General features: G+C 44.1%; 2 protein-coding genes across 5 annotated transcripts; one reads left to right on the top strand and one right to left on the bottom strand.

Moving 5' to 3' along the window:
* Positions 1 to 8,389: 8,389 nt before the first annotated feature.
* Positions 8,390 to 34,757, top strand: MMD (monocyte to macrophage differentiation associated). 3 transcript variants are annotated; one of them, XM_053375149.1, is made up of 7 exons: positions 8,390 to 8,484; positions 22,423 to 22,504; positions 25,701 to 25,861; positions 26,825 to 26,899; positions 27,949 to 28,050; positions 29,276 to 29,345; positions 31,914 to 34,757. In XM_053375149.1, exons 1-7 carry the CDS (start codon positions 8,405 to 8,407, stop codon positions 32,112 to 32,114), a joined length of 771 nt encoding a protein of 256 aa, XP_053231124.1. In that variant the 5' UTR covers positions 8,390 to 8,404; the 3' UTR covers positions 32,115 to 34,757. The 3 variants fall into 3 exon arrangements, with proteins under 3 accessions (XP_053231124.1, XP_053231125.1, XP_053231126.1); XM_053375150.1 differs by lacking the exon at positions 8,390 to 8,484 and adding an exon at positions 14,175 to 14,523; XM_053375151.1 differs by lacking the exon at positions 8,390 to 8,484 and adding an exon at positions 23,104 to 23,240 and having other exon boundaries at positions 22,444 to 22,504.
* Positions 34,758 to 65,368: 30,611 nt separating this feature from the next.
* HLF (HLF transcription factor, PAR bZIP family member) lies at positions 65,369 to 131,525 on the bottom strand. Of its 2 annotated transcripts, none has more exons than XM_053375144.1 (4): positions 130,948 to 131,525; positions 126,459 to 126,794; positions 70,124 to 70,344; positions 65,369 to 65,961 (listed from the first exon to the last, which is right to left on the bottom strand). In XM_053375144.1, the coding sequence occupies exons 1-4, from the start codon at positions 131,051 to 131,053 to the stop codon at positions 65,743 to 65,745; spliced, it is 882 nt and encodes a 293-aa protein (XP_053231119.1). In that variant the 5' UTR covers positions 131,054 to 131,525; the 3' UTR covers positions 65,369 to 65,742. The 2 variants fall into 2 exon arrangements, with proteins under 2 accessions (XP_053231119.1, XP_053231121.1); XM_053375146.1 differs by having other exon boundaries at positions 65,369 to 65,958; positions 130,948 to 131,521.
* Positions 131,526 to 144,179: the final 12,654 nt, after the last annotated feature.

Raw genomic sequence — 144,179 nt, 5'->3', positions numbered from 1 at the left:
AGGTAAGAGAATCACATTTATAAATGTCCCATACATTAAACACACGCACCCCTCTGCAAGTAGAAAACCGTCACAGCAAGAAATGGTTTCTCCTGAAGAGGCGAATTCTGCATCATCTTGAGGTTTTATTGATCCATGCACTGTATTAACTTATTCATTGCCTCAATTATCCTTCATGTGTAGAACACAGAATCATAGAATCACAGAACTGTAGAGTTGGAAGGAGAGTTCACAACCTCCAGAGGGAGACGGTTCTACCGACGAACAGCTCTTACTGTCAGAAGGTTTTTCCTGATGTTTACTCAGACTCTCTCTTCTTCGAGCTTGAAGCCACTGGTTCGAGTCCTACCTTCCAGAGCAGGAGAAAACAAGGTCCTAAACATCTGAAGGAGAACAGGCTGGGGGTGGCTGACTTAGCAATTGCTTGGGGTTCCAACAGGTTAAGGCTTTCAGTCATCCCAGTGAGAATTCTCAACACTACAGTTTGCCACACAAGCCCAAAACACGTGTTTAAACTAGATCTATGTGAAGTAGCAGAAAAGACTTTTTACATACACGATGACAGCCACACAGATGCTATTAGCCTAGAGATGGAAAGAAGAGTCCACCATCACCCAAGGGAGACCATTCCACTATCAAACAGCTCTTACTGTCAGAAAGTTCTTCCTGATGTTTGGTCAGACTCTCCTTTCTTGTAACTTGAAGCCATTGGTTTGAGTCCTATCCTCCAGACCAGTACTACATAATAACACTGTAATAATGAAGCAGACAGAGTGGCTTACCTAATATCATCTAGTAAGTTTACAGCAGATATTCAAAGAGGAACTTCCTGGTTCCTAAGTGCTATAATGCATATATCAGTGTACTGTGTACATGAAATCAGTGCTAGGATCAGTATTTTGTCAGTATGTACTTGGTAAAAATGTTGTTGCCTTCATCTGGCTTACAAAGGGTCAGGGTGCCAGACAGTTTTTTAAGAATATGGAGGAAGCTGAGTTTCTTGGTTTGCTTAAGCATCTCAGGTGGTAATAACAGTATCATTGCGCACAGAGCAGCTTGCGTTGATGTTGCTCAAGAGATAGGAGAGTACTTTAGGCAAGAGGCAGCCAGCAAGGGGTGAAGGACAATAATCTGGTGGCCCTGGAAGACTTGGTGTCCTGTCTCAGTGATATTGCCCAAACTGGGGAAAGGTAGTGGATCTTGGGAATCTTTGTATCAGCTGGTGGAATCTGGTTGGTCTTCAAGGGTTACCTGATTTCCTAGGCCAGGAAGATTGTGGGCTGTTATCTGAATGCCCCAACTGGAACTGCCTGCACTTACTTCTCTAATCTGATCGGCCACCTGGTCACACCAGGAGCCACTGTCTCATTTGCAGGGCATGGTCAGAGATGGATTAGACCCATGTCAGAATCCCCTCTCAGCCATGAAGTTCACAGAGTGACCTTGGACCAATCACTACCACATGGGAGGTGGGGGTCAGAAATCCAAGTATACTGTCCTGAACCCTTGGAGGAAGGGGGAGATATGGAATTTTTATTATTTATATCTCACTTTTCTCTTTAAAAACTGATGGATTACAAATAAAATAAAAGGTAGACAGTTAAAAACAGCAGTCAGATTAAAAGCATATAACAACAGAATCACGAACATAAATCGAACACTAAAAGCATACTGAATTATTATTATTAATATTATTATTATTAATATTAATATTATTAGCAGCAGCAGCACTATCCTTATGGCCTTTTCATATTTCTCTTCACCCAAGGCTTTTAAATAACTTGTCCTCCCAGTTCTTAAATCTGTGTTTTAACTTTGGGGTTGCAATGAGTTTTGTTTTCTTATATTTATGTTGCTTTTGAGTTTATAGGTTTATGTTTTATTTTGAATTTACATGTTTTTATATTGAAGCTGCCTAGAAAACTTTACTATGAAGCAACATACAAATGTTACTAATAAAGTACATCGTAATGAATTCTTCAACCACTGTGTGAGCCCAGCTTGGCAACTGAAATGACAGGAGTACATACTAATGAATCAAATGCTGGATCAATCATTTGTCACACCCTTTCATAATGCTTTGAGCTGTTTATTTGCCTCTCTTCATTTCTAAAAGATCTGCACTAACACGGATCCATTCTTTCATCACCTTTATTGGGTTAAAACAACAACACTCTGAACTTTTTTTAAAAGCGCAAAACCATACTAGAGTTTGAGATTTCCTGGGGACACACAAAGAGCAGCAGATTAATGCTGTGCTCAGCCAGCAGCTGCATCAAACCTGCAAGAACTGCTTTTCTTCTTTTTTTTCTTCAGAGGAAAAGGAAAACTGGGACAGAGAATGGCAATAGAAGATAAGACACAGAACCAGGAGGAGCCAAGGTCGGGTGGCCCACCTTGCAATTTTTGTTGGCAGCAGTGATTGCAGCCCACTGAGGACATGAGAGAGCCATGGTGGCCAAGGGTTCCTTCCTGCATGGCCAGCTGACTCCATCACTGGCCTCAGCCAGTCGCAGGGGTCAATGAGATTTCCCACCAAAATCTAAATTTGAATTGGCCAATCACAGCCTTTCTGAGAGACAGGGCTCTGGGGATGGACCTGGTGAAGCTCGTCTTTGCCCAGGTCTGGCTCCACAGCAAAGAGCGCAGTCAGCACGATTTAGTCATTAGGCAGCACTAGATTTGGTTGTATCTGGGTAGAGTCCGTAGTTTCCTGCTCCTCTTTTCTTGCCCAAGAGAGATAATAATATTACTGTCCTTTAAGTCTTCCACGACACAGAACTCAGGTTGCATTTGCTTATATTTGCTAGTGTATAACTCATGAAAGCACACTAAAGTCTTTCGAAAAGGAACTGGAAAAGTAAGCCAATGTGATTTAAGACAACTGCAGACATTAGCCAAAAGAACGAAGCGTATGAAACATAAAGGAGCAAGAGAGACACATAAACGTTTAGGAAATGACTCACCTTATCCTGATTTGTCATTGAACAGTGACTTTAATGTTGATATGTTTTACAATCGACCGGCAAAATGTTCAACCAATGCTGGGAATGTGTTTGGAAATGTGGCCATAAAGAAGGGGTGGTAAGGGGTGGGCAAGTATCAACCCAACTCCATCTTTCCATTCCTTTGTTCCTGTTTCTTCCATCGCTTCAGATTCTCACATCTGCCATTTCCTCATCTGCGCTCGTTCCTCAACTATCTCCTTGCCCTCTTCCCTTCCATTTCTCTTCTGCTGCAGAGCATTCTTGCGGTCCGATGAATGAAACGTTCAGCAACGTTTTTAAATCTTGGAGGACATGCCCCAGCTTCTCTAGATCTTAGGCCATTTACCCATCAGCAGCTTCAACCACAGTGAAGCCATCTCCCCCTGCTGTGCTTCAAGTTGCATTCGCATGCTGTTGTGCACACCAAAGTTGGGGGGTGTCTTTCTTCATCCAAAGCAGCTCCCACCGCTCAACTCCTGTTCATGAAGCTTACACATGCACAGGGACAGTGGCTGCCTTAAATGTACATGTCTTGGCTTAACTGTGAGGGCAATGTGGCTTATCTTTTCAAATTGGATGGAACCTGGTTTGAGGGAAAATATATTAAACAGGGAGGGACGTGGGTGGTGCTGTGGGTTAAACCACAGAGCCTAGGACTTGCCGATCAGAAGGTCAGTGGTTCGAATCCCCGCGACGGGGTGAGCTCCCGTCGCTTGGTCCCTGCTCCTGCCAACCTAGCAGTTCGAAAGCACCTCAAAGTGCAAGTAGATAAATAGGTACCGCTCTGGCGGGAAGGTAAACAGCGTTTCCGTGCGCTGTTCTGGTTCGCCAGAAGCGGCTTAGTCATGCTGGCCACATGACCTGGAAGCTCCCTCGGCCAGTAAAGCGAGATGAGCGTCGCAACCCCAGAGTCGGCCATGACTGGACCTAATGGTCAGGGGTCCCTTTACCTTTACCTATATTAAACAGCAGTGTTTCTCAAGAAACTACAGGATAGATGTGGATTGTGTGCATGGCTGGGGAAACTCAGCCAGATGGGCAGGGTTATTATTATTATTATTCAAATGGCAGCAGTGGGAGCGCACTGGAGCCAGAGTAAATGATCATGTGTACACAGCCTTAGGTAGCACCCATGGTGGTGGTTGTTCACATGTGTATGTTCAAATGTATTGTTGACTCTTTGCTTCTACTCCTGCTAAGCCTGGCAATCATTGCCCCTTGCCTTAGCACAAAGTGAATTGGTTGCTAGGCATGCAAATGGGTCAGAGATGAGGGTCAGGATTAGAACACTAGTTTCTGATTTCACAAAGGCACTGACATACATTCCAGCTGTCTATAATTTACCATGTCCAGGTGCCACTCAATAGGGAATGGTTCTGTTCCTAATTAATCACTGTGCTTAAGGTGTCCTCATTTTACCTTTGGGGCAGATCTAGCGAGCGGGAGCTGCCTTTTCTTCTTTTAAAAAAGGTATACACACAAATGCACTATTTTGTTATTTATTACATTTATAACCTCCCATGAGTTTAAGGTGATGTACTTGGTTCTCCTCGCCCACTAGATTTCCCAGTATTGAGGCTTCTGCTTCAACTTGCAAGAGGTTAAATCTCTAGAAAATCTCAAGTTTCTAGATGAAGTTTGATATGGATGCCTCTCTAGATAGTAAGTTCCATGTAATTGAGTTGCGCGGGGGGAGGGGGGGGAGGTTGAAAATAAAACAGGATAAAATAAAAAGTTTGTGGTCAGTTTATTAACAGAACATAACCTGCCAAAACAAACAAACAGCCTTCAACAAGACGGAACAGGGTGGGTGTGAGAAAACTGATGCCAGGCAGAGATTTTTGATGTGAGACAGGCTTCACCAACCTGGTGCCCTTCAGTTGTTTTGGATTGCTGGTTGGGGCTGATGGAAGTTGCAGTCTAGATCATCTAGAAGGCACCAGGTTGGTGTAATGCTGGTGTAAAACAACCATGTCCCTTTTTTCAGCTGTGAAATGATGGGTGGTAGGCACTAATGTCTTCCAAGAGAAAGCTATGCTATCCCCATGTTCCCAGTACTGATGGGGAATGAGGGGGCTCTCTCCAAAGTGAAAGGCTGTTTTCCCCATCACTCTCAGCTTTCAGATTGTACCTCTCCCACCTGAACTGGCAAAGCACGAAAGGAGGAATTGGTAGTTATATAAGATTTGGTCCTAGGATTAAAATTTGAGATACTGTGCATTGCACAAGACTACACAGTGAGCTTCAAGCCTGAGCAGGGATTCAATAATGATGTTGTTGTTGTTGTTGTTGATGATGATGATGATGATAATAATAATAATAATAATAATAATAATAATAATAATAATAATAATAATTTATTACTTATACCTCGCCCATCTGTCTGGGTTTCCCCAGCCACTCTGGGCGGCTTCCAACAAGAGATTAAAAACACATTAAAACATCAGTCATTAAAAACTTCCCTAAACAAGGCTGCCTTCAGATGTCTTCTAAACATCAGATAGTTGTTTATTTCTTTGACATCTGATGGGAGGGCATTCCACAGGGCAGGCGCCACTACTGAGAAGGCCCTCTGCCTGGTACCCTGTAACTTTGCTTCTCACAGTGAGGGAACCGCCAGAAGGCCCTCAGTGCTGGACCTCAGTGTCCAGGCAGAATGATGGGGGTGGAGACGCTTCTTCAGGTATACTGGCCCGAGGCCGTTTAGGGCTTTAAAGGTAAGCACCAACACATTGAATTGTGCTTGGAAATGTACTGGGAGCCAATGTAGGTCTTTCAAGACCGGTGTTATGTGGTCTCAGCAGCTGCTCCCAGTCACCAGTCTAGCTGCCGCATTCTGGATTAGTTGTAGTTTCTGGGTCACCTTCAAAGGTAGCCCCATGTAGAGCACATTGCAGTAGTCCAAGCGGGAGATAACTAGAGCATGCACCACTCTGGCGAGACAGTCCATGGGCAGGTAAGGTCTCAGCCTGCGTACCAGATGGAGCTGGTAGACAGCTGCCCTGGACACAGAATTGACCTGCACCTCCTTGGACAGCTGTGAGTCCAAAATGACTCCCAGGCTGAGCACCTGGTCCTTTGAGTTGAGTTCCCATATTCCTGGTCCCAGTTGAGCTAATGAAGGATGTCATTCTGTCTCACCAAAGCCTCTGCTGCAGCCTGGTGGAATAGCTGCTAACAAAACACAGTTTCAGAAGAGGTGGAGTCAAAATGGCAGATGGTCCCAGCTGAGTAGGTGAATTATTATATTTAGCTAAATAGTTCAAATGAGTCCAGAATACCACCCTGCATGACATTCTGGACCTGAAGCCCCCAAGGAAAACCTGGCCAGCTGCCAGCACAGCATCTCAACTGGCTGGTACTGCAATAGTTGCCTCAGAAACAGGGATGGTAGAGGGTGTGAGCAGCTGAATCGCTGTTGACAAGAACCTTTGCTCCATTGCCAACGCAGCAAAACCCAACAAGACTTAGGGATCTTGCTGGTATGGTTTAGGGGGTTGACAGGATGCAAGATTTGCAGCACTGCAAACAGACATTGAAAGTTGGGTTGTTGGAGGTTCAGCTTCCCACAGCTCCTTTGACTAGATGGGAGAGGATACATGGGGAACAGGAGCTGACCAGATAGCTTAAAACAAATCACTCCAAAGATTAATGAAAAGACAAGTATTTCAATTAGTTTTGGGTCAGGCCCCAGGATAGATTACTCAATGTCAGTGCCAAACCTTGGGAATTAATCATGAAATGTAAAGCATGTCCCGAAATTGTGACAAGCATTTAAACAATAAATAAACCTGACACATTTTAAAGCTTGATCGTTGAAGACAAGCCAAGTCTCTGATACATCTTGTCTTTCCCAGAAACAAATTGGTAATATTACATTAGTCAATGAATTCTGCAATGTCATTGAAATTCAAGGCTGACAACAAGCAATACAACAGAAGGTGCCTGAAAAATTGCTTCCATAGCAAGTGGGCATCTGTGCCAAGCTGTTGTCCTCCCTTCAGTACATCTGTTAGTCTGGAAAAACTGCCAGGAGTTGAGTTTATCAGAACTTGTGCAAGCCAATCATAAACCTCTGTAAATCTACTTTAATGCAATAACAGCAAAGAGTCATGTGGCACCTTAAAAGTTAACAGATTTAATGCAATGACCTTTCCTTACAAGTTGGCAGAGAGGGAAAGATTTGCTTAAGATGCACAGCATAAAGTATGCAATGGAAACTTTCTCCGATAATTTTGTTCTGCACAGACTCTGGATGAAGCGTTAAATCATTCTTGATTACTTTGCAGCAGGAAAGGAAAAGCAGGATTTGTACGCATTGGCTTTCTACGGTCTTAGCTCTGTAAATTGCTGGCAGGGGTACCAACTCAAATAAAATATGGGGGGCAGGTATGCCCCACCCCGCTTAATCGATCACATGATGTGGTGCATGCACACCATTTGAATGGCAATGCTCATCAGCTTTGGGGGGCCTGGCCCCCTCAAATATTTTATTGGGGCCCCCAAAGACCCCTTTGCCCCTAGGAGTTGGCTCCTATGTGTAAAAGCATCTAAGGCTGTGTAATAATAATAATAATAATAATAATAATAATAATAATAATAATTTATTATTTGTACCCTGCCCATCTGGCTGGGCTTCCCCAGCCACTCTGGGTGGCTTCCACAAAGACCAAAAATACGCTAATATGTCATACATTAAAAACTTCCCTGAACAGGGCTGCCTTAAGATGTCTTCTGCATGTCAGGTAGTTGTTTATCTCTTTGGCATCTGATAGGAGGGCGTTCCACAGGGCGGGTGCCACTACCAAGAAGGCCCTCTGCCTGGTTCCCTGTAGCTTTGCTTCTTGCAATATGTGTACACACCATACATTTAAAGCACATTTAGAGTACATCTCTCCCAAAATCCTGGGAACTGTAGTTTGTTAAGGGTGCTGGGAATTGTAGCTCTGTGAGAGGCAAACGACAGTTTCCAAGATTCTTGGGGGCAGAGTGCTTTAAATGTATGGCTTGTACACAGCCTAATACTTAAAGCAATTCCACTGGCTTCACCTGAAGAAACAACACATTTGTGTGCTTCATTTTGGCAGGTATTTGGGCTTCGCACCATTTGGTTGGGGGAAAAGGCCAACCTTTGCTCTCTAGGTCATTCTCCATCATACTTTGTAAACAAAAGCTCTGTTCTGAAATTCTGCAAGACTACTACTTGCCCAAACAGTCGCATGAGTAAGGCTTGCTAATCTCTTACTCCATACCATGTGGTGGGCGGACTAGTTTTTAAGTATGCCAATCCCAACTTTTTTTTTTCCATTCTCACTCTTCAAGAAGACTGAACAAACGAAATCAACATACACCAGGAGGGAGCCAGGATTCCTGCCTGATTACTCTTCTGTTACTTAGGAGGACTTTGGTGTTAAAGAATGTCCAACAGCTCATGGGGCAAAAAAGGGAAATCTTTGACCAACAAGGATTCATTTGAGACTACAAAAACCCCAGAAAAGTGAGTATTCTCTGGGCAACAAGTCAGAACTAGCAGGTAACATCTGCCTCTGAACTTAGCAGCAGCAGTTCCACGCTGCGCTCACTGAAACTAGCACTCAACATCTGCTACACCAAAAGTTGACTGATCTTGCTTCCATTCTCCACCCCTATCCCAATGTTTGCTCTGAGACTTGTAAGTTTCTTATGCATAATCTTATGTCTGACTGATTTCAGTTGAGCCGTGTTTCGGGTGAGCCATGGAATGTGTGTGGTCATTATGACAGCATCACTGGGGCTTCTGCATGAATTTACAGATCTATATTGTTATCAAATGTTTCTGTGCAGGGACTTACTCACTGCTAGTACTAACCTTTAGACTTACCATGTAGTGTTGGCTTGCAGCACTGGAAGCTTTCAAGTATGTCCTTTTTCGTCTTGGTTGAGATTCCTGTCATTTGGCTTGAGCGATCTGTGGTATGAAGGATTTGATTTGGTTATAAAATGAAGATCGAAAAGGCAGCTGTTAGAAGAACTGCAAGCCCCTTCGTTTCTGACCTGTCACTCTGCTAGGTTTCTGTCTCTCAAAATGAACAATATGCACATATAATTCAAAGTGACTGTGATACGCATGAGGGTAGGGGGCTGCTGCAGAGGAAACCTTTGTATATCAGAGATTAAAATGACAACACTGGAGTCTTCTTCTAAGAAAATAATCTGCTTGTTAAATTCACCCTGGTGAGTTGCTGCTGAAACAGATATTGGCAATGATGAGAAGTTGTGTTTTGCAATTTGAGACTCTACCAGGAATGATGCAAGTTTAGTTTTTAATGGCAGCTCCCTAAATTTACTAAATAGCCTTCAGAAGACGCCACCTATGATTATATATACACTATGTTACCACACTATTCAGGAGGAAAATGGCAATCCAAAGGGTATATGGGTCTGTTATTCAGTTTGTGCTTTTTGATTTTTGGTGTAATCCAAATATTTAAATACCTAGAAAAGAAATAGTAAAGCCAGGAAGAGATAGCACGGGTTATATTCAACAGACAATTCAAACTGGCATTTCTTGCATTTAAAGCTCCCCATTTACAGCATCTCCCCTTAGAAGGAAAAGCCTGGAACATAATAGCAGCAGCCGGAGATTAGAAGAGATTGCCATAAACACATTCAAGAGTTATTTATATATTGTAATTTTTGAAGATATTTTGTTGTAAGCCACTGATATAAATATAGTTTAGATATAATGAACAACCCACTGATTTCTATGAGACTACTTTGAGTATGACTTCATTGTTTGTTTGTTTGTTATGGGTTGACTCCAGAGTTTGACTCTTTATGTTCCTGCAGCAGAAAAGTAGTGAGGATGACATGCTAGTACTTGACCCATACCAGTGATGAGGATGTTCTATGCCTTATTTGGCAGCAGGCCCACTGAATGGTAGGTAGAACCCAGGTTACAGCCAAAAGTGGCACACCTATACCCTTCTCCCAAAGATCTGGTCCAACCTTATGCACAATGTGACATCAAGGTGACATCATGCTGTAAGTTTCCTTGCCCCTGATAGTGGGAGCCAGTGAAATGGAATAGGGCAGGCTTCCTCAACCTCTGCCCTCCAGATGTTTTTGGCCTACAACTCCCATGATCCCTAGCTAGCAGGACCAGTGGTCAGGGATGATGGGAATTATAGTCTCAAAATATCTGGAGGGCTGAGTTTGAGGAAGCCTGGAATAGGGTCTTGGTGAACCCCACAATTTAATGGGATCTCATTACACAGGGAATTTGTTTTCTTTTTTCTTTAGGTGAACAAGAACTAGGCACAGGTATGGCTATCCCCCTGGTGTCTAATTCTACCTTGAGAAAGGGATCTGCAGCCAATCCTGCCTCACTGACACATGGCCATGATTTGTGTTTCCCAAACACATTTGTCTCATTTGTACTATATTTTTAGATGCACCCTTAAAGCTTAGGTGTGTACCTAAAAACGTAATGTCTGAATCAGTGTTAGTTTGCACTGCTTCAGTGACTGGCACAGCATTACTCCTTTGCAAGTCTCACATTCATAGGATCAAGCTGTCAGTCCGAGTCAAAATAATGGGACAATGTGAACTGCGGCTTTGGGAATGTGGCGCAAGCTGGCTTGAATACATCTAAGTGCTCCTATTTGTTTTTTAAACTGCAGACTTAAAGGATATTATTCTAATCTATACTTTTGGGGTGCTTGGCAACAATGCAGATTGACAACAATCATTCATGATACTTTCCTCATCAATGATTTCCCTCTTTGCTATCATTTTGCTATTGCTAGTCTTTTTAAACGCAATTCCTTTTTGTTCTTGCATTCTTCTTCCGCATAACACCTCTTTGATAACAAAACTTCCCCCCATATTTGTTGCTTCTTTATGTCCAGCTGCAGTTGATGTGCTTTGAATACTGCCTTTGTTTTTAAGCCTGAGTTACACACAAAGGGCCAAGCAGGGGGTGCTGTCTTTCTGTTGTCATTTGACGGAAATTCAGTTTGCTTGCCAGCCTGGTAATTCTTTTTCTTTAAAAGGACACTTCTGCTTGGTTTCAACTGCAAGGCTATGTGCTTTGTAGGACAAAGTGAACTGTATTTAGCTGTGCCTCACATGGAAAAGAAATTATGAGCTTTAAGAGGAAAAGAGAAATAAATGTGTTTCAAAACAATAGTAGTGACGCATAAAACATGATTAGAAGTTGCTACTTTGGCTAACAATCACAGAGCAGCTCCCTCACAACTGAATGTTCAAATGACTCAGCTAGGAGGGCAGTGTTTGATTCCAAGAGTTTTTCAGACATAAATGGAAACCGTGAAGGATGCCAGTTATATGATAAAGGTAAAGGTAAAGGGACCCCTAACAATTAAGTCCAGTCGCAAAAGACTCTGGGGTTGTGGAGCTCATCTCGCTTTACAGGCCGAGGGAGCAGGCATTTGTCCACTTCCGCTTCCAGTTTTTCCAGGTCATGTGGCCAGCATGCCTAAGCCACTTCTGGCAAAACCAGAGCAGCATACCGAAATGCCGTTTACCTTCCTGCCAGAGTGGTACCTATTTATCTACTTGCACTGCGTGCTTTTGAACTGCTAGGTAGGCAGGAGCTGGGACCGAACAACGGGAGCTCACCCGGTTGTGGGGATTCGAACTGCTGACCTTCTGATCGGCAAACCCAAGAGGCTCAGTGTTTAGACCACAGCACCACCCACGTCCCAGTTATATGATAAAGATCCATGCAACTGGGTTCTCATGCTGTTAGTTCTTTCAAACATTCTTCTGTTTGCAAATCAGTGACTCTCATGCAACTGGAAGAACATCTATTAGTATCTGGCTGGTGGTAGAGACCACAGCTTCTGCAGCATCTGACCTGCCAGTTGACCAGCATCCTAAACTCTTACCTCTTTCTCCCTCACCGCTTGCAATTCTAGGCTGCGATTCTGCGACCTCTTCTTCAGCAGAGGCTCAAAAGAATTTCTATGGTCAGTTTACCAACACACCTATTTCACAAGTCGGGGCAGCTCAGCCATTGCAAATTGTTACAGATAGGCAGAGAAAGGCATTCAGCAATGCATAATGCCGTGTTTCCCATGTTAGCGACAGCTGTGGGTGTCTAAACATGAGTCCTGACCGAAAAGAGGTAAGCCCAGGCTGGCGACTCATGTAGAGACGCAATACTGAAGCCAGTTTGTGGTCCTGCTTTATCTCCAACTTAAACAACCCAACAGCATGCCAAAACCACTGGATCCCAGCAGAGGTTGAAGGTCCAGAACATTGACTCATGAAGAGAAGCACAGGGCAGCCTCTTCTGTGGAGAAGAGCAAGTGTCTTGCATCACATCGTTCTCTTTTTCTTCAAGCACCCAATGTGAGAATCACCAGCGGAGCATCTCTCTTGAGGGAGATGTGCTGAGCCGGATGAGAACAGGATTGGCACAGAAAGACCCTCGAGAGATACGTCTTTTGGACGTAATAGCTCTTTCTTTTGGGGGGTCTTTAGAGGTGCTTCTTTGTGTTTGGGTCAATGACTTGAGGCAGCCCTCAAGAACCATCCCCATTTTCAACCATGGAAGGTCAGAAGAGAACAGCTCCCTCCAAGACCCTCTTTTCCAGGGCCAGTCCCAGATTTAGAGAAGCCGTCCCGGTTTCTGATTTGATCCCGGAATGTCCCGCTTTTCCTTAGGACGTCCCTATTTTAATTGGAGAAATGTTGGAGGGGATAGCAGTTATCTGGCCCCCGAGCCAAAGAGATAATTAACTATACAGCCTTTAGAAGACACGGGAAGGCAGGCCTGTATAGGGTAATTGTTTAATGTTTATTATGTTGGAAGCTGCTCAGAGTGGCTGGGGCAACCCAGTCAGATGGGCAGGGTAATAGAATAATAATAATTATGATTTTTATTAGGGTGCCAAACTGGTTCTTTGACCCAGGTGAAACAAAGTCTGTTTTTATTATTAAGGAATAAGATGTCCCTGTTTTCATAGAAGGGAACGCAATAAGCCCCCCCTAGGGGGTTGCTACAAGTCCTGAATTTTCTGGACACGTCAGGGATTTAACTGGCGTCTGGGGGAACTTTTGGAAAATAGGCAACAGTGTCCGGGATGTTGAGGTCCCTGTGGAGATGGTAGTATTGAGTCAGTGGCTCGTGTCCTTCTAGCTTGCACTCTATTTATAAAGCTCTGAGGAGTGAGGTTATTACCCCTTTATTATTGCCCATGCTGGGGGTGCTCAACCATTGCTACTGTGTCCTTTCTTTTAGCAAGATGATCAGGTTACAGCAAAAACTGCAAGGGTTTTTAATGGGGGGGTGATGAGAATAAGATCTATATTTGATTATGGTTGTAAACCCCTAAAATATATTTTCTTTAATTATGTTTTTAACCTCTATTTTCAGTACATTTTAATTTTATTCCTATGGCTAGTGGCTGATGCAAATAAAGATTCTTCTGATTATACACTGGTACTGGTTTGAATTAACTAAATACTGCTTTTTGTTTGATAGGTAGTTTGTTTTGTTAATTTTTCGGTTTTATTGTGCATCTTTCTTCTCTCTTTTTATTTCTTCTATATAATTCACATTTATTCTAGATGCTTGACAACTTGATTATGTATACTGTAATAACTACGTAAGATTAGTTTGTGGGGTTTTTTGTTTTGTTTTTTGTATGTAATGTTTGTTTAATAACAGGGTTTTTTAAAAAAAGATTCTTTTGATTCTGATGTAGAGGTCGATTGCCTAAAAGAAGAAGAAGATGATGATGAACGACTTTAGAGTTCCCTTTAAAAAGAGAGAAAGAGCTCAACAAGTTTGGAGTCCTGAGTTTTATTTCTAGAAAGATGGATGAAAATAAACTCAGGCATCCAGAGGAGTCCTCCTTCCCTTTCTGAGGAGGATTCCCCTTTGAGAGGAGAGGCAGCCGCTGCCCTGACTCATCCTCGCCCCCGCTTCTAAACCGCGTTCAAATCGAACCACCCTCCTTTTTACCTCACCGCCCGCTGCCTCCCTTTTCCCGCCCACCGCGCGCGCGCTCCCCGCCAACCGCCCATTGTTCTCCCACCGCTTCCCTCCCTCTCCCTCTCCCCCTCCCCCCCACTTCTTCCTTCCCAACCAATCGGCGTCTCCGGCGGTCGGGCGTGGGCGGGGCTTCCCGACCTGGCCTCGGCACCCGACTGAACTGACAACCGGCGCGCGCGCGGGGGGGGGGCGGGTCCGAGCCGAGGGCCGGAGCGCGCGGCGCGAGAGCCGACGGCGCCGCTTTAAAAAGCGGGAGCCCCGCCGCCGGCCGGCTGCTTCTCTCGACTCCGCGCGCGACCCCAAGGCAACGGCAGCAGCAGCGGCAGCAACAGCCCTGGGCCTGGCTTCGCCTCGCCTCGCCTCCTCCAGCTACCTCCGCTCGGGGCTGGCAAGCCAATGAGGGCCCGGACTCCGGCCCTCGCCGCCTCAGGAGCCGCCGGGAGCCCCCCGTGCCGACCCCCAGCTCGCCTGGCTCGACGTGAGGCGGCTGCGCTGGACCCCCATGCGGCGCCTCCAGGAGAAATTCAGGAGGTGAGGCGCGCGCGCGCGCGCCTGGGCGTATGTGTGCGAGCGACAGATTTCATTTCTTGGGATATATTCAGGGTTCTTTTCCCGGGATGATATTTTTCTCCGCTTAGGGACGAGGCGGATTCTTCTAGTGGATTTCCCTCCGAAGCCTTTGATCTCGCCCGGGGAAACTCCTCCTACTCTTGGGGATCCCCCCCCCCCCCTGCGATCGTCTCCTCCCGTTTGCACGGGCATCCAGATCACTTAATGCAGACAAGATATCCGCTCCCCCCCTTTTAACATGGGGCGTTAAACCCACATTCCTTGTCTCTAGTCGCAGCCTTTCTCAACCTGTGGGTCCCCACATGTTGTTGAACTACAACTTCCATCACCTCTAGCTAGCAAGGCCAGAGCTCAGGGATGATGGGAGTTGTAGTCCAACATCATCTGGGGACCCACAGGTTGAGAACCACTGTGTGCCAGGCATGACCAAACTTGGCCCTCCAGATGTTTCGGGATGAAAACTCCCATGCCTAGCTAACAGGACCAGTGGTCAGGGATGATGGGAATTGTAGTCCCAAAACATCTGGAGGGCCAAGTTTGGCCATTCCTGCAAGTCTAGTCTATTGAACCCTCTTCTCCTACACCCACACCGTAGTTTCTTACGTTTTCCGCGAATGCATTTGGGGAGGCTGTCCTGGTGCTTTTGCAGAACCCCAAGATGCTGCCGCCTAGATTAGTTTATCCCTTAGCAAGGGTGCAAACTTGAATAAAATATTGGGGCTGGGGAGGAAGGGGTAGGTAAGCATCACATAATTGCATGATACACCATTTGAATGGCAATGCGCAATGGCAACTTTTTGGAGGGCGGCCCCCCCTCAAATATTTATGGGGGGGCAAAAGGACCTTGGCATCTAGAAGTTGGCTCCTATGTCCCTTAGCCTGTTGTGATACTATCACAGATCTTAATTCCACACAGGGTAGACCTTGCCTAAACAAAGCAAAGTGTGATTGTGTGGGTCATGGAGAGATTGTGACAACAGAATTGAGTGGTGGTAAATATTATGAATGAGTTAAAACTGAGGGAGTGCTGTGAATGAAGTAAAGTGTGTATGTGGCACCAGGGAAGGTGCTGGAAGTAGTTTCCTCTGGTTGATGTAAAGTAAAAGGGTGTAGCATGCAATCCTTTGTTTCCTGTTTATTTGACTCGTTTGCTTGGACACTCATGAGGGCCTTGGCTTAAGAAATCAGTAGGAATTTCTGTAGTTGATACGGATTTGATATTTCTTGTCTTGGAAAGTGCTTTGGTCTCCAGCTATAAAACATTCTCATAACAGTGTTTGTGCAAAAGAGCAGCTGAATAGGACTAAGTACAAACAGGTTTGGGAATACATGTGCTGGGTGAAAATCAATAGTGAGAGAGAGCAGTGGAATTGGATAATTCAAATATGACTTCTCCAAGCTGCTTTTCAGCTAAATTTTCCTTAAGAGAGATCTTATTGTAGTTTATAATGTAGTGAATTTTCTGCTTCATTTTGCATCTCCTACATGTTCCTGTTGTACCTTCATTGATGGGGTACAGATCCTTTTAACTCTCCCAGGGCTCTTCCCCATATTGCACTGTTCAGAAAGTCACACTTAAAATCACATTCTTAAAGTGGGGATGCTCTGACAAAATTCTTTTATTTTCTAGAGGCGGGGAAAATCTCACATATTTACTTGCAAAAGCCAGTGGAATTTGATTGTGCATTCCTGCACTGTAGTAACATGCATTGTTCTTGTATGAGCAAAGCAGGAAGGTTGTTTTCATGCATTTGACCAGAAAGAAGTCACCTCCAAGATTAATCCCTTGAAGCAGCAACACATTTACCCCAGATATAACACTTGACTTGACCTATTGGGTCATATTCAACTAATGTTTGCTCAGAGTAGTCTTATAGTACTGTACCACCTTTACTGCCATTCTTCCTGAGAATGTTAGCACTGATCTTAGGGAGGCAAGTGTTCCTGGCCCAAGGCTGGGTATGAAAGGCATCTGAAATTCAACCCCCTGCACTAATTGCATGCTCTTGCTTCTCTCCAATTCTTCCCATGATTCTGTATTTTCCTGTTCATCTGTGGTTTTCATGACACCCCCTGCCGCTTTACCATAAGGGTGTAAAGCAAATAGAGTTAAGATAAACTTTTTGAGAATAAGAGCTGGGGTTCTGGGATTTTCAGAGAATGTGGGTATCCAGTACTGCACATTGCTGTTGTTTACTGGGCTCTTAAAACTTTATATGCAAGTCGAAGTCTTTGTTTGCACAATTTTCTCTCTTCGAAAGGTGGGTAGGAATTTGATGACTGAGAGAAGAGGTGAGTACAGTATACTGCTCTGCTTTTAGAAAGGAAATAGATCACAGTGAAAGATGAGGTTTTTCCATCTTCTGGAAGTGGGTGAAAGTTCATGTATCCGGTGTTTGTCATACTCATGTTGGGTGAACTAAGCTTCTCTTTCACGTATGGCTGTTAGAGAGGATTTTCAGCATTTTTCTCCTCTCTTTTGAATGATTGACTCTGCAGTGAGACAGGATTCATCTGTTTGTTTTGACTATGTTACAGTCTAGAACTGGGAAAGAGGGGCAGCAAAGAATGTAAAAACAATTTGGAAATCATTAAAAAGGGGCAGAAATAGATTCTTGTTTAAATTAGGTCATTTCTGTCCAGCAATGTGTTGTTTCAGAAATGGAATTAAGATATTAGTAGGAATGTTTGTATTGCATAAAGAGGCTAATATCTGGAATTTAGATGTTTATGATATTTATCTTTTCCATTTGTGCAGTATTGCTACTTCACTGCTTGCGAAATACATCTATTTGTTTATTTTTTAAAAGAAATTGAAATAGAAGCATAGGGGAAGGAGGGAGGTGTAGTTTAATGATTGAGCCAGTTTTGTACAAGGTTCATCCCCATATTGATAAGCTTGCCTCCATCTGTTTTGCACTTGAGGCATACTGAAGCAATGGCCGCCTCTTTCCTCTTGGTTTCCCAGCTTTTCATTCTTACTTTGAACAGACCTTTCCTCTTTACTTGTATGACCCTGGAACTGTTGTCTATGGTCAAGTAGGTATATTGTTAAAATTTGGGCTCGGGTAAAGAGGTATGGCAGTGTTGTATTTGATCTATTTCATTTCACTTTTTGATACATCCTCTGAGTTGTAGCCAACTAAATTCTACTCAAGGGTAGATTCATTGAAATCAATGGAGTTAAGTTAGTTATGCCCATTGAATTCAACGGGTCTACTCTCATGTATAATTAACATTGAATTTGACTCTTTGTCAGAATGTTTTTGGCTAAAGCCAGAATCACCTTTCAGGTACAGGCAACAACCATTTTGCATGGGGGTTATTTTCCTGACCTCCACACGTGTTGGTGGAGCATGCATAAGTCTGCTTTTCCACCGCCTCACCCCCTTTTCCAGACCCTTCTGGGTTGCAGTGATGTGTGTGGTTGCGCACATATTGGACAAGCATAAAATGGTCATTGCCTGTATATATGTTCCAGCACCCAAATTATTGGGGCCAATATTAATTTTCTTTGTACCAGCCTTGGAGAAAACTAAGTGGTTCTTAAGTGTCGTTGGCTGTGGTACCTGCTAGAAGCTTTTACCAACACAACTAGCACACTCTAGCCATAATACCTCAAAAAGCTCATAACAAAACTTGGACAATATGAGCTTTCTCTTTCAGTTATCCATACAGCTGGACACGAGGGCAACTGAGATTTGTACTTTGAATTGCAGGCAGAACAGCTATCAGAAGTTAACTAATCTAACCTCTGAACATTGACCTAAAAAAATAAAAAAATACTATATTTCTATCTAGTAATTATTGCCCCTTTTATAGATAGGCAGGTGCTAATCCATATGTGTTTATAGGTTTAAAGACATGTTTGAATCTGGAAGGAGAAAGATGCAAAGCTGTGCCTTCTGGCAGAGGGATGTTGCCAGACTGCAATATTGAGTTATTCAGTCCGCACAGCCAAAGACGTCTTTGAGCAGCTGTACCTTTGTGGATTGTCAGGCAGCAGAAATCTTGGTGGTGGTGTGGCAATGGATAAAACACTGCAATTCTTCCAATGTTTTGACCCTCACAAAGAATGTTAATCACAATGGAGGAAAGTGGAAGATATTTAGCTTAGAGTGGGGAATATTTTTCTACCTGAGGGCCACATTCGCCAGTGCTGGGTGTGGCCAGATGCACAAGTGAACAAAGTAGTGAATGCAAATTTACCATTGCACAGTCGGCTCGTTTTGTACACACACTTGCATAGCCTGTTGTATCCCCCATCCAAGCAAGGAAGAGGTGTTGCCTGAGTTAGGCAAGAGCACACAAGGAGAGGGTGAAGCATAGGGTGTGTGTCTGGGGCAGGGGTGTAGCCTGGGTGTGGTCTTGAGAGGCACTTCAAAGTCGGGAGTAAGGCTGATCACTTGTCACACTTGCCATGGTAAGAGTGGCATTGACAGAACTGTAGAAGCCTGAGCATGTGTAATTTAATACCTGTATCTGGAGCCATATTTGCAGAATGAAAACCCCTAAATCGGGATTTTCTCCAGATTGACCGTTGCCCAGATTTATCACTAAAGAGAAGGTTTTCCAGGGCAAAAACCTCTTAGACCTGTGCATGGGACAAGTGCAAGTCTGAATGAGCCCTCTATATCCTCAGATGAGGCTTTTGGCAGCTGGGTGTAGCCTGGAGAATAAATTCCTGACATATAAGATCCTGTGCATTTAGGCCATCAGATTCTTTTTTCCCCTCATCAGCTTTCCAAATTAAGAAACAGCAGGCTAAGTGTATAGCACAGTTGATATTGCCCTCACAACCTGAGGCTGTTACAAAAAGCAATTTAGCAAAACCATATCTTCCCCTTGCTTCCAAGGCTATTTAAAAATTGACTCCTTTCTTTTTAGCATGCACACTGAGCAATGTGTTATATAAACTCCTGTATGTGACTTTACTGGCGCAGCATAAAAGAACTTGTATGAATACCCATTTCCCCATCTATTTTGTGTGTTACTTCTAGATTTTATTTTGTGTCTCTTAGATGGTGAGCCTGTGGGCAGAGACTGTCTTTCAAAAAATAAAGTGTGTATAGCTCTGCAAAACAAACTATTGTTATGAGTGGAAACAGGATATTGTCTGTCTCCACAAAGTTCAAAGAGTTTCTTTAAACAAATTATTTGTTAAGGCTGCAGTCCTAAACACATTAGCTAGGGAGCAGGCCCTATTGAATGCAGACTTAAAGCACAGTCCTATACATGTTTATTTGGAGATAAGATGATAGGTTTTTAATAATGGTTGGTGTTTGCAGCCATATGAGTTTTGTTGCCAAACTGCTAGATTGATTCTGTGGTCCTCTGCTGATATAACTGCAGATTTCAGATGGACTAAAACAGTCTGGTGTGTATTATCTACGCTGTGACAATGTAATTTTTGAAAGCAAACAATTTTAGTGCAAACAGCTATCCATTTACTACTTTAAAATCATCACTTCAGTAATGCGGTTTCTAGCAAGAAATTTACCAAGTGGCACTGGCACTATAGTTGTTTATAGAGATTAGCACAAAATTTTATGCATGTTTTGGGAGTAAATAAAAATATATAGACTTTGGCTCACTAGTATTTGCAACTAGTATGTATTATGAAGCTTGTACTGTAATTATTTGGTCACCCAGTAAGGTAGGAAAATAGTATTTTCATATTGTACAGGCAGGGCACTGAGAAACAGAAAGAAGATAACCTAGAAACAATAGAGAGATCTGCATAAAATTTTATATTCAGATGCAAAGTTATTCCTGTTCATAGCAAATGGTATTTGCATAGCCACAGTAGGACAGGCAGCAGTACTGAAGACTATAGTTAGAAACATTCATACTATTTCAGTCTACAAACCTTCTAGATGAGCCTCAGTGTATTTATTTGAGATAAATCCCATTGGGTTAAGCTAGATGTACTTCCCAGTAGTCCAAGCAAAGTTAGGCTTTGGGGTTTAATTAGTCTGTTTGCTTATTTGCAATGGAATAACTCCATGGAATTTTGCAGGAGTGGAATGGAATGGGTTGCATACATCCGAAACACAGTTGGATATTTCAGTTTCAAATCTCAACCCTTGTACGGGTTTTGAAGGACACCATATTGAATGTTCAATGTGGCATCTCCCTTGAAGATTGAGACATCAGGGTGGAAGCTGGTGTGCATATCAGGACGGCTCTACATTTTGTGTACAAACCATAGTTTTATCCTATGTCTATTTTTGAAAGGGACCATGAATAAAACAAAATATGCACTGGTGAGTGAGATATTAAAATTAAAGTTGGTGTGTATGTTCAGGAGATAGTTATAAATTACATGTTAACGTATGAACTTGCCCCCTACCCCCATTTTGAAAAAAGGGTCCAGGAGCAAGTGAGATCTCTTAAACACTGCACTTCACTACTGTTGCTGTGGTGTAATCTTGCCAGACTACTCCAGTTTGTATTATTATTATTAAATTTATATCCTGCCCATCTGGCTGGGTTTTCCCAGCCATTCTGTGCAGCTTACAACATATATAAAAATGCAACAAAATCTCTAGCAGTCAAAAAACCAAATAGCCTATAAAAGCAACAAACAAACCAATAAATCAATAGAAACCAATAATAATAATAACAGTAACAACAACAATAATAAACAGTTTACAGTTATGCCCGAATTAAAATATCTGCCAACCCCAACTAATCATTTAACCAACCCAACAAAAACAAAACAGAGAAACCAAAATTAGAACCGTTTAAAACATTTTAGCTAGTTGCCCCAACCCAAGAGTTGTTCCAGCAATGTCCTTCCGGCCTCCCAGGAGCCCTTTAGCTATTCAGGGTAAGTCTGGACCCTACCCCCTAGGCCAGGTGGAAATGGGCCTTGCAACGGGAAGCAGTTCTTTCTTCCAGCCCTCATGGTGGCAGCAGAAGTCATAAAACCAGACACAGCAAAAGCAGTGTTGCAGCATTTGTTTGATAAATACTTCAGAGTTGTGCAATTTTTTAAAAAAGGAAAGTTACTGGTATGAGAGCTTCAATGTATTATCCTGATCATTGTGGTGTTGTAAGTGCCACACATAATTTCTTAATTTTATCATTTGGGGTGTTACTTGTTAAAGTATCCTTATTGGGTTCATAAAAACAGAATGGCCTGCTTAGTAGTTTCAAAAGTGTCTGTAAGCTTCCAGCATTTGCTGAAAGTCAGTTGACAATTGGACAATTGGTGTGTTTGTCCCAGTTGTATGCTGATAATAAACGTTACTGGTAACTGTAAAAGCTTGTGTTGGTGGTGTGATACCAAGACAACAGATGAAACCAGTTTCTCATATGCTTGTGACAAGAACACCTCTGTATGTGTCTCTCTCCTCCCCATTTGTGGAAACAAAGACAAAGTATCTGCAACTGCATTTAGTCATTGTTCTCTTTCATCCCTTCCATTTTTGTAAACTCAAATAAGTCCATGGTGGTACATGAATAAATAAAAGGCTTGTGGCAGTCCGTTGAAGTCCCTAGGGCTTACAAAAACTTTTTTTAAAAAAAGATGCCTGTGGTTGGAGGATGTGATGTGTATGTTGAGATTTTTATTTTATTCGTAATTCACGTAGGCAGCTAATTGAGAAGTAGGTCCCTTGACGACAAAATCCGACTTGCTTTTCTTGTCACGAGTAAAGAAAATACTGCTGCCTTTTGTACTGTAGGAAAAAGTGTGGAACACAGTGCTTCCAAATGATGCATTACATTTCTTCACCTCCCAATTAACCTTGGTCTAGGTCACAAACTGCTATTGCTGAGCGTTCTGAGCTTGTTCCTCTACATCCTTTTAAGTTAACGGTTTGCATCAGCGGTATGCTTTGCTTGTCTCAACAGATTCATGAACCACCCAGCTCCAGCAAATAGCCGTTACAAACCTACCTGCTATGAGCATGCTGCTAACTGTTACACTCATGCGGTAAGTAAATTGATCTATTGGCAGCACAATCAAAAGTAATTCTAATTCCCATCTGTGTAAGATTTTGTTTTATTCATAGTTTGAATACAGGCTGGTACTGCTGAATTGTCGTTAATACAGTTGAGACTGCTGCAATAAGTAAATGTTCTGGTACAACAGCAGAGTCCACACATTCCATTGATTGCTCATTCATTCATTCATTCATTCACTCATACATAACACATACAATCTTTTTCCATTCTGCTCCATGTTTAGGACTCAACAGTTCGCTAAAGCCTCACAAGGATCTACTTCCCCTAAACTAATAATTGCTTAAAGATTTTTCTCCCACTTTGGAGGATCTAGAGAGATTTATTTCAAAAATGTTTTGACACTCTCTTTTAAAAATAAGATAGCAGCAGTGTTTTAAATTGAAGCATATGTTCCATCTCAAAGTGGCTTCTAAGGCTGCCTAAAGTATTGTCCCACAAACAAAATATTTACTAGTCTTGCAGCCCACGCATACTGTTAGTAATCCATGGCCTAAAAAAGAAAAAGTACAAATTCTTATAAGGCTTTCCTATCCAGAACCTAAAATGGAATTATTTATTTCTCTCCAGGCTTTCTGCTGAACAAAGCTCTGATTAATCTTTCAAACTAGGCTGCCTTAACTGTTGTGCACAACATATTATACCAGAGATTTTTGCTTATGTTTTGCTTTTTAAAAGATCTAGTTCATTCTGCTTTCAGGATAAAGGTAATGATTAAATTATTGCCAAATAGAACTTTGTCTTTTGATTGTTGTTTCTACTTTGTCTGAGTTTTATGTTTTGTTTTTTGTTTCATTTAGTAGCATTGATTCATTCTTTGCCAGCTCATGGTGAAATGTGTGGTTTATTCATAATACAGCCTTGGTGATGTTTGTCAGTAGTTTCCAGTGGGCCACAGACATCAGTAAAATGCAAATACAGTGGTACCTTGGTTTAAGAACAGCTCAGTTTATGAACAACTTGGATTAAGAATGCCGCAAACCCGGAAGTAGGTGTTTTGGTTTGTGAACTGTGCCTTGGAAGCAGAACATGTTCCGCTTCCTGTTGAGTGTAAATTGAGTCCCCCATGCTATGGGAAAGCATGCCTTGGTTTAAGAACGGGCTTCCGGAACGGATTAAGTTCGTAAACCAAGGTACCACTGTACATTTGTATGTTTAAATGTCAGGTTTCATAGAAGCACTACAGCAGACATCAGTCCATGTGGTATCATAATGTTCTCCCAGTGTTCACTCTCACAGGAAGTGGGGCTGCTCTGAACCAGCTGATTCTTTTAAACTAGTATCAAGCAGATAATATTTCAATAGCATAATGCATAGCAGCTTTTCTTAAAATTTAAAGGCCCGGGACATTAAGAGATGAATTACTTTTACCTTGCGGTCGAATGGATTGCTCTCCTGCTATAAAGCTGATAGTTTACAACATCTGCAATGTTTGTATATTGGCATTAAGAAGGCATCTGAAATCACCTCTTGGCATCACAGCGCGCAGAACGTTTTACCTTGGGTGTGTGCCATGGATCACTAGATACTGCAGCTCTTCCTCAGTTTTAGAGTATTTAATAAACTGTTACATTGGTGATGTCAAAAAGCAAAATGATTCATTGGGCTGGAAAACCATCAAGCAGGTACCTATTAGGCAAGATGTTGAAATATTTTGGAAGTCTCACTTTGTAGTTTGAAATCAATGCAACAAATCATAACGATTGCAACAGTTGCAACAAATCATAACGATAGCAATAGTAATACCAATACTTTAGACTTTCAAGTAGTCACACTTCACCAACAATATCTAGTTGTGATCCTCACAACAACCTTTTAAGGTAAGCCAATATTATTGTGCTTAATGCAGGGTGTGAGGGGCTGGATGAGACTGAGAAAGAGGCTAGGTGGTCTCAACTAGTGAGTTCACAGTAGAGGAGAAATTCAGACAAGGACTTCCTGATTTGTAGCTCAGACTTTTAACACCGCATCCATCATTACTTTCCAAGCTCCCTCTTAAACTGAAAACTTGGTGGTGTTTCTAAGGGTCATGCCTTGGTTCATAATTTTCCTTAAAAGAAATTCCTAGCTGTAATTTTAAAAAGTAGGAACAATTTACCATATTTTTCGCTCTATAAGATGCATCAGACCATAAGACACACCTAGTTTTGGGAGGAGGAGAACAAGAAAAAAAATATTCTGAATTCCAGAAGCCAGAACAGCAAGAGGGATTTCTGTACAGCGAAAGCAACGATCCCTCTTGCTGTTGTGGCTTCTGGGATAGCTGTGCAGCCTGTGTTCGCTCCATAAGACGCACACACATTTCCCCTTACTTTTTAGGAGGGAAAAGGTGTGTCTTATAGAGTGAAAAATACGGTAAGTACCTAAGAGTGAGTAGGTTTGTCTGGAGAACTTGTAAAAATTCCAGCCTTCAGTAATAAGGCTAGAAAATACTCTTCGATTATTGGAAAGGATTCTGATTAAAATGAAGCACAAAAGGGTAGCAGAAGAGGAACCCTGATCTCATAATAAAAATATCTTCTGTAAAATCTGCAACTTGAAAGGCCTTCCTTATCCCAGTCATGCAGTTTCTCCATTTCCACTTCCTATTTTAGTAGCTTTCATTATTTTGAAATTCGAATTGCTGCAGCTGCTGTTGACCTTGGAAGTAGCACTGAGGTTGACTTGTATAACAAGTTGTTGTTTGAGTGTTTTAAAGGGCGGGGAGTAAATCAGGACGTTATTTATACGTGTCTGCATTTGTGTTAGTCCTTCTCTAAGCACTTTGCAGTTTTTGCTTGCACAGTTAACTTTAACAAAGTGTTACTTCCAGCATATTTTAATCCTAGATACAATATACCTTCTGACATTTTGGCACAGCGTTGGGATGGGATGGGTGAGTGACACAGCAGTTCTGTGACCTTCAGCCTAAGCAAATTCTAAAAAGTCTTACTGATGTCTCTGATGTGGAGATGTCTCTTTTTTCCATGATAAAGACAGAAACAATAATGTGTTTTCAACTGTAACAAACCTGGGTATAATAGACAACTTATAAAAACCACTGGTTCTTTTTACTCCTCTTTGAAGCAAAGGGTAGATAGTAGGTGACTGAGGCCTAGGCATAGCAAGTAGAATGTTAAATGAGGATTGGTAGGCTAGCAAATAAACATGTTCTGTTGTTTCCCTAGTTTCTCATTGTTCCAGCCATTGTGGGTAGTGCCCTGCTCCATAGGCTCTCTGATGATCGATGGGAAAAGATAACAGCATGGATGTATGGGATTGGTCTCTGTGCACTGTTCATCGTTTCCACAGTGTTTCATATAATTTCCTGGAAAAAGAGTCATTTAAGGTATAAATCAGGTATTCATTTGGGGTTCATTCGTGCTGCCGTGCACACAACTTGCTGCTTGTAAATTAGGTTGTGATTTATCCGTGTTGCAGCCATCACTGCCATTCTGCTCATGCAACAGACATCTGCTTGAGCAGCAGAACTTCCTCTCCCATCTCTTGCAGCCCTGCGTGCACCCTCAAAAACTACTCCAGAGAGTTAGAGCAGAGGTGAAGGCCACGCAGGGAGAAGAAAGGGAAGTCCTGTTGCAGGAATAGATTGCCATCTCTGTGCCATTGGATGCAACCCTCCTTGCCCAAAGGAGGTTGGGATGATTTACCGTAGTCACTCTGGGTAATAAGAGTTTGCCTGCTTGAGGATTCTACTGAATTTTGCGCATTATTGGTCTTAAAAATGTTAACGTGTATAAAGTTTCGGAGTAGATTAGTGAAAGACACAAGAAGGAAAAGATTTGTCGTTGTGCTGCTACTTTTACAGTATAGGCACAGACCACAAAACATTTATTTAAGGCATCTGTATCCAATCTGCTGCACAGGTACAGGAGAGGAAGGAAGGGATGCACTACCTGTGCTGCTTCAGCAGCAGATAGTGCATCCCTTCCTTCCTCTCCCACACACTGTTTCTGTACTTCTTCACAAGGTGTAGATGAACGCAAACTGTATTTGCACAGGATTCCCTGACTTTCTAAGTGTCTGTCTGTCTATCTGACTTATCTATCTACATACATATCTATCATGTGATATGTTGGGATTGTGATTGGCTTCTTTAGCCTTAGGTGAACAGCAAAATACCTTCAGTAAAACTAAGATTTAGGGCTACCTGTTCCTGAGGAAAGGAACTCTATGGCATGCCTACCATCCTGCTTTTAGATTTTTTAGAATAATGTTTCATATTGGGTAATGTTTCTAGTAACATACCGATTTTTTTAAAGTGATCTGTTCCCTTGTTTGCCTTTCCATTTAGGACAATGGAGCACTGCTTTCATATGTGTGACAGAGTGATGATCTATATCTTCATTGCAGCATCATATGCACCATGGTAAGGGTTAAAAATGTGTACTTACTGATAGGATGAAATGGTGATGGCATATTATCAGTGACAGCTTCCACTTAATGGATTGGTTGACTAATTGCTCATGGCCTAATCTGCTGAGAGTTAGAAGCAGGGCAGTGAAATCCTTTTTCCATTTAATAAATAAGGGCTTTGCATTTTTGACAAAGCTGTTCTGATCCATCAAGGACAACGTGCATACATAAGGAGGCTTCTCCTTAGTCATCAACTGCATTCTTGGTAACTGCATGGAAAACAGTGTGTTGCAGATGTACAGGGGCCAGGATGTTTCATATATGACTATAGTAACTGATACTGCTTTTCAGTTCTGCTCTCCCAAAACATCAGTGATCTTAATAGGATTTATAGCATGTAGGGAGTTACTCATTTGTATTGCTTACAGTAGGGGGGCCCGGGCGCATTTGAAAATCAAAGTAATTGTTGTGGGCACCACAAATTACCCATTTCACACAAGGAAAACTGGCAATACTCAGGACCTAACCCTGCCACCATACAAACAAAAAGGCTATGACACTCCACAGCAAATAAAACTAAAAACAAAAAGCAGGCAGCACCCCCCCAAAAAAATAGCAACCCAGAAAACAACCCCCAAAGGGACCAAAACACCTAGAACCCGGGGTGCAGGGGAGGCACCAGTGGGATATCTGAGGGCATCATGGTTGCAATAAATTCCTTAAAGTTGTTGTAAATTGTTTTATTAGTAAATTCTTTAAAGTTGTTGTAAGCCACCTCAAGAGTAAAAAATAAAAAAAATTGCTGTCAAGCTGATGGTTAAAACGAAATATTTGCTGTAAAATGTAAAAACTTCATAGGTATTATCTTTGCACACATCAGTATTTTAAATTTACTGAACTAATTTGGAAAAAAATACTTCATGAATTGAATGGTGTAGAAATAAATATCTCTGTCTGAGTAGTTTTAATCCTTTTGTTATATCTGCACGTGGAATACAAATCGTCTTTGATTTGATCTGCCGTCAGTTCTGCATTTCATTTGATCACCTTAATTTTTTTTAGGTTAAATCTTCGTGAGCTTGGACCTCTGGCCTCCCATATGCGATGGTTTATCTGGTTGATGGCAGCTGGTGGAGCCATTTATGTGTTTCTCTACCATGAGAAGTAAGACAACATTGTGATTTGTATTTGAATTGGCGTTTCGTAGACTTGGAATCTGTGCAGATGTAAATATTAGTCCTGGTTTTTGGAACTGTGAGCAGTTCAAGTTAAGGCCAAGGTTGTGAGCTGGAAATCCAGCATTCCCATAAGTGGAGTTAGGACATGTTTAACTGAGTTTAGCAATGATCAGGCATAATGTTGAAGCAGTATAGAAGAGAGGAGGACTGGAACCCTTATCCCCATTAGCCTGCTTCTGATTTCTGAACCATGGTTAAAACGTTGTCAACACAGAACTCTAATATGTGTACTTAACTTACGATTTTGAAAATGGCAAAAATACATAAATGGAAGGGTATCGTGACTTGTGAAGGAACATTCTACATTTGGAGTGACACCTCTTTGTGTATTTATTTTATACGTGGTGTTTCCTTGTAAGAAAAATTGGAACAGATAGTCATCTTGCTTATTTTTATTTAATGAAAAACAAAACAATTTTAACATAAGTGTATTCTCTTATCTCTTTTGAGAAACACAGACTGAAAGGGCTGAATTAATAGCCAGGCAGTCTTATTACATGTTGGCACCAGGCACATCACCAGAGTGTAGAAAATTACTCCCTTTCACTTGTGAGATTTCTTTTTGATAAATAATTCAATATGAGTGGGTGAAAAGAACCTGGATTTCTATCAAAGAAATAGAAACTCTGGGTGCAATCCATCTTCTATTCCACCGAGTGGAGACAGACTGTCTGCTTCTGATATTTGATATTTATCATTTTCTAGTAAGATTAATAGGTGTAAAAATTCTAGCCACATCAACAAGAGGAAGGCAGATTCTCTTAACGTATGTCCCTGCTCCTTTTCACGTCACCCAAATTTCCTCATCCCACCTCCCAGCTTTTTTGCTTTCGGCTGCACGAAAGATCTCTGTTTTCTCTGGAGGATATCTTTCCAATGCAGGGACACACTGGGTCGTCAAAGGATAAAGCCTTCCTTTTTTATATCTGTTGGACATTTGTTTTTCCAGATAATGGAATGCTGAACCAAAAAAAATTATTTCCATTCTGTGGAAGCCCAGTGCAGTAGAGGGTATAACAAAAGATGTGCCACTAAAATTGGCGATGTATTGCTGAGAGAGATAAATGTATGCAAGTGAAAACTGCTTTTTTGAGGCGGGAATGCATGTTTCTTTTGTTTGGTTGCAGGCTTACTTTACTTTATTTTTGTAGGTATAAAATTGTGGAGCTCTTCTTCTATCTAGCAATGGGCTTTTCTCCTGCTCTAGTCGTGACCTCCATGGTACGTATGCTTGCTAAAGAATTTTAAAATCTAACTCTTGGGAGCTATTATTAATACTTATTATAGGTTTGTTTTTAAAAAAGACTTCTGTATTCATTTAGATCTTTGCTGTGTTTCTGTTGCCTAACTTTTTCTTTTTCCCTCCATTTTTAAAAAACTCTTAAGAACAACACTAGTAGCAGCACCCACTGTGGTGGACGTGGAGCTGCCATCCCAACTCCAGTATCTCTGCAACTTACCTGGATGGGGCCAACTAGTAGCAGCGAGGTTGGGGTCGCATGAATGCCCTGGCAGAACCAATCAGATGCAGGTTCATTCATGCAGCCCCAACCTTGCCCCAGACCCTCCTCGGTAAGCTACAGCGACATTGGTGTAGGGAAGATAACACCATGGCTCCATCCCACCACTGCTGGCAAATGTATTCTCCAGTGAAGCAGGCACCAACTTAAGGCATCCTGTTTAACATAGCAGAATGATTATATATGGCACCATCCAAATGTTTATAGATTAACAGTGTTGACCCACATATGCAGTACAGTGGTACCTCGGGTTAGGAACTTAATCCGTTCTGGAGGTCCCTTCTTAACCTGAGGTACCACTTTAGCTAATGGGGCCTCCTGCCGCCGCCGCACCGCCGCCGCACAATTTCTGTTCTCATCCTGGAGCAAAGTTCTTAACTCGAGGTACTATTTCTGGGTTAGTGGAGTCTGTAACCTGAAGTGTCTGTAACCACTGTATTGTCCGTAAAGGCAATGGAATTTGGGATATACAGTCATACCTTGGAAGTCAAACCGAATCCATTCTGGAAGTCTGTTCGACTTCCAAAATGTCTGAAAACAAAATTGCGGCTTCTGATTGGCTGCAGTAAGCTCTGGCAGCCAATCGGAAGCCGCAGAAACCCTGTCAGACGTTCGAGTTCCAAAAGAACGTTCGCAAACTAGAACAATCACTTCTGGGTTTGCGGCGTTCGGGAGCCAGAATGTATGAGTTCCAGGGCATTTGACAACCAAGGTACGACTGTACTGCTATAGCCTAGATAAACCAGCAATGCCACTCTTGTGCTCTTAGCAGATTGAAATGGTTTCTTCTTTGATGGAGCAGCATGCAATGTTTTTTCATTGGCTTTTAAGCAGTATATTGATAAATTACTCTTGGTCAGATACACAAAGCGGATGCAATTAATTTCACTTTCTTATATCCATTCAATTAAACTTCCATTACATTCACGTACGGAATATTATTTGGACTAACACAGCTACCCTTTTGGAAATGGTTTCAGTTTGGCTTGGCTTATAAGCCTTGGGATAAGAAGGATGTGATTAAGAATAGATGTTGCTGGAAGTGCAGCCAAGAAGGGTATCAAACTGGTGCTATATATATAAATTGTAGACATGAAAAAAGGTTGGAATATTCCATCCCCACCCCCAGTGTGTGGCTTCACGCCAAAGATGTTTGCATGTGAAGAGTTGCCACTTGGTCTCTTCAGCCTGAGTGAATGGTCAACCAATTGGCAGATGAGATTTGATATAACTAAATATAAAAAGGTACACGCTAGAGCAATATATCCCAACTTAACATATGCACTGATACGATCTGAGTTGACTTGTCATTCTCCAGAAAAAGAATCTTGGTACAGTGGTAGATAGTTTAATGGTGAGAGCAACTGAGTCTATGCTGACAGGGGGAAAGGCCAATTATGTGTCAAGTGGTATTAGTAAGAAAATGGAAAGTGAAATTGCCAATATTGCAATGCCTTTCTGTACAGTTATGATGTAGCTGCACATTGAATACTATCTACTGCTCTAGTTACCCTATATAAAAATGGATATCCAGGTTGGAAAAGATGCATAAAGGCAAGCAACACTGTCAAAATGTTGGCACACCTTCTTTTAGAGAAAATGTTAAAGCAATAGAATCTTATTATTTTGGCATAGTGTGGGGGAAGGAAAAGAGAACAAAGACAGGGAACAACATAATAGTCTTTATAAGCCTCAATACAGTGGAGACTGGATAAAGTGGTGCTTCTATCTCCATTGCATTACGACTTTGAGTCACCCAGAAAATTTGCAATAGATTTAGGAGAGACAAACAAAATTACTTTACACAGTGCAGGATTCATTTGTGGAATTTTCTACTTCTAGGTTAGATGATGGTTCCTGGATTAGATGGGTTTTAAAAGTGGGTAAGACCAGTTCTTCTGGAATTTTTCTAAAGGCCATGATAGCTAAATGGAACCTGCATGTTCAGAGCCCGCATGCCAGCAAATACCAGTTTGCTGGTATAGCAGGATAAGCTGTTGTGTTCAAGCCCTGCTTGTAGCCTTTCCAGAAGTCTTTTGCCAGCTGCCATGGGAACGGGATGAAGGACTACATGGCAACTCCACCTGAAGCTGCAGGAACAGCTCTGTGCTAACACTCCTTAATAGTTTGGCAGCTAATGCTTGTCTGTGTATACAGTCTCAGTGGGCGTGATATTGCTGTACCGCTCAGTAGGGGGAGTAGAATGTTATGACCAGCCTCATTCTCTCACAAAGAGTGCTTTAAAAATAAAATCTTTATTAATCCACAGAACAACACCGATGGACTTCAAGAACTTGCTTGGGGAGGCTTAATTTATTGTATGGGAGTGATCTTCTTCAAGAGTGATGGGATCATTCCATTTGCCCACGCCATCTGGCATCTGTTTGTCGCCACGGCTGCTGCAGTTCATTACTACGCTATCTGGAAGTACCTTTACAAAAGTCCTGCAGAAATCATCCGTCACTTATGATATTAAATACACAAGACACGCACACCTTTGAGCTGCACTATGCCTCCGACTCAGTATTACTTGGGTAAAAAAAGAAATTCTGGGGAAGTGGGGAAAATATTGCACAGGGCAGGGGGGGCGTGGGTGGGAATGCACTGACTGATAGTTTTTCAAACACATTTACTGTGAACTAAAGTGACAAAAATGTGTCCTTGAATCGCTGTTCATATATCAAGTCCTGGGCACACAGTCCCCACAAGCATTTTTCCTGTGGAAGCCCCTAGTGGAATGAATGGGAAAAGCGCAAAATCACAAGGCCCATTCTTTTCAGCTGGGGTTTCCACAGAAACATTTCCCTTTTGTATTGCATCTGCTGTCGGTCAGCAGAAGCTGCACTCCAGCACACAAAGTTTAGTGCACTTAAGCCAATTGGGTGTAAGCATGCCTAACTTTGGTTTGTGGTTTAAAACACCATGCTGCATTATTAATAGTCCATTCTACATTAACAGGGAAAACAGTGTAAAAATGGTTGGTGGCCTGATGTTTACAAATTCTTTTTTTTTTTTTAAGATGTATTTAATGGGATTAATTTCTTCGGTTTTTAAACTGCATAAACTTTTTGAAATGACAGTTTTGAATTGGGGAAGTTGATGTAACAGCAAATACTTAATTCTTTTCTTTTTTAAAGTTGCTTTCTACCACTTTTTCACAAACAATTTAATAAAACGCAAATCATGGAGAGATAAGTTTAAGCTTCGTCCTCCCCCCACCACTTGTACTGATACGACTTTTTATATAAAAATGTTTTTTAAAAATAATTTTAAAAGTATATGCAGCTGCTGTTGTGCAGTTGTAGCTGCAGTGAAACTTTGCAAGAAAACAACTACATTCCACATACTGTCCTGACCTTATATACCTCTTCCAAAGCTTTTTATTAAAAGTGTGTGAATGATCATTATGAAATTTCAAAATTGGCTCTGCCAAGCTCTTACCTAAAAACCTGCTACCCTCCACAGTTAATTTAATTATCAGATTTGGATTTATTTAAAAAAACAAAACAAATAGTGCTAACTAATACAAAAAACCCATCCCACAGTGCCATTTCTAGACATAGATGCATGTGTTTATGTGAAAGCACTCTGGAAATAATTTGCTCTTGTAATACAGGTGGTTAGCAATTAGCAGTAAAAAAAATGAAATTACTCGTAAAGTGTTGGTAATTTTGGGAGGTGCCTAAGAGACTGGTGCTTAAATAATGAGGCTTACAGAGCAGTCCATTTGCATATTAACCTGGGAGTAAATCTCATTGTGTTCAGTGGGGCTTTCTGCCTAGCAAGTGTGTTCGGGATTGCAAGTTGAGGCAAATGACTCCCAGAGGAAGACTGTGGGAAGCAAATACCTTGCTCTTTCTCTCATTTTCTAAAACATATCCTATTAACAGTTGTTTATAAACTTTTGAGTATTAATAGTGGTTCATCACACACCCAAATGGCCTTTTCAGGGAGGGAAGCTTGAAGAACTAGATAGGTCTCATCGGTCAGGGACTTGGTAGCAAAACTGGGCTTTAAATGTGCTGCTCTTTAGCATCTGGATCAATGAACTGTGGTAGCAATTTGATTGTAGAGCTTGTGTATTAAGTAACAAGATGTTAGAATCTCCATTGTGATGATTGCTGTCCAGTTACTGTAGCATGTCCCACTGTATTATGAATGTCTTATATTAAGATTGAATTTATTCTTTTTCTAACTTGCTCTTTTTCATATCAGTGTTTTAAAAACTGAAACGGAACATGTTGCCTTTTTCAGATTTTATCTGGATATTTTGTCTGTTGGACCAGTAGATATGTACTCTGGGGATGGGAGCTTCCTCCCCAAGGTAATATGTAATTCTCTTCTAGATCTGCTGGTGCGTTGTTATATATATTAGAATTGGGTGCACTTGTATACAATTTGCAAGAAGGGGCAAATGCTCAGATTAAAGTAAGGCATCGGAAGCTTGGCTTCCACACAGTATTAGTGGATGACTACAAAATTGTCCCACATCAGGGACACTTCCAAAATTCTTCAGGGCTCCAGGATTTGCATCTGGCTCTGGCAAAGTGGTTGTTGTGTGCCTCTCTGGTCAGTATTGTAAGGTTCCGCATCATTGCAAGAGAATGGAGAAGTTGACACAAAGATCTCATGTGAATATTGGAATCCCTGAATTGGAGTAGAACATACTTATCTTCTGAGTAGCATGCAAATGAAACAGCAAAACAGAAAATATATTTTCTGTGACAGCCCTGGAACATCTGAATGCCTCAGTTGTCTTTGTTGTTGTTTTATTTTCTTGTTTCAACTGATGTGTCTGACTTTAATATATTCACTTTTTGTGAGTTCTTGTATTCTGTCCAAGTGCAGTACTGTTGAGACCACTGAAATGTGTTCAAGCTCTGGTTTTTTTGTCAGAAACTATGAAACTAGCTCCAATTAATTCCGCTATCTTCATGATGATTTCTTGTGGTCTTTTTAATGTGTTTGTTTTTACGAGTGAAAAGTGTTTTGGTTAAAAAAAGAAGAAGAAAAAGAACTGAACTCGCCAAAAAAAACGTTGAATCCAATCTAGCTCCTACAAGTTTAAATGTAACTAGATGAACGCAAATAAACATTTTGTGCAATTTGGAAATTTGTATTGTCCTTGTAAATTGGGTCACAAAAGGCTTCACTGCTGCTCTTTCCTCATGGTGAATACATTCTGATCAAGATTGTGGCCAGTCTAGACAGCCATGCAACTTCATATACACAGTCTGACTTTAGTTTTGTGATGAAGATCACAACCACTAGACTAGCTCTAGAAAATTCAGAAATACCTATGCAGGTGCAAAGTCTAAATTTTTTTGAATGCACAGATAACCCCTAAAAAGGGAAGCAACCTGTTTTCACCAGTACTTGGGTACAATATGGCAAATTGCTGCTTCCCCCTATTCTCCCCACTGAAAACATCTTGCAGCTGTTTCTCTAATAGCACCCCAAAAATTTCAAAACAACCTTACCCTATGGTCATTAAGCTAGCCTAAGGTAAAGGTAAAGGGACCCCTGGCCATTAGGTCCTGTCGTGGCCGACTCTGGGGTTGCGGCGCTCATCTCGCTTTATTGACCAAGGGAGCCGGTGTACAACTTCCAGGTCATGTGGCCAGCATGACTAAGCCGCTTCCGGCGAACCAGAGCAGTGCACGGAAACGCCGTTTACCTTCCCCTTGGAGCAGTACCTATTTATCTACTTGCACTTTGACATGCTTTTGAACTGCTAGGCTGGCAGGAGCAGGGACTGAGCAACGGGAGCTCACCCCATCACGGGGATTCGAACCGCCGACCTTCTGATCAGCAAGTCCTGGGCTCTGTGGTTTAACCCACAGCGCCACCCATCCCCTCTAAATCCCTTCACTAAAAAGATTTATCCACCATTGTCGGTTCTGGGCCACAGTCTTGCTATATTGTCTTCAGATCATGTCAGTTTCTTTTAAAAACCCATTTTCATAGATTTTTAAGATCCTGGGTTGTGTTGCCTCTGTTCTATACAGCATCAGGCATGATGGCACTGTGTTTATGGTAACCAAAACAGTTCTTTGTTTAACCTCAGGAAAGGATGCTGGCTGCCCTCATTCAATTTAAGTCTCAAGTGCTTATTAAAAGTGTGTGTTTGAATGTCCCTCTCATTCAGCTGCTCCTGCCTTAAGACACCCATCCCCTTGTTCTTAACAAAGGCATTATAATTAATCAGTAATTGTATGCTTCACTTGTGTTCCCCTTTGCCTATATATCCTGTGTAAATAAAAGTGACGCACAGGTTTGGGTGGTGGTATACAAAGCCCTTGACCCACTGTGACATTACAACCAATAACAATCTTTTTGCAGTTTCCTTGATGTTAGCTGAGTTACCTGGAAGCCAGTTGCCATCTCTTGAGTCCTACACTGCAGGAAGTTTCTACCAAATCTCAGGAGGCTTCAATGGTGGCAGCTAAATCTGTTTGATATGTTTAACGTAAGCCAGCAGGAGAGGCAACTCGGCTACATTTGGAAATCTGCTTTTGCACTTTACATAGCATCATGATTTTTTCGAATGTGCCTTGCACAAGTGGCCGTATGATGTTGCTTGTTCACTTTAATCACTAAAACCTTTCTTTGGTGACGGAAGCAAATTACTTCTGAAATTGCATGCTTGGGCAAGTTGAGAACACTGAGGAAGTGCAATGCTACCACAAGACCGTTAAGAAGAAATGGTCTATTCTTAAATATAGCCTCCCTAATGAAGCTAGTCATTGCTGGTTACTATCATAGAATTTTAGAGTTTGAAGGGACCATGAGGGTCATTTAAGTGAACCCTGCAATGCAAGAATCTTTTGCCCAGTGTAGGACTTGAACCCTCAACTTTGAGATTAAGCGTCTCGGGCTCTACCAGTTGAGCTATCTGAATTATCACACTGCCCCATTTGTAAGGGGTCTTGCTTTTAATAGTGTGGAAATCAAAGCATAAGATAATCATTTGAAACATGCCAGCATCACTTACTTTTTTCTGATACAGTGTTACCTCAGGTTACATACGCTTGAGGTTACAGACTCCGCTAACCCAGAAATAGTGTTTCAGGTTAAGAACTTTGCTACAGGATGAGAACAGAAATCGTGCTCCGGCAGTGTGGTGGCAGCAGGAGGCCCCATTAGCTAAAGTGGTGCTTCAGGTTAAGAACAGTTTCAGGTTAAGAACGGACCTCCAAAACGAATTAAGTACTTAACCCGAGGTACCACTGTACACATATCAAGAGAATCACCTTGCCCATCTGTGCCATGGTGTTCTGAACATTGTGCAGAGTGCCGATCGCACAGCAGTTGACACAAAACAAGCATGCAGCTCACTTCCTCAACTACACTGCAAAGTTAACAAATGTTGCAAGAAGATTTCAACAAGTAACTAAAATATATTTGCCCTTTGGAAATCAGCTTGCCTGGCTGTTATTTTGCTTTACTGACACTCTGGCTACATGGGTTAGAACAGTTTGGCACAACTTGCGTTCTTGTGGCTAGGGCAGAATATGAACCAAACGGCACCCTCGCACACACTGTAATGTGTAATCATTTGTTACATACACCAGAGGTTTTCAACCTTTTTGGGTCCGCTGCTCCCTTGACCAACGACATTCTTTTTGCAGCACCCCTGTGGGGCTCAGGAGCCCGGTTATGTCACCCCTTGCCTGCAAACACCCTTGTGGAGTGTTTCTTCAGACTCCCCTCTTTCCTAGGAAGTCCCTTGGGCAGCTGCAGCAGCCGCCCCTGGTCCCTGAACTGCCCCCCCTACCCCAAAGAGAGGTGCCTCCTCACACTGCCCCACAGGGGCCTGGGAAGCACCCCCTGGCCTGCCCCAGAGGGGCCATTCACCCAGGGAGCTTGTAGCCAGGGCTGCTGCAACAAACCGCTGAGCAAGCCTTTGGGAGGAGAGGGCATCAAGAAGAAGAGAGGGAAGGGAAAAGGGACAGAGGCCAGGGTTGCCCCCAGCACCCCTGACCATCATTCAAGGCACCCCAGGGTGCCACAGCACACTGGTTGAAAACCACTGACATACACACTTCAACTGCTAACCAGAGCAAAGTTTGTTAGCTTTAATATTGAAGCCCAAGTTTATTGATTTCTCTGACAATAGGTCTCCCCCTCCTTTCAAATGTCAAGACATGGATGCATAATTCTCAGGTGACAAATCAGGCTACCTTTAAAAATCAAACTACAGCGGTACCTTGGTTTACAACCATAATCCATTCCGAAGGTCCGTTTGTAAACCAAAACAGGTTGTAACCCAAGGCGCGCTTTCGCCAATGGGGCCTCCAAAATTCTTTTGTTCGTAATCCCAAAAAATTGGGTTGTAATCCAAAAAAAGGTTGCAAACCGGGACACACACTTCTGAATTTGATGTGTTTGTAATCCAAAACGTATGCAAACCAAGACATATGCAAACCAGTGTACCACTGTACTAATGGTGTACAGAAGAAGGCTGAGAATTGTCATCACTTCCAGATGACTCATTTCTTGACCAGAGCACTCATCCTGATTTTGCTTGCATAAAGCTTGCAGGGAGGTTATATGGCATTGGCTGATTGAGCATCCTTTCTCTTCTTTTTTTAATTTATTAAATTTTATTTAACATAATTATTACAAAATACAAATACATACATAAATATTTCAGATAAGTACACATATATAAAAAAGAGTGAAAAAGAAGAAAAATTGGAAGAATTTCTTCCAAATTTATTCTACAAATATCTCAATAATAAAATTTCATTGATTGACTTCCATCGTTTACACTGCACTTCCTATATACATTTTAAGCAAAATTGTATCTGTTATTCCATATTTTTCCCATACAAACTCATACAAATATTCTAATCAATAAGTTTTCTAAATCTTTCATAAATCTATTCTAAACACAACCAATACCTTACACTTAATTATTGTCTTCATAAATAATCATTTAAACATTTCCATTGTTTCTGGATTATATTTTTTGTTTTTGTCAAATCAAATCAGTCAGCTTTGCTAATTCCAATATTCACATAATTTATTCAGCCATTCTTCTTTGGTTGGAACGTAATTCCCTTTCCAATTATTGGCTATTAACATTCTCATTGCTGTTGTCGCGTACAAGAAAATATTAATTTTGTCATTCAGGATGTCACCATTCAAAATTCCTAATAATTATGATTCTGCTCTTTTATTATGTTATCTTTTTATTCGCTTTTAAATTTCCTCATGTATCATATTCCAATATTTCTTAATTTCTGGACATGACCACCACATATGGTATAATGTTCCAATCATTCTATTACACCTCCAACACCTGTTATCACCCGATTTTTTTTTCATTTTTGCCAACCTACCTGGTGACATATACCATCTATGATGCATCCTTTCTGATTTGTTTGCAGGGAGGTTATACAGTGACTTACCAAGTGATAGCTATCCCACACTTTCCAGGAAACTTTCCTGTCACTTTCCTTCCCACAAAATTGCTAGGTGGGGTGGAGAGAATCCACTTTAGTTGGAGAATCTGATGCAATGATCTCTTATTTTGTGGGTGGAACTCTGTCTCGATGCAGCCTATGTATAGCTGTATTCTAATTACACAGATTTTTATTTTTTTAAAAAAAAGATAAACTAGACCGGCTAAATAAATGGTACTGGGGGGGAAATGAGGCTGCATAGCAGTCTTTCTCAGCCTTGGGTCCCCAGATGTTGATGGACTACAACTCCCATCATCCCTAGTGAGAAGGGATGATGGGATTTGTAGTCCCAACAACATCTGGGGACCCAAGGTTAAGAAAGGCTGCTCTAATCCCTAATTAAAGCCACCAAAATAGTCCCATATCAGGAGGGGTCAACCTCTAGTCTTCCAGATGTTGGTGAACTACAGCTCCCATCATCCTTGACCAGCAGTCATGTGTGCTGGGGCCAATGGAAGCTGGAGTCCAGGAACATCTGGAGGACCAGAGGCCCTCCCACCTCTCCAACAGGTAGTTAGCTTGGGTGGAGGTTTTAGAATTGAATGTGCTCCGGTAAAGCAATGATCTTAATGAACGGTTCATTTTAAAATCATGCCACCCTCCTGCAAGGAATTCAGGAAGTGGGAATTCACACATTCCTGCCCTTTTCACATCAAGGCTGAAATATACTCAGAGTTGAGAGTGGATTTCATGCTCTTTATTCAGCTCATAGTGGTGAAGAGGAATGGAAGTTCCCCCAGAATGTCTGCTTTATATACATTATTTACACAATGGGCCCCACATGATTGGCTAATTCCGGGATTCTCCTGTAGGCCAATCAGGTTGCGGATTCACTTCCACCTGGAGCCAGATTGGGTGGCTCCTGTGAACCAGTCAGACTGCAGCATTCTGGATCCTATTGTTCTAGGACCAATCAGACTTATGCATTCTGAATCCTATTGTTCTAGGACCAATCAGACTGCTGCATTTTGGATCCTATTCAACTCAGTATATAACAAGGGCATTTTTTCTCCATGTTCGTGCCGGAATATTTGCTTTCCTTCTCTCCCAACAGTGAAATGTGACCGAGACTGTGAATGAATCTGCCTGAGGTATTGAGATAGACGATGGTTGAATATGTAGCTCTTGAATGACCCCTTGTGTAGAGAGAGAGGACTGCCTTCCTTGCTTAGATGAGGGGAAAGAGCTACAAAAAACACGCGCACAACACACATCAATGATATTCAGTGGTAATTTTTAAAAAGGGTATAATTATCAGATCAAACCGTTTGCCACAAGAGGGCACCAGCCACTGTAGAAATCTTGAAAAGAAATACTGTACTGAACATGGATGGAGTTTTCAGAAACTTGCCTTCCATACAACACTTTCCCCAGTCATTCTCTTCTTAAATTATCCTGATACATACTTTTTACAAAGTAAATGTGGAGGTGGGGAACAAGACTGCACAGCTCCATGGCCTTGTCTTGTGCCTGCATATAACACTAGGGTTATAACTTTTTTACAATCTCATGTTCCTGTAGCTATGTTAGAAGAACTTTTGCTGAAAAACAAAGGAACGAACTGTCATTTCTAAACCTTGTGAAATAAAGCCACCCCGAAATCAGGAAATTGATGTTTGTATATGTATATGTAAATGTAAGGGACGCGGGTGGCGCTGTGGGTTAAACCACAGAGCCTAGTACTTGCCGATCAGAAGGGCGGTGGTTTGAATCCGCGACGGGGTGAGCTCCCGTTGCTCGGTCCCTGCTCCTGCCAACCTAGCAGTTCGAAAGCACGTCAAAGTGCAAGTAGATAAATAGGTACCCCTCCGGCGGGAAGGTTAATGGCGTTTCCGTGCGCTGCTCTGGTTTGCCAGAAGCGGCTTAGTCATGCTGGCCACATGACCCGGAAGCTGTACGCCAGCTCCCTCGGCCAATAAAGCGAGATGAGCGCCGCAACCCCAGAGTCGGTCACGACTGGACCTAGTGGTCAGGGGTCCCTTTACCTTTTTATACGTAACTGTAATGTGCATAGTTATGTAATGTGCATAGCATGTATACAGGAAAAATAGAGCTTGCAATTTTCCTAATACTTGTACAATGTTTTGTACATTGTACATCACTTCTTAGAATAAATTGAGATTGCAGCTTGCCTTTGTTTCTGCTGCAAGCACAATAAAGTTCCCACATTACTCTGATTGCGCGTTCTGCGCATTGATTACTTCTAGGTATCTGGAGTACGGATGGCTCCTGATTCCAGTGATTCTCCAATACGGTTTTAGGAAATTCCAGACAGCTGTAAAAGTTCCACAAAGTTTTTAAAAGTGCTAATTCTTATGAGTAGTAACGTTACGGGAGACCTTTTTTTCACAACTAAGAAGAAAGGAAGGAAGGAGTACAAATGTAATCTCCTTCTGGGAACTTGGCGTATAGAATAACCAAATCACTGTTTGTATCCTTTGAATAATTTGGTGTACTTGAAATATTATACACACACACACACACACACACACACACACACACATATATTCTTTTTTCAATTATTTGTATTTGTGTGTGTATTCTTTCTCTTCTTAGTTTTGAAGATTTGGATGTAATGTTGAATACATGCTTTCTTTGTAATTTTAAAAATGCAATAAAGAAATTTTTAAAAAGGAAAAAAAAGTCAGAAAGTTATAACCCAAGTGCACACACAAATGTATACAGGTTCTTTCCCACATTTCCAAAGAGAAGCATGCAATAGCTACTAGCCACAACAGCAATGTTCTTTCTCCACTGCCAGAGGCAGTACGATGGCGGCCAGGACAGCACATGTAATCGATTAGCTCCCATTCCTTCTTTCCCATCATCACATTCACAATAACACATCGATATGGCTTTCCTGGTGATCTCCCTTATGCTAGTCTAGTTGTAGCTACCTCCATGGGAGCTGCCAAAGGCAACATGGCCTTATTTTCATAGCCACCAAGAAACTGCAGCAGCTTTAGACAGGACTGTGATAAACCCCAAACAAGAGGAATATACATTTACAGTTTAGTTCAGCAAGGACTTATACCACTCCAGCCTGCAAGCCTAAATGTTTCCACATGTAGAAAGCTTCCTGAGCTTTAAGAAGGAAGACACTGGCACTCCAGAAAGAAACGTTAGCGTACTTCTCTCCCATAGGCACCATTTCCTACATGGATGTAGAGAAAGGGATTCAAACATGCATTCTCCCACCTGCGGGATAAATAATTATGTTTGTTTGTTTGTTTGTTTGTTTGTTTGTTTGTTTGTTTATACATACATACATACATACATACATACATACATACATACATACCCCACCCAGCCACTCCGGGTGGCTTCCAACAGAATATTAACAACGATAAAACATCAAACATTAAAAACTTCCCTAAACAGGGCTGCCTTCAGGTGTCTCCTAAAAGTCAGATAGTTGTTTATTTCCTTGACATCTGATGGGAGGGCGTTCCACAGGGTGGGCGCCTTCCGAGAAGGCCCTCTGCCTGGTTCCCTGTAGCCTCACTTCTCGCAGTGAGGGAACCGCCAGAAGGCCCTCGGTGCTGGACCTCTGATGGGAGAGCGTTCTCAGCACTGGACCTCTGTGTCCGGGCAGAACAATGGGGGTGGAGACGCTCCTTCAGGTATACTGGGCCAAGGCCATTTAGGGCTTTAAAGGTCAGCACCAACACTTTGAATTGTGCTCGGAAACATACTGGGAGTCAATGTAGGTCTTTAAGGACCAGTGTTATGTGGTCTCAGTGGCTGCTCCCAGTCACCAGTCTAGCTGCCGCATTCTGGATTAGTTGTAGTTTCCGGGTCACCTTCAAAGGTAGCCCCACGTGGAGCGCATTGCAGTAGTCCAAGCAGGAGATAACTAGAGCATGCACCACTCTGGTGAGACAGTCTGCGGGCAGGTAAGGTCTCAGCCTGCGTACCAGATAAAGTGGCAAAGCCTCAGCAGGGCTGCACCACATCATCTTTCTGGGCATGTATGTTCTCTCATCTCAAAAGCAGTGATATTCGGTTTTCACTCGCACTGGCTCCAAATAATGTGGCAAACACCAAATAAAACACACCTCTCTTAGCTGCAGAGGAATCCACAGAGTAATGTCATCGGAGTATGTAAATTAGGGAATCGGAAAGCTTTCCCAGCCCAAGGGCAACGTTCTGGGCTACCTTCCAAGGGCTGCCAGCCAGTGCTGGGTGTAGCCAGAAGAAAATGGAGCAACCATTGTATCTTTGTAGAGCAGGCTAGTTTCTGCACACACTGGAACACTCCTCTCCTCTATCTCATCAAAAGGCATTGCCACAATCCAAGGGCACATCCCAGCTCGGCATCAGCATATACCCTCCAAGTGTCCCAGTTTTCCAGGGAAAGTCCTGAAATTACAAAAGCCATCCCAGCTTCTGATCTGATCCTGGAATGTCCCTATTTCTCCCGCCAGTGCTCAGCGAGGAGCAGGGCGGGATTTAGGTTTGATGAGGCCCTAAGCCCTTTATATTTCCAGCTATCCTTTGTCAACAACAAATAGTCATTGTTTTTTGTGTTGAATATATGCTATATGGTAATTTAATGACCTAGTTGCTCTGGTCATCTCCCACTTGGACTACTGCAATGCGCTCACTGTGGGGCTACCTTTGAAGGTGACCCGGAAACTACAACTAATCCAGAATGCGGCAGCTAGACTGGTGATTGGGAGGTCCAGTGCTGAGAACGCTCTCCCATCAGATGTTTAAGAGATAAACAACTACGTGACTTTTAGAAGACATCTAAAGGCAGCCCTGTTTAGGGAAGTTGTTAATGTTTGACAGACTATTGTATTTTAATCTTTTCTTGGAAGCCGCCGAGAGTGGCTGGGGAGACCCCTGCAGATGGGTGGGGTATAAATAAATTATTATTATTATTATTAATCTAAAGCCATTTGCACATAACAAGATATGCATTTTATCAAAGTAATTGTTGAACTGAAATACAATTAAGAAGAAGTATATCCATAGTGAAATACAATGTTTTGGGGGTTGTTTTTAAAAGTCTGGAACGGATTAATCCGTTTTGCATTACTTTCTATGGGAAAGCGCACCTTGGTTTTGGAATGCTTTGGTTTTGGAACAGACTTCCGGATTGCTTCTAAAACCAAGGTACCACTGTACATAGAAATGAGCAAACCAGTGATATTTTAGGGAGCAGGCTAGCAGGCGGGGCCCATTGCTTACATCATAGGAGCCTACACAACACAAAACACGGTTGCTGTACATAGGTTTTATTTTATTTATTTTTTATCTTATATTTTGGAAATGTACATCCAGTTTTTTCTCTTTAAATCTTTTTGGGGCCCCTAGAGAGTGGGGCCCTAAGCTGTAGTTTGTTTAGCTTATACATAAAACCGGCACTGGGGAGCATGATGAGCCAGGGCTTGCCCTGAGCAGCAGTAGTGGTGGTGGAAGTGGACACAAGGGAGCATCTTGTTGCCTCCCCTGGTCCACCACCACAGGTCCCTTGGGCAGCTCGTAGCAGCTGCTGGAGAGCAGGCAAGGAAGGGGAGAGGGCACCACCACCGCCAAGGCCCCGTCTCTCATAACGCACCAGCTCTGAAAGGCAGGCAAATCTCAGGGCCACTCTGGGCAGGGAGAAAGGGGGAAGCAGAGTGCAAGGAGTGGACTCTTGCCCTTTCTAAAATTCATTTATTGGTGTGTAATAAACCTACCAGGGACGCGGGTGGCGCTGTGGGTTACACCACAGGGCCTAGGACTTGCCGATCAGAAGGTCGGCAGTTCGAATCCCCGCAACGGGGTGAGCTCCCGTTGCTCGGTCCCTGCTCCTGCCAACCTAGCAGTTTGAAAGCATGTCAAAGTGCAAGTAGATAAATAGGTACCACTCCAGCAGGAAGATAAACGGTGTTTCCGTACGCTGCTCTGGTTCACCAGAAGCGGCTTAGTGATGCTGGCCACATGACCCGGAAGCTGTACGCCGGCCAATAAAGCGAGATGAGCGCCGCAACCCCAGAGTCGGTCACGACTGGACCTAATGGTCAGGGGTCCCTTTACCTTTAATAAACCTACCAAAGAATCAAATCAAATCAAAGAGAACTACCTGAAAATGATTTACAGATGGTATTTAACTCCGAGTACACCTGCTAAAATGTTTAAGACTGAATCAGTTAAGGGCCGGAGACGCATTGGGACTGAGGGTACGTTCTTTCATATGTGGTGGACTTGTAAACGGGTAAAAGAGTATTGGGAAATAATTTATAATGAATTGAAAAAAATGTTTAAAAGTACTTTTCCAAAAAACAAAAACAAAACAGAGTCCTTTTTGTTCGGGATAATTCAGACTGAAATCCCCAGATGTCAGAAATTTATGTATGCCACTACTGCAGCCCATGTTTTGTTAGCCCAAAAATGGAAAATGAGTGCGGTCCCAACTATATATAAAAAATAGGCAACTCAAACTGATGGAATATGCGTGGCTGGAAGACTTAGAGAACAAGAAGAATATTCCTTTAAAGAAGATTGGATTTTTTAAAATTAATATATGGGTGAAAATTGTGTACATTTGAAAACTTGGGCAGCATTAAAATAAATTCAACAGTGTGAATAAGTTTTGATGGATCTAAAAATGGAATACTAAATGGCTTAGTTTATGTAAAATATGCAGGGATCTATGGCATGCAAATTGAACCACGAAAGGAGGTTTTGAATTGAATATTCTAAAATGCAAAATAGAAAAACCTAATAAAAATTATACCAAAAAATTCTAATAAAATCAGGATTAAGAGGTTTTCTCAGGACGGTGGAGGGCTTGTGTGTTGTGTCCCGTTGATGAAGTGCCCTTCTTGTGATAGGAAATGCTCTCCAGGGGCAGGAGGACACACAAAAATGGCGGGTCGAGGAGGGTCAGTTGGGGGCATGGCCTGGGGGAAGCCCCGAGGGCCAGATAGCGAAGCCCCGAGGGCCACATTGCCCCTCGCCCCCGGGTCTGAAGTTCCCTCCCCCGGTGTAAATTCTCTGCTTCTCTCCCCCAGCCCTCCCTCTGCTTCTCTCTTTTGGCATTTCAAAATCAGTTACGATTTATGAAACCATTTTATGATGCCAAAGGGAGGCAAACTTCACAAGCCTGGTAATAATCCAGTAGCTAGCTCATATAAAATATTTTTTAGGGGACATTTCCACATCAAAGAAAGAACTTTTTTTGTCGTTACAATTAGGCTGAACAGTGTTCCAGTAATTAAAACAACAACATAACCCAAGACTAATAAAAATACCTGAAGGTTATTCATCTCCTCACATGCTCCTAAAACAAGGTATGTTCAAGGTAATGACAAAACTAACGTTGTTCAACAGGCTGATGTTACCCAAGTTCTTTTCCATTTGCTTATTAATTTCATGTGCTTTCCTTTCTTTCCCCAAAGTCTTGGGGCAGGGAAGGATACAAGCATCGTTTGGGTCACAACATACGTATCACGGGTCATATTTTGCGGGGTTCACATAACACAGGTTTCCTTCGTTCTGTTCCACCAGCACAGAAAGGCAGAAAAAATCCATTTGCTATGCTATTCCTGTTCTTGCTATTCCAATGCCTTCTAAGAAATTATGGGCTATGGGAGCTGGAGGGGGTGAGCAGAAGATCATGTTTTACACCCGTCTCGCAATTTGGCTGCCAAAGTCCTAGAAGTAAGTGTTTTTCGATGTGCTCCAAATGGCAGGAGACCAAAGTTCCCGTCTTCCAAGCAGGTATTTCCAAAGAGCTTGTCTCCATGGTGATGTGGCCTTGATATAGTCATTCTATACGCTGAACATTTCTCCCACGATTCCTCTCTGGCTATATACCTAGATGCCAGGTATGTGCTCCAACTTATTCCACAAAAATTTCCATATCCTCGCCCAAAGACAACCCGAGACATTTCACTCCCTACGGCAAAGAACAAGATGGTTTGGTCATTTCCCACCACCCGTGTCAGGAGGGGAGAGTCCTAGTCTCCCTTCGGTAACTTCACAGATAAGAATTAATGAGAAGTTGATATAGTTATAGTCCTTTTATTACAGCATCAAATTGCAAGCACAAATACACAGAGGTCAGGTGGCTACTCTAAATCTTCCTCCCGACTTCTACAGCATTTGGGGCACCAACATGAAATTCCTCCCTCCCTCTGACTCCTTTGCTCTCTGATATATTCGGATCTCCGAGTCTGTGAAGAGGAGCGGGTCACCCCCACTCTCAAGTGACGTCTCTGCTAGCTGCTCCCTCCCTTCTGGCTCCCTTGTCATTATCTCAAAACTGGGTAACTCCTCCCTAAGCTGTTCAGCTTCTGTCTCTCTCTCGCTGCTTCTGGACACACTGTGGACAAGGGGGTAGACTCTTCCCCCTCCAGCTTTCCATCGGAGAGAAGCTGGCCTGCCATAGAAGGCCTAGGACCCTCGTACCTACGGGACCACCTCTCCAGGTATGCCCCGCGGAGGAGAAGAAGAAGAAGAAGAAGAAGAAGAAGAAGAAGAAGAGGAGGAGGAGGAGGAGTTTGGATTTGATATCCCGCTTTATCACTACCCTAGGGAGTCTCAAAGCAGCTAACATTCTCCTTTCCCTTCCTCCCCCACAACAAACACTCTGTGAGGTGAGTGAGGCTGAGAGACTTCAGAGAAGTGTGACTGGCCCAAGGTCACCCAGCAGCTGCATTGTAATTGTATCTTAGGAGTGAACTCAAAGCAGCAGGCAAGGATAATCAGAATGACTCTACTGCAGAGCTTTCCAAAGAAATGTGGCAAAACGTGACCTCAAGCTGAGAAGGAAGATTTCATCCTTCTCGAAAGGAATGCAGTTGTCTTCCTTCCTGGGGCCAGATAGTTCTAGCTGACCTCTAGGAACCTGAATTTGGCCACAGCTGTCCTTGGCTCCAGCTTGGCCCTGACACCCCGTATATAGAACTAAAGGGATATCTGAGAATAAGATTCCATTTTAATTAACGGTTCTTCGTTTCCCAATCAAGGCCTGAAACCTCTGTGTCCCTCTTTGAATAAATAACAGTCAAATGTGTTTCTCTGTGTCCTCCTTTAAATCAATAGCAATAAAATTCAGGATCAGCTGATGTTAATTGAAAACAGGAAGCGATGCGGGGCTTTTAAATATGAGATAAACGGTGTCCTGATTTGAATGACTGGAATCTGGAGAGAGATTGGTAGCGGTGGAGAGAATAGAGAGGGTTTAAGAAGATTATTGACCACATATTGAAGATTATGCGGGAACTAAGGCTTGCTAAGTGAGGGATGGGATGAGATAAAATAAAAAAATAAAAATCCACCCAACCAACGCCATAGCTTGTTAACAGGTGTGACGCTTCTTGCTTACTTCCAGGAAAGCAGCCAGCCAGGTTAATTTCCTCTCCTTTAGAAGATTATGTTCCCTCTTTCCACATTACAGCCAGACAAGAGTAAGCAATTACACAAGGGGCTTCTGCATCAGGTGGATTGCCTGGTGTTTATACAGAAAATAAATTTCCAGCTAATAGCAAACGATGAGCAAATGGCAGGAACATTTGGTGTTTGCGATAGGCAGAACTCACCCAGGCTGCTGATCTGAGGTGTTATTCACACAACGGGGACAGATGTCTCTCTCTCTCTCTCTCTCTCTCTCTCTCTCTCTCTCTCTCTCTCAGTAAACATCTTCGGGGAAGGCTTCCTTCCACTTCTAAACTACAAATGCCCTTGATCAGGGTCGGCCCAAGACATTTTGGCACCTGAGGCGAACCACAAAATGGCACCCCACCATGGAAGGAGGAGTGAGAGTGCGTTGGGAATAAAGATCTACATCAAGATCTGCTACCCCTGTGAATTCTGCTGCCTGAGGTGGTCACCTCACCTTGACTCATGGTGTCAGGCTGCAGAATAACCAACCCCCACAGCCAGTTGTCAGGAACGGATAAGACAAGGAAAAGTCCTTACCATCTGCTTTTATTCAATATTTACAGAAAGAGACTTGGGAATGCAGCCTCTTGGAATATTGGCATTGCCCCAAATAAATCTCCCCTCCCCTTCTTCATTCATCATCCCTTCTACAGGTGGCACTGAGGGCGCTTTGCTTCTGAGCCCTTTGCTCTCTTACTTTTAAGGCTCGCCATGTTCTGGGAGATGGTGGGTCTGGAATGCTTTCTAGTGATAACGCTTCAGCCAGCTGCTCCAGCTCTGCCTGCGCCTCCTCTCCCATTATTTCCCAACTTTCCCCCTCATCTGCCTCTGAGCTGTGTCCTCCCTCAAACCCCTGTTGTAATTCCGAACTGTCTTCTTCTTCTCTGGAAGGGTAAGGCTGGGGAGGCGGTCTCCGCCATTCCTCCTTTGCCCAGTCCCTGACACATGGTTAGGCCTGGGTGATGTATCAGTACATAGCCTGAAACCGGTTTGAATCTGGATCAAATTACAATAAACTGTAAGGGAGATTCAGAGGTTGAAACAGGAAAATACTGTATGCTGTGTGGAGACCCCCAATTTATGCATGCCCCCTGCATTTTATGATTCTGATAGTTTACGCAGAGGTGCTGTTTTGATATATAGATTTATAGATATTTATTTCTTTGATAGTGTCTGTATGGTTTTGACATGGCCTCTGGCTACTGTACTGGCTAGTACAGTAAAGCTTATTTACATGCTATGTCCTGGTTATTGTGATCAAGTGCAAGAAAGTGCACATTTCTTCTTCAGAGAGGGAGACAGGATGCAACATCTTCTTCTTTGAACCACGTACCAGGTGGGGCTCAGACTGTTCTTAAGGGCATGCCATGATAGAGATGATCCTTCTGTGGCAACATCACTCAGGTCAAGAGGAGAAAGATCCAGAGATCACGTTAAAGGTGGCCAAATTCTGTGTCATTTTCATAAAACTTAGGGAACAAGCTGTGATATCATCATGATTAAGGTTTTTAAATGATGACTTCAGGTTATATTTTAGTGAATAAGATCTAACTTATATACTTTAATTGCTGCTATATCTGTACTGTCCCTGTTATAAAGGTAAAGGTACCCCTGCCCGTACGGGCCAGTCTTGCCAGACTCTAGGGTTGTGCGCCCATCTCACTCTAGAGGCCGGGAGCCAGTGCTATCCGCAGACACTTCCGGGTCACGTGGCCAGCGTGACAAGCTGCATCTGGTGAGCCAGCGCAGCACACGGAACGCCGTTTACCTTCCCGCTGGTAAGCGGTCCCTTTTTATCTACTTGCACCCGGGGGTGCTTTCGAACTGCTAAGTTGGCAGGCGCTGGGACCAAGCGACGGGAGCGCACCCCGCCGCGGGGATTCGAACCGCCGACCATGCGATCAGCAAGTCCTAGGCGCTGAGGCTTTTACCCACAGCGCCACCCGTGTCCCTGTTATACCAAACTGCAAATGTAAATGTATCCCTATGACTTTCCCGATTTTGTATGTGAGCTGGAACCGGTCTGTGACCGAAATAACAAATTCATTCATTCACATACCAGTTCTTAAAGCCATGCCATGATAGAGATGATCCTTCTGGGGTAACATCACTCAGGTCAAGACTATTTTTATGTGCCATCTAGATGTTTAGTGGAATTGAGATGGCCGCTTTAATCAATGGGAGGCGATTCTTGTTCCTCTTCTTCAAGGTGGCATGGCCAACCCTAATGGGGTGAGCATCAGGATAGGCATTGAGGCAAGAGCAACGAGGACAGAAGTTCAGGTCACGAACTGTGGTTAGAAGTAGTCATCCAGTCTGAATGTCAAATGGACTGTCAAATTAACCAGTTGACCTCAGTATGCACCAAGTTCCTAATCCTGCTTAATGGCAGTGCTTGAGCTAATTAGAACAGGCATAAGCAAACTTGGCCCTCCAGATGTTTTGGGACTACAATTCTCATAAAGCCACTTCCGCCCTGCAGAGGAGGTGGGGTTGCGGGCTGCATGCCTCCACCAAGCGCACAGCGGCTGGAGCCCCATGCGATTGGGGGAATCCCCGGCCACGTCACCCCCTGGCCAGCCAATCGGCTGACTCTGGGGGCGTGGCCTGCCCTATTTAACACAGGCGTGGCCGGGGATCTCCCTCTTTTCCCGCCTACCAGCTGTTCCTGTTTCCCACCCTCCCGCCCTTTAAGGTTTTTGTTCCTTGACCTTGCTATGGACCTTGGCTGGTCGTTGAGGGGCCTGGTAGGAATTTTTCCACTTGGCAAATTGGCACCAGCCACTTGGTTTTCGCCTACCTCGTAGCAAATCCTCACAACTTTCTTGGTATTGGCGGTTAGGCATTGGTATTGGTATTATTTTGTAGATGGAAGAGGGGAGGAAGCGCCATCACCTGCCCCGCATATTGAAGGATAGTCCGATAAAGGATTCCGGGGGGGGGGGGGGCGTGGCCCTCTCCAAAGCCTATGGAGGTGAGGGCCTAAGGCACGCCCCCGAGCGGTGACCCCGGGGGACTGCCTGGCGTGCTCTGGTCCATGGGGTCACGAAGAGTCGGACACGACTAAACGACTAAACAACTACAACATAAAATGGTGATTTTCCTTAAACATTTCTTTTAGAAAAAAAAAAGCACTGGGTGAAGATAAGATTTATGTTATTGGGGGCCGGGCAGGACATCCACCTGTCATCGTCCTCTGTCTGGCTCTATCAGATTCGGAATGAAACGTCTCAACAACAGTTGTTTTTCTTTCTTTCCCTCCCAACGTGCTCAGAAAAATTGGTCAATATCTTCAGTCATTTGAAAACCAGGAAGTTAAATAAAAAAATAACACCAGAGAGTACCTTACATGCAGTATATTTTGCAAAATTACAGAATAAACACCTTTTTCGTCTTTTTTTTTTATAATCCAAACTAAAACAAGTTTTCTTGGATTTGCCGAAAACCTTTTCAGCGCTTCTTTCTCAAGTTCCTCCTTTTTTCCAATGCAGTTTTTCTGTGCACACAGAAAGCATAGCCCATTTCTGCTTTTAGTTGAGTATTTTTATTTATTGACTTGATGGGGGGGCAGCTGTCCCCCTGACTCCTCTGACTATTCCCATGAGTGCAATATTTTGCAGCGTGAGCATATCTTACTAAGAACACTGAATGCACAGCGAAACGTATGTGTCAATGTCAAGGGCAAAACTGCTATTTCAGGTGCGCCGTTCGAAAAAGCACAAGACGGTTGATACTTGAATACGGAAGTGTTGGAAGGAGAGGGGAGGAATTACAGGCGTGACGGCAAAAGTTAAGGCAAAGAGCTATTTTGGATCTCTGCACAAAATCACCTTCGAAGCCAAAGATGGAGAAAAAAGATGTGCTGCGGTTTGATCAGCTGGGCTTTGTCTCAGTGTTATCACCGGACTTGAGAGCACTTAGTGGAGGCACTTTCCATAAACAGCATTTCTCAGGACGCACCTGGAAAAAGTCTTGGGCAAGCAACGGAGAATGTCGACAAGTCGAGAAGGGGGAAAAAATTGATCACCAAGAAAGATAAAGAAATTAAATACCTGGCAGGTTTTATCTGATCCCCAGTGATGACATGTGAAGGTCAAACAAGGTGAGGATGACTTAGAACTTGTAATTGCTCCCTACCTTGATCCTCTTGTTTGTCATGACTTCACAGCTCCCATTTCCACTCCCTTAATTACCGTATTTTTCCATGTATAAGACGGTATTTTTTCCTTAGAATCTAGGCAAAAATTGTGAGTGGTCTTATACACGGATAGCAGAGGGGGGACGGGCAATTGGTGGCAGCAGCCAGCAGGAGATAGACAGCGGTGATTGGGCGTGTGATTGGTTGCTGTGGCAATGCCTGCTGACGATTGGCTGCGGCTGTGGCAATTGGGCGGTCGATTTACGGCTGCGACATGGTGTACATGCAATCGGCTGTTGTTCCGTCTAGTTTGCAGGTGGGCCTTTGTGGCGAGTGTGCAGATGACTGGTGGAGGCGGCGATTTGTGCAATTTGCAGTGGCGAGTGATTGGTCAGTAGAGTGATTGGTTCCCCCAAAAGCAGAACAACTCTGGGCAATCTTCCCTCCCCAAAAGTGGAACAACACTGGGCAATCTCCCCCCCTCCTCAAAAAAACTCCACAACTTTGGGCAATCCACCTCCCATTTTTTGTTGCGGTCCCAAAAAACAGGGGTCGTTTTATACATGGGGGCGTGTTATACATGGAAAAATACAGTATACACCCTCTGATCTCCCTGCTTGTCTCATTCCATGTTGCTCCATAGATAAGCTGTTTTAATTATTGCAGGATCCACCTCCTATCTCATTTGCCATTTTGCTGGTACCACTGTGCTCATGCCTTGCCTAATGAGTGAGCTTGAGCTTTACCTAAATAAATACTTCCTGAATGATTCATTTCTTGTAGTGAGGTTAAAGCTCACTGGGAAATGAGCTTGGTAGTCAAACGGCTTGGCTCCCGAACAAATCGGCTCCTGAACGCCGCAAACCCAGAAGTGAGTGTTCCGGTTTGTGAACATTTTTCGGAAGCCGAATGTCCGACGTGGCTTCCGCGGCTTCTGATTGGCTGCAGGAAGCTCCTGCAGCCAATCGGAAGCCATGCCTTGGTTTTCGAATAGTTTCGGGAGTCGAACGGACTCCCAGAACGGATTAAATTCGAGAACCATGGTACCACTGTATAATGAATTGAAAAAGATGTTTAAAATAATGTTTGTAAAAAAACACACACCCAAAAGCTTTCCTTTTGGGAATTATAGGGACAGAATTACTCAAACTGTATAGAAATTTATTCATGTATGCAACTACAGCAGCAAGAATGTTACTAGCAGGAATGTTACTGCAGGAAGCTCCTGCAGCCAATCAGAAGCCGTGGAAGCCCTGTCAGACATTCAGGTTCCAAAAGAATGTTCAAAAACTGGAACATTCGCTTTTGGTTTTCGATCATTCGGGAGCGTTTGAGAACCAAGGTATGACTGTAGATGAATAAACGAGTAAATTAAGTTAATTTGGAATATGCTTAAAAATTTAAGGAACCGCAGAAAAGGGGGGAAGGAAGTCGAGTTTTGAAATGTTAAAATGATTGTAAAATTATTGAAATGTATAAAATAGAAAATCATAAATAAAATAAAAAGGATTCATTTCTCAGTGGGGCCTGTTCTCCAGACTGAATGTTGGAAGATTTAGCCCAGATAAAAGAAAGTACGTTGTCACACAACGCTTTATTAAACTATGAAACAACCTCTGTTAACCACTCGTTGATGGGTAAGTGGGGAGCTGTGCAGGAGAGGGTTTGGCAATCCTCATGCTTTGCTTCCCCTATGAATGTCTAGCGATGCAGAATCCCAGAGTGCTAACACTTCTTTTACTTCAGCCATGCAGAAATTTGCCTCAAGCTACATTACAGTGTCAAAACCCCGCTGAGGCCAACATTTACACATGACCCAAATAGGAACAGAAAGTCGAGTGCTTTCTCTCTCCTGGTTGCCTAGTAGGAACGCATGAGAAAAGTCACACTTTGGTGGTTGTTTTTTTAAAATAAAAATAGATAAAACTTGCAGGTCGTGAGCCTCTGTTTTGTCACTGGGACAATCTGGGTGGTGACAAGTCAGGAATGGGGTGTAATTGGCCTTAAATTGTTACAAGCTTTTGATCACCCACTTTTGTTGTACCACGGAGTCTCTAGTGGAATAAACAAGGCAAATATCTAAATCCCCCAAATGCAAAATTCTGACCAAAGTTCAAAACTCATTACACAGTACCCAAGGTTTCCCATAAAGAAGGCTGATCGCCGAAGAATTGATGCTTTTGAACAATGGTGCTGGAGGAGACTCTTGAGAGTCCTATGGACTGCAAGAAGATCAAATCTATCCATTCTTAAGGAAATCAGCCCTGAGTGCTCGCTGGAAGGACAGATCCTGAAGCTGAGGCTCCAATACTTTGGCCACCTCATGAGAAGAGAAGACTCCCTGGAAAAGACCCTGATGCTGGGAAAGATGGAGGGCACAAGGAGAAGGGGAGGGCAGAGGATGAGATGGTTGGATAGTGTTCTTGAAGCTACCAACATGAGTTTGACCAAACTACGGGAGGCAGTGGAAGACAGGAGTGCCCGGCGTGCTCTGGTCCATGGGGTCATGAAGAGTCGGACACAACTAAACGGCTAAACAACAGCAACAACAATAGCCAAGGTTTCAAGATCCAGTTCCCAAGTGCAATTGAAGCGATTCATGTGATCAGTTTGGGCTAGATTTACTAGGTGAAGGGAATTAAAATGCAGCTCGCCAGCTTTGCTGCCAACTCATCTATGATTAAATAGTTACAGCTCCTATCTCCTGTTGCGTACAGAAGTTGTACCAATAGATATTAAATAGTTGGTGAGATGCCAGAATCAATCCCAGCTGACCTTCCCACATGATGAACTTTCGGGGTGGCAATTTAACCTGCTGCTGTCATCCTGAGGGCACCTAACCTTGCCAGTACTTACCTGTTCTAGAGTAGTAGGGCTTACTTGAGAGATGTTTATATTTATCATATTTTGTATCATAGGAACATTGCCTTGTACCAAGTCAGATCAATGGTCCATTTACATGGTCTACACCAGGCATGTCCAACCAGTTGATGGCGATCTAATGGCTGATCACTGGGCATCCCTGGTCGATCGCTGCGGCTGTGGCAATTGGGCGGTCGATTTACGGCTGTGACATGTGTACATGCAACAACTCTGGTCTGTCGTCCCCCAAAAAAGCTCCACAACTTTGGTCAATCCAATGGGTAAATCACTGCCAGTTTTTTAATAGTGGGATGAGATCACAATCTCTTGGGAGTTGGACCTGCCTGGTCTACACTGATAAGCAGCTAAAGTTAGAGCTCAACTGCTCTATGGAATTTCAATCTGGATGTCAGGGTTTACCCAGTCAGTGGAACGAGTGCAGGCAGCCCTTCTATTTAAGATTTTCCCTGTCCCACGCTGCGTACCTTACCCAGCCCTATGTTTAGAGGGAGGCCAACATAAGCTAGATACAGTTGCCAGGACTTCTTTTATGCTGGCTAAACATTTGTTTTTCAGCAGACAAAGATACTTTACTCAGCGAAGTTCTGCCAGACTCCTTCCCTTCCCCAGGGCTGCAGCTGTTTTGCACAAAGATACGGCAACTCGGGCTTTCAGAGGATCTCCTGGGTGCTGTGGCTTTCCCAATCGCCAAGGCCATGTTAAAAACTAGGCTGTGGGACATAGATCGCCAGGAACCAATCTCAACTGCGGAAAAAACATGTTCCCCTCTTTATTTTCGACTCTCTTGGGCGCAGGAATTTAACCTTAATTATTTACAATTTTTGTTTCACCTGCAAGAAAGGGCTTTTTCGCTGGCTAGGTTCAATTCTAATCCTTCTAACCTCCTTTGGGGTAGGTCTGCGGGTTTGGCAGAAGGAGATAGGATCTGCCCATGCGATGCCCACCTGGTGGAAACTCTAGCTCACATGGCCCTTAAATGTAAAATGTATGATTATCTCCGCCAACAATTTCTAGACCATCTATGTATTCCAACATGGAAACCAGAGACAGAGGTTATACGCTTCTTATTACAGGGGAGAGACCAGAAGCTCACCAAGACAGTAGCTAAGTTCCTCTATTTGATTTTTTGTCGCCGAAGTACGCTACAGGATCCTGCCCTTGCTGGAGACCCACAGAGATGAAACAGATTGCTTGCCTCTTCTTCCCTTTGGCAAATGACTGTACTGTTGAAATGGTGACGAGATCGCACTGGCCTATTTATTCTGAATGTTTGTATGTGATGCCAATAAAGGTTTGATGATGATGATAAGCAGATCATAAGGGTTTCAGACAGGTTATTTCCTGGCCCAACCTGGCGATGCCAGGGATTGAACCTGGAACATTTTATATACAATATCAGCGCTCTAGATCTTGGGATATTGCACACGAAATCACCCTGTTCTAGGAATCTGCAAACTTGCCAAGGAGTTGATGAGCTTCATTACTGAGTTATTTGAAGTTCGACAGATCACTCTCCTTCCCAGGCTAGGAGGGAAAATGGCAAAGACAGATTATTTATTGGGACAGAGTGATTTTTGCAGCTGTTGTTAAAGTTGCAAAACAACGAAGCACAGGACGGAGCAATGGAGAATTTCTGAAACAACAGTGGGATATTAGCTCTTCCCAAGGCATGATGGAGAACAGCAACAACTGGGAAAAGATAGGCATAATATTTTACAAGGACAGGAAGAAACATCACCGACAGAAAGATTGTCACACAGGAAGAACAAGGATACAGTTTGAGTGCATCACTTGTAGATTTATATATTATTTAATGTGTCAATATGAATGGAAGTTGTCAATATTGCAGTTGTTGTATAGGGGATTGTTAATTTGATTGGAGTGCAACTGAAATTAAAAAGATTCTGGAATGGAGAAATAAAGTAAACCATCAAACCATCAATTCTAGCACTCGGGGGGCCACCTGAATTATATAATTAGGTATTTGAATGATTGGTATTAGTAACTGTATGATAATTTGGCATTATATATATATATATATATATATATATATATATATATATACACACACACACACACACACACACACACACACACTGCTCTGCAAGGTAGAATAAGTGGAGATAGAAGATGCTTCAAGGACAGCCATTGGGCTTCATGGATGGGTGAGGATTTTGATATTGGTCTCTTTGCTCCAAATCTATCACTTTCCAGAAAATTACACAGGCTCTTTATAAAGAAACACTGTCGCTAATGACCGTGCCAAAATTAAGAATCCCACCAAAAACTTTGGGTGCAGGCTGTTCACCTCCCCATCCTGATGCATGAAAAGAAATTGACACCCAAGAGAAGAAAAAAATTAAATGATTTTATTAAACATTAAAGAATAACAGACAGAAAGATTTGGGCTGAAAAGCATACAGAACGCAATCCATTTCATGACGTACATTAAATTTGATCTTATTTGTTCAAATCCTGTTAACAGAGGTGGTCTTGTGGTGTTGCCAGAAATACAGTGGGAGAGAGCAAGAGAAAAAAAGTTTGGTACCGGACTAAGTTCACTGTATTTTGGACATAAAGAAATCAGTCATGACTCAACTTCTCGCACTGATTTCAATGGGACGTTTAACATAGTCCGGATCCAGTATTTTGTTTTACATCCTTTTCCAAGTTAAAAGAATAATATGCAAACTCACTATTCCTTTTTTCAAAGTACATGCATGCGCTAATGCAATCTCACAATCTCTCTCTCTCTCTCTCACACACACACACATACACACACTCCCGAGTAAAAACAAAGGCTGGTATCGCCGGAGAAGAAACATCAGCTCAAAAGATAAGGCTAGGTTTTGCTCCTTTACATACACCTGACTCTCATGGAATGGTGTGTGATCTCAAATCCTATACAGCAGGGGCGGACAGTTCATGGTACCAGGCCAGACTTGGGTTATTGACAACCGTCAGGTATAGAGAGCCTTTTAGCCATAGCCAGGCTTCCAGTTACTGGTTTCCCGTAACCTCCCTCCCAGCAGATGTGCCAGTCTGGAGATTTTAGAAGGGATATGTCTTCGTATCCCCACATGGCCACCTATCTTTGATTGGCCCTCCAGCCTGTCGAATTGCTGACCAGAGTTACAGAGTCACCAATCAGAACAAAACCCAGTTCTGCCATGGGATCGGGTCAGGGAACTTTTGCCAGTGGGTTCTGTGCCACGATGCAGTCTAATAGCAGCCACCCGTCCCTTGAGATCATGCCTGTTATTTTCCTGGCACCTGGCTTGTCGCTTTGACTTGCTTCATTCTTCCAAATAAGTTGGCCACCAGTGTGCTTTGGTGGGCCAGCTGTGAGGTCGGCCGGCCGGCCAAAGTGGGAATCCTCTCAGAAGCTGCAGGAAATTCGCCTTGAGGGTTTGCAGACCAAGCAACGGGTACAGAGTTAAGAGGTGAAGCGATTGCTTCACCGCATGCTCAATACCGCGAAATATAGGCATTGTATAATTTGTATAATTTGTGCGGTATAACCGAACTTAATCGAACGTACCCCTAACCGCTCTGCCTGGAAAATTCAAAGTTTACCTGGAACCATAAGTCATTGCTTCTGAAAATAAGCTTTTAAAAGAGCAGTGCATACAAGACCACGAAGTCTGCAGCAGAACTTTATGTCTTGCATATATATATATATATATATATATATATATATATATATATATATGCGCCATACGTATTTCTTTAATGCCTCTAAAGGCTCCGCTGAAGTCTAGCAACTAAAGATGCAAAAAGGACTGATTCACCCAACCCAAAAATTTAGGCTGAGTTTGGTAAAGCAGTCATGTTATTGGCTTATCACTTGGGTCTCCAACTACAATTCCCATCATCCCTGACCACTGGTCCTGCTAGCTAGGAATGATGGGAGTTGTAGTCCAAAAACAGGAGACCCAAGTTTGGGAAACCCTGGTTTACCGCATGCCAAAGTTATTTTTTTCTTCTAAGGTTGCAGTCCTATACCTACTTACCTACATACCCAGTGGGATTTATGTCTGATTAGACTTGTGAAGAATTGTGGTATCATTTTTTTAAAAAAAATAAATAAATCACTGACACTTTTCCAGGGTTTGTAGGTTCTACGCCAGGGACATTGGATGTGTGACCCTCCCAACTCCCATATATAACTCCCAATGTCTCTATTGGCCATTCTAGATGGGGATGATGGGAGCTGGAGTCTGACAACATCCACCAGGTTCTCTACATTATTCCTTATGGACACTGTAACCTCGAGTCCTTTCCTCCCGACCTAATTGCACATTGGAGAATCAAAACACCCATGGCAGACATCAGATCAGCGCCTGCAGTCCTATTCAAACATCATGTCGCAATCACCACATGAAACAGTCATGTGCATTCCGCCATAGAAACGTGAGAATTATACTTTTTAAAAGGCCTTTTTTCCCCTTTTCTTTTTTGCTCCCTGAAATGTGCCCACAGCCTGGCATTGTCTTTTTTAAGGGCATTTTTTAAAAAACAAAAACCTGAGCATGAATCAGCCAGAGTTAAGTCTCATTGGTTTCAATAGGAGGGAGTTTGAATATGTGCTCTCCTCCCACACTGAACTCAATGGGACTCCATGGAACTTTTATCTTTGGGTTGCATCTATGACTTTCATTTTTACAGACGGTGGGATTTTTTAATTTATTATTAAATAACTTTTTCCTTTTCTTTTTTTTACTGGCCAGTAAAGAATAGCTTACATTCTAAATAGCTACAACGTATTCCCTCCACTGGAGTAATGGTCCATAGAAATACAGACGTGGTCAAACAAGTGGTACATTTTTCGGAGGGGCAAAACCCTCCCCAGGAAATCTGCATAATAATGGGAAATCAAAATTGCCTATGCCACAATAAGGTGTATTTTTGACTAAATCACCTTCTGAATAAGTTGCGTTTTATTGGAATAAACAAGCGTTTGCTTTGAGAAGAAAGCAATTCTCAAGAAACCCGTAGCACCATAATTTCATGATGTACGAATAATGTGCACCCGTTTTTGTTTTTACTTTGTTAGAGCAAGCCTCATCATGACAAGGAAATAACTGTTTTGGCCTGTTTGAGTGTAACAATGGCAAACCATAATACAGATAATTCACTTGGCTGGGCCTGACCTAGTCCTCAACCAGAGGCAGAATGAGGTGGGCAAGGAAATGGCAGAATCAGTGTTTCACGAGTCGGAAAGTCATAACCCACAGGCAATAAGAGGCATAGGGATGACCCTGGCCCCAAGAATCCACACAAAAGGGTGCAATTCAGGTCAGCTAGGTTTTACACAGAGTAGACCCACTGAAATGAATGAGCATGACTATGAGTAAAAGTTCGATACCACCCAGTGTACCTTATAATTTCAACAGGAATTAAAAGCACCCTAGACCCGTCGCATACATTGCAATTTTCAGCTTAATTTCTGACAGTTTTCTTTTAGCTGCAACTCACTAGAACTCTAGTTGCAGCACCTCTCAGGTGGCAGCCATTGCCTCACTGGCTGACAGGGCCAAAAAGGATGTTTTTATTATGATTTATCACTGGTGTTCTGTAATGTGTTTTTAACGTTGTACACCACCCTGAGATCTTTTAATAAAGGGCAGTATATAAATTGTAGTAGTACAGTGGTACCTCGGGTTACATACGCTTCAGGTTACAGACTCCGCTAACCCAGAAATAGTACCTCGGGTTAAGAACTTTGCTTCAGGATGAGAACAGAAATCGTGCTCCGGCGGTAGCGGGAGGCCCCATTAGCTAAAGTGGTGCCTCAGGTTAAGAACAGTTTCAGGTTAAGAACGGACCTCTGGAATGAATTAAGTACTTAACCCAAGGTACCACTGTAGTAGTTGTAGTAATAGTAGTAGTAATAGAATAAGGGAGGCATTCATGGTGAGTTCCAGCACCTCTTTTTCTACAAAAATAGCACCGACATCTGAAAATGTCAGGCATACAGGTGACAAATGTGCTGCTCCTCAAGAAGCTATGAATGGCTAAACCTCCTTGTTGTGGGAAAAAACACTGGGCGGCAAAGCATGGTTTGCCTCTGTGTAATATGTGAATTGTTCCCCAAGGATGGTGCATGAAGCTTACAGTCTCCTTCTTCAATAGAGATGTTCATCAGGAAGTCATCCAGGAGACTCCACAGCTTGACCTTCCTTACAACTAATCCAGAAAGCGGCAGGAGACTGGGAGTGGCCGCCCTGACCATATAACACCGGTCCTGAAAGACCTACATTGGCTCCCAGTACATTTCTGAGCACAGTTCAAAGTGTTGGTGCTGACCTTTAAAGCCCTAAACGGCCTCGGTCCAGTATACCTGAAGGAGCATCTCCACCCCCATCGTTCAGCCCAGACACTGAGGTCCAGCTCCAAGGGCCTTCTGGCAGTTCCCTCCCTGCAAGAAGTGAGGTTACAGGGAACCAGGCAGAGGGCCTTCTCGGTAGTGGCGCCCGCCCTGTGGAACGCCCTCCCATCAGATGTAAAGGAAACAAACAACTATCTGACTTTTAGGAGACATCTGAAGGCAGCCCTGTTTAGGGAAGTTTTTAATGTTTGAAGTTTTATTCTGTTTTTGTCCTCTGTTGGGAGCCACCCAGAGTGGCTGGGGCAACCCAGTTAGATGGTGTGTGTGTGTGTGTTTACAAATTTAAAAAATTACCGTATTTTTCCGTGTATAAGACGCCCCCAAGTATAAGACGACCCCTATTTTTTTAAAACCCCAAATTAAGAAAATGCACTATGCACGATCTGTGTATAAGACGATCCCTTATTTTAAACTTCAAAAATTTAGGAAAAAATATAGTCTTATACACGGAAAAATATGGTATTATTATTTGGGAAGCCTGCCTCATTCTAAAGAACCATTGGGTTTGTGAAGTGTATACATGAACAAAAGAAGAGGAAGTCACACAAAAAGGATGCTTCTCAGGGTGGAGGCGACACCTTGCCACAGCAGCAAATGTGAAATGTGAAAGAAGGCAGGGAATGTGCAAGCTTTGTTACTGTTTCGGTCAAGATGCTGTTTAACTTAAGCCCTGTGATGAGCATCACAGAGTATTTTGTGCCTTTTTTCCTTGGCAAATGGGACTCACTGCATTGTTGTTGGAAAAAAACCATCCTCATTACATGAATGGGAAACAGTTATTTATTTATTAGAAATACAAAGGACCCTGGAGAACCGTGGTTTGTTTGTTTTTTTAACTTTCATAAAATGTTTAGGGCACAATCCATCCGAATGTGGGCAAGGCCAGCTATGCACGGAGGAATTCCGCAAAGACCCAGTGAGGTATGTTCCCTTTAGCGGCTTTCATACACTGCAGCGCCCTGAACCAAGAAATGGATATATTGCACGACTCCCTGTCTCAATCCGGCCCATGGTCGCCCACGTGCGCAGTGTTCATCCTCTGAGCATGCGCCAAGGTGGCACGTGCTGAGGAGCGCAAGGAACAGCAGTGCCCGATTCAACCCAATGCGATCTCTTCGCGTGCAAGCGGCTACACCCACATGGCGATGGATCGTGCCCCAACGTAAAGCACAAAACCCTTCCAAAGTCTCAGTGGTAAGCAAAAAATAAGAAAGATCTCAAGGGGGAAGGGGGAACAACAATCTAGAAGCGTCTCCTCTCTGTACAATGTTAACGAATATATAAAGAGATATATATCTTTGCTCTGCCTTTAAACATGGAATAATTTCTTTTTATTTCTCCTTGCTGTGATATATGCTCTCTCTCTCTCTCAAAATACACAATCAGCATTCGTCCTTGAAAAATACTGTACAAAAAAAGCACACTCTAATGATTCTGTAGAAACTTTATACATATCGTAATAATTGTGTTCTTTTGGTCTTCAGAAAACATTTGTATGGATTGGATTCGCCACAGTATGACAACACCATCACCTTTCCATACAGACCTGCATCTCCTACATTCACTTTTTTAAAAAATCTCCTGCAGAAAGTCCACTATAATATAACACAAGTGTCGAAAGCAAATTGAGAACAAAAAGAGGAAAACAACAGGAGAAAGTTTGAGAGCCATCAGTTTTATGATACAATCGGAAACAAAACATCTCAAGGAAAAGTAGGTTTTGCAAAAAGTGACTTCTCGCCGAGTCAAAAGAATCTGGAGAAACAGCAAGGGAGAAGTCCACAGAAAGTATTTTACAGAAAAGTTGAATATACAGCTGAATTTAAAGTCTTTAATCACATAAACAGGACTTGAAGAAATGCAAATGGCAAAGGAAATAACAACCGTAACAGCAATAATAACAATAAACCCTCCAAACTCCAAAAGCGGTGAATATTTCAAAGTTTTCGTTTTTGTTCTCTTGCCAACGAATTGCCACGTGTCTTTTGCACCCCAATCCAGCAAGGGCAATCACTGCCCCCCTATTCCCTATTAACACCAGTGGGCTGTTTGAGGAATGGGGCAGGTGTGGGGCTGAGTCCAAACACAACCTCATCCTCTCCCCATTAATAGGGTATCGACATTGCCATAGGTGTCTGGACCAGTTACTTATACTTTCAGTTGGGGGAAAGGGGTGGACATCTGCAAGCACAGCAGTATATGTGCACCAGGCTGGCCCAACTGTAGAGGTAAAACTACACAACCTCTTGTGGTGCCACAATCCGAGAGCTGCCTGTTTCGGCTGTCACCGCCTGCAATTTCGGAGGAGGTCCATAGGGGCAGCAGAGCAGCTTGAAAGCTGGGTTTAATATCCCACGCAGCAGCAACGGGAAAGTTGTAGCCCTCCAGTTGCTCCCGGACTCCAACTCCCATGAGCCACAGCAAGTGTGGCCAATGGCCAAGGATGATGGGAGTTGTAGTCCGGCAACATCCAGCGAGCCAAAGGCCTCTCCCCGTTCCTGCAGTCAACAGCCTTTTGATTTCTGCACAGACACACCCCTCACTAGAGGGCAGACATAGCTGTATGGAAGTGTAAAAGAAGTTAACGGGCAATTTTTAACAGAACAGTATCCTACGTCAGCACTTGATAACGTTAACATTGTGCTCAGCGTATGGCACCAGCAGGGGGAGCAAGACTTTTATTTGTCATAAGGTGGCAAAATGCCTAGACTGGCCCTCTAAGTGCACCTTCTGCCTGCACCATTGCTTGACTGCTTTAGAAAACTTATCCCCCACTTTTCTGTTTGAGCATTTGAATCGCTCAGTAGGGACAGCTTCCAGCAATTAAAAACCAAACCATGTTCGAGAGGTTCTTGTAGCAGCCTATCAATAAGTTTTTACAAATTACAAAGGAAAACCCAGTGGAAAATTATCTTATCAGGTAGGGCAGGTGATCCTATGTCCACCTGGAACATTGCAAGTAACATACCAGAGTGCACAAGAGGATTATTGCTTAGGTTCAGGCTGTGCAAAACAAAACAAAAAATAACACTCCCTGTGATTTATTTGCAGTTTTTGGGTTTTAGAGCCATGAAAGGAAACTATCAGCTGTTTCTTACGAGATCTACCGAGAAAACTATCAGCAGCAGTGCGAGCCTGAAGATATCTTCTTTTTTTTAATCACCAAAGCTTAAGAACACAACAAAACAAAAGAAGGAGAAAAATCTATAAATTAAATATTTCTGCAGTGTAGCATTAAAATATCATTTGTGCATTTGCAGTAGCAAGTTAAAAATGTCTGATTAGGCATATTTAAACAATAGATTCAGGGAGGGTAGGCTTTGTTTTCTTCCTCCTCCATTTATAGCGCGATTCATTCTTTCCGTTCTCGTTTTCGAAATTAAATCAAGAGAATGGCAAAAGGGTAAAATAATAACAATAGTAATAATAATAATAAAATAATAATAAAACCTAGTTCAAAGCAGCACTGGAAAATATTTAATTATTTAATGAAAAGCTTAACTATGGCAGGTTTCAGCAGTCCCAGTGAAAACGAGTCACCCTTACATTTCAATAAAAATGGGGAGTGCTGAGGTGAACATGCACACACGCCCACACATACACAGACCCGCGCATGCGTTTACGCACATAGAAAAAAAAGTTGTACGCTGTTTTTTTGTTTTGTTTCTGTTTTCCTGGTAAAGTGCTGATGGTGAAAGGTTGGGGGCGTTTGGGTGTGGTGCTATCAAGCAATAAACACACTGTCCATCGATTCAAATGCCAACCCACCGAAAAGAAAAAAGAAAGAAAAGAAAAGAAAAGAAGAAGGAGGGCAGAAAGGGGTGGGTGGGAATGCCATTTACAGAGGACCATGCCGGGCTTCATACTTGGCGAGGACATTCTTGCATTTGCCCAGCTCTTTCCGTAGATCGGCCACTTCCTGGCGCAGAGCGGAGTTCTCCTTCTCCAGGAATGAGGCGCGAATGGCAATCTGGTTCTCCTTCAGCCTCCGAGCGTCTCTGGAGCGTTTGGCAGCCATGTTGTTCTTTCTGCGTCTTGCCCAGTATTTGTCATCCTGCTCATTAATCACAGAGAGGGAGAAAGGCAGCGTTAGACTTCAGCAGATTAATGGAGCTTCTGCTACAAGGCACCAGGGCAGGGTCGGCACAGTGCACTTCTACTGGCAGGGCAACATATATTCTAATCGGCCTTTGCTGCATACATGTCATACTGGGGACTGGGAGCAGCCGCGGGTACCATGTAACACCAGCCCCGAAAGACCTACGCTGGCTCCCAGTACATTTTGGAACACAATTCAAAGTGTCGGTGCTGACCTTTAAAGCCCTAAACAGCCTCGGCCCAGTATACCTGAAGGAGCGTCTCCACCCCCATCATTCAGCCCGGACACTGAGGTCCAGCACCGAGGGCCTTTTGGCGGTTCCCTCACTGCGAGAAGTGAGGTTACACGGAACCAGGCAGAGGGCCTTCTCGGTGGTGGCGCCCTCCCATCAGATGTCAAGGAAATAAACAACTATCTGACTTTTAGAAGACGTTTGAAGGCAGCCCTGTTTAGGGAAGTTTTGGACGTTTGATGTTTTATCAAATTTTTAATATTCTGTTGGGAGCTTTCTAGAGCGGGGTATAAATAATAAGTTGTTCTTGTTGTTGTTATCACATAAAGAATCCTCAGCACTATTGTTAAGGGTGCTGTGGGGGTTAAACTACAGTTCCCAGGTTTTCTGGTAGGATTTCTTTAAACGTATGGTCTGTATGCAGACCAAATCTGAAAATCCCAAGTAGTACGGGCTTCTGTTGTTCTTGTTTTAAGTCTCTAACTCTCATGTTTATGCATACTTTTTGTGAATGTTTCATTTCATTTCTGAATGTTTCATTTCTGAAACACTCTTTTCTGAATGTTTTAGTTCACTTTCAATTTGTACACCGCCTTTCTCTATCACTATACACAGAAGGCAGTTTGCAAGCTGAAGAAACAACAAAAAAGAAACGGTCACACGCTTAATATCAATCTGATCCAATACAAAAAAAAAAGTCACACTAACTTTTAAATAGTCAACTTATACCAAATAAAAAACATTTCTAATAATCTGTTCAAATGTATTAAATGTTAAATAACAGCAAATAATAATTAAACAGTTTGCACTTATCAATTGCAACAAAGAATTACTAAACTGTAATCTGTAAAAATAACAGCAAGTCACACAAAGCATGCAAAACCCTGTAAAAAGGATCAAATTGAGAAACAAGGACACACAACTTATTATTATTTTTTAAAAATATCCCTCAACTCCCTGTTGCCCAGAGAGGAAGACTGGAATAAAATGCAAGCACTTTAAGCTACCCAAAAGCAACCTTTGCATGCTGTGAAACCATCCTTTCAATGCAACCCTATACAAAGCTACTCAGAAGTAAGTTCCACTGAGTTCAGTGGAGCTTGCTTCCAGGTAAGTGGGTACCAGACTGCAGTATATCTCAGCAGCCTGGCTCCACAGATATGCCAAAACCCTCTTTCCCCTCCCATTCTTCCTGCACCCCGTGGGCTACATCTTGGCTTTATAATTTCCCATCTCCGTCATCATCTCTGCAAAAGAACACAAAAACCAGCTTCAACTTCAGTTCATTCCTGGGCTTATCCAGGCCACGTACAACTTTATTTTAACAAATTGCAAAGGCAAATCCTTTAATCCGGTCCTGAAACAAGCAGGGCTGGCATCTAGAATCACATGCAGCTGAGAGACGATTGGCCGGCCTAATCTGTTTACCCCTTTCCAGAACTACTCTTCTGCACCATGGGAAACGGGAGAAAGCTGTGACCAAACATTCTGGGAAGAGCCGAGGGCAACTCTCGCTGCTATCTTAGAAGAAACTAGAATGACAGCCGTAAACTCCACTGAGCAAGCAAGGGGCTTGACAGCGCTTCCCTGCTCTTAGTTTTCCCCAGGTTCCGTCCTCTAACTGTTCCAATGTATTCAAAGGTTTATGTTTCTTGAGGCAAGCCAGTAAATGAACACGGTGAATATGCACGCACTGGTTGCACTAGGATGTCATCTCGACTTAATAAGCTGAGATATGAATTAGCCTTGTTCCCCTGCACACAGCTACTTCGTTCCTCCCTTTGTGCAACCGGGAAAAGCAGGTCAGGAAGCCATAGTTGGCTACAGTTTCTAATTTATGCTCGAACTGAGAAACTATGGTTAAGGGCTTCCGAGCAAACTACAGTACAGTCGTACCTTGGAAGTCGAACAGAATCCGTTCTGGAAGTCCGTTTGACTTCCAAAACGTTCAAAAACCAAACTGTGGCGTCTGATTGGCTGCAGGAAGCTCCTGCAGCCAATCAGAAGCCGTGGAAGCCCCATTGGACGTTCGGGTTCCAAAAGAACGTTCGCAAACCAGAACAATCACTTCTGGGTTTGGGGTGTTCGGGAGCCAAAACGTCTGAGTTCCAGGGCATTCGGGAGCCAAGGTACTTAACTTTAAGTTGCAGCTTAAAGGGTAAAGGGACCCCTGACTGTTAGGTCCAGTCGTGGACGACTCTGGGGTTGCGGCGCTCATCTCGCTTTACTGGCCGAGGGAAGCAAACAACTTCCGGGTCAGGTGGCCAGCATGAGTAAGCCGCTTCTGGCGAACCAGAGCAGCGCACGGAAACACCGCTTACCTTCCCGCCGGAGTGGTACCTATTTATCTACTTGCACTTTGATGTGCTTTGGAACTGCTAGGTTGGCAGGAGCAGGGACCAAGCAACAGGAGCTCACCCCATCACGGGGATTCGAACCGTCGATCTTCCAATCAGCAAGCCCTAGACTCTGTGGTTTTAGAGCACAGTGCCACCCGCGTCCCATAAGCTGCAGCTCAACACACCAATATTAAGAATATGTATGATTTGTTAGACATACCCCTCCATCTCTGTTTTACAAACAACAAATCGCAAACATAAGAATTTTAGGCAATTTCCCAATTAGCTGGGAACTAAATTATCCTGACTATTTATTTTTAGTATTAGGGTTATATCTTTTACTGTTCATTTTATTTATTTTTAAATGAATTTCTTGATAATTTCAATATTCCTTGCAACTCAAAGGTTTTACAGTCGTACCTTGGAAGTCAAACGGGATCTATTCCGGAAGTCCGTTGTACTTCCAAAACGTTCGAAAACCAAAGCACGGCTTCTGATTGGCTGCAGGAAGGTCCTGTAGCCAATCGGAAGCCGCGGAAGCCCCACTGGACATTCGGCTTTCAAAAGAACATTTGAAAACCGGAACACACTTCCAGGTTTCGATCATTCGGGAGCCAAGGCAAGAAATACAAGAAATAAATACAAGAACACAAATACAAGAAATAAATTTATATTTATAATTACTGTATATTTATGTCCTGTCCTCCTTCCCAAATGAACCCAAACCTTTATCTCACATGGGAACTCAAGGATAACTACTTGATTTTATTATAGATATTTTTATACCGCCGCCAGGTCCCTTCCCATATTCATGGTTGCCCATCCAAACATTGACCACACCTAAACCCGCTTAGCTTCCGCAAAGTTGCGACATCCTGCGCCTTCAGATCATGCCATGTTATGGGCAACCATTAAGATGTTTCAACCGGAGAACCATTCTACCCCTCGCTCTGTGAGTTTCACCATTCATTAACTTTTAATCCACTTGGCTCTCAAAATCTTATGTGCCAACATTATTTTTGGATGATTAAATAGCAGCTTCTTTCATTCCAGAAAATGAGGGAGCCAAGGAAGCACTTGTCTAAGGATAAAAACCTGCCACACAGAAAAATTGAAGCGGATTAGACTGGTCAAATGAAAGCAACACAGCTCAGATTTTTTAAAAAAGAAGGAAAGAAAAAAGGAAAGAAGGAAGGAAGGAAGGAATAGAATAATCAGAGACCCAAGGTGTATTTTTATTTTAATAATATTTTAATGTTTCACTTTTAATTGCATTTGACCTATTAGATAGAATGCAGGAAGGGAAAGTTTTGATTTGTAAGGTTCCTGTGCGCTTCAATTTGACAACCTTATTGCTCTCTGGGCCATAAACAAGAAACCCTGTCTAACCCTGAAAGTGGTACAAGTGGCCCTCCAGGATGTTATTCTATGTCCTAATCCCAGAACATTTTAGTCCATCTAGAAATCAGCAGAATGGCTCTAGGACCATGCCTTACTCTCTGGACCTCCAGAGCAGTTTCCACCAAGTTGGACACCGGTCCCAATTTACCTTCAGATCCTCTGGGATGAAGACTTTGCGGGCTTTCTTAATCATTGGCTGCGGCTTCAGTTCCTCCTCGGAGAACTTGCGCTTCCGGGGGTCAAACATCTCCTGGCCAGGAATGCTGGAGAGAGCGAGATCAGCCGGGTCAGGTTCATACCCCACCGGAACCTGAATGGTCTCTGGATCGATGGGGCTTGGCGTGTTGCGATTTGCAGGCACGATTTGACCTGCAGAAAGCAGAGACACCATGGTAAGGAAACCAAAAGGGAGAGAACGTTGCAAATTTGTGGTATCACACACACACACACACACACACACACACACACACAAAACACACTCCATGACCCACGAAAATGGGGAGACCGAGGACCTCAAAAACTTTACTGAACCTTGCAAAGATAGCAATGCACAACTCGAATATGAAAACGCTTTTACAAGCAACCACACCCTAGGCCAACCCCAACCTCTCTCACCACCACAAGTGAACAGCAGAGAACCTGCACAAGCAACGCTGACCCCAAACCCTACATATATTAAGTAAAATAGAAACATCGCCACCTGACCCCACCCCCACCCATCTTTCCCCCCCTCCACCCCTTTCCCCCTTTTCTTTCTAATGTCTCAACAAATGAAACCGATTTGTAAAAATGTTACATGGAAAAAACACGAGAGAGAATTACACATCCTTCTGTAAATCAAGAAAATCTTTAATAAAAATACATTAAAGCAAAACAAAAACAAAACAAAAATATGAAAATGTTTTTTTAAAAACCAGAGCGTATATGAGTTATAAAGTACAAATAATCCTGGAAAATATATGAGATCGATTACAGAGGAATAGTCAATCCTAGAACGATGAGACTTAACTATAATTTTCTTTCCCTGTTCATAAAACCCGCAAGTGGATAAATGAGTCAAGCAGAGGCCACTCATGTTCCTCTATGTTTGTAAAAGCAATGCAATCATTCCATATTGTACCCAAACAAATCTACATTGGTCCTCCAGACTGGACTCCAACTCCCATCGTGCTTTACCACCGGTTTGCATGGCTGGGAATGATGGGAGTTGGAGTCCAATACATTTCCCAAGCCCTCTGCTCTATGGTCTCATGCTCCTTGTTCCATGGAACTGCCAATGTTTGCGCCCAAACTGGAAAAAAAACACACACACCCAAATGTCATTTCTCTCATCTGAAATTGGTTCTCAGCCTTCCATGTCCAACTTTCCAGAATAACAGGACATTATAAAGAGGTGTAGGGGGGAAATAGGGTGAAGTTAGAGGTGCCACAAAGGACACGAGCCAAGCTGATTGTGCAACACGTTCTACAGACGGTACCAATAACATTTGCTTCCAGGAAGGGCTGGGAAACACTTGGGAGATGAGAGAGGCAGATCAAAGGGATATTTCTTCCCCAGAATACACAAAAAAATGGAAAGGGGCAGCAAGGAATTCAATTGTTATCCCTCGTACCCACAGAAGAGTTTCCTTCTCACACTGTGCGCCATGTCACTCAATGCCAAGATCTGAAGTGCTGAAAACTGGGCATATCCTGACTGGTTTCATAAACACCGTCCCATTGATTAAACAGTCTTGTCGCAGAGAATCAAAAGTTGATGTTGGAGGATAAATCAGGACGTTTTAATATAATTCCATTTGTAGGAAGGGCGGCTAAGGAGCATTCTCAGAGCCAGAAAGTGAGCCAGAAAGTGCCTGGTGGTCCCCGGCTTGTCTCACACGTTTTCCTGTTTTCAGAGCACTTTTGAACATGTTCAGAATGCGCTCTCTAGATACGGGCCTGGATTTGAGACACTGGAGCCCCTTGGTTCACTTTGCCAACTCTGGGCTGGATTTGGGTCATTTTCACCACCCACCAAGCAATGTGTACATTTCCATTCTATTTAAGCAATCCTATCTTGTGCTGCTGGGACGCGGGTGGCGCTGTGGGTTAAACCACAGAGCCTAGGACTTGCTGATCAGAAGATCGGTGGTTCGAATCCCCGCGACAGGGTGAGCTCCCGTTGCTCAGTCCCTGCTCCTGCCAACCTAGCAGTTCGAAAGCACGTCAAAGTGCAAGTAGATAAATAGGTACTGCTCCGGCGGGAAGGTAAACGGCGTTTCCGTGTGCTGCTCTGGTTTGCCAGAAGCGGCTTAGTCATGCTGACCACATGACCCGGAAGCTGTATGCCAGCTCCCTCAGCCAATAAAGCAAGATGAGCGCCGCAACCCCAGAGTCGGCCACGACTGGACCTAATGGTCAGGGGTCCCTTTACCTTTACCTTATCTTGTGCTGCTATGTGTGACTGACAGTTGGTCATATCTTCCTGTTTACTTCGAACCAGTGTTTCTCAAACTTGGGTTTTCAGCTGTTTTGGACTACAATTCCCATCATGTCTAGCTAGCAAGGTCAGTGGTCAGGGATGATGGGAACTGTAGTACAAAAACAGCTGGAGACCCAAGTTTGGGAAACACTGCTTCAAACCTACTGCTATCAAAGGGGATCATTCGATGCTCTGCAAACTCGCCTTATGATGATGCTTCACTGAGCTGAGTGGGACTTATTTCAGAGTAGTAAATGCTGATCCACACTAGGATATCTGTCGAGTCTCCGGCCAGCCTCACTAAGATTCGCTTTTACTGAGCTGTGTTTTCAAGATATGTCCTCCGCCATCCTAGATGGCTGATATAACAGGATACCGTACGAAGACAGATTCTGAATATGTGGGCAATCGCAGGTGGAAGACATATTGCACTATTTACTATATTGCCTGCTATACATTGGACCTGGGGGGCGATTTGTCACCAACCATACAGGAAAGATGTCTCTCCCTGGCAGAGAAGGTCCTATGGCTTCTAAGTGATGTAAATGCTTCAGTGACTCATAAAGTCGCTCTTTTCGCTTTGGCGGCAAAAAAGATCAGAAAGAAGATCCTGGACCATATAGCAGTGAGCTGTAAGGGAGACGCAGAGATCTAAATAGAGACCACTATTTGTGCCACGACACCCCTTTTGCTTGTATTTATTTTTGATTCAGATCTATCATGGCCATGGCTAGTACAATAACATTTTTTGTATTCACACACGCACTAGAACGATGCTAACATGGCAACCCATGTACCATATTGTTCCTGCACACAAGGGGACAAATTATTCGTCTACCTGCTTTTGGCTCTTAAAAGCCAAAATAGGATCATGGGAAGATTTCAAACTGACTACCACTTCCCTTGTGTGCCTTGGTTAATTGGTGAAAAAAAACGCAACACAATTCTAGGTGTGTTTACTCAAAAGAAAATCCTCTGGAATCTCTATGGCGCTCTGAGGTCAGTTCAGGTAGGATGACAGCATTGCTATAGGATTTGAAGATGCCAGCCCCCACTTTCACAGCTTCATGCCAGAGATGGGGAACCTGCGACCCCCACAGACCTTGTTGAACTCCAAGTCCCATCAATCCCAGTCAACACAGCCAATGGATGATGGGAGTTGCCACATGTTGCCCATTCTTGCTTTTATAATTTGAAGCACAAAGCTCTGCCTCTCTTCAGGAACTTGTACTGCAGTGGTACCTCGGGTTACATACGCTTCAGGTTATATACGCTTCAGGTTACACACTCCGCTAACCCAGAAATAGTGCTTCAGGTTAAGCACTTTGCTTCAGGATAAGAACAGAAATCGGGCTCTGGCAGCGCAGCGGCAGCAGGAGGCCCCATTAGCTAAAGTGGTGCTTCAGGTTAAGAACAGTTTCAGGTTAAGAACAGACCTCCGGAACGAATTAAGTACTTTACCCGAGGTACCACTGTATTATGCAGCCTAACTCTTAATCACCACACATTTCACAAAATCACATCAAGTGATCTACAAAAATTACACCAAAGAAGAAGCTAAAAATAGTTTTGATAACTCTACAAGAGCAGCTGAAGACAGATTTCGAAACATTACAAAAATGAACAGATAAGACACTTTATCCATCTGGAGAAGCTTCTAATAACAGAAATATCACCCATTGTTTCCAGAAAGTACAGATAGCAGGGGCCTGTAAAAAAAAAAAGGACCCCTGGATGGTTAAATCAAGTCAAAGGCGACTATGGGGTTGTGGCGCTCATCTCACTTTCAGGCCGAGGGAGCCTGGTGTTTGTCCACAGACAGCTTTCTGGGTCATGTGGCCAGCAGGAGTAAAACGCTTCTGGTGCAATGGGACACAGTGACAGAAACCAGAGCGCAAGGAAACGCCGTTCACCTTCCCACTGCAGTGGTACCTATTTATCTACTTGCACTGGCCTGCTTTCGAACTGCTAGGTTGTCAGGACCTCAGTATGAATGCTTCCCCAAAGAACTGCTCTGAGTTACTATAGAGTGGGTTTCTGATATTTGGGGGGGGGGGGCTTTAAGAAAAAAAACTATGATGCAAAATGCAGTGACCTGCTGAGTCTATATAAGAAAAGGCAGTCTCTTCCTATTTTGCTTAATAGGAAGAAATAATCCACATGTGTGAATGAGAGAGATCAATGAGATAGAGAGAAATAAATTCCTCTTTGAAACAAAAGCGTTCCAGAGCTTTGTGCCAATTCACTCAAACGCTATCAGGGATACCAACCCGGAACATTATCTTTGAGGGATATTCGCTGTCTGCAAGCAATCCTGCCAGGAGACCCACACAACCTAACACAATTCTTATATGTGCACAGGTACTCCTTTTTCACGAGCAGACAATAGTTGGCCCCATTTTCCGTCCCGTTCCACAGGTATTTCTGTTGAACCGCCCACCAAATCCCTACTGGTCCTGGTGTGCTATTTTTAGAAAGCATGGGTTCATCCCAATCCAAGGTGGGTCAAATGAGGACAGTGTACAAAAGGTCACATGTCTAGCAGAGAGCGCTGGGGACTAATCCTGCCTCAGCAAACTCCGCAGCTGTGACAACATCCAGTAGGAGACGTGGTCAGCAAACCGCAGTCAGCTGAAAGGGAAACCTGCAAGCCAAGGGGAACACTTGGTTCCCTCTTCAAATTGCCCTGCAGTGTTTGCGCTCATCCTTCATCCTAAATACAGTAAGAAAGAATTCAGTTCCACTGACAAAGGAACACAGGATACCAAGCCAGACCACGGGTTCATCTACAGTAGCTTTTGTTTCGAAAGAAAACACAAGCAGTTCCTGCTGAGGCTGAACACCTTCGCGCAGACGAAGAGTTCTGTGACGCTCAAAAGCTTGCTTCCAGTTGGTTTATTTATTTTATTTTCTGCAAAAAACAACAACAAAAGAGCTCTGCTCATTCCGTGGCACCAGCCTGATTTGGGCAGGGACCTTTAGGAAGTCCTGTGAAAAACAAAATTGGGGTGTGTATGAGTCAGTGCCCGCGTGCCATTTCTGTTCCCTACAGAACAACCTTCGCAATGTCTCGTCTGCGTTTTGTGCACCACGCCCGTGTGGCATAATTCTGCAGAATCACCGGGCTGCTTGCTGACCTTCCCACTTAACTATGAAGCAACAGTGGTGGTGCGATACTTAAACTCTGTACACAACCCAAAGCTCAGGTGCATACCTTCAGTGTAAGCGATGAATACCCTCAATTGAAACCAAGAGAATTAAGTAAAACATATCGTGTAATGGGAAACAATGTTATGTTTTCGGCATATACAGTGGTACCTCGGGTTAAGTACTTAATTCGTTCCGGAGGTCCGTACTTAACCTGAAACTGTTCTTAACCTGAAGCACCACTTTAGCTAATGGGGCCTCCTGCTGCTGCCGCGCCGCCAAAGCACAATTTCTGTTCATATCCTGAAGCAAAGTTCTTAACCTGAAGCACTATTTCCGGGTTAGCGAAGTCTGTAACCTGAAGCGTATGTAACCTGAAGCGTATGTAACCCGAGGTACCACTGTACTACTTTCCACCTGCTGTTAATAGCGTCCGGGCAGATTTTTCTATTTAAAATGTCCAGGAAAATCTGGCCCATGTTGGAAGTGGAGGGGTTTTTTTTGGGGGGGGGGCAAATTTCCTTTAAAAATTGCTCAAAAGCTTTCTTTTCTTTTCTTTGAGATTTTGCAAAAAAAGGAAGAAGCTCAAAACTTTGGGCAAAACAAAACAAGAGCTCAACAACTTAGCAAAAAAAAAAAAAAACCCAAAACAAAACCCCAACCTTTATGCCAGGATCACTTTTTGTAATAATTTTAACCTAATTTTAGTGTAAAGAGTGAACTGCATTTTATCCTGCTTTTTTGTGTTGTTGGCACTGCTCTCCTTTTATTTTCTTGCACAGCTGAGATTTTTGGATATTAAAACTTTTGGGATATGAAGCAATATCTGTTATGGATGCTTTAGTTGAGATCCCTGCATCGCACAGGCTCAGACCAGAAAACCTTTGGGTCTCTTCCGACTCTACAATTCAACGATTCTAGGAGATAGATGGTAAATAGGTAGATAAAGAAATAAAGAAATAAGCAGGGGAGATCAGTTCAAAACGCTGCTCAGGCATGAAGCTGAGTAGATGTGCCGAGGCAAGGCGGTCTCTATCAGCCAACCTGCCTTGTAGGGTTTTTGTGAAGATTAACCAATGAGGAAGGGCGGGATTTAAACGTGATAAAATCATATGCAAAGCCTTCTTCCCACAGATGAGTAACAGCAGAATAATTAAGTGCAGAAGTGATTTTTTTAAAGCGTCTATTTGTTTTCCCAGTAGTGATGTATGGAAGTGAGAGCTGGACCATCAAGAAGGCTGATCGCCGAAGAATTGATGCTTTTGAATTATGGTGCTGGAGGAAACTCTTGAGAGTCCCATGGACTGCAAGAAGATCAAACCTATCCATTCTGAAGGAAATCAGCCCTGAGTGCTCACTGGAAGGACAGATCCTGAAGCTGAGGCTCCAGTACTTTGGCCATGAGAAGAGAAGACTCCGTGGAAAAGACCCTGGTGTTGGGAAAGATTGAGGGCACGAGGAGAAGGGGACGACAGAGGACGAGATGGTTGGATAGTGTTCTCGAAGCTACCAGCATGAGTTTGACCAAACTGCGGGAGGCAGTGGAAGACAGGAGTGCCTGGCATGCTCTGGTCCATGGGGTCATGAAGAGTCAGACACGACTAAACGACTAAACAACAACAATTTGTTTCATAGTCCTATAGGGCGTTTTGGTTTGCTGCCCCTGTTTCTCAGTGTGCAGACTAACATAGAGAAACACAAGCAACAGCACCTCACCATTTGCGAGTTATTGAGAAATTTGAGAATCGGGTATTCTCCAGCAGGGGGAACACTTTCCATGCCACATTTTCCCTCCACACCTGAGATATTTAATGAAATGAAAAGGATGTTTAAAATAACCTTTGTAAAAAACAACAACCAGAAGCTTTTCTTTTGGGAATTATAAAAAATTGTATAGAAGCTTATTCATGTATTATGCTACTACAGCACACTTGCCCAAAATGGAAAGAAGAAGAAGAAGAAGAAGAAGAAGAAGAAGAAGAAGAAGAAGAAGAAGAAGAAGAAGAAGAAGAAGAAAAAGTAGTAGTAGTAGTAGTAGTTCCAGCAAAGGAAGAATGGATACAAAAACTTATGGAATATGCAGAAATGGCAAAAACTCACTGGACGAATAAGAAATCAACTTTTAAAAAAAGAATGGAAATGGTTTACTGAATATTTACAGATAAATTGTAAACAGATAAGAACATTGGCATTGTAATAAACTGCAGTTTCATAAGAGAATATATTTAAAGAAGATGAATAAATGAGCAAATTAGGTTCATTTGGATATGCAGAAGATATTAAAAATAAATTTAAGGAATTGCAGAAGGGGGGGAAGGAAGTCAAGTTTTGAAATGTCAAAATGATTGTGAAATTAATGCAATGTATAAAGTTAGTGAAATGTGTAAACTTGAAAAGTATAAATGAAAATTCAATGGAGGCTCTTTACAGCAGAGAAAACCATCCCGGGGCCTTTCATGTGGCGCTGCGCTATAACTACCACCGCCTCTTACCAGCAGCTATGCTAGCTGGGGCTAATGTAACCTGGCGTTGGTTGCCCCTCCTCTATAGTGTTTCCAAGTATCCCCCCCCCCAAGCAGTTTGCAAGGCCTGGTGCTTGAAAGGATCGTCAAACGCGCAGGTGCGTTGAAGGAGCACTCAGCTGCCTCTTCAGTCAAAACGCCTGAAAATCTGGCACGACCAGTCACAGGGCACTCTGAGGTATTCGTCGTGAGTGCAAAAATAAATGATGCTGCGTTGCATGGCCAGGTGATATTCAAAGCCACGTTCAGCTATGTGCGGTTGTGAGACTCAGCTGCTACTGAAGCTCTGAAACAGCATCAGTAATAAATGTTGGAAATGTAAAGAAAAAGAGGGAACATTTTATCACATGTGGTGGGAATGAAAAAGGTGAAATGCTTCTGGGAGGTGATATATAATGAGTTGAAAAAAATGTTGAAATATACATTTATAAAGACACCAGAAGCATTTCTATTGGGCATTGTGGGGAGTGATATAAATAGAAAGGAATGTAATCTCTTCCTATATGCAATAACAGCAGCAAGAATATTATTGGCCCAAAAATGGAAGCAAGAAGAGTTACCGTCGATTGAAGAATGGAGGATGAAGTTAACGGACTATGCAGAATTAGATAAACTAACAGGAAGGATTCGAAACCGGCGAGACCAGAAATTCACGGAAGACTGGAGTAAATTTACGGACTATTTGAAAAGTACCGTATTTTTCGCTCTATAACACGCACCTGACCATAACACGCACGTAGTTTTTAGAGGAGGAAAATCCGTAGGCATGCCACCCATAGGCATTTCCTCCATAACACGCACAGACATTTCCCCTTACTTTCTAGGAGGAAAAAAGTGAGTGTTATGGTGCAAAAAATACGGTAATTGTGAAGAACAGACGACGTTTGTAGGGTTGCAAGAAGTTTTGGGAGGCGTTTGATTAGAAGGATTGTAAAAATGGACAAGGGGGAGGATGATTTGTTAAGAGATGGAAAGGCAATATAAAGTTAAGAAATGCATAAGAAGTGGTTAAAACGGTGGATCATCAGAGGTGCTGATGGAAGTCCAAAAAGATTGTATAAGTGATAAGTTTTGTGGTACATTTTATAATTTATATGTTAAAATTAATTTAAAAAATTATAAAAAAGAAGCTCTGAAACAGCGTCTTGAAGCTGCTCTGAGGGTCAGATATTCGGAACGGAAGGATCCCAATATTGGCCACCCCCTCTAGCCTACCACGAAGCCTCTGGTATATCTCCGTTGACTGCAATACAGTGGTACCTCGGTTTACAAACTTAATCCGTCCCTGAAGTCCAGTTCTTAAACCAAATCCCTTCTTTCTTTTTTGAAATGAATTTTTATTATTTTCTTCATATAATCCTTTTTCCAACAATCCTTATTATCACAATATAATCCCTTTGACTCTGCCGAGTATTGACTTCCCTCCCTCCCCTCAGCTGGTATATACATCACATAATTACTGCGTATATTATTGTCATAACTCTACTATTTTACACTGAAGGTATTATTCCAGTCCTGCTAGTGTCTTTAGACTTTTATAGTTCTCCTTTAAATATTCAATAAATTTACTCCAGTTATTATTGTATCTCTGGTCCTCTTGGTCCCAGATCCTCCCTGTCAATTTGGCAAGTTCCTCAAAATCTGTCATCTTCACCTGCCACTCCGGGATGGTTGGTAAATCTTGTGTTTTCCATTTTTGGGCCAGTAGAGTTCTCGCGGCAGCTGTGGCATACATATTCTGATCTTTTATTTTAATCTCTCTTCCCACTAGACCTAGCAGAAATGCCTCTGGTCATTTGGGAAAAGTGTACTTTCATATGTGGTGGACCTGTGACAAGGTTAAAAGATTCTGGGAATTAATTTATAATGAACTTTAAAAGATATTTAAGTAAACCAAATCCGTTCTTAAACTGAGGCGCGCTTTCCCTAATGAGAACTCCTGCTGCCGGTGCCCTTCCACCGTTCAGCTTCCGTTCGTAGACCGAGGTAAAGTTGGCAAACACTACATCCGGTTTTGCGGAGTTCGTAAACTGAATAGTTCGTAAACAGGACCGTTTGCAAACCGAGGTACTGCTGTACTTAGGACAGGCCTAGATGTTATGTAACTGCATATGCAGTGCTATTTTTCTAGGGGGGAAAGGCACTGGAATGGCCCGCTCCTCCCTTCCCCCTTTCTCTGGTCCCCCTCGCACCCTGCAAGCTTTTTCGTGGCGGGCTGTCACTATGCTCGAAGTGATCCATTTCCGATTGTGGCACCAGCGGGCTTCTCAACAGGAGGGATAGGCGGGCAGTGGACCACCGGGTCGGAGCCAGCCAGCTTCTGAGGGGGGCGGAAAGGGAGCAGGAAGCAAGCAGAAGTCGAAAAAAATCAAGGAAAGAAAATGGGATGGAGGGGAGGGTAAGGGCGTGATTGAACCTAGAGTAGAACATCTCACAAGCACCTCTCGGCTAGAAACAGTGTTAGAAACTCAGATCTGTAAGCTAGGCGCCAAATGGCTTCTTAAACCAGGGAGACTCATCGGAGGCACCAGAAAGGCCTCACAATTGCTTTGGCAGCGAGGCCAACCCTAATTCATCAGCTTGGGAAATTCTGTGTGATCTACTGTCGTGAAGTCCCATCTCTGTCCTATTTTTATAGAGTCGGCGGTGTTGCCGCGGCAACTGTCATGTCATCTCACTCCTGCTGTATTTGACATACAGATCCATCACCGTCATGGGAGGGGGGGGGGACAAGTGGTGTTTTTTATTATTACTTCACAACCCCCACCCAGGAATATAATAAGACCAATTTCAGAAAAGCCAAATATAAATGGAAGGGGGTTTTTTTAATATAAAAAAACCAGCCCTAAAGTACATGCCACACGTCTCATCATCTGAAGGTTCCTGTCCCGTCCCACCCCCCGCCTGCCGTTGCTGAGGGAACAGTGAAGTCAGCACTTCTAAGAAGATGCTGATTTATATATTCCCCATAATAATGCCATTTCCACGCACTGGTGGGAATTCTAAGAGGAATTGCTGGTTCAAGTTGTGGAAGAATAAAAAAGAAAAGCAAAGAAAGAAAAGCAAAGAAAGATCTAGAGAGAAATCGAGAGAAATGTGCTTGGTCTCTCTTCATATGCATTCATTCCACATTCGCCACACCCTAGCGAGACAATATTTACACACCCCCACACAAAAACAACAAGATCAATTCTGCCCAGGTCAATTTTGCATCCAGGGCAGCTGTCTACCAGCTCCATCTGGTATGCAGGCTGAGACCCTATCTGCCCGCAGACTGTCTTGCCAGAGTGGTGCATGCTCTGGTTATCTCCCGCTTGGACTACTGCAACGTGCTCTACATGGGGCTACCTTGGAAGGTGACCCGGAAACTACAATTAATCCAGAACGCAGCAGCGAGACCGGTAACTGAGAGTGGCCGCCGAGACCATATAACACCAGTCCTGAAAGACCTACACTGGGTCCCAGTACAGTTCTGAGCACAGTTCAAAGTGCTGGTATTGACCTTTAAAGCCCCATCGTTCAGCCCAGACACTGGGGTCCAGCTCTGAGGGCCTTCTTGTGGTTCCCTCCCTGCGAGAAGCAAGGTTACAGGGAACCAGGCAGAGGGCCTTCTGGGTGGTGGCGCTCGCCCTGTGAAACGCCCTCCCATCTGATGTCAAGGAGATAAAGAACTACACAACTTTTAGAAGACATCTGAAAGCAGCCTTGTATCAGGAAGTTTTTAATGCTTGAAGTTTTACTATGTTTTTACATATGCTATAGGGACGCGGGTGGCGCTGTGGTCTAAACCACAGAGCCTAGGGCTTGCTGATCAGAAGGTTGGCGGTTCGAATCCCTGCGATGGGGTGAGCTCCCGTTGCTCGGTCCCTGCTCCTGCCAACCTAGCAGTTCGAAAGCACGTCAAAGTGCAAGTAGATAAATAGGTACTGCTCCGGCGGGAAGGTAAATGGCGTTTCCGTGCGCTGCTCTGGTTCGCCAGAAGTGGCTTAGTCATGCTGGCCACATGACCCAGATGCTGTACGCTGGCTCCCTCGGCCAATAAAGCGAGATGAGTGCCGCAACCCCAGAGTCATTCGCGACTGGACTTAACTGTCAGGGGTCCCTTTACCTTTACCTATATATGCTGTAAGCTGCCCAGAGTAACTGGGGAAACCCAGCCAAATGGGTGGGGTATTATTATTATTATTATTATTATTATTATTATTATTATTATTAGCAACAACTCACAATACACAGGACACACACAAAAGCATGGATGCTTTAGCTGAGTTTCCTGCATTGCATGGTGTTGGACTAGATGACTCTTCGGGTCCACAATTCTATGAACTCTCCCAACGGGACTGTTATCCACACGTCTACACTGGTCACAAATGAAGCACTGAAGGGGGTGGGTGGGAGGTTTCGGGTGTTGAGACTATGTGTTGTTTCTTTCAGGGGAATGGTTTGGGAGCAACACAGGGAGAGGTTCCACCGAATGGTACACAAATGTTGTGTTTGCCTTTCACCCTTTTCTTCACTGTTTGCAAAAAGTGGAGTTTAGCTTGCTGTCAGAAAAGCTTGTCCATTAGTAAAAGAGCTGATCTGGTAAAATGGAAATAATAGAGAATCAATACCTTTGAACTGAACTTTGACCCTTCTGATCAACCATCCTTCTCTTTTTTTTGCAAAGCAGCAAAAACAGGTTCATTTCAACAGTGAGGAAAAGTGGGCTTCTACAAGCTTAAAGATATTTTTTCACTACTAATAAAAAACTACTTAAGAGTCCAGAATTAAACTTCAGACTAAGAGACATTGCTTGTAGCTGGTTAGAAATCCATTAACTCACACATTTTCTCAACAAGCCAAAAAAAAAAAAAATCGCTTAAGCTACATGACACCAGAAGCCCCAAAAGGAAAAGGAATAATTTCCCAAACTCCTGGTGTTGGTGTTGTTGTTCTTCCCTTGCTACATACACCTCTTTGCCATTTTTCAAGTGGAAACTCATTATTCACATTATTATTGGGTAGGTCAAGTATTGAATGCAACCGGATGACTCTTTGAGACTCACCTGATTCAGAGAGCGCTTATGAAGGCCCCCACAAAAACCGAATTGTAGCACCAGAACGTAAATAACTGAGTAAATGAACCTGTCCTATAATTACTTTGCCCGGGGAAGTAAATTGGACTCTGGAACGCTCATCTCCTCGTATTTGCTATTTAGCTTTGAACCACAACAAGTTGGGACTGATTCACACACACAGGCACACACACCTACATCCCTTGGTATGTCTCAGTCGATGACTAATCGCAGGATTACTTGCGGCTCAAACCCGCAAACTGACTTCCTTAAAGGCTGGTCTACACATGCAAGAGAATGAATTGATGGACCACTCAGTTGGAAGAATGGACAGCATCACTTCAGTCTGTATGGAGGCGATGGGGGGGACTCCAGTTTGGAGTGCCTGTCAACATGAAAAACAACTTGCAAATGAAAAGATGATATATTATTATTATTATTATTATTATTATTATTATTATTATTATTATTATTTTGTCCCACACCTTTGACCCAAGTATTCTAGTTTTCTATCTCCAGTGAGCTTTTAGCACATCTTTCTTTCTTTCTTTCTTTCTTTCTTTCTTTCTTTCTTTCTTTCTTTCAAAAAAAGGGTTCATCCATCACCCGTCATTGCGCAGCCAACAGGGAAACTCCACCTGCCGCATTCTGATCTGGGATGCCTGTAGGGCTGGGCGATATCTGCTTCTCAACATCGCAGTCTATCGCCAGCTAAATGTCACAATATACCGACACATCACAATGTCTGAAATAAGGATGGAGCTGGTTTTTTCAACTTTGTGATACATCACCAGCTAAACATTGTGCTATGCTGACATAACTTCTTCTTCTTCTTTGGTGATCACTCGTAGCCAAGTAAGATTGTCTTCCATAAACACAGTTTTAACAGTGAGTCCGTAAGTGACTGTCGAGGCCAATTCTGGATCCACACGTCCTTCCACAGTGGGGACATAGGTTTCTGGGCGGGAGGTGATCACGGTGAGAGTTTGCCAAGTGTGCCTTCCTCTTAGCATGTTTCTCCCTTTCGTCCTGAGTTCAAGCATCTTCAAAGCCCATGACATCTTTGCAAAAGGCTGTTCTCCAAATGGAGCACTCGCAGGCCAGTGTTTCCCAGTTGTCGGTGTTTATACTACATTTTTTAAACACTTGTCTTGAGAGAGTCTTTAAACCTCTTTTGTCGATCACCAGCATTACGCTTTCCATTTTTAAGTTTGGAATAGAGTAGTTGCTTTGGAAGACAATAATCAGGCATTCGCACAACATGACCAGTCCAACAAAGTTGATGTTGAATCATTGCTTCGACACTGGTGAGCTTTGCTTCTTCCAGTACACTGGCATTAGTTTGCCTGTCTTCCCAAGTGATGTGTAAAAATTTTCAGAGACACCGTTGATGGAATCTTCCAAGGAGTTGGAGATGGCATTTATAAGTGTTACATGTTTCACAAGCATACAGTGATATATCTCAATGCATATATCACAATATCTGAAAAAAGGATGGAGCTGGTTCTCAACTCTGTGATTCATCACCAGCTAAACATACTGAGAAAGATAGATAGATAGATAGATGATAGGTGATGATAGATAGATGATTGATAGATAGATAGATAGATGATAGATAGATAGATGATAGATAGATAGATAGATGATAGATAGATAGATAGATAGATAGATAGATAGATAGATAGATAGAGATGATAGATAGATAGATAGATAGATGATAGATAGATAGATAGATAGATGATAGATAGATAGATAGATAGATGATAGATAGATAGATAGATAGATAGATAGATAGATATAGATAGATGATAGATAGATATAGATAGATAGATAGATATAGATAGATAGATGATAGATAGATAGAGCTATGTAGAGGCCATTGGCTAGCTTCACGGTTTTCCCCATATTGTGCATTTTGCATCACACACACACCCTAATACATCGTGATTTGCAGTAGGTAAGAATTTTTTTAACCAATATCTTGATATGGACTTCAAACTGGTTTTGGATTATATATCACCCAGCCCTAACAAACATCATGATTTGCAATATATTGTTAGGTCAAAAACTATGAAATCACGATATGAACTTCAAACCGGTTTTTGGAAGATATATTGATGCATCACCTAGCCCTAGATGACTGTTTCTCACAAGTATACCATGATGCTGCGTTGGTCATAAAAAAATGAATAAGTATGTGTGTGTGTGAACTCTTCCCCAGTTCGGCTCTGAATAAACACAAGCAGTGCCATTTGTTGATTCATATAAAGCAGGGTGGGGGGAGGTGGGGGGAGAGTGTTCATTGTTATTGCTACGTTTACAGTCCCCACACCCACAGATTATTTTTCTTCCCAAAACTATGATTAATACCTAGAAACCCAAGGTTTCTTCAGGGATTTCAAGGCAATACGCTGCTTTGGCTAATGACGATCTCAGAGTCAAGCTTATCTCAAGGCATGGTTCAAGTTTGCAACAAGTTTAGCACGTCCACCGCCTGTGACAAAATATATTTATATCTCTTTCCTTTGAACTGCTTCCAGCCCCAATCCTAAAAGGAGGGGACCCTGACATCTGAGACCCTCCGATCCCACTTTCAAGTGAATGGGCCTCTGGCGAAGGCCGGACGCCGCAGTTTCACATTTCAAAGAAGACACTGTGTCACAGACATGCGCTCTGTTCAATTTATTCAAGCATGAACCGGGCTTCCAAAAGTTCTGATTATTACAAATCACGATAGCCTTGGCAGGAAGAGAGGGAGACGGAAACAGTGATCCCCAATCCCTTGCAACCATCTTTGCACCAACGCTTCTAAATTCTCTGAACAGTTCTTCCGTTGAACAAAACAACAAAACAAAATGTGGGATCCATCCTTTTCTGCAGCCAAAGCCAAGCTGTCGTTCTGGAGCCAAGCAGAACGTCCCCTACGGGCCGATTCCAAGGACCGCGAAACAATCGTTTTCAGACGCAGGTGCAAATCTTATGTGAACTCTGCTGAACTTGAAACAGACACACAGCCTGTGGCTGTTAGCCTTAAAAGAAAAAGAAAAGGGGCTTGCACGGGAATGGCTTTGAAAAAGATGAGGCTATCACAAGGAGGGATGTGAGCTCGACTAGATACAGTCCTAGGGTGAGCTCCAGCTTAAAGAATTAGAAGTTTCAAATGCTCACCTGGCGCATTTTGCATTGCTACTTGGGGCTGAGCCTGATCTGTGCGCATGAGACCAAGCATGACACTTTACTGCTCAGCATCAGGAAAAATCTCTTGGTTTTGCTCCGTATTGTTCCTGCCTCCTTGGTTCCTGAGAATCACAGGATTTAACAACAACAACAATTTATTTATACCCCCGCCCATCTGGCTGGGTTTCCCCAGCCACTCTGGGCAGCTCCCAACAGAATATTAAAAACACAATAAAACATCAAACATTAAAAACTTCCCTAAACAGGGCTGCTTTCAGATGTTCTCTAAAATATAGTTGTTTATTTCCTTGACATCTGATGGGAGGGTGTTCCACAGGGTGGGTGCCACCACCGAGAAGGCCTTCTGCCTGGTTCCCTCACTTCTTGCAGGGAGGGAATCGCCAGAAGGCCCTCGGAGCTGGACCTCAGTGTCCGGGTTGAACGATGGGGGTGGAGACGCTCCTTCAGGTAAACAGGGCCGAGGCCGTTTAGGGAAGGCAAATGACAACAGCCCTGTTCTGGAGCAGGACCTCAAATCGTGCTGTCGTGACTGAAAGCACCAACTCTTGCCCAATGCCTTCCATGCTGGCCTGCCTTTCGAGTGAGGGAGTTCCTCCCAAACACTGCATTGATTCATAGGTAACCATAGTAACAGAAGGGGACCTTGCAGGTCAAATAGTCCAGCCCTCGTTCAATGCAAGAACTGTTTGGCCTCTGAACTCTCTCTGCTTCTCACTCAAACACATGGAAGCTGGGTGGTGAAAAAGTCCCTGTCTCTAGCATTCACACATTCAATGGGGATGCCCAGCTGCATTCGGTTGCTTTAAAAAAAAAGATCAGACAAACTCACAAAGGAGTTGAGGTTACATCAATGGCTATTAGCCATGATAGCTAAAGCAGGGTTTCTCAAATTTGGGTCTCGGGCTGCTTTTGGACTACAAATCCCATCACCCATGACCACCAGTCCTGCTAGTTTGGGATGATGGGAGTTGTAGTCCAGCCAGAGACCCAAGTTTGGGAAACCCTGAGCTAAAGGGTTGCTAAATAGGACATTTTCAGCAGGATGTTTGCAAAGGGGCCCTGGCTCAACGCCACAGTCCCCTGCCCCTGATATATTTTCCTTTAATTAAAAACTAGCAAACAATTCCCCCTTAAAACCATATCTAAGCAGAACACATGTATGGAAGTGAGAGCTGGACCATAAAGAAGGCTGATTGCCGAAGAATTGATGCTTTTGAATTATGGTGCTGGAGGAGACTCTTGAGAGTCCCATGGACTGCAAGAAGATCCAACCTATCCATTCTGAAGGAAATCAGCCCTGAGTGCTCACTGGAAGGACAGATCCTGAAGCTGAGGCTCCAATACTTTGGCCACCTCATGAGAAGAGAAGACTCCCTGGAAAAGACCCTGATGTTGGGAAAGGTGGAGGGCCCAAGGAGAAGGGGACGACAGAGGACGAGATGGTTGGACAGTGTTGTCGAAGCTACCAGCATGAGTTTGACCAAACTGCGGGAGGCAGTGGAAGACAGGAGTGCCTGGTGTGCTCTGGTCCATGGGTCACAAAGAGTCGGACACGACTAAATGACTAAACAACAACAAGCAGAACACAGCCAGAGTCTTCCAGAGAATTCAGGGCCTTTTATCATCATCATCATCATCATCTTTGTAGATAGCTCTCTTCTTGCCTCTCTCCAAATGAAATAAAACAGGAGGAGAAGGAGGAAGGAAGGGGTTAAACTTTTGTGTGTGTCTGTTTGAAGAGAGAATTAATCTTTGGGAGAAGCACCATTCCTCTTTCTGCTCAGCTGGTTAATTGCTTAACAGGAACCTGTCTGATTAGTTTTAGCGCTAAAAAGAATCATCTGAGGACATCGAGGAGGAAGGGCTGTGGTTGCGAGATGAACTCTCTTGAACCATGAGGACCAGAGGCTTGCATTAAAAAACAAACAAAAGAAAGCTGAAACTAACAGGTACACAGCAGAGAGCATTTCTTGCAAGATTTTCAAAGGCAGGCAAAGTAGTAAAAATAGAGAGTCATTTAATAGGATGAGTTAGGCAGCACACGGTGTGTGGTAAGTCTCCTCTGTAATATCTATATTTCTGGCCAACTCCCTGGCTCAAACAGCTGGGTGACAATGCTATTAAACAACTAAATGAAGTCATGTCAAGGAAATAAACAACTATCTGACTTTCAGAAGACATCTGAAGGAAGCCCTGTATGGGGAAGTTTTTAATGTTTGATGTTTTATCATGTTTTCAATATTCTGTTGGGAGCCGCCCAGAGTGGCTGGGGAAACCCAGCCAGATGGGCGGGGTATAAATAACAAATTATCATTATAATAAATTATTATTATTATTATTATTATTATGTGTTAAGTGTGCACACTTAAGGAACATGTCCATTTTGCCGAAAAGAGTGAAGCTGGGTTGACAATGCTGCTATACTATAAGATGCAGAACAAAAACAGTATAACGTCAACAAAGTCTCTTTAAATATATAGCTTTTTTCTATTTAAAATTTGCCGAGAGCCCCGAATTCTTAAAAAGTGTCCCTGCTGTCACAGGAAGCCACCTCAATTGTGGCAGCAAGCAAACGTATTCAATGTGCTGGCTATTTTCACAGATGTTGTCGAGTGGTGTGTTTAACCTACCAAGATGGACATGGAAAGTGGGAAGGAGAAGGGAGGTCTTATTTGGGACTACAAAATGGGTGTACACACACACACGTGCACACTCATTTGTGTGGGTGGTTATCAAGCACCTAGCAGGTTACATTTCATGGTGGGCACAGTGTTCAGCACAAAGGGCTGCAATTTGCGTAGACCTGAGTGAACAAGCCCCAATAAACGTGGCTAAACTTACTTCCAAGGAAACCTGCATAGGGTTGCGTTGCATGGGCATTTTTATACAGTGGTACCTTGGTTCTCAAACTTAATCCGTTCCGGAAGTCCGTTCCAAAACCAAAGCGTTCCAAAACCAAGGCACGCTTTCCCATAGAAAGTAATGCAAAATGGATTCATCCGTTCCAGACTTTTAAAAACAACCCCTAAAGCAGCAATTTAAGATCAATTTTACTATCTAATGAGACCATTGATCCATGAAATGAAAGCAGTAAACAATGTACTGCAGTCACACAATCAGTAGCTGAACTGGGTTCCACACAGTCATAAAAACAAAACAAAAAAGCAGCAAAAACACAAGATAAATAGCAAAAACAGACAGACCTTAGAGTAACACTCAAAACAGGAATATGGCACTCAAAACGGAAGTATAACACTCAAAACAGAGCATGTTCGGCTTCCAAAAAATGCTCGCAAACCGGAACCCTTACTTCCGGGTTTGCAGTGTTTGGGTTCCAAGTTCTTTGAGTACCAAGGCGTTTGAGAACCAAGGTACCACTATATATGGATCTTTGGCTGACAGATCATTATCCTCCTGGTTTAAACCATGGATTTTTTTTCTTAACTAACAAAAATTGAGGGGGGGGGGACACACATAATTAACATGTTATGTTCAGCTTTCCCCTCCCCCGATTCATGGAGATCCTTCTGCATGCTTGCAACTCGCAGATCTCAGCCACGGTGAAAATTCAGCAGGTGATCTTGCAAGTTGCTGCAGATCATGAATTGTGCTGCCTAGGCAAATGGAACAACCTTCATGGGTTAAAACAAGGGTGGAGGGAAACAAGCAAGCAACTTGAAAGGATCATGTGAGCCACTCTAACACTTCTGGCATTGAAATATGCTATTTCTGAATAATCAGGCACATAAGGTGACATTAAGCCTAGGTGAGATAAACAGAAAGGTACGTAGAAGGAGGAGAAAATAGAAAGCCTAGTTTTAAAACTTCGAAGTCCCAATGATATCGGCTGGAGAGATTTAGCCTTAACCCATTTTTTTGCGGGGGGGGGGGATTGAGGACGGACTTTGGATAGGCCACATTCAAGGTTTTGAAAGAAATTTAAACCTACATTTGAGAGAGAGAGAGAGAGAGAGAGAGAGAGAGAGAGAGAGAGAGGATATAATTCAGGGCAAATAGAGAGAACAATTATATTAGGTTTCCCAAACTTAGTTCTCCAGCTGTTTTTGGACTACTATTCCCATCATCCCTGACCACTGGTCCTGCTAGCTAGGGATGATGGGAGTTGTAGTCCAAAAACAGCTGGAGACCCATGTTTGGGAAACCCTGATAAATTTTTCCTCTATTTGCCATGTACAGAAGTGCGTGCCATCGATTATGTAGCCAAAACAGCACCCCACACATACTAGATGAACCCCAAGGTTTGCAGAAGTGCAAAATATCATTTGGGGGTGAAAAACACACCCCTTAGCCCAATGAAAACATTCACCTTGAAACATTAGTGAGAGTTTGCATTGCAACAAACTTCCTCTTCCACCTCCCATCTCAAAGTTTAAGTCTTCCAGGGTGCTAAAATCAAATCTGTTACTTGGTTTAAGTTATGGGCTATAGTCTGATTGAACGCAAGCAATTAGATGGAGCAAAGTAGGTGCTCAAAAGCCAACCGGAAAGGAGTTTGCAGAAGATAAAATACTTTCTCTGACCACATACTGCTATTTTCCCTACGCAGTGACTGGTCTGCCTATGAGCAATTTCATTCCACTTAGCCTCAGGGCAAAAACAACCATTTCAAAAACCAGGAACATTAAAACACGCAGAAAGGGGAAGAGAGATGTGCTTGATTTGCTATTTTGGATGCCCAACCAAAGCTGCTTCCTTTCCTATTTAAACTTTGATTTTAGGTTTTTGATCTGAGAGAGGGTAACAACAATATCATCAGAAGCTGAGCCAGAAAAACACATTAAACTAACAAACAAATCTTAGAATAACCTTCCCCAACCTGGTGCTCCCCATATGTTTGTAGTGACCTCCCACCATCACACGCTGGCCGGGGTGATGAGAATTATCATAGAATTGTAGAGTTGGAAGGGACCCAAGGGTCATCTAGTCCAACCCTTGCAATGCAGGAATCTCAGCTAAAGGATCCAGGACAGATGACCATCCAACCTCTGCTTAAAAATCTCCAAGGAAGGCGAGCCCACAACCTCCAGAGGGAGACACGAACAGCTCTTAGTGTCAGAAAGTTTCCCCTGATGTTTACTCGGATTCTCTCTTCTTGGAGCTCGAAGCCACTGGTTCAAGTCCTACCTTCCAGAGCAGGAGAAATCAAGGTCCTAAACATCTGAAGGAGAACAGGTTGGAGGTGGCTGACTTAGCAAATGCTTGGGGTTCCAACAGGTTAAGGCTTTCAGTCATTCCAGCGAGAAATCTCAGTGCTACGGTTTGCCACGCAAGCCCCAAACGCATGTGTTTAAACTAGATCTATGTGCAGCAGCAGAAAAGACTTTTTATGTACGCGACGACATCCACACAGATGCTATTAGCCCAGAGATGGAAAGAAGATAAAGTCCCTACCAGAGAAGAACGGCAAATTAAACTGTTGGACTATGCCAAAATGGCAAAACTGACCGGAAAGCTCAGGAACCAAGAAGACCAAAAATGGGGGAAATTTATCATTTATCTTGGCGACCACTGTAATCAGATGAACACTAGCAAGATTGCAGTAACACTTGTAATGTAGCAAGTACCATGGAGATAATAGATTTATATAAGATAAGGACTATTGGAGAAGATGCAGTAGAAAAGGTTTCATAACAGGACTCACGGAAAGGAAGGTGGAAAGTCCAGAGGAATCTTCAAATGTGGATGCATATGGTTGTATTGTTAAAATCAAATAAAATTTATTTTTTAAAAATAAATAAACTAGATCTATGTACAAATGGACTCTGGAAATCTTCTACCCTATTTGTGGGCAGAGAAATTGGAAGTGTGTGGGGAGGTGACATTTGCCAAGGGAAAGAAAGTATCTCCCTCAGGGATGAGGCTCACACAACTTCTTCTTTGTGGTCTCGAACCAAAAGTGTAGAAAAATGCATATATTCAGTGCTTTTCCCCCCAGCTGGAGCACGGCGGAGCGCAGTTCTGGCACCTCTCTGGTGGGCGCCATTGAGGGCCGGCGCTCCCCCTGCCCACTTCTTGCTTTTATGCTTGGGTGGCGCTGTGGTCTAAACCACCGAGCCTCTTGGGCTGGCCGATCGGAAGGTCAGCAGTTCGAATCCCTGTGATGGAGTGAGCTCCCATTACTCTGTCCCAGCTCCTGCTCGAACGCACGCCAGTACAAGTAGATACAGTGGTACCTCGGGCTAAGAACTTAATTCGTTCCGGAGGTCCGTTCTTAACCTGAAACGCTTCTTAACCTGAAGCACCACTTTAGCTAATGGGGCCTCCTGTTGCCGCCACGCTGCCGGAGCACAATTTCTGTTCTCATCCTGAAGCAAAGTTCTTAAACCGAGGTACTATTTCTGGGTTAGCGGAGTCTGTAACCAGAAGCATCTGTAACCTGAAGCATCTGTAGCCCGAGGTACCACTGTAAATAGGTACTGCTGTGGGGGAAAGGTAAGTGGCATTTCTGTGCGCTCTGGTTTCCGTCACGGTGCTCCATTGTGCCACATGACCCGGAAAGCTGTCTGTGGACAAACGCCAGCTCCCTTTGGTCTGAAAGCGAGATGAGCGCCGCAACCCTATAGTCGCCTTTGACTGGACTTAACCATCCAGGGATCCTTTACCTTTACTCCTCCAAAACGATCCTTTCAAGTCAAAATGAAAGCTAGCGAGGGTGTGCGAATCTACACATTTTCCAGATCTATGATGCCTCCTAGTTCCGAGCCGCTCCTAGCCACGATTGGTCAAGCTACAGGGCAGGGACAATTCATATTTCCTTTTCTTTGACCCATCTCTGAGGTAGCAGTGGCAGGCTTTAAGCTTTCTAGCCAGGCTTCTAATGTTGGACACATGTGCGTTTGTGCAAGGCCCTAGCTACCTGCCTGAATCCACTAGAATGAGGGAGGTGGGGATGCATTTATTGGACCCGCACCAGAACCAGGGGCGACCCCCAAACCAGCTAGGGAGACAGGGAGCTTGCAATTGTTTTTAGCACCTACACAGGAGTTGGACGCTGCTGATGTCAAACTGGCATCTGTTCACAGCTGCCTTGAGTCGCCAGGCAACTTCCTGGTGAGTTCCAGTGCCTGTTTTTCTTGAAAAAAAGGACTGCATATACTAAACGAAGGTGCTCATCAATGTACCTATTGGTGAACACAGCACCTCCAATATTAACAACTCCCTGCAAATTAAAAACAACAACAGCATAGCTGATAAAATGCTGAGCTAGAACCTCTTGCCCTGATGTGCTAGGTTTCTAGATGCAGGGAGTGGGTGGTTTGTTTTGCTTATAGGGGAACTTCCACCAATGGAAACTTCCACCTATCGTTCAAAATAGTATAGCCCATCCATTCTGCTGCACCTCCGGCCTCTAGGCGGTATAGAAGGGGGTTATCCCGTTTCCCCCATCACAACAACCCTGTCGAGTCGGTTAGGGAGAGAGACAAACAGAAGCCAGCCCAGAGGTCTCTCTATGTTCCCCGCAGTTCATGGTCTCCCTGTTTAGGTGCATGTCAGCCCTGCATGTGCTTTCCCGAAAGGGGTCCGAGAAAGAAAGAAAGCGAAGGAGAAGGAAGATGAACTGTACTAGATTACTATCCAAACAAACCCTGGCATGGATGTCCTGCCAAATAGCAAATGTGTGACTGCGTGCTCCAAGCTGGAAGGAAAGCTTGGCTGGCAGCCCAGGGCCTCACTGTATTTTGCTCAGCCAGCCCCAGTCTGGCAGAACACAGTGAGCACACTCTGGGACACGTGACGGAAGGGTAGCTCAGGCCAAGCTGATTTCCTTGTGGCGGTTAAATGTAATCTTCGCGCTGCACAGACACCGGCAGCTCCGGGGAAATGTGAGAAAGCAAGAGGAGGAGGAGGAGAACACAAGACTCTGAGAAAGTGCCTGTACCTTGAAAGATGTTTATTAATAATAATAACAATAATAATAATATCATTTTGACAACCCACTTGCAATATTCAGCCATCATCTGGAAAGACCTAAAGCCTGCTGAATTCTAGCTGGCTTTAAATGGATCTAGGCAGCCAGATTGCAGGATTTTCCCCAACACCTGTCATTCCCCCCCATTCTCAAGTTGCTTTTCCAGGTTTAGCTTGTACAGTGGTACCTCGGGTTAAGAACTTAATTCGTTCTGGAGGTCTGTTCTTCACCTGAAACTGTTTTTAACCTGAAGCACCACTTTAGCTAATGGGGGCCTTCCGCTGCCGCCACGCCGCCAAAGCACGATTTCTGTTCTCATCCTGAAGCAAAGTTCTTAACCCGAGGTACTATTTCTGGGTTAGCGGAGTCTGTAACCTGAAGCATATGTAACCTGAAGTGTCTGTAACCCGAGGTACCACTGTAAGGGTAAAGGGACCCCTGACCATTAGGTCCAATTGTGGCTGACTCTGAGGTTGCGGCACTCATCTCGCTTTATTGGCCGAGGGAGCCAGCGTACAGCTTCCGGGTCATGTGGCCAGCATGACTAAGCCGCTTCTGGTGAACCAGAGCAGTGCATGGAAACGCCGTTTACCTTCCTGTTGGAGCGGTACCTATTTATCTACTTGTACTTTGACATGTTTTCGAACTGCTAGGTTGGCAGGAGCAGGAACTGAGCAACGGGAGCTCACTCCGTCGCAGGGATTCGAACCACCAACCTTCTGATCGGCAAGTCCTAGGCGCTGTGGTTTAACCCACAGCGCCACCTGCGTACCTGAAGATAACTCAGTAGTGGAGGTGCAACGCCAACAAGCCCTTCTAGAAGGAAATATCATAGAATCATAGAATCATAGAGTTGGAAGAGACCACAAGGGCCATTGAGTCCAACCCCCTGCCAAGCAGGAAACACCATCAGAGCACTCCTGACATATGGTTGTCAAGCCTCTGCTTAAAGACCTCCAAAGAAGGAGACTCCACCACACTCCTTGGCAGCAAATTCCACTGTCGAACAGCTCTTACTGTCAGGAAGTTCTTCCTAATGTTTAGGTGGAATCTTCTTTCTTGTAATTTGGATCCATTGCTCCATGTCTGCTTCTCTGGAGCAGCAGAAAACAACCTTTCTCCCTCCTCTATGTGACATCCTTTTATATATTTGAACATGGCTATCATATCACCCCTTAACCTCCTCTTCTCCAGGCTAAACATGCCCAGCTCCCTTAGCCGTTCCTCATAAGGCATCGTTTCCAGGCCTTTGACCATTTTGGTTGCTCTCCTCTGGACACGTTCCAGTTTGTCAGTGTCCTTCTTGAACTGTGGTGCCCAGAACTGGACACAGTACTCCAGGTGAGGTCTGACCAGAGCAGAATACAGTGGCACTATTACTTCCCTTGATCTAGATGCTATACTCCTATTGATGCAGCCCAGAATTGCTAGGACTATCCTGCTAGGACTTCGCTGTGTGTGTGTTTTCCTTTTCAAACAGCGGCAAAGTAATAGAAATAACGACGGCTGCCAGCCTATAAAGCATATTATGTATCTTATCACCGTTTCATATTGACAATTTCCGTTTGTGCAAATGACTGAGATGCTTGTAGAAGCAAGCTCGGGCCCATTCCTTAGGAAAGAGAAGGAAAGCAAGGTCTGTTGTTGATGCATTTTTTTTTTCAGCCCCGGGATGGACGCCATGAATGACATCTCGGGCGTGGGAGACTCAGGTGCGAGAGACTATTTAGCCGCATCGCTCAGGGTGAGTCAATTCTTCTCAGCCCTGCCCCCACCTCACGGGGGTGTTGTGAGACTAAATGCAGTAATAATATTTGCGCAGCAACTTACGCATCGACTCATGCTGCGTTAGAATAGCATTCACTGGGTGGCCTTACTGAACTTGAACCCAAGTCAAGTGGCAGCAAATCAGATAAAGGTTACAGCCACGGTGATCCATGCAGTGGTCACCTCCAGGCTTGATTATTGTAACTTGCTCTATGCGGGGCTGACCCAGGAACTCCAGCGGGTGCAGAATGCCGCTGCGAGGTTCCTTACGGGATCCTTGACATGGGATCACATTCATCCAGTGCTTTATCAGCTGCACTGGCTCCTGGTGGAGTACAGGGTCAGGTTTAAGGTGCTGGTTTTGACCTTTAAAGCCCTATGCGGCCTAGGACCCTCGTACTTAAGGGACCGCCTCTCCTGGTATGCCCCGCAGAGGATCTTAAGATCCACAAATAACAACACTTTGGAGTTCCCGAGCCTCAAGGAGCTTAGATTGGTCTCAAATAGGGCCAGGGCCTTTTCAGCACTGGCCCCGACCTGGTGGAACACTCTGTCACAAGAGACCAGTGCCCTGTGGGATTTGACATCTTTCCGCACGGCCTGCAAGATGGAGCTGTTCCACCTGGCCTTCGGCTTAGACTCACTCTGACCCCTTATATGGGATTTGGTATATAAATTTTCCCTTGGCTTTTTTGCTGGCCCATGTGGGACCAGCATGGATAGCTGGCTCGGGTGAATATCTGATGTTTCCTTCCTTTATGGTCTTGATTTATGGGCTACTACTAAAATGAGGCTGCATTTTAAGCTGTATTTTGAGCCGTATTTTAATTAACTGCTTGTTTGTTGTTGGTTTTTCCCCCCTGTTATGTTTTATTGTACAGTGGTACCTTGGGTTACATACGGTTCAGGTTACAGATGCTTCAAGTTACAGACTCCACTAACCCAGAAATATTACCTTGGGTTAAGAACTTTGCTTCAGGATGAGAACAGATGGGTGAGGCCCCATTAGCTAAAGTGGTGCTTCAGGTTAAGAACGGTTTCAGGTTAAGAACAGACCTTCAGAATGATTTAAGTACTCAACCCGAGGTACCACTGTAATTTATATTTGGTGTTAGCCTCCCTGAGCCAGGCCCTGGCCAGGGAGGGCGGGGTATAAATAAAAATGTATTATTATTGTTGTTGTTGTTGTTGTTGTTGTTAATATTATTATTATTATTATTATTATTATTATTATTACTCAAGATGCTGGCTGTTTCCTAACTTAAGTGTGTTGCTATAATGTCCATGTGGGTGATCCATCGCAAACTAAGCAACCGTGTTTTGAGCCGCTTTCCGTTTTCTTTTCTTTTCTTTTCTTTTCTTAAAAAGCAGTATTGAAAAGAAAATCATCATCACCAGAGCCTTTTCCCTGCTAGGAAATGGGGTGGCGGAATGGCCCCACGCCTCCACTGCAGTTTGCCAGAATTGCCAAGACAACAATCTTCACCATCAAGCACAAAGTTTCCTGGACTTCAGCATGGATACAATCAAAAAAATCACATGATGGCATCTCAGAAACATTCACCTATAAAAGTGGCTCGGTCTTCCCTACATAATTAAGCCTCAGGGTGGGGGTGTTTTCATTTCGCTCCGTGTCAAAACCTTGCCTTGAGATCCTACAGGGACAAAAATCCCAAGGCGGTATTCCATTACAGTTCTGCAGTAAAATGAAAATTGCCGGCATGGTGTACTCAGCGCTGCGTTGCTTTTGGTAGGTTTTTGAGAAAGCATAGCTGCCGCTGTAAGCAAAAGGTTTTTGAGATCATTTCTTTCCCTATGTTACCATAAAAGCAAATTCTTCGGGCCCAACGTTCAGCTGTGCGTGGAAATGTTTAATGTGAGCAGTTCCCTGGAGCAAACTTGCTGCTCCTGACAACTGTCCCTAAAATCATTGATGTCTCACTAGGGAATTTTGGAGCAGGTGTTCGGAACTGGGAGCCTCAAACTGGGAAACTGGTACCAACCAGCTCCTTGCTCGCTGGTTGCGAGCTGGGTGAGGGGACCCACAGGCTCACCAAGCCAACCAGTAAAATCCTCTGGGCAGCATCTTTCCAGCCAGGAAATCACGAAGTAAAGAGGAACCATTCGAATACTGAAGCCACAGGTTCTCCTCTTGCACCTCAGCCTGAGCAACAAGATGAGATCAAGGCCCGCCCCCTTGATACCCCAGCACTGGACACCAAAGCCGGAATCTGAATGGCTGATCCCACTGCCACTCTGGGATCAGATATTATTAATAATAAAATGGCAGGAAGCTGGAGCCTTGAAAGAGCTGGCCAGCCCTGCAGGTTGCTTTGCAGTGTGCACTGGCAAGCGACCTAATAATAATAATAAGAATAAGAATAAGTTGTTGTTGTTATTTCTACCCTGCCGATCTGGCTGGGTTTCCCCAGCCCCCCTGGGCAGCTTTCAACAGAAAATTGAAAACAGAATAAAACTTCAAACATTAAAAACTTCCCTAAACAGGGCTGCCTTCAGATGTCTTCTAAAAGTCACATAGTGTTTTTTCCCCCTTGACATCTGAAGGGAGGGTGTTCCACAGGGCGGGCGCCACTCCCGAGAAGGCCCTCTGCCTGGTTCCCTGTAACCTCACTTCTCACAGCGAGGGACCCACCAGAGGGCCCTCGGAGCTGGACGTCAGTGTCCAGGCTGAACGATGGGGGTGGAGACGCTCCTTCAGGTATACTGGGCCGAGGCCGTTAAGGGCTTTAAAGGTCAGCGCCAACACTTTGAATTGTGCTTGGAAATGTAACTTGCCCTCTCTGTGCCACACAGCCTACAAGCAAGAGGGAAGAGCAGTGGCAATGCACTGTCACGGACAACAAAAGGTTAAACAAACAAGGCGGGGGGCAGGTTGAGGGGGGAGAGATTGGAGCAGCCAGAGGAGGGTGAGTAAGGGCTGGAGGGGGGGGCAGCTCAAAGCTGGCAGGAGCTCTGGGTGCAATGCCCTGAGTTTGCAGCCTTGCTGCCAAGAAAGCACGTTTGGTTTGCTGGGGGGAGAAACTGGGTGGGTGGGGAATCCCCAGTAAATCACAACTGGGAAAGATTCCCATGCAAATGCCACCCCTGTCCCAAGTTTGCATGTCAGATTGCTCTTTTTTAAAAAACAAAACAAAACAAGCTTCTTGGGTGGATTCAAGTGCTGCCAGGGGAGAACATAAAACTCACCACAGCGCACCCAAACAACGCATTTAACTACCTTGGCAAAAGCTGAAGGAAGTCTCCCCTGCGAGGCACAGCTGTGCGATTATTCTCCTCCCGCAATACTTCTTGGCATGAAAGCTCGAGGTCGACACACCTATATTTACAGCACACTGTGTACTGTACCCGTGTGCCCCTTGCCAAGAAACTCAACCTATCTAACTGGCGGAAAAACAGAGTCATACCAGGTTAATCCGATTCTTAAAATTGCACAACTTCTATAAAACCAAAGGGGGGGGGACTCTCTCTCTCCCCTCCCCTCCTATTTTCATTTCTCTCCCTCCTTCTTTTTGATCCTTTTCCTCCTCTCCTAGCTTGCTGGAATTCATCCCTCCCTCCCTCCCTGCCCCCTTCACAGTCAAGTTTGTATCTCACTTCCAAAATAGTAATAATAGTACAGTGGTACCGCAGGTTACATACGCTTCAGGTTACAGACTCCGCTAACCCAGAAATAGTGCTTCAGGTTAGGAACTTTGCTTCAGGATAAGAAGAGAAATGGTGCTCCGGTGGCGCGGCGGCAGAGGGAGGCCCCATTAGCTAAAGTGGTGCTTCAGGTCAAGAACAGTTTCAGGTTAAGAACGGACCTCCAGAATGAATTAAGTACTTAACCTGAGGTGCCACTGTAATAAAAAGGGTCTTCTATTCCTTCTCTTTTAGTAATCCATGGGGGGGGGCAGGCGGGGGGCAGCAGCTGCGGGCAGCGGAGCGGGGGGAGGTCGATGCATAGGAATGGCGCCCAAGGTCATTTGGACGCATTTCTGCACTTGTGATACGGGAACCGCTTTGATAAGATGAAAGGCTCACGATAATAAATCCCCAAATTTAAACTCCGGAGAGCCGAGCGCATAATTGTTTCCAGGAGGCACCATCTACTAGCGGGAGGTTCCCAAAACTCTCTTTTTCTTTTTTGTGTGTGCCAGCCTCTCACATAGACCCCTCCATCCCCAATTGTGATCCTTTCAAAACCGTCCATTTGTCTCTTCCCCTCCGTACCCTGTCACCCTTTGCCTACAATGGCATCTGATCGCTCATCTCTCCCCCCTCCCCCAGGACTCAAGGGGTTTAATGCCATCCCTCCACTGCCAACAGCGTGAGCTCGCCTCAAGCCAGGGATTACTTGGTCGCAAACTGGGAATGAGCGTTTGCTTAAACAGCTGCAAGCAGCCTGCAGATTGTTAAGAACAAGTGTTGATGTATAAAGATGGAGGTTTTTAAGTTAAAATGGGTTAATTAAATTGATGGGGTGAATTTAGGAAAAGTATTTTAAGAATAAGTTTTGAAGTATAAAGATTGAGGTTTATAAGTTAAAATTGGTTAAGTAAAATGAATCAGAGGAAACAAGGTAAAGTGAGGGGACAAAAATTTGCTGAGCTAAAAATTGGAATTGGAATACAAGAAGGGCAGGTGTGGGGAAGTCAAGGAAATTGGGTATGGAAAGTAAGTAATGTAAACTTTTTCAACTGTTGCTTTTTATAATAATAATAATAATAATTTATTATTTATACCCCGCCCATCTGGCTGGGCCTCCCCAGCCACTCTGGGCGGCTTCCATAAAAACCAAAAATACAGTAAAATATCACACGTTAAAAACTTCCCTGAACAGGGCTGCCTTAAGATGTCTTCTGAATGTCAGGTAGTTGTTTATCGCTTTGACATCTGCTGGAAGGGCGTTCCACAGGGCGGGCGCCACTACCGAGAAGGCCCTCTGCCTGGTTCCCTGTAGCTTTGCTTCTCGCAATGAGGGAACCGCCAGAAGGCCCTCGGCGCTGGACCTCAGCGTCCGGGCAGAATGATGGGGGTGGAGACGCTCCTTCAGGTATACTGGACCGAGGCCGTTTAGGGCTTTAAAGGTCAGCACCAACACTTTGAATTGTGCTGAATTTTCTTTCTTCTCTCTTTTTTCTTTTCTGTTTCTCTTTTATATTTTTTTTGAAAATTTCAATAAATATATTATAAAAAAAAAATAGATGCTCCCTCCTGTAGTTAACTTTGCATGGGGCACGGCTAACTTCTGACCGGCTTGTCTGGGGTCATTGTCTGCTACTAGCAACATGCTTTCCAAGCCCCCCACCCCACCCCAAAGCAAATAATAATAATAATAATAATAATAATAATAATAATAATAATTTATACCCCACCCATCTGGCTGGGTTTCCCCAGCTGCTCTGGGCAGCTTCCAACAGAATATTAAAAGACAATAATCTATTAAACATTAAAAGCTTCCCTAAATAGGGCTGCCTTCAGATGTCTTCTAAAAGTATTACTAAATAACCCACCAAGACCTTAACGAAAAGCATCACCACCCTCAAAATCTTGCATTGCTTCTGAAAGATGCTCAGGTCTGGGCTTGGGCAGACTCTGAAGAGCATATTCTACAACCACTGGAGAGGGCTGGCAATTACTATGAAGACGCTTCCGGTTAGAGCGTGGTGCTGATAATGCCCAGGTTGCAGGTTCAATCCCCGTAAGGGATGGCTGCATATTCCTGCATTGCAGCTGATCTGCAGGGTCCGTTCCAATTCCGATTCTATGATTTCTCGCCTGCCGTGCTGTTTCCACTAGCTGAAAAAGGCCACTTTTAGTAGCAAGAAACCACCAATGGCTGATTTCAGAGCTTACAGGAAAACAGTAAGACAGCACTGAGGTGCCTGAAGGGGTTTTGCTGGCTGTTGGGCACAGTGATGGTGGGCTTTAATGGTTCAGAGTCAACAGAGGCTGTCTCCTTCCCCGTAAACTCCAACATTTCTCCGATTAAAATAGGGATGTCCCATTCCACAATGATAATTCTACTACTGATACCCCACACACATCTTACTGGGTTGCCCCAGCCACTCTGGGCAGCTTCCAACATATATAAAAATGTAATAGAACATTAAACAATAAAAATACAGGATTGGCTTCAAGCTCTTGGGGGGTCAGATAACTCCATACTCTCCCACATTTCTCCAATGAAAATAGGGACATCCTGCGGGAAAGCGGGACATTCTGGGATCAAATCAGAAACCAGGATGGCTTCTCTAAATAAGGGACATCCCTGGAAAATAGGGACACTTGGAGGGTCTGCGTCCCTTTTCCTGAACTTTGCAATCCACCATTTATGGAGGTAAGAAAGAAAAGAAGGAGTCAGGCTCTGTTAAGCATCATCACAGTGCTCAACAACCAGAAACAAATAAAATACTCCCTCCCTCCTTCCTCCTCCTCCTCCTCCTCCTTCTTCCTCAAGCTCTCCTATTGTAAGGTAAAGGGTAAAGGGACCCCTGACCATTAGGTCCAGTCACACACAACTCTGGGGTTGTGGCGCTCATCTCGCTTTACTGGCCGAGGGAGCCGGCATACAGCTTCCAGGTCATGTGGCCAGCATGACTAAGCCGCTTCTGGTGAACCAGAGCAGCGCACGGAAACACCGTTTACCTTCCCGCCAAAGTGGTACCTATTTATCTACTTGCAATTTGATGTGCTTTCGAACTGCTAGTTTGGCAGGAGCAGGGACCGAGCAACGGGAGCTCACCCCATTGCGGGGATTCGAACCGCCAACCTTCTGATCGGCAAGTCCTAGGCTCTGTGGTTTAACCCACAGTGCCACCCGCGTCCGTCTCCGATCTAAATGCTTGGCTTTGTAGAACCAGCCAGACCAAAGCTAAGACCTATTGGGGACACACACACACACCGACCTTCTGAAAGCAGTTCCCATTTTGCACAGAGATTGTGTGAACATGTCCACGAGGAGTCCCTGATTGACCCAGCGCAGGTGGGGCTCACTGCCTTGTGTGAAGCCCTACCCATTGGTCTTGAGAGAGGCATGCGGCTGAGCGCCAGTGGAACAGAAGTGTAATGTCTTCCCTCACCCCTCTAGCTTGGGCCACAAAAATATCCAGGAACGAAAAGTGTAGGTTCGCATCTACTTCCCCCGCCAGTGGTTATTTGCAGAGCTTGAGCTTCTCAACATTTCCCTCTTAACTCTGCAACGTGTCGAGTTAATAGTCTACCTGAAACACAGCCATTGTCACTTCCAGGTTCTGAAGGCCACAGAGAAGGCTTTAAGTGGTTTGTCAGGCATGACGCCCAATCTGTGCCATACAAGAAAATGGATTTCTTTCCCCTCTTATTTTCTCTCCTTCTGCGCACTACAGATCGGCAGCTGTATTCAACAGTTTATTTATCAAATTAAGTGGCACTGGGCAGGGTTGGGAGTGTGTGTGTGTGTGTGTTTCCCTCTCTCTCTCGCAGTGCTTAATCTCTGACCTATTGTCCCCAGCCATGTTCCAGGCAAGAAGAACACATTTCGGGCTGTGCTCCCGAAGGATAATTGGGCAAGAAGTTTCTTATGGCCGCCCCCTCCCTCCTCGCGCCTCCCCCCCTCAGCTTGACATCGTCAATGAGAAATCCCCTGCCAAAAACAACGCATGCAGGCCTCCTATTTATGCGGCTGCACATTAGCGAAGGACATTTTGTCACGACTGATTTATCGCCAGAGCTAGTTTCTGACATCTGCCAGTGACAAGTGTGCGCTAATCGAAGGGACACATTGATTCGGAGGCACCTGGCAAGGTCTGCTTCCCTAATTATCGGCCTGTTCTCTCGCCAGCTACTAAGCCCTGCGGGGTTATCTGAGGCACTGTTCCCCTCTCGAGGCCTCCCCGCCGACACAAACACAGCCCCTTCACCAGTTCGCATAGTACCTTCTGCATACTTGTGAAGAGCAAGCTGAATTATACCCAGGCAGAAAATATCAACAAGCTGCAGCAGGGGCTCATGTGCCACATCAGGACGTGTGCATGGGCGCGCATCAGCCCGGACACCGAGGTCCAGCTCCCAGGGCCTTCTGGCAGTTCCTTCACTGCGAGAGGCGAGGTTGCAGGGAACCAGGCAGAGGGCCTTCTCGGTAGTGGCACCCTCCCATCAGATGTCACAAAGATAAAGAACTACACAACTTTTAGAAGACATCTGAAGGCAGTGTTGGGAAGTTTCAAAACATTTCATGTTTAATTGTATATGCTGAAGGTGGCCAGAGTGGCTCAGGCAACCCAGTCAGATGGTCAGGGTACAGTGGTACCTCAGGTTAAGTACTTAATTTGTTCCGGAGGTCCGTTCTTAACCTGAAACTGTTCTTAACCTAAAGCACCACTTTAGCTAATGGGGCTTCCTGCTGCCGCCGCGCCGCCAGACCACGGTTTCTGTTCTCATCCTGAAGCAAAGTTCTTAACCCGAGGTAATATTTCTGGGTTAGCGGAGCCTGTAACCTGAAGCGTCTGTAACCTGAAGCGTATGTAACCCGAGGTACCACTGTACTATTATTATTATTATTATTAATAATAATAATAATAATTATTATTATTATTATTATTATTATTATTATCCTTCCACTGCCCTTTCCTGGAGTCTAGGGCAGGAAGGAAACAGGAATAAATGCACGCCTGTGTTTTGCGGGCCAAACCAGGCAAAACTGAGAGAGTTCTGTGATCTGGGTTCTATGGTGTGGGGGAAGGATTAACTTCAGAACAGTGGCTGGGTTAGAGGTCAGAATCCAATGGTGTGGGGGACAGTATTTAACCTTTGCCTTCTGCAGCATTTTCCTGATCTAAATTACCCCCGCCTTACTGCTTTTCTGTCTCACAGTAGAAGGTACACCGGGTTTCTTTTTTCAGACACATTTTATTATTACTATTAAAACACATTTCTTCCAAAGTTACAATACAGCTTTGTCCACTGCCATAATATCGCAGAACGATCACGCCAATCCTCAATCACTGTCATGTTGGCTCGCCTAATAGCCCCAATAGGAACCCAGCTACTGATGTGGTTTACAGTGGTACCTCGGGTACGCCCTTGTTTGAACGCTGGGAGCGTCTAGTCACAACTACTTCTTCTTCCCCCCTTATCGCTGGCTCTTCTTCCTCTTCCTCTATTGCCACATCTTTTGGGGAAATCTGTGCCCCCTCCTCATCCTGCTACTGTGTTGCCAATGGCTGAGAAGAAGCCTCTTCTCTTACTTGCAGGGGCAGTAGGCAATCTGGGTTGGCATGGATCGCAGTCCATCTGTCCTGGTCAGCGAAGTCTGCACTTTGTGACAGAACCACTCGTCCTGGGCGTAAATTGAAATGCCACCTTTTGCCATAGGACTGATATCCCACAAACCGCAGTTTCTGTGCTCTAGCGCCCCCTTTCTGGCGCTGAGCTTTGGGAATGTTTACATGTGCCCAAGAACCCCAATTATGGAGCATTTTCCACTCTGGTTCTTTCCCAAACAATACACGATATGGAATATCTTTTATAGAGCTAGACCAGGTTCTATTAATCAAAAAGTTTGCTGTCAGGAGAGCCTCGCCCCACAGCCTATGGTTGTGACCCAATCCTGCATCTACTAGCAGGCAGTCCTTTACTGACTGTATCACAGCCCCACGTCTTTCACACAGACCATTTTCAGCAGGGCTATAAGAGTTAGTCAAGCGATGAATGATCCCCTTATGTTACAACCATGCCCCAAATTGTTTGTTCAGAAATTCTCCGCCCCTATCTGTTTGCAGCTCCACAACAGGCCGAGCGAAAAGCTTTTCAGCTTGGGCAACCCATTCTCTGAATGTGGGGAAACACTCAGATTTCTGCTTTAACAAAAACAACCAACTGAAATGTGATTTATCATCTATTACCAGAAAAGCATATCTGGCACCCCCTTCAGTCTTCTGTGGGAAAGGGCCTATCACGTCACAATGGACAAGTTCTAAAACCTCTTTAGATACTCTGTCACTTTTAGAAGCCACAGGCTTCCTCTTAGATTTGGCCATTTTACATACATTGCAATCTAGGAAACAGTTACAGCTATTTACTTTTAGGTTCTTGCACACCTTTTGCATCTCTGAAAGCACGCGGAAATTGGCGTGACCCAGTTTTCTGTGCAGTTCATGTACACACCCCTTATGAACTGGCAAATTTTCCTGAACCACCTGAGCTGCTGCTTTAACAGGCTTGTCCTGCATTACATATAACCCATTCTCCATCTTTGCATGGCCACATACCTGAGTTCCATTCTTTATCAGACAGCCATCCTGCGTGAACTTAACACTATACCCTGCATTAATCAAACAGCTTACAGACAGCAAACAATAGTCCAAACTGCTGACAAACAAAGTCTCTGGTAGAGTAGTGCTCAAGCACTGCAGGAAACATGTTCCCTGGCCATCAATCTTGCTTCTACGACCATCAGTAAGATAGATTGAGTCTTTTCCATCAGCTGGCTTCTCCAGGGTCTTAAAGTCCTCCTGACGGTTGCGGATAATCCTGCTGCTCCCAGAGTCCAGCAACCATGTTCCTCGAGGTATCTTCCTCTCCTCCCGAGAAAACGCAGACACAAACTGAGCAGAACGCGTGTTCTTCTTCCCTGAAGAGAACCCCTTCTGCTTACATTTCTGCGTCGATTGCTGTCTCTGCTCCACGTCGTCTCCTGGAAGTCTTGCCCTGCATTGACGTTGGAGATGCCCGGGTTGGTTGCATTTATAGCACCTCCTCACCGCCATGGCCAAGTCCAAACCTTGGCATTGCTCCATTGGCAGATTCTGCTGCTGGCCCCCTCGACTGTAACTCCTCCGCTCTTGGAGTTCAGCCTGTCTATCTGACCTTCTTTCTGCTTCTTCGGTCAATCTTCCAACCACATACTCAAGGGTCAGATCTCGGGGACGCACACTCTCCATGCTGCTAATCACAGGCAACCAGCTTTCAGGCAAACTTGAAAGGATAATGTAGGTTTGGTCAGTCTCATCATAATGCTTACCTCTCTGCTGTTGTTGAAGAAACAGAGATTTCAGCGTTTGAAGATTAGTTGCCAAACTCTCACCTTCCTTCATAACAGTCCTGAACTGCCTTCTGGTCAGAGAAATTATAGTTCCAGCAGTTTCTCTGACATGCATTGCCCTTAATAAATTCCAGCACTCAAACGCTGTGCTGGCATTTGCTACATGCAATAACTGAGAGTTGCTCAAACACAGCATAATTTGGGCACGAGCCCTTTCATCTAGCCGTTTTTTTCTCAGCAGTGTCCCATCTCAAAACCTCAGTTTCAACACAGTCCCATAGTCCATCTCTCCTTAACAACTGCTGCATTTTAATTGACCAACTCAGCCAGTTGCTTTCTGAGAGAAGTTCAAAAGGGATGCCTCCCCCAAAATTTACAACTTGGGAAGACTGGAAATCTGCCATCTCTGCTGGTGCTTGCTGAGCCCCTTCTGTAGGGTCTCCAGCAATCTCTCCTGACTCTCTCTTTAGAGTCCGACTGGATGGTCCTGGCTGGCACTCACCGGCTTCTAGCTGCTGCCTCTGTTGACCCTCAGGTCCCACCTGGCTCTGCAACTGGTGTAGCCCCTCTGTGAGTCGCCTACTGTGGTCCTCTAGCAGTTCAAACTGTTCCAGTAGCCAACACTGAGTGCTTTGCTGATCCTCAGATCCTAGCCGCTCCAGCGTCACCGCAGACAGTTACAGCTTGCCACCAACTGCTCCAACGCACAGCCACTGGCTTCGTACACCACCAGGACTCACCAGCTCCCTGCTCAGATGCTGTCAGTCGTTTTGCACTCTGCACATGCTCAGAAACACTGGGCCCATAACCTGTCAGTGTTTGTAAAAAGCAAAAAAAAAGAAGGAAAGGGTTCTGACCTCCCTTTGTCTCTTCAGTCTGGTCCTCAGACCCTTGTCTGCATAAAAGAGTCCACGAGAATATCCTTGCAGAGTTTTATTCTTAAAAGTCTTTGTGCAAAACACCACTGAATAACTATACACATGACTATACACACCAGCACTAACCAACCAACCAAACACCAGCCTCAGCACAAACTAAGTTTTCTCACTTTATATATACAACCTGCTGCAGGCCGCTGAGTCATGCTGACCCAGCTTTATTCGCATTAAAGAAACAGCGGCCATTTTAGCCGTGACTGTCCAAGTATACTGTCCAAAACTGGTTTCGACTCCATATTATGATATTGCTTTCATTTCTGACCTGGCAATCTATTGTAAATCATGACGTGTATGTGTGTGCTATGCAAAAAAACACAATGTGGGGGAAACCGTGAAGCCAGCCAGCGCATCTATGTAGCTCCATCCTCATTTCAAACATTGTGATACAGTGGTACCTCGGGTTAAGTACTTAATTCGTTCCAGAGGTCCGTTCTTAACCTGAAACTGTTCTTAACCTGAGGTACCACTTTAGCTAATGGGGCCTCCCACTGCCGCCGCACAATTTCTGTTCTCATCCTGAGGTAAAGTTCTTAACCCAAGGTACTATTTCTGGGTTAGCGGAGTCTGTAACCTGAAGCGTCTGTAACCTGAGGTACCACTGTACTGTATATATCACAATGTTGAAAACCAGGTAGAGTCGTACCTCGGAAGTCGAAAGCCTTGCGACTCAAATGTTTTGGCTCCCAAATGCCGCAAACCCAGAAGTGAGTGTTCCAGTTTGCGAACGTTCTTTGGAACCCAAATGTCCGGCATGGCTTCCGTGGCTTCCGATTGGCTGCAGGAGCTTCCTGCAGCCAATTGAAAGCCGCGCCTTGGTTTCTATATAACGTTTTGGAAGTCAAACAGACTTCCGGAATGGATTCCATTCGACTTCCGAGGCACAACTCTATTGCCCAGCCCTACTCTCAGAACTCCTGACAAACTCTAGTTTCCATGATCTTCTGGGGGAAAGCCATGGTGGTTTAAAGTGGTCTCATATTGTTTTCAATGTATGTCACGAATGTGGCCATTATTAATTCAGCACAATCACCCTATATGCTAATAGCAGGTATCATATCTCTAAGGGCTGAATACCTCACAAGCCAAAATACCTCACAAGAGAAGAGGTACCAGAAGACTTGGGGGAACCTCGGAGTTTGAAGAAGTATTAAAAAAAGCTTGGGGGGATGCACAGGGAGCAGACCCCCCCAAAAATAAAACAGTCCATGGGGGATTGATGCATGCTCAGTTGCCATTGCAAGCTAACACCTATGCATGCCTCTCTGAAATGAACAGTTCTTGCATATTTCCTATTCATTTCTCTCTGTGTGTTGTTGTTGTTTTGCGAGAGGTGTTGTTGTTCCGCGCCAGTCAATTCCAGCGACTTGTGCCAAAAAGGTGCCTCAAACAGGTCTACTCTGGAGCAAGCAGACTGAGGCAGCATGCACATGTTTATAATTGAACAAACAAACAAACACAGTGACCGTTGCCATTTCCCCTTCGCCCCCCAAAAACATTTGAGGGCAAATATGATTAATTGCAATTTTACAGCAAACATTACGCCTCAACCTTCTAAGTCAAAAAAGGATGTGTCTCCCTCCCTCCCTCCCTCTCTCCTCCAGTCTTTCTGAGCTTGTGCATTCAGCAATTTTCCTTCCCTTGCCCCAGGAGAATCTATTTTTAAATTTGCCTAAATGTATTCTACATCTCTTTTTGATCTAAACTGCAGCTTCTCGCAACCCAGAGAGGGAGGAAGGGAAGCGAGGAGCAAGGAAATCTTTATTCTTTTCTCTCCCGCCCCCCCAATCTCGATCGGCACGGCATATACCACCCGGACTGTGACTGAACTTTCCCATTCTGCTCTGCGTTTCACTCCAAGGCCGGTCGCGGCAGGGACACGGGCTAAGGGATATGCCTTGCTCTGCGCTGGTCCAGATAAAGTCATGCTCTGCACAGCGTTCTGCCATGTGCCTCGAGCACATGGTGGTTCCAGCTACAAACCAACGTTGCTGTGGTTTTTCTCCTCCTTCCTCCGATGTGAAAAGGCAGAGCTTTAGAAAAGACCTGCTTGACAGATTAGCCGCCTCTCCTCCTGCACGACCCATGTGCGGAGGCCAAGGATAAGGGAGTTTGCAGCAAAACGACACTCTCCAACCTGCAGACTCGTGAAAGCAGCACACAAGGGTCGTTTACACGTCATGCAGCTCTGGAACAGTGTTATAAACTCAGATATATAAGCTAGGTGTCAAACGGCTCCTTAAACCATGATTACAGTCACCAAAAAGGAATGTCTAGTTGCCATTTTTGGACAAGTCTTATTTTTCAAAGGACGGACTGACTGTGACGTCTGGCTAGTTCACATGACAACCTTGAGCTAGGTTAAGAACTTTGAGAACTTAAGGAAGAAAAGTCACTTAATCCAGGGACAGTCCCGATAGATAATGGCCACTTCCGATGGTGACTGCTCCTGTTCAAGCTCCACAAAAAAAGGGAATTTGGTTCCAGAAATGCAGCATTCCCAGTTCAGATAGTGCAGCACATGTGGTGCTGTGGTCTAAACCACTGAGCCTCTTGGGCTTGCCAATTGGAAGGTTGGCGGTTTGAATCCCCGCGACAGAGTGAGCTCCTGTTGCTCTGTCCCAGCTCCTGCCAACCTAGCAGTTTGAAAGCACACCAGTGCAAGCAGATAAATAGGTACCACTGTCGTGGGAAAGTAAATGGCGTTTCCTTGTGCTCTGGTACTTTTCACAGTGTTCCAAAAGCAGTTTAGTCATGCTGGGCCACATGACCCGAAAGCTGTCTGTGGACAAACGCCAGCTCCCTCGGCCTGAAAGCAAGATGAGCGCCACAACCCCATAGTTGCCTTTTACTGGACTTAACTGTCCAGGGATCCTTTACCTTTTTTAAAAAACCATGTTGTACCTTTACAGCTCCTGCCAACCTAGCAGTTCTAAAGCACGTCAAAGTGCAAGATAAATAGGTACCGCTCTGGCAGGAAGGTAAAAGGCATTTCCGTGCGCTGCTCTGGTTTTGCCAGAAGCGGCTTAGTCATGCTGACCGCATGACCCGGAAAAACTGTCTGTGGACAAACATCGGCTCCCTCGGCCAGTAAAGCGAGATGAGCGCCGCAAGCCCAGAGTCGTTCGTGGCTGGACTTAACTGTCAGGGGTCCTTTACCTTTTTACCTTTACATAGTAAGCCTACCATTGGACACAGGGCACTAAAGGATTCTGAAGAAGGCAGGGTGATCATAGAGGACTCTGTGGGTCTATGTGATCATCCCTGAACAGAATGAGTAAGGCCCGACTGAACAACAGGAGAACAGCCCTTGGAGAATAGCTGTGGGAAACCTACTCTGTCAGCATAGACAGTACTGGCCTACATGGAGAAGCAGTCTGACCTGGTGGCCATTGGCCATGATGCTCATGGGAGTTGAGTCCAGCAACATCTCTGGAGGGCCCCACAAGTCTCTCGGCCCTGCTGTACGGTTAACAAGTTTTAAGCTGGGTATTCAGAATAACTCTTCTATCTTTTCAGTGAAGTCACATAGGACAGTAGACAGGAAGCTACCCTAATACTAGGTCAATCTGTTTCTTCATGTTCTTCCTCCTCTGACTGGAAGCTGCACTCCAAGGTGTTTTCACCTGCCAGGGATTGAACCTGGAATCCTTTGACATTATAGGAACTGCTCTACCAGTGAATTATTGTCCTTCCTTACCCAGAGGAAGGAAGGTATTCAACGTAGCGCTAAGCAGGTCTCTCCACCGGCAAAAGCATTTCTGCTTGCCAGATGAAACCATCAGTACAAGCAAGAGTAACAAACCACTATTCTTTGTTTATATATATATATTTTTAAAATGTATACTCTGCTTTTTGAGGAACTCTTCCTCCACAAAAGCTGCTTACAATCCTTGGCTTAGCGTTGCACCTGAAAGCGGACAGTGGCTTGTTTCACTCAAACAGACCACAGAGTAAACTTTTGTTTCGCATTGCAAATTGGTTTTTTGTTTTTGTTTTCAAGGAAGAAACTGCAAAGCCCAGTGCACATGCAACACTAAGATAGCGTTCATGATTTGCTGCTACTTCTCATAATAGCTCTCCACTTCTCATCCATAGGAAGGAGCAAAACAGGAGTCATTTGTACATTCACAATAAACCACTTACCACGGTTTATTGTGGTAAGTGAGCATAGTCAATGATCTTTTAAAAAGTCTTTAGCTAGCTAGAAGCTAATTACATTGTTCAAACAATGATCAACTTCAACAGCTGCTCTTGGACAATGTATCCATAGAACTTTAATTGAAGCCATCATCAAGCAGAAAATTAAAATAACCCCCCTTTAAAGTAACTTTCTTCTGTGTAAGACGGGGTAGGCAACCTAAGGTCCAGGGGCCGGATGCGGCCCAATCGCCTTCTCAATCTGGCCTGTGGACAGTCCAGGATTCAGTGTGTTTTTACATGAGTAGAATGAGTCCTTATATTTAAAACACATCTCTGGGTTATTTGTGGGGCATAGGAATTCATTCATTATTATTTTTTCAAAATATAGTCCGGCCCACCACATGGTCTGAGGGACGGTGGACCGGCCAACAGCTGAAAAAGGTTGCTGTTGTAAGACATTCCCTGGCTGCTAACCCATCTGGGAAGCAATGTGAAAATTACTTTTTCTGCAAGGTTCCCATTGCAGCTATTACATGTTATTTTTGCTGCTATTTTGGGGTGTGTGCTTTTTAAGGAATTGCACATGTTTTTCTGCCATTACATTCTCTATGATTTTTTTTAAAAATTATAATGTAGTTTTACTTATGCTCTTAAGTATGCTACTTGGCAGCGTATGAAATTCACCAGGCACGTTTTGCACCTGGCGATCTGCCACTTGCGACCAAGTGAAGATGCCAGGGCGCCAGGATAGCACCTGATGTCTCCACCTTTCTGGGGATCCTTGGATCCTGACTGTTTTCCCACACTAGCAACCCATCCTGTAGAATTCTGTTATATTTTATCTGCACAATCAGAATGAATTTCAGGAACCAAAAAGTCACATTGAAAAATACGAATTTCGAGCCATCTGGCCCCAAAATGGCAATGAGGCATTCCATTTTGGGGACCGTAACCCTGGTTTAAGGGACATGGGTGGCGCTGTGGGTTAAACCACAGAGCCTAGGACTTGCCGATCAGAAGGTCGGCGGTTCGAATCCCCGCGACGGGGTGAGCTCCCGTTGCTCAGTCCCTGCTCCTGCCAACCTTGCAGTTCGAAAGCACGTCAAAGTGCAAGTAGATAAATAGGTACCACTCTGGCGGGAAGGTAAATGGCGTTTCCGTGCGCTGCTCTGGTTCGCCAGAAGCGGCTTAGTCATGCTGGCCACATGACCCGGAAGCTGTATGCCGGCTCCCTCAGCCAATAAAGTGAGATGAGCGCCGCAACCCCAGAGTCGGTCACGACTGGATCTAATGGTCAGGGGTCCCTTTACCTTTACCTTTAGCCCTGGTTTAAAGAGCCATTTGGTACCTAGCTTATATAACTGAGTTTCTAACACTTGGAGCCTTAACAAGGGACTAACAAGTTCAGTTGATAGTGGCACTAAGGATACAGGCTGAAGATCTTCAGAGACGGCTCTGTTGTTGAACCTCCTGCCATAGGAAGCATCTTCTGTAGGGGTGAAGGTCTTCTCTGCCATAGCCCTACACACCAAGGAACAACCTCACCAAGGAAGCCCATGTATGGAAGCTAACTTTTGAAACCTTCTGTTTTCAGAAAAGCTTTTCCTTGTGGCCACTCAGGTGGTACAGTGGACCACACCACTTCAGAAGGTAGGCGAGAGGAGCACCGTTTTGAAGTCTCTCCTGTTCCTTTTGCTCTGTACCAATTCACATGACTGGTGAGGATTTATGGTATGACTACCATGATTCCCTACTCCAAATACATCGTTCCAAAAGCAGAGAACCCCACATGCCCTGAGTGGTCTTGTGAACTGGTCCTCAGGGGATTTAGTGGGGCAGAATACGTCACAAATTTAAACTTGCTTCTGTGGGGCTTGTCAGTTCTCAACCGCTAGCATGACCTGCCATCATGTCTTCAAAACATATTTCTTGAGGACTAGAAACTTTTTTTAAAAAGGAAACACACTACACAAAAGCAACTACACAAAAAGTGCCTGATAGGCACTATGTTTTCTAGGCCTGGAGTACAGTTTCTATCCAAAAACCCTTAAGGTTGCCTGAGGGCTTGGCTTACAGAGTTTCCTCTGAGAGTGATGTGAACTACACTTCACAATATTCTGAAGGAATCAGTGTTTGTTTGTTTGTTTGTTTGACCGTGTACAAAACTTGATTTCCAGAATTAATGTGCTGGAGTTCAGTTCTGTCAGGAAAACAAAGCACCTCTGAATTTTGAAGCTCCCCCCTGCGTTCCCTCAAGTTGAAGGACTCTCCCTCCCTCTCTAGTTAACTTAGTGAAGGAAGAAATGAATTCTGCGCCTGCTCTGGGACACTTCAATTTCGTTTTACTTCATTTGTTCCAGGGTGGAGACCTCCTATTAAAAACAGATGCCAAGGCCCAGAGGTACAGTAAGCCCTGGCTGTATATCTATGCCATCCATGCTACATGCATTTCAAGGGAAGTTTTGAGTCGGCAATCCTTGCCTTTAACCCACATGCACAATGTGCTAATTCCGCCCCAGTGTTTTGCGCATGACTAGCCTAATTCTGCCAAGAAAACTCCTCCAAAGCTCAGTGAATTCAGCAGAGGCATTCCGTTCAAATTTGTCAAGCTTTGATCACACAGGCCCCGGGTTTTAAGGTGCTACAGGCCTAGCGGGTTTCATCGCCTGCACCTTAAAGTTCAAGGGACGCAACACACAAGCCAGGTTCCCAAAGCAACCCTCTAAGACGACACGACAGAATGCATGTGCTTCAGGGTACATCAAGGGTATAATTATCAAAGTGACATCACAGCTTTGCCAACAACACAGGCTGGGGAACGGCACGTTCCCAAGCCCAATAATAACTTCAGAGTTTTGCAGTAAAATAATGCAAAATATATTAGAAAGCCAGCCACAGGGCAAATTTAAAAAGCACAGCCAAATGCTGAGTTAGATCTCCTTGCAGACCCCAAACTGATTTCTATACTCCCCTCTAAAGGAAGCGCTCGTATCCGAAGGCTTCTTTTTATCAATTTTTTCTCCAAATCCGGATTTTCAGAACCTTGTGTTCACTTTCAGGGGCCAGATTTAGGAAGCAACCCTATACAAACGTAACCTGGGATTAAGTCCTATTGACTTGCTGCTGCTGCTGCTGCTGCTGCTGCTGCTGCTGCTTCTTCTTCTTCTTCTTCTTCTTCTTCTTCATACTTTATTTACAACATAGTCCACAACAACTCATACATACAAACAAACCCACCACCATCGACAATTCAATTATCGAAATTAAACTCCTATCCCCTTACACAAAGAAAACATAACATAAAAATAAAAGACTTCCTTTATCCTGGAAATGGCCTCCTTATTTACTTCTTGTATACTGTTTCTTTAATATGTGATTATTACAATTTTTCCTAATTATGACTTTAAAAACTGCAAAGTCTCCTGTAGAAATTAATCAAAACAAGTCCAGGTGTATATTCTAGGGCACCGTTTGGTAAAGTGTTCTCTGCATTTTCCCCATTCTTTTTGAAATTCTTATCTAGGTTGTCCCCTAATTGTCTCTGTTAATCTGGCCAATTCAGTATAATCTGACAATTTATCCTGCCATTCCTTTTTTGTTGGCACAAATTCTTTTTTCCAATTTCTGGCAATTAAGGTCCTCGCCGCTCCTGTGGCATAAAGGAATATTTTTCTGATCCTCTTTTGCTATACCTGTGTCTGTTATTCCTAATAGGAAAGCTTGTGTATTTTTCACAAAGTTATATTTAAACATTTTTTAAAGTTCATCATATACAGTACTATATCCCAGAAGCTTTTGATTTTTTCACAGCTCCACCAGATATGTATAAGTGTCCCTTCTGCTTTACCGCACCTCCAACACAGGTTTGCTTTTGTTTTATACATTTTAGCTATTTTGGCAGGTGTTAAGTACCATCTATAAAACTATTGACTTACTTCTGTTCCTGTGAGGTAACCCTATGCCTGCCTAAACAGCTCGTTTCTTTTGCACACCTTAAATACATTTTATGGGGTCTATTAGGACACGGTTCTGGAGAGCAGATGAACAGCAAACAACTTCCCATTTGGAATTTCTGGCCTTCCTTCAAAAGTGGAAACAGAGGTTGCAAAACGTCCATTCTGTTTATTTAGATACACTCAAATTGTTTTATTTAGGAAGAGGGGTGGAGTGGGGAGTCAAGAAGCACACTCTTAATTTTATTTCGCTGCTCAGCACAATTCCCTGTGACGGAGGAGCAGCTCTGGGGATGCTGAATCTGAATTAAGACTCCTCACCGCAGACGCACAACAATATTATCCATGCTTAATGAGGTGGCTGATCATGGCATCGACCATTTTTGTTGCAGAGTAGGCTCTGCCTTGCCTGATGGAAGACAGACTCGGGTATAAAGGTGAAGCCGGATTTCTTACTTGGAAACAGCAGCCATTATTCGTTAACGGGAGAAGTGAGGAGGGAAGGAGATGGAGAAATATAACTCACAACTCCAGAAGGCCACTGAGCTCGCCACTGCTTTAGTGGCTATCTGACTCTCAGTACGTGGGTCTTAATTAAAGTCTGTTGCTTATTCCAACAGATCTGGGCAGCAGAGACACGGGTGGAGCTGTGGTCTAAACCACAGAGCCTACTGCTTGCCGATCGGAAGGTCGGTGGTTTGAATCCCCGCAAAGGGGTGAGCTCCCGTTGCTCAGTCCCTGCTCCTGCCCACCTAGCAGTTCAAAAGCATACCAGCGCAAGTATATAAATAGGTACCGCTCCAGCGGGAAGTAAACACCGTTTCCGTGCGCTGCTCTGGTTTGCCAGAAGCGGCTGGCCACATGACCCGGAAGCTGTCTGCGGACAAACACCAGCTCCCTTGACCTATGGAGGGAGATGAGCACGCAACCCCAGAGTCGTCCGCAACTGGACCTAATGGTCAGTGGTACCTTTACCTAGCTCTCCAGAACCCTCAGCACAGGTCTTTCCCATTATCTGCTATTGCAGGGAGCTGGAAACTCGTAGCTCTCTGGATGTTGCTGTATTGCAAGTTCCATCATCCTTGCCCATTGGCCATGCCGGCTGCATCTTGTGGGGCCTGACCACACCTGTAGGGCACCAGTTCCCCATCCCTTTACTACTAGGTCCTTTTAACTGAAAGCTGCACCCACTGCCTTGCCCTCAGTAAGCAATAGTCACACTGAGGTCAACAGGGTGCCTCAATGGAACTTCCCCAACTGGCCGCTGTTCTCCTGGGGTAGCTCAGTTGGTAGAGCTTGAGACTGTTAAGCTCAGAGTCGTGGGTTCAAGTCTCACATTGGGAAAAAGATTTCCCACATTAAAGGGGGTTGGCCTAGATAATCCTTGTGGTCCCTTCCACCGCTACAATTCTTTTATAACATATTTTATTAAATTTCCCTAAATTTCCCATAAGGTTTCCAATTCATAATATATATTTTTCTTTTGTTCTATCAACTTCCCATCCCATTTTCCATGGTGTTTTTTTTTTTATTCTACCCCTTTGCTGTACCCTAGCATCACTGTTTTAGGGTTTTTTTTATTTGATTTTACAAATATAAAATTATAACAATCCCAATGCTCATCCATATACAGAGATAACTCTGAATCTCAAGACTTGCCCCCACCCACTTCATGGGCCCTATTGTCAGCATTTACAACTGCATATTATTCTATAATCTATATTTTATATCAATCCATATTGTCCATAATATTTATTAAAAATCCTGCTAATGTTTTCATCTGCTTGCAATGGTCTCTTAAATAGATTGTAATTTTCCCCCATTCTTTTTAAAAGTTTTTTTTTGTCCTCTTGTCCAAGAAGACTAGCTTCACTGTTTTCTATCATAACCACAAGACAATAATCTCTCATTCTTGATGTTGCTCGTAGTTCAAATCCTGCTTGTGAATTGATCATATTATAATATTTCTTTAAATGGTCTGGAAAAGGCTTCCATTTTTCCATTAAACCAAGTCTATGACTCTATGACCTCCCACCAGCCCCAGACCAGGGCTGGATGAAGTTTTGTTGAGGCCCTAAGCTACTGAAGGTAATGGGGCCCTTTATATGTCCAGCTGTCCTTTGTCAACAACCAATTGTCGCTGTTTTTTGTGCTGAATATATGCTATATGGTAATTTATGGACCTAATAGGTATCTAAATCCATTTGCACATAACAAAATACGTATTTTATCAAAGTAATTGTTGAACTGATCTTATATTTTGGAAATGAACACCCAGTTTTTTTCCTTTAATTTTTTTGTTGGTCGCAAGAGAGTGGGCCCCTAAGCTATAGCTTGTTTAGCTTATCCGGCACTGCCCCAGACAACATGGCCAGTGGTCAGAGATGATGGGAACTGCTATCCAACAATGTCCAAAGGACACCACACACTGGCTACCCCTGCGTGTGACTGAACCTCAGGTCCTCTTAACAGGAATTCAGCGCTCTGCCACTGAGCTAGTTTCTACAGTGAGCAGAGCTGAGATTTCCTGAAAGTCAATGTCCAGAACACCAAACCCTCCAAAATCCCAAAGCTCATAAGCGCTACTTGGGTCACTGAGCGGTGAAGAAAATGCACTCTCCATATGCCCCAAAGCCCCTTTCCTTGTTATTAGTCTCGCATGTTGCCGAGCTAAACTGAAAACAACTTTCCTGGACTTAAACCCTGGTGAGTCAAAGTCAGCCTTGGGCCTTGTTCTTTCAGTATGAGAGGAATCCATGAATATTAAAAAAGAAAACCTGCAACCAGAACAACTTTGCTGAAGGAAAAGTTTATCAGCATGCTTGGAGATTTCCAACGGTGGGGTGGGACTGGGACCGGGGGGGGGGCTTTGAATGACCAACCGAGAGCACAAATCACGCGAATGACTGACCCGTAACAGAGGTTGCAAATTAACTCTGACAGGTGATCATTAAAAAGTTGGCAGTCTCCCGAAACAGCAGAAGATTGCCATTCTAATCATTTGCCCTCCCCTGCGACACATCTTGGTGCTTGTGGCTTGTGTTAGAGAGCTGATTCAAATGTCCGGCAAGGCAACTGGTACAGTGCTCCCAACTTGTTGAGCAGTGTGGAAGTTGCTTATCTGAATGTTTCTCCCAGTATCTTGAAAGAAGAGACATGCCAAAGGGGCCTAGCCAGGCGTTTTAGCAAACACCTTCTCTCCCCTTATGTTCGAGGCTCAATTTTACCTATACAGCCTTATGCTGCTGAGGTTCAGTGGTACCTTGGTTCTCGAACTTAATCCGTTCCACAAGTCCGTTCCAAAACCAAAGCGTTCCAAAACCAAGGCGTGCTTTCCCATAGAAAGTAATGCAAAATGGATTAATCCGTTCCAGACTTTTAAAAACAACCCCTAATACAGCAATTTAACATGGATTTTACTATCTAACGAGACCACTGATCCATAAAATGAAAGCAATAAACAATGTACTGCAGTCACACAATCAATCAATAGCTGAACTGGGTTCCACACAGTCACAAAAAACAAAACAAAAAGAGCCGCAAAAACAAAAACGCAAAATAAATAGCAAAAACCGACAGACCGCAGCATGACACTCAAAACAGAAGTGTGGCACTCAAAATGGAAGTGTGGCACTCAAATCGGAAACGTAACACTCAAAACAGAAGTGTAGCACTCAGATCAGAAGCACAACACTCAAAACGGAGCATGTTTGGCTTCCAAAAAAAGTTGCTTCCTTCCAGGTTTGCAGTGTTTGAGTACCAAGCTGTTTGAGTAACAAGGCCTTTGAGAACCAAGGTACCACTGTACCTCAAGGATTACTTTTCCCCACATAAACCAAACAACACCTTGCAATAATCATCTGAAGCCCTTCTGTGTGTTCCCCCTACGATGAGATGCAGAGTGTGGGCCTTCTCAGTGGTGGCTCCCTGCTTAGGGACCGCTCTCCCCAAGAAGGCTCGTCTGGCACCATCATTATGTATCTTTCGGTACCAGGCAAAAACGTTTCTTTTCAGCCAGGCCTGAGGTTTTTATCTGTGGCTTCCTTCAGTGTGTATGATATTTTAGTTCTGAGATATATATATATATATATATATATATATATATATATATATATATATATATATATGAAAGTTCTTTTTTAGCTTTTGCTCTCCTTTAGTTCTATATGAGCTTTGATGCACATTCTGTTATTTGTAAGTTGCTCTGGGTTACCTTTTGCGCGCGCACACACACACACACACACACACACACAAATAGCTGAGGGCTAAATCACATGCCTTTCTAAACATTTTAATCGGCTCTCGGAAACAAACTGTCGAATTTTTGTGGCCTTTTCAAATACGCATGCAGATTGAACACACCTTTGAAACAAAGAAGCAAGGAGACTTTTCTCCTTCTCTCAGGGCTGACCTACATAGCACAAGAGGTGAACTTCTGCTGGAGGTTGTGGTACAGGGAACAATCAATAGGTTGCTCAGCCATTCCTATGCCCACTTATGATCCATTGGAAAAGGTCCTTTTGGTCCAAGGACTGTAGCAGAATCATAGAATCTTTGAGTTGCAAGGAACTCCAAGGGTGATCTCGTCCAACCCCTTGCAATGCAGGGATCTCAGCTAAAGCATCCATGACAGATGGTCAGCCAACCTCTGCTTAGGGACCTCCAAGGAAGGACAGTTCACACCTCTCGTGAGAGTCTGTTCCACTGTCGAACAGCTCTTACTGCCAGAAAGTTTAGGACTCTCCTTTCTTGTAACTTGAAGACATTGGTTTGGATCCTACCCTCCAGAGCAGCTAGCTCCATCTTTCATGTGACAGCCCTTGAGATATCTGAAGATGGCTATTATATCTCCTCTCAGTCTCCTCTTTTCCAAGCTGAACATACCCAGCTCCTTCAACCACTTCTCATCAGGCTTAGTTTCCAGACCCCATATCATCTCTGTTGCCCTCCTCTGCGCACGTTCTAGCTTGTCAACATCCTTCTTAAATTATGGGGCCCATAATTGGACACAGTATTCCAAGTGTCTGACCAAGCCAGAATAGAGTGGCCCTATGACTTCCCTTGATCTAGACCAGCCTTTCTCAACCTGTGGGTCCCCAGATGTTCTTGAACGACAACTCCCATCACCCCTAGCTAGCAAGGCCAGAGCTCAGGGATGATGGGAGTTGTAGTCCAACAACATCTGGGGACCCACAGGTTGAGAACCGCTGATCTAGACACTACACTACTGTTGATGTAACCTAGACTAGTGTTAGCTTTTTTTTGCTACTGCATCACACTGTTGACTCATGTTACGCGTGTGGTCCACCAAGACCCCTAGATTCCTTTCACATGTGCTGCTAGTAAGCCCAGCTGGAGGAAACCTGGCAATGAAGGTTGAGAATCAGCAAGACCCAGGAATACTTAAGCACATCTGTCCCATTGAGTGATTTCTTCCCAAGCAAATTTGAATTTGGGAGCATGTAGCTCAGGAACTCTTAATAACGTTTTCTATCAACACTACTTCACACACGCAAACTTTTTATTTATACATCTAAAAAAGCAACAGTGTGACCCATTCACACTTGTGGTGCATGGAACTGTGTCAGTAAGTCCAGTTTGGCTGTGGTCCTCTGCCATGCGCACGTGTGGTACAAAACACACATTTTTATTCCAGCCATGGGGTTGCCAGTGCATGACACCACAAGCAGCCCTTGGAAGCCAAGCAAAACTACATAAACCGCAAAGAGCAGCCTTTTCAACTCAAGGTAGCCACTTGGGAGCCATTTCACACATGCGTTCAGATCACTGGTTTACTCAACACTTGACGAGACTTAAGGGAAAGTCCTCCATCAGAGTCACCTTCATTCAAAACACAAACTTTATCTGTGATGGCACACAAGTCACCAAGCAATGCTATGACATTAGGCCCTGTTTTCAGAAGAACAAAACTAACAAAAGTAACCACAGGATAAAAACAACGCCAAGTTAGTGGCAGAAGAACCAAGCGCAGTTCTGGCTTTTCACAGACAAGAAACATGTTTTTATAGGTTCCTCAGGAGGAGGTTTGCACCATGTTCCACTCCCAACTCTGGTCATTCTGTTTATTTATCTGGACTTCTTATCTCATGCTTTTGAAAACAGTCTCGGATTTGAAGCCTGTCCCAGGATAGGGGAGAGAGGAGCAGTTCCTGCTCCAGGAAACTGCGTCTGGCTCCAAATAAGCACATTTGCGTGCGCAATTTTGCCCAACGCACACATTTTTGCAACGCGGTTTCCCCAAAGATAATGCTTCAGGAACAGATGCGTTTATCTGCACGCTTTAACCCATGCTTGTACACATTACTTGCCTGGAGAAACAAAATTCAGAAAAATGCTCATTTCGAAGGGTAGATAAATTTCAGTTAGCGTATTGTTTCAGAAAGTGAATCCTTACTTCTGAGTAAGGATTCCTAGGGTCGTGCTAGAAGGCCCACTATATTCAGAGAAGCTTACTCCCTATGAAGCACATTTTAAACTCCCCCCTTAATTTGAAACCACTTCCAGATTGCTTCTCTATTATAACTGCTCTGAGCCGTTTTGCAATTTTCTTTCAGAACTCAGCAGCCCCGGGGCCGTTTGCCACACGATGTTCCGAACTCGCTAAGAGGCTTTTCGAAGTTGTCATGTGAGCACTTCCAGAAGGAAACGTTAGGTGGGGAGGACAACCTTTCCAGGATGAGCCCATTGACATGGCCTCTGCCAGGGGAAATCCTGCTCACGGATGCCACTCAGGACAGGCCCTATAGATAACTAATCCTTTTACAACAGTTCCATGCAAATGATCTCATAATGCTGCCTGTGCAAATGAGCCCTTGCCAAGAGAACATAAATGCAAGGCTACTTTTCCAAGGGAGAATCAGCAGGTGGGAGGCAGGCTGGTGCAACCCTCTCCTGCTAATACCCACCAATTCCCCATTGCACATCCTTCCCCTAGCACTTTTAACTCACAGCAGGGCTTGCTTCCAGTTTCGCAGCCCAGCTGCAGGGCAGGGAGCTGCAGAAGGAAAGAATCAGGAATCGACCAAGCTATTCCCCACTCCCATTAGCTGTATCAGGAAAACGCCAGTTAGGAAAGCTTGCTTTTCTCACAACATCAGCCCCCAATGAGGCCCCACAGTCCCTTGTTTTGGAAATCCAGACTCGTGGCTCTCTCCTCGCAAGCCAGGTCCTTGGCATAATCACAGCAAAAAACAACAACACCTCACTAATATAAGCCCTTGCTGGCACATGTTGCTGCTGGAGCAGCCAGATGCTGCTTTTTGCAGGTTGCAAAAGAAAAGGGGGGTAAAATCCAAGCCAGAAATTTCATATCCTTATCAAGATCCATTAAATCTCAAACCGTTTTTATTTTCTAGGCTAATGTGCAATAGGAAATTGAATAGCTAGATGACTTTCTTCTACGGAAAGCAAATGAGGACTTGGTTGCTAAAAATACGGCAAGTTCCGCTTGCCTGCAAAAGCCTTACATGGAAGAGGCAGGTTTCTTGATGTTTCCTGTGTTTGACAGTAGCTACTTTTAGGAGTTCTTTCCCACTGATGGAGAACCCATCGTTCAAAAGCCCTGGGGCGGGAATCTAGAATTTCATCCATTTTAAGTCGTGACCGACAGGCCAGTCTCGACGCAAAAGAACAAATGGATACAAACCTGGCGCCAGAAATGGCAAAATGAATAAGTAAATAATAGTGGGGAGTGGGGGAGCATTTCAGCCTCCCTGGTCACTCCAGAACTGACTTTAGCAGCCATCTTTCAACAAAGAAACTTCAAAAGGGAAAAAGCAGCTTGAAACCACAGAATTGCAACTCATCAAGAGATTCAATGCCATCCACTTGTAGATTGAATCAAAGGATTTTTATCACACTGTATGTGTCGATTGGCTTACCAATGTTGGGATTTCTGTGTTATAAACAACAACTGGGTCTGGGTTTTGTTTTTTGTTTTGAAGAAACGCAATTCTCACAGCCTGTACTTTTCTGCATTTCTCTCCTCCCACCCCACCCTAGAAACAACCAGGAATGCATATGTATGTATTTGCAACTCAGGATAACACTTCATAACATTTGGTGAAGGGGACTGCGGTCCACAAAAGCTCGCGCCATAATAAAACACTAAAACTGCAAACTGTTGCAGCAAAAACAGCAGTTTTTCAATCTGGAGGGCCATGTCTGAATGGGAATTGGAACCCCTTGTGTGCTTCCTGGACTAAAGCACACTACATTTCTGAGCACAGTTCGAAGTGTTGGTGCTGACCTTTAAAGCCCTAAATGGCCTCGGCCCAGTATACCTGAAGGAGTGTCTCCATCCCCATCGTTCAGCCCAGACACTGAGGTCCAGCTCCGAGAACCTTTTGGTGGTTCCCTCACTGCGAGACGTGAAGCCACAGGGAACCAGGCAGAGGGCCTTCTCGATAGTGGCACCCGCCCTGTGGAACGCCCTCCCATCAGATGTCAAGGAAATAAACAGCTACCTGGCTTTTAGAAGACATCTGAAGGCAGCCCTGTACAGGGAAACTTTTTAATGTGTGATTTCAGGGCTTGTTTTCAGCTGGAACTCACTTGGACTCTATTCCGGCACCTCTCAGGTGGGTGCCACTGCTATCATAGAAGAATAAGGGGTGAGTTATTCATGGTGAGTTCTGGCACCTCTTTTTCTAGAAAAATAGCAGTGTGACGTTCTACAGTAATACCTCAGTTGTCGAACGTAATCTGTTGCGGCAAACCGTTCAACTTCCGAAATGTTCGACAACCGAGGCGCAGCTTCTGATTGGCTGCAAGAGCTTCTTGCACTCAAGACGAAGCCGTGTTGGACGTTCGGGTTCCGAAAAATGTTCAAAAACTGGAGCATTTACTTCTGGGTTTTTGGCGTTCGGGAGCCGAAATGTACGATAATGGAAACGTTTGGGAACTGCTGTATTATGTTGGAAGCCCCCCAGTGTGGCTGGGGCAACTCAGTCAAATGGGCAGGATATTGCTATCCTTATTATTGTTATTTTATAAAGGTTACTGAGATGGCACGGGAAGGAGCTGCTGGAAAAGCAAACCTTGTTGCTAGCAACATACAAACTGGCCACAGAAATAAACCTCCTTGAATAAGCTGGAACTTTATTCCAAATTAAGTAAGTTCAAGATCAGGGTATGTTGTGTGCAAGGCTTTTTTTTCATGATGGAACTCTTTTTCTAGAAAAATAGCACTGGTTGTGTGGAATTCACGATCAACGGGTGGGGTGTGGGGATGTAAGACATGGGGTGTAAAGAAGAAGCTCTAGGAGGGGGTTGCGCTGCCCCTTATAAAATGAAGCAAGAGAATGATTTTTAGCACCTATAATGACAAGGTCCCCTGGCTAGAACCCCTCTGGCATGATTTTATATCTCCTCACAGACATAGATAAGCATGTGACCTGGCGTGTAGCACTCTTTGCAACTGCCGCTAGGAAAATTGGAGCAAATTATATAGCCAAGATAGCCACCAACTGTAAAGGAGATGAATTTATTTCACCCTATCTACATCAAGCTATATTCTATCTTTATCACCAAACTCTGAATATAATTGCACACTGTATTAATTAACATTATTTTTTAATATGTTAGTGGCCATGTGGTGATTTTAACCTATACATTTTATTGTTTAATGTCTTAACCTGTATATTAAGGTACTTTTATAGCTCTGTTTAAGGGACGCGGGTGGCGCTGTGGGTTAAACCACAGAGCCTAGGACTTGCCGATCAGAAGGTCGGCGGTTCGAATCCCCGCGACGGGGTGAGCTCCCGTTGCTCAGTCCCTGCTCCTGCCAACCTAGCAGTTCGAAAGCACGTCAAAATGCAAGTAGATAAATAGGTACCGCTCCGGCGGGAAGGTAAACGGCGTTTCTGTGCACTGCTCTGGATCGCCAGAAGCGGCTTAGTCATGCCGGCCACAGGACCCGGAAGTTGTACGCCGGCTTCCTCGGCCAATAAAACAAGATGAGCGCCACGACCCCAGAGTCGGTCACGACTGAACCTAATGGTCAAGGGTCCCTTTACCTTTATAGCTCTGTTTAGAGTAGGTAATGTCTTGATAATATAAATGTTTTGAGTTTTTGTATTAACCCAGCATATTTTCTTTTAATTGTTGAATGATTCTTGTGTACATTGTGGCAGCCTTTGGCTATGTGCAATAAAACTGACTGACTGACTGACTGACTGAGTGACTAGGAGGGGGTTGGTTGTTGAGGCACAACAGCCCCTAGTGTGTATGTATGCGCGTGCACACACTCACACAAAAACACACACAATCATTCTGTTTGTTTGCACTCGAGTCTGCCCAACAAATCTCCTACAGCTGATTTACCTGGCCTGACTGGACTCTGCATGCAGTTCTGAGAAACCATGGTAGGGTGGGCCGACGTGGATGCTCTGCTGCTGAGGTCCATGACGGAAGGTGATGCTGAGGTAGATTGCTGAAGAGCTGGTTGGTGCGGGCTGTGGTCATGCTGGGCCGGGCTGGGCGGAATGCCGTTCTCCGAGAGAAACTCTTCCAGGTCCATGTATTCCAACTGGAAAGTGTCGCCATCGTAGGGAAGGGTCTTGTCCCATAATGTAGGACCCAGGAAAGCGGACTGTGGGACCATAGCATTGGTATTGTCCTCATCCAGCTTTTTCTCTTTGTCTTTTTCTTTATAAAATGCTGAAAGGGAAAGAAAAGAGAAAGAGAGAGGGGGCAGAGAGGGGGCAAAAAGTCAGTACGTCCACAGAGGAGTTTGTTTGTTTTCTTTCTTTCTTTATAGGAAAACGACAACAGCAACCCTAAGAGTCGGTTCTCCTCCTGCAATTACGTCTCTCTCCGTACGGAAAGCTCTACGTTTCGGTATAGGGTTTTGAAGGGCTGGGATAAATTATTTTCGACTCATTAAATATATGCAGGGTTTCCGCCTCTGTTTCTAATTAGCAATTCATCTGTACACTTGGCTTCGAGCAAACGTCAAGATCCAAACAACACTGCGAGGTTTCATCAGAGCAGTCGCAGCAGAAGACGGAATTGGAGGCGGGGAAAGGGGGAAGCGGGAGAGAGAGATGGTAGAATCGTAGAATCGGAAGGGACAACAAGGATCATCTAGTCCAACCCCTTGCAATGCAGGGAGGGAGGGAGGGAGAAATTAGAACAAATATTGCCTAAAAGGACATGCCCCACAAGTTGAGAGTGTCATTTTAGAGGATGAAACTTAATTTTTGCCAATTTATTCAATGAGGGGCGGTCTTAAAATAGTGTGTGTGTGTGTGTGTGTGTGTGTGTGTGTGTGTGTGTGTGTGAAAGTCAAACCTGCTATTATTTTTGTGATTGGGCAACACTTCGCTTTGCTACTCTACGTCTAATTAAAAAGCACATAAACTGCTCTCGGGAAAACCAAAGAGATTTAATTTTACCTTCTGAAAATGCCAGGTAACGCTAAATGAGATAATGATAATGATAATAATAAAAACTGCAAGTGCGTGACAATCCTTTTTAGTGATTTCCGTGCAATTTTACACACATTTTCCTTCCCAAGCAAAACTAGACTGTCTTCATTTCACCAAAACATCTTCTGAATTCCCAAGTCATGTTACAACTTTTTAACACCCCTCGTTTGGGGAATCTGAAAGTTGAAAAATCCAACAGGCCCTTACTCTGCCAGCAAGTTCTCTTGCACAATGCCCACTGAGATGAATCAGAGTCTCTCAGGGTTCCAGTTTATCCCAATAGGGTTTTAACGGGAGAACTTCTCGAGAGCTGAACTTTTAAAGGAGAAGTTTGATCCCCACCCCACTCCTCTCAAAAAACCTAATTGTCTGGCTCTGAAGAATGACCTGAATTGTTTTCTGTTTTACAAAGTTGCAGAGCCTATAGCTCACAAGACATACCATGGTCCCATTGATCGAGACAAATAAATATAATAGCCTCTATCATCCACAAGAAAGCAGAGTTTACAATATACTAGAATGTCCTGGTGATTAAAAGCATGCAGCACACGAGCAGAAATGGTCTTTGATTGCAAAGACCTAAACGAGCAAACAAAAGGTTATTTAATGTGGAAGTAAATCGTGTGATTTAAATGAATCTTTCCCAACAAAAAACGGTGGTCGCTGTACTGCATAGGATGTTCCCACAAACTACACATTGATCTCTCTTGGTTTTTAACTAAACTGCTTTAGCAGCAAGAACAGAGAGCTGGAAAGGCAAGGCTGAAGTCTCCCACTTCTGTATGTACCATTGCCCTGATCTATTCTGCCCCATACACCTAAAACATTTGGGTGTTGGTTTGGGGGGGGCGGGCGGTTGTGGTTGCGTTTTGTTCTTCGCAGCTCACATTTGCTTGAAGCCACGAATGCATATGAACTGTTTGCCCCTTAGGACTGAGGAATACAGGTACTTTAGGACTAACAGCTGCCATAATTTAGGTTTTCTCTGGGCAAGTGGCTGTGGGGAAAGGGAGACTGTCAACACACCCAATCTTTCCAGAGTAAAGCCACTGGAGTCAGTGTAGCATAGTGGTTAGAGTATCAGACTAGAACCTGGGAGACCAGGGTTCAAGGCCCCGCTTGGCCATCAAGTTCACTGGGTGAGCTTGGGCCAGTAACCGCCTCTCAGCCTAACCTACCTCACAGGATTGTTGTGGAGAATAAATCACCACCTTGAGCTTTCCCAGAGGAAAAGGCGGGATATTAATGCTAGATATAGATATAGACATACATATAGATATAGATGATATAGATATACATACACACATACACACACACACATAAATATATTCACTGCGTCCCACAGCTGTGTTTCAGTATAGAAAGAAGAGAGACCTAATCAAGGGTTTCCAACGTATCTTGTAGCTCAGTCTTGACTTCCACATAAACTGGGTTTAAGATTGAGATGCATAAAAAGAGATTTCCTGTCATCATGCTGGATAAAAAAGGCACTATAACAGCCCAAAGATTCAAATAAGCAGAGTTACACATCTACTCAGACATAAGCTCTGTTGCGTTCAATGGGGCTTACCCCCTGGTGGGTAGAGGATCCTATAGACAGGCTAGACTGCAGCCTAAATTTCTAAGGAAGTTAAGAGTCTCAAAGGACACAGTGGTCAACATATTAATCAATATACAGTGGTACCTCAGGTTACATACGTTTCAGGTTACAGACTCCGCTAACCCAGAAATAGTGCTTCAGGTTAAGATCTTTACTTCAGGATGAGAACAGAAATTGTGCTCCAGCGGTGTGGCGGCAGCAGGAGGCCCCATTAGCTAAAGTGGTGCTTCAGGTTAAGAGCAGTTTCAGGTTAAGAACGAACCTCCGGAACGAATTAAGTACTTAACCCGAGGTACCACTGTATCTTTTTTTAAAAAGGTTTACAGACCCATATATGTTTCTAGGATTTAGGGAAAGAGATCAGCTGTCCACAATTGACCGTTTATGATTCGCCATGATCTTGGATTAATTCTGAACTTTCCTTCCAGATATGCTCCCTCTGGAAAAATCATTATAATCTCTGTGTCCTTTTCTTATTTATGGATTTCGTGGATTGCTGTGTGTCACTCACAAGACTGAATGCTACAGGTCCATGCGCACTTACTTGGGAGTAAGTCCCACTGAACGAAGTGCAACTTGCTCTAAAGGAAGCATGCCTTAGATCAGCCTGCACAGGCAATACTCAAATATCACATGCGGTTATATGAAGCTGTCTAGAAAACTACAGGGAAGTACTGAGCGGGCACAGTCTGCAACAGCTAACAAGCCCCATTGCTGTGGATTCCAATGGAGTGTGCAATGCACCCTCTATGTCAAAAACACGACAAACACTCTTAGAACCTACAAAAGATGTAGAATAAGTCTTTGCTAACATATTTACAAAAACCTATTGCAGCTTCTTAGTGCAAAGAGGTATTTGGTAAGGGTTCTGTTTGGCTTACGTGCAAATCCAGAAGCATAGCTGAAAGACATTTTGTGTGCCTTCTTCTCTTTAAACTTTTAAAATAATAATAATCTAACACATAAATCCATTCTCCCACGTGAGAGAAAGACTGAATTTTTTAATAGCTGGAATTCTAGACATGCACTTCCTTGGAACTCGGGTCCACGGAAATCAAAGATTAAGATTTCCAATAAAACCGATGGCAGGAGCTGATTGATATCTAAAAGCACTAAGACGCCAGCGCCTTAACTTCCCATTTAAATCACCTTCAGAAGTAGTGTTCCAAGTGTGCTTTACACAAACAAGGAGAATAATAAAAAAGCAATAAAAATAATAATCAGCTGGCTTACTCTTTAACTACACATGCCATAGTAAACAAATTAAAGTCCAACCCTATGTATGTTTCTATTACAGTAACCCCGAGGTTACAGCACAAGCTTAACGCATAGACTCCGGCTGCGCAATTCTAAATACACTTCCTTGGGAGTAAGCGCCCCTAGACCCCAGTCGAGGTTCCAGCTGAGCAAAACTCAGCAGTATTTTCCCGAGAGTAAGCACGGCGCCTCTCAACAAGCAACGGAGTTGTAGGATCCGCAACCTAAAGGAAAGCGCTCCGGCTCCTGCCCGGGGCGCACGGCGGACGCACCGCGCTCTGCATTGATGCGCAAACTTAAATGTGGGCTTTTGCGCGCTTGCATGAAATGCGCTTTTGCGCGCTGCTGCTGCTTCTTAGCCAGAAAGCAGTCTTTTAAATATCTTTGCGCGCTGTACCGTGTGTGTGTGTTTGTGTGTATTGGTCCAGAGGAGAGGAAGAAGCAAGCGGGATAAAGCGGGAGGGGGGACCCCAAAACCACTACCCCAGCCTTTATTTCCCTTGCCCCCGCTCCCCATTTCTCTCACCGTCTTCATGCTGCAACGGTAGCTTGAGCGGGTTTTCCAGCAGAGATTTCAGCACCCCGTATGTTGGAGGTAGGAAAGTTGGATTCAGAGGCAGAGGTCGAGCCATGGTCCTGATCTCTCTTTCTCGCTGCCCCCAAATTATTCTTTTTCAAACCAAGAATAAGAAAAAGGAGGGAGGACAAGAGGGCGGGCGTGGGTGGGAAACCCCAAATTAGGAGGTAAAAGGAAGAGAATGGGAGGGAAGGGGGGAAGGAAAAAAACACCCCACTGCTAATAATTTTTCTGAAAAATAAAAATAAAAACCATCAAGGGCTCCTCCTTTTGGCGAAGTTCTAGCCGGCTCCAGACGCTCCGAGGAAATGGGGACGTCCTTTTGCTCGCTTGATCCCCTTTCGCATCAACAACAACAGAGGCAGCAGGAGGAGGGGAGTTAAGGGGGGTGGGGGAGAGAAAGAGGAAAGAAAAGAAAGAAAAGGAGAGAGGCAACCCTGACAGCCAGGCAGCCAGGCAGCCAACCAAGCTCGCTCGCTCCGCCCAGACCGAGGAGCTGTCGGGGGCCGCCTGCGCCGCGCTCAGAGCAGTTGGCTGTCCATGTGCGGACGCCGATGAGCGTGACGCCCAAGGGCGGCCCTGCGCCCAGGGAGGCGGGGTAAGGGAGGGGCCGGCCAGATCGCCGCCCCCGGCCCGCGATCGGATCCCGCTTATCCGCCGCCGCCGCCTCCCCGGTTGCTCTTCTCGGGCGCTTTTCTCCTCTTCTGCGGCGGAGAAGCGGCGGGAGAAAGGATGGGCGAGAAAGGACTTTTAAAGGCGATTGGGGGGGGGGCACCGGAGAGAAGCTGCAGAGGAAGGGAAAGGATGGGGAAGGGAAAGGTTAAATTCGTTCCGGAGCGCCTGTTTTGCAAGATGCACTTCTGGAAACAGAGAAGTGTAGAGTTGGAAGGGAAGCCTGAGCAGTGCTTCCCAAACGCGAGTCTCCAGCTGTTTTTTTGGACTACAATTCCCATCAGCGCTGACCAGTGGTCCTGCTAGCTAGGGATGGTGGGAGTTGCAGTCTAAAAACAGCTGGAGACCCAAATTTGGGAAACGCTTAGTTCTAATCCAACTCCCTGCAGTGCAGGAATATGCAAGAATCGAACCTGGAGCCTTGGGGTTATCAGCACCATGCTCTAACCGACTGAGCTATGCAAGCTTTCTTCTTGGTTGCCCTGTGACAGCTCCATTAAAAAAACTAAAAAATAAAAACCGTGTGAGAACAAAACAATTTGCCACATGAGCACGAATGAATGCCCCAGATACAACTGCAGTTTAAAAGAGGCAGCGTCAAGAAGGCCGTTCAAAAGTTGGCCTCCACAAGGCAAGTAGTTCTTGCCCGAGGGGAAAGAATGGTTAGCCATCGCTGAATTTGTTTGCTTGCTTCTTTGGTTCACAGGGCGATTCAAAGAAAGAGTCTTGGGAGACTGCAGTGGGCTATTCTTCCTTGCGCATGCCCCCTCCCACAACTCGATGGCAAAGTGCTGGTTCCCTTGGTCCGTACAGTGATACCAATCCCACCAACATTTCTCCAATGAAAATTTTGTTCCGACTCTCCGTGACCCCATGGACCAGAGCATGCCTTGGAAACTCTCACTTTCTTCTCAAAGCTTCTCCTTTTTTATGTCCACGGAGTTTTCTTGGCAAAATACTGGAGTAGTTTGCCAGTTCCTTCTCCAGGTGGATCAGGTTTAGTCTAAACTCTCAGCTATGACCTATCCGTCTTGGGTGGCCCTGCACGGCATAGCTCATAGCTTCTCTGAGTTATTCAAGCCCCATCGCCACAACAAGGCAGTGATCCATGACGGGGCTGATGAAAATAGGGATGTCCTATTCAACAACAACAACAATTTTACTATTTATATCTCTCCCATCTGACTGGGTTGCCCCAGCCACTCTGGACAGCTTCCAACATACATGAAAACATAACAAAACATTAAACTTAAAAACAAAAACAAAAAAACCTTCCCTTTACAGGACTGCCTTCAGAGGTCTCCTAAAGGTTGTACTTATCTACTTGACTTGGGGTACGCATAACTCCATACCCTCCTACATTTTTCCGATGAAAATAGGGATGTCCTAAGGAAAAGCGGGACATTCTGGAATCAAATCAGAAACTGAGATGGCTTCTATAAATCCGAGACTGTCCCTGAAAAATAGGGACACCTGGGGAATCTGTGATACAAAAACATTGTGTGTTATGCAAATGGAGGTGTCATGATCTTTTTCTAGCTGCCGGGTTGTGCCAGAATGTGTCCCAAGTTCAGTCACATCATAAGTTGTTCTGCCATTGCCGCATCTTGATTGACGCCTTCCACTCATGTGCAACAAAGGGTCAATGTGCAAAATCGTGATTGATAGGTGACAGTTTCCAGGGACGCTGTGGGAACATTTGTTGGTATTACCACATTAGCTTTGATTTCTGCAGCTGCTACTGAGCTGTTGGGTGTGCATCGATGGAATAGCACCTATGTTGTACCAATGCTAGGAGGGGCATAATATCACCCATCAGCTTCGCAGGACCACAGGATCAGTCTTAAGGATCATCTCTTAAAGATTTAGGGGGCCTTCGTCAGCTGCAGACTTAACACAGCTACTGTGCTACAGTGTTTTTCCTTTGCATATCAAAAATCTCAAGATTTAAAAATATGCAGCAGGTATTTTAGAGACAGAGGATGATTGCCAGTGCTAATGATACTCAGAGTAGAACTGCTGAATTAAATGGACTCGGCCTGGATAGCTCAGTTGGTTAGCGCGTGGTGCTTCTAACACCAAGGTTGCAGGTTGAATTCCCCTATGGGACAGCTGCATAGGTTGGACTAAATAATTCTCAATGTCCCTTCCAACTCTACGATTCTAATTTTATTGAGCTCAACCGGTCTGTTCTGACTATGACTTGATTGTATATCACCTGGAGAAAATGCCTCCTATTAATGCTGAAAATAATTACAGAGAGGCTATTAAAGAGGCTTGATCATGGATCCATCATGGATTTCTATGGAGAGTTTCAGAGCATAACATGGGCACAGTGTGTTAAAAGCCATCCCACTCAGGAAGGACCACTAGATTAAAGATTTGGACACATCGTGCTATGCAAAAATTACTAGTTACTGGACACTTAAGTACATAAATACAGGGCGACTGACACCAGCAAGGGAGAATGGCTGGCACTGCTGCATGGGGAGATATGGTACATAATGAATTCCTATTTGATATGCACATAAATAAAGGCGGAAAGAAGCCTTTGAGAGGTTTAGGGTTAAGGGAGAAAGAAGGTAAACAGAAATATAAGCTCCAGGAGGAAAGGAGAATCTGAGAAGTGCTGATAAACAATATTAATCTGAGATTAGTCTTAGAAAAAGGATCCCTTGAGAAGGGAGCGCAGGACAATTCGAACTTTTAAACGTATATTTTCAGCCCAAAGCAACAAACACACAGCACAATGTTATTAGATGAAATGTGATATTCTGCTGGACAGGAAAACCAAACGGACCTGTCTCCTTGTTAGATTGCAATGCAAACTGTTGGTTCCTGTGAACCAGAAGAATCTAATCACTAGCACAAAAGGGTAGAAAGTGACCTGTTTATTAACCATATAGGTAGGTTCCACCTCCACCACATGCATCACACCATAGCTGAGATGTTCTGAGTGTCAGGGAATCACTGCCACAAAGCAAAGTGTTGTTGTGCAAATCACCCAAGCATTCTCTCTGTCTGGAGTCTGGAGCCTACAGTCAGAGTTGATGCAGCAACCCTGCATGGATCAGAGACAATCAGGGACCCCAAATAACAATGAATTATTATCATTACTCTGGGCAGCCCCCAACAAAATATTCAAAACACCGCCCTGAGTTCCATGGAAGAAATGGAGAATATGAATGTAATAAACAACCATCTAAATCCACTCTCAGTTCTGATTAGGGATGGTGTGGGGAGGGGAAAAACATGATTCAGCTTGCATTGAAATACAAATTTACCTATTTCGGAGCTTCCAAAATTTGCAGTTTCCAAAACAAGTGAATTGAAAGACACCCATCCTTCAAAATTTGCATTTCTCCCAATTTGGCAATGTATGTCTCCAGCCCAAGCAATGTGCATATAGTTTAGTATATTGGTGAAACCAATATACAAAAGATGTGTTATATTGGGGAACACCGCTTTGCAAATGTGTGTAAATGAAGCAAAATTGCACACAAAAATGTGTATATTAGGAGAATGTCACACTAAAATTGTGGTGAATTTTCATGAGGAATTTTAAAAATAATAACTCTAAACTGATGTGAAATTTTGAAGAACTGGATTTAAGACTGGGAAAAGGTGAAATTGAGAGAACTCCTATTTCACACCTCTCATTCTCTGATGTATGGAAATTTGAGTATGCACTTTTTGTGTTGGGTGGTAAATTTGCCAGAGTCATGTTGGTAAAGGGACCCCTGACCATAGCTTTTCTTTTCTTGCAAGGAATCCTTTCCCTTTCCCTTTTCTTGTGATGAAACCTATTCAGAATAAGGGAATTCCCCTTAAAAAAATGCAAACGTTGACAGCTATGCCCCTGACCATTAGGTCCAGTCGCGGACAACTCTGGGGTTGCGACGCTCATCTTGCTTTACTGGCCAAGGGAGCCGGCGTACAGCTTCCGGGTCATGTGGCCAGCATGACTAAGCCGCTTCTGGCGAACCAGAGCTGCGCACGGAAACGCCGTTTACCTTCCTGCCGGAGTGGTACCTATTTATCTACTTGCACTTGGTGTGCTTTCGAACTGCTAGGTTGGCAGGAGCAGGGACCGAACAACGGGAGCTCACCCCGTTACAGGGATTCGAACCGCCGACCTTCTGATCGGCAAGTCCTAGGCTCTGTGGTTTAACCCACAGCGCCACCCGCGTCATGTTGGTATTCAGCACCTAATTCCACCAACCGTCATTGGCTCCCAAGGAAGTGAAGCTAAAACCACCTAGCAGCACCCATTTGTGCAATGGGCTGTCATCATTCTGCATCTAAAGGACTGCACTTTGATTGGAGATGACCGGGGGGGGGGGGGCGACCACTGCTGACATGCAGGATCATAGCAAAGGAATCGCTCAGCTGTACCGCTACTTGGCAGAGAGATTAGGTAAAAATCAACCAGTGTTTATGTTCCTTTTACTGCTGTTACTCTCTTCAGAGGAACTCGGTGCGTTTGAAGGTCAGGTTCAAGGAGTGCGTTGGAGGAAGCTGCTACCCACTTTATTACTAACCAATTAACAATTATTGTGATGGATGATGGGGGGTGGGAATGTGTGTGCTTGCAGTCCACTGTGGAAATCCTTTCCAATAAAGGCTGGGTCACCCACTGGGCCTTGGATAGCTCAGTTGGTAGAGCATGAGACTCTTAATTGCAGGGTTGTGGGTTCAAATCCCATGTTGGGCAAAAGATTCCTGCATTGCAGGGGGTTGGACTAGATGACCCCTGTGGTCCCTTCCAACTCTATACCAGGGGTCAGCAAACTTTTTCAGAAGGGGGCTGGTCCACTGTCCCTCAGACCTTGTGGGGGATTATATTTTGAAGGGGGGAAATGAACGAATTCCTATGCCCCACAAATAACCCAGAGATGCATTTTAAATAAAAACACACATTCTACTTACGTAAAAGCATGCTGATTCCAGCAGCATCCGCAGTCTGGATTTAGACAGCGATGGGGCCAGATCCAGCCCCCGGGCCTTAGTTTGCCTACCCATGCTCTATACTGTGCATTGTGCACAGAATGCAAGGGAATGATAGCTTTAGCAATTGCCCAGCATCATTGCTAGGGACGCGGGTGGCGCTTTGGGTTAAACCACAGAGCCTAGGACTTGTCGATCAGAAGGTCGGCGGTTCGAATCCCTGCGATGGGGTGAGCTCCCATTGCTCGGTCCCTGCTCCTGCCAACCTAGCAGTCCGAAAGCACATCAAAGTGCAAGTAGATAAATAGGTAGCGCTCTGGCGGGAAGGTAAACAGCGTTTCCGTGCGCTGCTCTGGTTCGCCAGAAGCGGCTTAGTCATGCTGGCCACATGACCCGGAAGCCAATAAAGCGAGATGAGCGTCACAACCCCAGAGTTGGCCACGACTGGACCTAATGGTCAGGGGTCCCTTTACCTTTACCTTTACCAGCATCATTGCTAACTACATTTCCCAGGTCTCATTTTTGGAACTTTCACTATACAGTACTTATCAGCCATTGTTATGGGTGTTCACCACTTGGAAGCATGACATTTAAAAACGGAAAAGAAGAGCAGTGGTTAGATCAGCTTTTGCCAACCTGGTTCTGTCCGGGAGTTTTGGACTGGAACTTTCAGTCAGCCCCAGGCAGCATGGACCGCGGGCAAGGCAGCATAAAAGTCAAGGAACTCTGCTGCTCTACCCTTTCTTAGTCTGCACAGGAAAATTGCAATTTGCTCTTTTTCAAAAGCTCTGTTGGCGCACGCACTTCGCAGCTAAGTCACAAGGCCGGCAACTTCTACTATTTTATTTCGAACCATGCTATTTTTAGAAAGCTACTTACAGCCTAAAAACAGAGACTCGTAGCAGAACCAAAGGAATTTCAGACTTCACGTTAAAAATCTGAGCGCGCTGTTTTTAGAGCTGAACACCTGGGCTGTCTCAAAATTACACTTGGAGGTTTGAAGCTGGCCCATCTACTGACGTTTCTTGACCTCTAAACCATCCTCAGCCCCGTTCGCCAAGGCTGAGCAAGCCGTACATAGTCGTGCTGTTACAGGATTTCACGTTGCGATCAACGCGGGGAGCGCTTTTGTTTTAATGGCGTGCTTTTGTTTATTTAAATGTGATCACTGGGACGTACCTGGGGAAGGCCCATGACTCAGTGTCACGGTATCTGGCTTTGTATATATAAGGATTTGGGTTCAACCACACCATCTCCACATAGGAAAAAGTGTTGAAACCCTGCCAGTCAGTTTAGACAGTACTGAGCAGAACTGGTACAGATCTGCTCTTTTGTGTGAAAAGCTGTACACACATCCAGCAGTGTAGCATTGACTGTCAGTGCCCAGGTGTCTAGAACATGGGTAGGCAAACTGTTATGTACTGAGTTGAATAGGATCCAAACTGCAGCAGTCTGATTGGTCCTAGAACAATAGGATTCAGAATGCAGCAGTCTGATTGGTCCTAGAACAATAGGATTCAGAATGCAGCAGTCTGATTGGTCCTAGAACAATGCAGCAGTATGATTGGTTGGCAGGAACTACCCAATCATGCTCCAGATAGAAGTGAATCCACAACCTGATTGGCTTACAGTAGAATTCCGGAATTAGCCAATCATGTGCAGCCCATTGTGTAAATAATGTATATAAAGCAGATACTTTGAGGGGACATTCATTCATTCCTCCTCACCACTATGAGCTGAATAAAGAGCATGAAATCACTTTGCGACTCTGAGTATATTTCACAAACTAAGGCCTGGGGGCTGGATCTGGCCCAGTCACCTTCTCAATCCGGCCCGCAGACGGTCCAGGAATCAGCATGTTTTTACATGAGTACAATGTGTGCTTTTATTTAAAATGCATCTCTGGGTTATTTGTGGGGCATAGGAATTCGTTCACCCCCCAAAAAAATATATATAGTCCGCCCCCCCAAGGTCTGAGGGACAGTGGACCGGCCCCCTGCTGAAAAAGTTTGCTGACCCCTGGTCTAGGAGGTCAGTCAAGTATTTACTTCCGGATTCAATGCCAAACACATTACCTCTGGTAAATGAGCGACCATAGACGCTAGAGGGCTGTGAAAATTTGTGTTCCAGGCTTTTGAGACCCATCTATCCATGTACTATGGGACACGGGTGGCGCTGTGGGTTAAACCACAGAGCCTAGGACTTGCCAATCAGAAGGTCAGCAGTTCGAATCCCCGTGATGGGGTGAGCTTCCATTGCTCAGTCCCTGCTCCTGCCAACCTAGCAGTTCGAAAGCACGTCAAAGTGCAAGTAGATAAATAGGTACCGCTCCAGCGGGAAGGTAAACGGCATTTCCATGCGCTACTCTGGTTCGCCAGAAGCAGCTCAGTCATGCTGGCCACATGACCAGAAGCTGTATGCCGGCTCCCTTGGCCAGTAAAGCAAGATGAGCGTCGCAACCCCAGAGTTGTCCGCGACTGGACCTAATGGTCAGGGGCATAGCTGTCAACGTTTGCATTTTTTTAAGGGGAATTCCCTTATTCTGAATAGGTTTCTGAAAGCTGTTGGTCCTTTCTGAAAGCTGTTGGTCCTTATTCTGAAAGCTGTTGGTCCTTTCATTATAACTGCAAAGCCTTTTTTTTTTAAGAGAACAGGTTGTGTCCCGGCAAATTACAGCAGAGCAAATCAGGCAGGAGGAACCGTGTGCGGAACATGTGACGATTCACCGTGGAAGAGCAGCCAGTACTTTTACATGGTCATCTGAATCCCGTTGCTATGCAACGGGGATAACTTGCTCGACGTCAGGCCCCGTTCAGATACAGTAGATAAGCACAGGGTGCTGTGCCCACACTACTTATGAAACCTCTTTTGCTAAGCAATATTTATGGCGGGGGGGGGGGGACGATGCGCATAAAGGGGCATGTTTGTGGAATCAAGGCTATCCTATGCTGCCAATAAAGCATGCTGTTTGCAAGTGCTAATTAAAAGTGGAAACCATTCCTGCTTCAGCTTGTTGTTGTTTAGTCGTGTCCGACTCTTTGTGACCCCATAGACCAGAGCACGCCAGGCACTCCTGTCCTCCACTGCCTCCCGCAGTCTGGTCAAACTCATGCTGGTAGCTTTGAGAACACTGTCCAACCATCTTGTCCTCTGTCATCCCTTTCTCGTTGTGCCCTCAATCTTTCCCAACATCAGGGTCTTTTCCAGGGAGTCTTCTCTTCTCATGAGGTGGCTAAAGTATTGGAGCCTCAGCTTCAGGATCTGTCCTTCCAGTGAGCACTCAGGGCTGATTTCCTTCAGAATGGATAGGTTTGTTCTTCTTGCAGTCCATGGGACTCTCAAGAGTCTCCTCCAGCACCATAATTCAAAAGCATCCATTCTTCGGCAATCAGCCTTCTTTATGGTCCAGCTCTCACTTCCATACATCACTACTGGGAAAACCATAGCTTTAACTATACGGACCTTTGTCAGCAAGGTGATGTCTCTGCTTTTTAAGATGCTGTCTAGGTTTGTCATTGCTTTTCTCCTAAGAAGCAGGCGTCTTCAGCTACTTTACTGTTACAGTGGTACCTCAGGTTAAGTACTTAATTCGGTCCGGAGGTCCGTTCTTAACCTGAAACTGTTCTTAACCTGAAGCACCACTTTAGCTAATGGGGCCTCCTGCTGCTGCCATGCCGCAGGAGGACAATTTCTGTTCCCATCCTGAAGCAAAGTTCTTAACCCGAGGTAATATTTCTGGGTTAGCAGAGTCTGTAACCTGAAGCGTATGTAACCTGAAGCATATGTAACCTGAGGTACCACTGTATTTGGCTTGTTTCGTATGACTGTAGGTAGAATTCAATTTGCAGCTCATGCCGGCTTTCTTTGCATCCGGCATTAAGCATTCATTTGGCCAACCAATCATACGAATGAGCACAGATTACTGACATGCACACGCCAACATCCGCCACCCCCCTTCCCTGCAATCCAGAGATGAGGAAAGTTTAACTATTGATTTCTGCCTGTCGTCACTATTCAAAATACAGGAGCTCGTCCAGGGAAAAGAAGAAAAAAGCTGGCATCCTAGTGACAAGCCGTGTGGCTGCTGACGATTGGTGATCTGCGCTTGAAACAAATCGAGTGACACTAAACACCGTTTTCAGTACATATCTGAAACATAACAACCCCCAAGAATGGCTTGAGTGGAAATAAACTCAGTTTGCCACGGTACGAGGCAAGCCATTCATGCACTTGGTTGGGGAATGTGCAATTTTGACACGTTCTCTAACAAGTAAAACAGATGGCCAGGGAATATGTTTAAAATTACGAGCGGCTCTGTAGAATCATAGAATTGTAGAATTGAAAGGGATCATAAGGCAAGAATCTTTTGCTCAATGTGGGGCAGCATCCTCTGCCTTGTGAACCGTGGTTTGTGTGTGGGCTGGTTCTGGCTACTCACATAACCCAGAGAGGGCACTGTAAATGTGCTCCAGATATATCCCGTATCTGAGCTATGGCATTAAAAAAATAAGTTTGGTGGGTCTAAGCCCCTGTGAGTTCTGATTCAAGTTGAACTCTGGATGCTCTCCCTCTCTCCCTCTCCCCCTCCCTCTCTCTCCCTCTCCCCATGTGTGCTTGCAGTGGGGAGTGCTTGCAGGAGGACAAGGCAGCCAGAATTGTGAATGACAAGTTGCTGCTCTTCTAGACACCCAGAATCTGCATAGGTAGAAAGCTATGTGAGAACGTGCTGGAGCTTGCTTTCCCCTCCTTCCTCCCATTCCTTTTCCCCTCTCATGACATGTCTCTATTTCAGTTCTTCAGTTCTCTATGCTTTTTAGCAGTTCTTGTTCTTATCTGTAAGTTGCCTTGAGTACCATCAGGCTATGGTATGTATAAACAAACAAACAAATATTATTTTACCACACCCTAATAATATCAATATCAATTTTAGTATCCTGTCCATCTGACTGGGTGGCATTTAGCATATATCACACATGCATACATACATACATACATACATACATACATAATAAAACATTATACAGTAAAAGGCTTCCCTATACAGTGGTACCTTGGGTTACATATGCTTCAGGTTACATACGCTTCAGGTTACAGAATCCGCTAACCCAGAAATAGTGCTTCAGGTTAAGAACTTTGCTTCAGGATGAGAACTGAAATTGTGCAGCGGCAGTGCAGTGGCAGCAGGAGGCCCCATTAGCTAAAGGGGTGCTTCAGGTTAAGAACAATTTCAGGTTAAGAATAGACCTCCAGAACGAATTAAGTTCTTAACCCGAGGTACACCTGTACAGGGCTGCCTTCAGATGTCGCCTAAAGGTTATATAGTTACTCATCTCCTTGATATATGATGGGAGGGTGTTCCACAGGAAGGGGGCCACTACTGAGAAGGCCCCCTATCTAGTTCCCTGTAGCGTCACTTCTTGCAGTGAAGGAACCTCCACATCAGTTTGTATTGATTAGCAAGTAGATTTAAAACTCATTTTTATACATTATTTCCACACATTCTTGTTACATTTTTTATTGATGGACTGATTTGACAGCCAAGATTGTGAGGTAGCACGGGTCATGTTTCACCTATGGGGGTGGGGAGGGGCAGAGGTCCCTGATGCTCATGCACAAAGAGACTTTCACACGCCAAACTGGCTCTGTTCTGACAACGTGCTGGCCAAACAGTATTCTTTTTCAGACACCCTGGCAGAAAACTGATGGATGGCGAGACTCTTAATGGTGAAGAGCAATTTGAGAGACCTACAGAATTCATATGAATAGGTAAAGGTAAAGGGACCCCTGACCATTAGGTCCAGTCGTGGCCGACTTTGGGGTTGCGGCGCTCATCTCGCTTTATTGGCCGAGGGAGCCAGTGTACAGCTTCCGGGTCATGTGGCCAGCATGACTAAACCGCTTCTGGCGAACCAGAGCAGCGCACAGAAACGCCGTTTACCTTCCCGCCGGAGTGGTACCTATTTATCTACTTGCACTTTGATGTGCTTTTGAACTGCTAGGCTGGCAGGAGCAGGGACCAAGCAATGGGAGCTCACCCCTTCGCGGGGATTCAAACCGCCGACCTTCTGATCGGCAAGTCCTAGGCTCTGTGGTTTAACCCACAGCGCCACCCGTGTCCCTTGTTCATATGAATAGCCGGCAGTGAATCAGATCTAGCAGTCCCCCTGTAACATTGACCTGCCAGATGCTCCTGGGAAGCTCAGAAGCAGAGTAAGATGAAGTGGTTTCTTCCACCACCCCTCTGCTGAGGGATAAACTGCTGCTGAAGATGGAGGCTCCATTGCTTGTCACTGGAAAGAATCCACCTCTCTTCTTCATAGCACAGACTGAGGTCAAGACAGGAGCCAAAATAAGAGGTCATCCTCCTCCACACGTTCTTCATAACCCAATAAAGATCTTAATTTGTTTCTTTAAAAGAAAACGACAGGGGAAGCTCTTTGGCCACCAGTGGGTCCAGCACCTATGTTAGAATATCCTCCAAGGTCAACCAGCATACGATTGCAGACTAAAAGAATTTTCTGCAGACAGTGCAGTATCTTTTTTTTTGGGGGGGGGTCCATTAGATTTGGTTAAAGGGGACCTTGGAGGGTTTGTTTTTTTGCTTGTCAGAGGGGAAGCAGGATCTGTACAAAGTGGTTCTTCAGTGATGTGGTTCTTCGGTGATGCAGACACCAAAATAAATTTAAAAGTGCCTTGGACAAGCATCTTCTAAAAGCAAAAGAAATGTCTCTAAGCTTACCATGAGCTAGCACCAGGGTGGGATGATAAGGAAAAGAGAGCAAATACCACAGTGGAGAGAGGGTGAAGAGAGAGTTTTTATTGTGACTAACAGGTCAAGCTTGTAATCAAAAGGAATGATTTTGTCCAGAAAGCAAATCCCTTCCCAAGCCCAAATCAGTTTTAAATGTGCTCGGCACAAAAGTACCTAAAACTGTATGTTTGCAGTTCAGGAAGTGTTTTTTGTTTTTGTTTTTTTTACCCAGGGGCACCTCTTTCATGTCTGCAGTTTTCAGACTTGCAAAATGCTTGGGGAGATTAAGTTATTCATTTTCACACACCTTAAAACACTAACAGCTGCCCTCGTGGGAAATTACTGCAGCTCTTTCTCTTGAAATTTGGCAAGATTTGTGACCTCAGAAGACCAACCTTGCCTGGAAATTTCACCAATTCTGCAGCAAATTTTAAAAAGCTATAGACATCTCATTAAGAAAGTGTGCTTGCACAAAGCCCCTGAAACTATTTACCTGTAATTTGCCAGGCTCTACTCACTCTGAGAATGCCTGCAAATTTCATCCACTTCTGCCAAAGGAAAAACCAGCAGCTGTTTTTCAAATTTCCCGGTAGTAAATTGTGGGAGCAGGGAAAATGCAGCAGACTCAGAAAGAACTCAAGCCAAACTAGGCGGCCTACAAAACACCTTGACACCAAGGTGTTTTCCAAAGCACTGCATCAGAGTCTGAACAAAATCTTCTGACTGGTGCACACACCCAGTTTTTAATTCTGCTGCTGAACAATTTGTGGTAGTTTTACTCCTGCTCCCTTTTAAAGGTTGATTTGTTATG

This window comes from Podarcis raffonei, chromosome 2 (genome assembly GCF_027172205.1).
Source record: "Podarcis raffonei isolate rPodRaf1 chromosome 2, rPodRaf1.pri, whole genome shotgun sequence".
Classification (NCBI taxonomy): domain Eukaryota; kingdom Metazoa; phylum Chordata; class Lepidosauria; order Squamata; family Lacertidae; genus Podarcis; species Podarcis raffonei.
The sequence above is the reverse complement of the archived record's forward strand: the minus strand, read 5'-3'. Positions and strand labels throughout refer to the sequence as shown.

Bases quoted from the DNA above. Each gene is read 5' to 3' on its own strand.
- MMD (XM_053375149.1), top strand. From the start codon at position 8,405: ATGTCCAACAGCTCATGGGGCAAAAAAGGGAAATCTTTGACCAACAAG. The intron at 26,900-27,948 runs GTAAGGGTTAAA...AATTTTTTTTAG, and splicing joins GCAGCATCATATGCACCATG to GTTAAATCTTCGTGAGCTTG. The intron at 29,346-31,913 runs GTACGTATGCTT...ATTAATCCACAG, and splicing joins CTCTAGTCGTGACCTCCATG to AACAACACCGATGGACTTCA.
- HLF (XM_053375144.1), bottom strand. From the start codon at position 131,053: ATGGCTCGACCTCTGCCTCTGAATCCAACTTTCCTACCTCCAACATAC. The intron at 126,795-130,947 runs GTGAGAGAAATG...TTTCCCTTTCAG, and splicing joins ACCGTTGCAGCATGAAGACG to CATTTTATAAAGAAAAAGAC. The intron at 65,962-70,123 runs GTAAATTGGGAC...GTGATTAATGAG, and splicing joins TCATCCCAGAGGATCTGAAG to CAGGATGACAAATACTGGGC.